The sequence below is a fragment of the Ranitomeya imitator genome, chromosome 4 (genome assembly GCF_032444005.1).
Source record: "Ranitomeya imitator isolate aRanImi1 chromosome 4, aRanImi1.pri, whole genome shotgun sequence".
Taxonomy (NCBI): domain Eukaryota; kingdom Metazoa; phylum Chordata; class Amphibia; order Anura; family Dendrobatidae; genus Ranitomeya; species Ranitomeya imitator.
Window position 1 is genome coordinate 582619711 of NC_091285.1, and position 128668 is coordinate 582748378.

The following is a 128668-nucleotide window of genomic DNA, read 5'->3' on the forward strand; positions in this document are numbered from 1 at the left end:
CTTACCTTCCCGGTGTCTGGTCATGTCCCTCGCCTTCAGCTTCCCGCACTGACTGGTGAGCGCCGGCCAGCCGTAAAGTACAGCGGTGACGTCACCGCTGTGCTTTCCGGCGCTCACCGTCAGTGCAGAGAAGCAGAGCGCCGGAGGTACGCGACAGGAATGTAAGTATGTAGTGTTTGTTTTTTTTTACGTTTACACTGGTAACCAGGGTAAACATCAGGTTACTAAGCGCAGCCCTGCGCTTAGTAACCCAATGTTTACCCTGGTTACCAGGGGACTTCGGGATCGTTGGTCGCTGGAGAGCTGTCTGACAGCTCTCCAGCGACCACACAATGACGCTGCAGCGATCGACATCTTTGTCGTATCGCTGCAGCGTCGTTTTAGTGTGACGGTACCCTTAGATATGAAGTCACCACCCCAGGATTTTAACTAAAGAGCTTTCCTGGATGAGTTGGAGAGGACGGCCCCTTTTGCGGCCACGCGGACAGACTCAGCTGAAGCATCAGCTAGGAATCCTGTTGCTTTTTGCAGCAGGGGAAGAGAGTCTAGGATCTCCTCCCTTGGGGTGCCCTGTACCAAATGATCCTCAAGCTTGCGTAACCAAAGATCTAGCTACGCACGTCGATGTTGGTTTTTAACAGATTTGTGGAAGTGTCCCAGGACTTTCTTAGCAGGCTCTCTATCTTCCGATCCATTGGATCTTTGAGCTGCGAAGAGTCCTCAAAAGGAAGGGCCGTTTTCTTAGTCACTCGACACCTGCACATCAACTTTTGGGGTTTCCCCATAAGGAGTTATCCCCGTCTAAGGGGAAACAGTTTTTTAGCTCTGAGGGGGATGTTAAAACCTTTCAGGGAGAACCCATTCATGAAGGATTTAATCCTGAATATTCTCATGTACAGGAAACCCCTTTTGATCTTCAGGTTTTAAACCTTCAAATATTTAATCCTGCATAGTAAGCTTTATTTCCTCATCCTCTACCCCCATAGTGCCTCTGATTATGCTAATCAGATCACTCATATCATCAGAGTTGAAGTAATACTTTTTGTTCTCTGACAAATGTCCTCCAAACCCGAGGATTGAATCTCTCCTGAGTTAGAGTCAGACTCTACTGGGGCCTTTTTTCTCTTTTTGGGAGGAGGTGGAAGAGGAACCCGAAGTCTGGGAGAGGCTGGCCATGGAAGTTAGGGCTACCCTGCTACTTCCAGTAGGAGGGGGTACGCAGAGTTCTGCAGATGCAGAGCAAGGGGGTTTGTCACCGTCCATGTCCGCATCAGACAAGCCTTACCTGGTGGTCCCCCGCCCGGATCTTTTAAAGAGGATCGTGGGTCAGCATTGTTCTGTGCTCTTCCTCTTCGTAGCCCAATTGGGGGGAAATCTAGAGAAAATGCCCCGAAATGCTGCCCCGGGCATCTAGGAAAACAAACCTGCCAGACGCGCGCGCTCCAACGTGGAACGCACATGGATCACCGGAAGTGACGCACGTGAGGAGCGACGCGCGCTCTACCCAGAGAGCCCTAGCGTGGACCGTCCGGGACGCAACAGGAAGAGGAAACCGGTGGGGTGTGTGTGTGTGTGTGTGTGTGTGTGTGGGGGCGCTTGGGTGGCTACTGGAGGCCCCTGACATGCACCTCACCGCCCCACTTTACCCTCCAAAGGAGGCGCAGGAGAGGCGGGAAGGTGCCGAGTCCTGACTTCAGAACTCGGGAGCAGCACAAAAGGAGGAGTGGCAGGCCCCCGACCTCAGCTGCCCGGCTGGAAAAGGTAATTTGCGGAGCTCCGGTCGCCGGCTACAGCAGCCCCTTCAGAATCTCTTCATGCCCCATATGGACAGGAAAACACTGGTGGTTGCAGGACGGGGAGGGGTATTTAACCTGTGTTCCTGTCCCCTATTAGGGTGGGGAAGACAACCTACGAAGTGGCTGTCGTGGAATGCGACTGGAGAAATATGTAATTGCATAAATGTGCTTTTGTGTACGTGTGTACGTGTGTGTGTACGAGTACGTGTGTGTGTACACGTGTGTGTGTACACGTGTGTGTGTGTACACGTGTGTGTGTGTGTACACGTGTGTGTGTGTGTACACGTGTGTGTGTGTGTGTACACGTGTGTGTGTGTACACGTGTGTGTGTGTGTACACGTGTGTGTGTGTGTACACGTGTGTGTGTGTGTACACGTGTGTGTGTGTGTACACGTGTGTGTGTGTGTACACGTGTGTGTGTGTGTACACGTGTGTGTGTGTGTACACGTGTGTGTGTGTGTACACGTGTGTGTGTGTGTGTGTGTGTGTGTGTGTGTGTGTGTACACGTGTGTGTTGTATTTATCCTTATTTTTACTTACGCCATCTATGGGACTGTAAGTTATTCTGATTACTGCACCAATGCATTAGACCTGTCAGTGTGACACTGACAATGACTTAAACCTTGCTCCTGGCATGGTCTAACAGGCCATCATAGCTGGAAGACCAGGGGATCATTATTTTACCTCCATCTGCCATGACAACCATCAGGTCCACATGATCACCTTGTGGTGGTCCCGATCAGGTGAGTGGGAGCAGACTCCCTCTTTCAACCTTCCAAATGCTGCGATCAGTATTGATACGCCAGTCTAAATTACTCGGTTCCTGAGAATTACCATTTTGAACTGAAAGTCTAGCAAATATCCATACTCCTGCGAGCGTCTCTGCTCCTCTCCCCCATGCTCGGGTTACAAACTCTTGCTAGCCAAGGTGTCTGCCAATAAACGTCATGAGAAAAGGATTTTAAAAAGGTAGAAACAAATGCCGTTTACAAACATGAGGAAAAATTGGCTTTATGTGTATGTAAACTGCTTTACATCATAAGGGAACGGCCATAATTTTGAGCGCAGATTTAACGTGCTACTTTCCTTTGGGGATTTATATGCATTTTATTTTATGAGGCCATATACAAGCTGTACAAAGTATTTCTGGGTATAATTATGGCTGTAAATGAACACAAATAGGACACAGTCCTATTGTAGCACTGAGAAATCAAAATGCGCCTAATGTTGATGAGTAAATACGCAGAGTGCACCAGAAACGGATCGATGTTCTGTGGACTACAGGGGCATGTGATGAGGTTTTAATGATACGTTAACGAAGTTAAAATTTTACCTGCTGAGCTAGATTCCTCTCATCGTTCATTTTTATTACTGTTGGCTTTGAAAGTGATGCCTGTTCAAAGTTTCAGAATTACAAAGCAATTATTAAGCTAGCTTTTTAACACTAAAAAAAAAGGACATCATTTATCCTTCTCCTAGAAAAGACTTGTAAAAATAAGGCAGACTGTGGGCCTTTAATAAAGCCCCGGCTGTATCCCGAAATTGCAGTGTAGCGGAGTGAGTTCAGCTTCTCTGCCTTCTCATACAGATGTGATGTACATGTTGGGAAGGGTTTAAGAGTTTAATGCTGTGCTAAATCACAATATTTTCCCAATAACTCCTGGAAGGCATTTTAATGGTTAAATCCTGCAGCCAAATATCTATAGTAAAGCATATGGTTAACTCGTGAACACGCATGAAATCAAGAAAGTAAGCTGGTATGCCAATACAACAGCGAGGTGAGGGGAGCTGCGTTGTGCCAGGAGACCACTTCTAAAAGCCTTTGTCTGGGCTATGGAAGATTAGTAGACACCCTATAATAACAGCACCTTTATTTTATAGAATCTCTTTTATAGACATTTCCAAACCAACACAAAACAATCATGCAAACAAAAGTGATTAACCACTGAACACTTCATGCTCAGCAAAAGAAAAGCAAGAAAAGAAAAGAAAAAAAAAATCTGTCTGCATGTGTTGATGGGGAGAATATATCACACCCATGGAATGATAAGCACACAAGAAAGCAAGATAAAATGCTTGGTGCGACTACGGCCTGGCAATGGTAGAGCGGCCAGCCAGGACGGTTATTCTTCAGGGCAAGCCCCTACAGCATCCATTTTGAATAATGAACGTTTAATCCATTAAAATAGTTTTAGCACAAACAACTTGGAGGTCAGTTTTACTGAACTTATCAAACCATAAATTATTTTTTTAACCAACAACAGGAGGACGTCGGCATAAACTGAATATTGGTTGAATTTTTTGCCATTCTAGAGGCAAGAAGACACCGGACAACCACATGTAGGCGAATCCAATGTTCATGTCAGCTGCAAAAAACTGTAGGAAGTATAAACAATTGTTCTCTATGACAAGAGCTGACCAATGTGTTGACTCCAGGAATCCACTTCTACACAATGACTGACAGGAGCCCCAAGTCTATAGGAAACATTGCTCTCATATCTCGTATCAGCCCTTTGGTTAAATGGATATGGAGTATGTCATGTTTTCTGTAGATCCTTTTCTTACTTCAAAAGTAAAATGTTGTCAAGGACCGCAATACTTTCTGTATCCAGAATCTTCTCCAATCCTCTGTATTGTGGTTATAAAAAAGGATTTCAACTGAAGCGTCAAGAAAGTAGCGTAGAAGTTGACAGTAGTAATCTTCATTGCAGATTTATGCAAGAAAGACACTAGGCAAGATAAAAGACATGAAATGTCTGTCATGAAACTCAATATGCAAAAAAAAAAAAAAAAAAAAAAAAACCTTTTCCGATCAAGACATATGCTTCACAGATGGCAAGCCTGTATGGGGGCCTTCAGCAGGATAGTACATAAAGATGAGACAAAAAAGTCGATATCTGAAGATCTGCAAGCAGCATTAGGAAACTGGCCCATTTCTGTGTCACTGTATTCTTTAGCCACACATTCATAACGCGTGGATGAAGGCGAGACCATCAGCTGACGTTCTGAAGTCTAAACAGTCACTGCCACGCAACTACCCCAAGCCTAAAGGCAAGGGATATGATACGGGGATTCAGAATCCTTTGAAAATCCATAAGATCGCCCAAAAGTTCAGGTGCACATTTTTTCTCAGTCACTTGCACAATGTAACACAAGTATGATCTGGTCAGAAAGCCTTGGACACTCCGAGGGATAGCTAAACAGCCTTTCTGTGGTATTCAGGTGGTGCAACCTCATAGTCGCTGGCACTGAATAGCGTGGAAGAATTTTTTGCCAGGTATCTAGAAAGTGAAAATAAGATTTATTCATTTTTTTTACAAAGCCATTTATACAATAGCAATCAAAGTCAAATCAAGAATCCTCAAGGCTAAAAGATCAGCAAATCAGCCAAAAAATGAACATTTCTTTCTTAAGTTTATTAAATGCAATCTACTGTATTTTTCAGACTATAAGACGCACAGGACCAGAAAACACACCTAGGTTTAGAGGAGGAAAATAGAGAGGGGGAAAAAAAAAAAAAAAAAAAGTAAACAATTTGGTCAATTCTGTACGAGTATATCCCATGCTAGTATATATGTCCCCAATCCAGGTATAGATGGACCCCTCATCCCCATCCTGGTACGCATGGCCCCCATCAGAAAAAAAAAAAACAACCCACCACCAACACATTCTACTTACCTTCCCTAGGCTCCCTAGCAACACCCTGTTCTGATGCAAGCAGCGGATTTCAGCAGTGCTTACAAGCAGAAGACAGCTACTGGAATACTCACTGCTCCACACGCCCAGGACTATAGGAGTGGAGAGCAGTGAATATTCATTTCACTTTAATAGAGGGCACAGTAGCAACAGCCGCCAGCTTCCTGCGGCTGAGCGATCACGTGTGCATGCTACAAAAGGGAATGAAAATTAACTGTTCTCCACTCCCATGGGCCCATTTCTTCACCAACCACCATTTGATGTTTTCTGCCAATTAGATTTCAGTGCACAATGGCCGGACTGTGCACCAGGTCTTCTCCCTGTCTGCCCCTGCGCTGCAGCATGATCACATTTGTAATGTGTTCATAATAAAATTTCTTTCCTATTCTCCTGATATTCCTAAAAACCACCCAAATACATTTGAAAATAGCACCGGACACGCCTGCGCAGTACCAACCTTCGGTGATCAGATAGTTGCTACTGCGCAGGCGGCGCCATCTTGCTAGAGAGGAAAAAAAAAGATCCTTCTCCAAGATGGCACCACCGGAGCATGTGCAGTAGCAGCCATCAGTGATTGCTGCTAGTGCGCAGGCAGTGCCAATTGCAGACGGATTTTTTTTTTTCCTCCTATGTGAAATATGGTGAAAATTTTTAAAATTTTGCAATTTTCAAACTTTGTATTTTTATGCCCTTAAATCAGAGAGATATGTCACTAAAAAAAGTTAATAAATAACATTCCCCATTTTGGAAACTAGACCCCCCCCCCCCCCCCACAATGAACTTATCTAGATGTGTGGTGAGAACTTTGAATGCCCAAGTGCTTCACAGAAGTTTATAATGCAGAGTCGTGAAAATAAAAAAAAAACATTTTTCCCACAAAAAATTTTTTGTAGCCCCCAAGTTTTTATTTTCACAAGGGTAACAGGAGAAATTGGACCCCAAAAGTTGTTGTCCAATTTATCCTGAGTACGCTAATGGCCCATATGTGGGGGTAAACCACTGATTAAAAGCGCACGGCAGAGCTCAGAAGGGATGGAGCACCATTTGACTTTTTGAGCGCAAAAGTGGCTGTGTTTGGAGACCCCCTGATGTACCTAAATAGTGGAAACCCCCCAATCCTAACTCCAACCCTAACCCCAACACACCCCTAACCCTAATCCCAACCCAATCCATAATCCTAATTGCAACCCTAACGATAATCACCACCCTAACCCCAAAACAACCCTAATCTCAACCCTAACCATAACCCTAATCAAAACCCTAAATCAAACACACCCCTAATCCTAATCTCAACCCTAAAGCAAATCCCAATACACCCCTAACCCTAATCCCAACCCTAACCTTAACCCTAAACCCAAACCTAAAACTAATGCCAACCCTAACCCTAATACCAACCCTAATCCCAACTCTAACCGCAACCCTAGCCCTAACTTTAGCCCCAACCCTAACCCTAACTTTAGCCCCAACCCTAACCCTAGCCCTAACTTTAGCCCCAACCCTAAGGCTACTTTCACACTTGCGTCGTGTGGCATCAGTCGCAATCCATCGTTTTGGACAAAAACCGGATCCTGCAAATGTGCCCGCAGGATGCGTTTTTTGCCCATAGACTTGTATTGCCGACGGATCGCAACGGGTGGCCACACGTCGCGTCCGTCGTGCACTGGATCCGTTGTATTTTGGCGGACTGTCGACAAAAAAAACGTTCAATGTAACTTTTTTTGTACGTCGCGTCCGCCATTTCCGACCGTGCATGCGTGGCCGTAACTTCGCCCCCTCCTCCCCAGGACATAGACTGGGCAGCAAATGCGTTAAAAAACTGCATCCGCTGCCCACGTTGTGCACAATTTTCACAACGTGCGTCGGTACGTTGGGCCAACGCATTGCGACGGCCCCGTACCGACGCAAGTGTGAAAGAAGCCGATCCCTAACCCTAAATTTAGCCCCAACCCTAACCCTAACTTTAGCCCTAACCCTAAATTTAGCCCCAACCCCAACCCTAATTTTAGCCCCAACCCCAACCCTAATTTTAGCCCCAACCCTAATTTTAGCCCCAACCCTAATTTTAGCCCCAACCCTAATTTTAGCCCCAACCCTAATTTTAGCCCCAACCCTAACCCTAATTTTAGCCCCAACCCTAACCCTAATTTTAGCCCCAACCCTAACCCTAACCCTAGCCCCAACCCTAACCCTAATTTTAGCCCCAACCCTAACCCTAATTTTAGCCCCAACCCTAACCCTAATTTTAGCCCCAACCCTAATTTTAGCCCCAACTCCTCCAGCTGCTGGCCGGCAGATCATGGCGGGTGCACTGCGCATGTGCCCACCATTTTCTTACTGGATGAAGAAGCCGGTGGGCAGGAGGACCGAGGGACACTGGTAAGTATAGCAGGGTCCCCGAATCCACCTATTTCTCTGATGTGCAATCACATCAGAGGACAGAGAATGACAAATTTTTTTTTTTTTGCGGCCGCCGGTAAACAGTTAATTAGCGGCGATCGCATAACAGGGGTCGGTAAAAACCGACCTTGATCATGTTCTTTGGGGTCTCGGCTACCCCTGGCAGCAGAGACCCCAAAGATCTTCCGGGTGCCGGCCGGCGGGCGCACTGCACCCGCCATTTTTTGGCCGGAACAAGATGGCGGCACCCATCGGGAGCCACGAGGTACACCGGGGGAGACAGGTCAGTATCGGGGGGCTATAGGGGACCCCATTTCTCTGTCCTCCAATGTGCGATCACATCGGAGGACAGAGAGATTAAATGGGAAATCGCTTTTTTGTTGTTGTTGCGACCGCCGGTAAACTGTTAATTACCGGCGATCGCAACCCGGGGTCGGTAAAAAAAACCCCGAATCATGTTCTCTGGGGTCTCGGCTACCCCCGGCAGCCGAGACCCCAGAGAAAAACAGACAAGGCGTATCGGCGGTCGTTAAAGGGTTAAACAGCCACAAGACAGATTTAATCACCCAAGGCATCACTGTAACCAGTATAATGGTGCCGACCTGACACTGTGTGTAGGTTACTGTGCACAATCCTGCTGAGATTCCCTCAAAACCAGGTTCCCTTTAAGGCGATACATCACGGTGTGCATGCTCCAGGATCCCGATCTGTGCATGAGTGACAAGTGCCTTGAGCAATCGGTAGAGGGTCTCAAAACCAGGACACCCACCAGTCTAAGCATCTACACAAATCAAAGTTAAATCTTGGACTAACTACACTAGAAGACATTTATGGCATATTGCAAGAAGAAAAAAAGGGTCAGCATTGAAACACCCCCAGCAGCACCCTCATTCTAAGGTCTGCAGGGTCCAGCGTCTCTAACCCCATCATATGGAAAGTGACTGCATATCTCAGGTCAAATCCACTAATGAAGTAAAAACCACAAATCCATGGACTGCAGCCCATATGGCTCGTGACTACTTACTGTATATGCTATGTGGCATACACTAGCAGCTAAAGAGAAGAACTTACTTTAGAAAGTCGTGTAAATAGTTCAGAAGCAGAGCCAGGCTTTTCTCATCCAAGGGCGTGTAGGATAGCATGGCTCCAATGCGAACTGAAATACATAAATCACCACAATTACTGGTAAACGTGCTGACTTTTACATAGTTTGCTAGATGTATTCAGACTGACACCTACATACATAGTATGTCTGGTTAACATTAGTACACGCCTAAAGAGGTTGTTTTTGTGCTTTGAAATGGTTGACTGCAATGTTCTTCACTTACAGAAAAACTCAGCAGGTTCATGCTGCCTCAAAGGTGTTGTCCAGTGTAAATTGATAGTGCCCCAGGGCACGCACTGTGTGTTGCGAGGATTCACCTGTTTCTGAGCCAGGAACAGCAGTGATGTACGCGATATGCATACTCACAGGCAGCCTTGTTCTATACGATTGTATAGAGCGATGTCTAACCCCGTCTAGTGACGCGGCCATCCAGAGGACACAGCCTTGCTCTATACAAGTGTATGGAGAGTAGAAGTATCTATTAGACTGGCTCGGGTTGGGAGCATGCATATTGCATACATCATCGCTATCCCTGGAGAACGCTTGCAGCTCACAGTACATGCGCTGTGGGATTCATAAGTCTGCAGTCACACAAAGCACGATTGCAGACTTATAGTTTTAAACCGGACAACCCGTTTAACCACAAGAAGCATGACTCATGTTCACCGATTACACTGTTCCATGTGCAACTCTGAAAGTCACCTCTTCTAATCCTTAGTATCCTTTTAAAAGTAAAAACAGTTACAAGAGCAGAAGATAAATGTAAAGAACTTACCAAACAAGCGCAACAAATGAGGGGCACCGTACACTTGGGACATGGGGGCATCAGGATGGTCGGCTAAGATGTCTGCATATTGAGGACGTTCAAACTTGTATAAAAGCTGCGTGCCGAGCATAACGTTAAAATACTCCTTAATGCCAGCGACCACTTCATTCACAGCATATTCCCTGCAAAATACACTCCAGTCACAAGAGCACAAAATGATCACCTCAAATGCAAGTGTAAAAACATCTTAATATTATTCCCCTCCCTATTTATAAAGGGTTGTCCAGGTGCAAACATCGCTTACATTTGTCTGCCGCAGGACCAGATATCAGCTGATCTCTGGGGTACTGTGGATAGGCTGTTTCATCCTGGACAACCCCTTTAAGTCATTTTAGGTAAGTGTTTTAAGAGCAAAACACCAGGATTCTTAAAAAGACAGATCATATAAAATGTGTCGTATCCCATGTAATATGTTTCATGATGTTTAATGCAAGTCCATTACTACATCAGGTCTTAGGACTTACTTATTGTCCGTGTTCCCTCGGGATTTTTTATATGTAGCATATTCTTCCAGGATGGTCTCCACATTCTTTTTTGCAGGAAGATTAAAAAGCTAGAAAATAAGAATGAAAACATGGCCATTGATTCAGAAGCAGACCAAGACTGTGTCCAAGGAATGTTAAATAAGGGTATGTGCACACGTTGCATATTTCCTGCAGATCTGCAGCTTTTTTTTCCGCGCAGAATCGCTGCAGATCTGCATGTGATTTTTACAGTACAATGTAAATCAATGGCAAAAAAAACAACAAAAAACCGCTGTGCTGATGGTGCAGAAAAATCTGCACTTAAAATGCAGCAGATTAAAAAAGGAGCATGTCACTTCTTTGTGCAGATCTGCTGCGTTTCTGCACCCATTCCATAATAGAAATCTGCATGGGTAAAAAAAAAAAAAAAAAAAAAGAGGAAGAAATCTGCACAAAAATCTCCAACACAGGGTGATACTGTGTTGCGAGAAGGCCAAACTTCAGCTATGATTGCTGCTGTTATCCACTTAACCCCTTAGTGACAGAAAATTTTTACAATTCTGACCAGTGTCACTATTATTATTAGAGTGCCATTTATTCCATGGCGCTTTACATGTGAGGAGGGGTATACATAATAGAAACAGGTACAATAATCTTGAACAATACAAGTCACAACTGGTACAGGAGGAGAGAGGACCCTGCCCACGAAGGCTCACAATCTACTTTATGAAGTTATAACTCTGGTACACTTCAACAGATCCCACCGATTGAGATTGTATTTTCGTGACATATTGTATTTCATTATTAGTGGTAACATTTCTTCTATATGACTTGCGTTTATTTGTGAAAAAAAACTAAATCTGGACAAAATTTTGAAAGTTTTGCAATTTTGAAACTTAATGTTTGTGCCCTTAAATCAGAGTTGTGTCACAAAATAGTTAAACAACATTTCCCAAACATCTACTTAACAGCAGCACAATTTTGGGAACAATTTTTTTTGTTAGGACGTTTACAATTAAAAGTTGACCAGCGAGTTCCCATTTTTCCCAACAAAATTCACAATTTTTTTTATTTATTTTTTTTTTTTTTTAAAGTGACCACCTCACATTTGGAGAGAGTTAAGGGGCTCAATATGACAGAAAACACCCAAAAGTAACACCATTCTAAAAAACTGCAACCTTCAAGGTGGTCAAAACCAAATTCAAGAAGTTTATTAACCCTTCAGGTGCTTCACAAGAACTAAAGCCATGTGGAAGGAAAAAAAAATAAACATTACTTTTTTCACAAAAAATAACAGGATTTTTGGTTGCTTACCGTAAAATCTGTTTCTCTGAGCCTTCATTGGGGGACACAGGAACCATGGGTGTATGCTGCTGCCACTAGGAGGCTGACACTATGCAAATAAAAAAGTTAGCTCCTCCTCTGCAGTGTACACCCCACCGACAGGAAGTAGGATCTTCAGTTAGTGAGAAAGCAGTAGGAGAAGCAACGTGTAAAAGAGAAATAATAATAATAATATAATAATAATAAACTTTATATAGCGCCAACAAATGCCGCAGCGCTCCACAGATTAACAGTTTCAAACACTCAAAGAGTGTTCAAAGAACTCAAACGTAAACAGTATAACACAATAAACAGAGCTGTTCAACTTGGGAGGGTGCTGTGTCCCCCAATGAAGGCTCAGAGAAACAGATTTTACGGTAAGCAACCAAAAATCCTGTTTTCTCCATCGCCTTTCATTGGGGGACACAGGAACCATGGGACGTCCCAAAGCAGTCCCTGGGGTGGGAAAAACAGACTTCCATCAGGTCAGAGGACTCACCACTGCCGCCTGCAGGATCCTTCTGCCCAGGCTGGCGTCCGCCGAAGCATAGGTATGCACCTTGTAAAATTTGGCGAACATGTGGATGGAAGACAAAGTTGCCGCTTTGCAAAGCTGTAGGACGGAAGCCCTGTGGTGCACCACCCAGGAGGCGCCGACTGACCGGGTAGAGTGAGCCTTGATCCCAGGAGGGGGCACTCTGTTCTTGACCCGGTAAGCCTCCAGAATTGCCGTTCTGATCCAGCGGGCAATAGTCACCTTAGAAGCCAGTTGGCCTCTGCGCGTGCCATCAGGAATGACGAAGAGAGAACCTGTCTTCCGGAAAGTGGACGTTCTATCCAGGTAGATCCTCACTGCCGTGACGAGGTCCAGCTTTTTCAACGATCGCTCCAGAGGATGAGTCGGAGCTGGGCAAAAGGAAGGTAGAACGACGTCCTCGTTGGAGGTGGAAACCACCTTAGGAAGGAAAGAAGGAGGAGGTCTGAGGACCCCTTGTCCTGGTGAATGACCAAGAACGGAGGTCGGCAAGAAAGGGCCGCCAATTCGGAAACACGCGGATAGAAGTGATGGCCACAAAAAAAGGCCACCTTCCAAGATAGGGAGATTCCCCTGTCAGTTCCGAGAGGCTCAAATGGGGAAACCTCAGAACGTCCAGTACCATGTTTAAAACCCCATGAATCCACAGGGGCCCTATACGGAGGGACAGCATGGGCTGCTCCTTGAAGGCAGGTCTTAACCTGTGGCCGAGAAGCTAAAGTCTTCTGAAAAAGGATGGGAAGCTCAGAAATCTGGCCCTTGAGGGAACTCCGGGCAAGGCCCAAATCCAGTCCTGCCTAGAGGAAGGCCAAGATGGAAGGCAGGGAAAAGGACATAGATGGGTACGATAGTAGAGTCTGGGAAAACGAAGGCTTCCGAGCCTGGATCATGGTGAGAATCACCTAGTCCGAAAGGCCAGACGCTCTTAGAACAGCGGACTCAACAGCCACGCTGTTAAACTGAACGACCGAGAATTTGGGTGGCAGATCGGACCCCGAGACAGCAGATCGGGACTGTCTGGAAGGCACCAGGGGGCGTCCGCGAGAAGATTGACGATCTCCGCAAACCAAGCTCTCCTGGGCCAATCCGGGGCGATCAGAATGACCGGCACCCCTCCGCCTTGATCCCTTTCAACGGCTTGGGAAGCAAGGGAAGAATGGGAATAGATAGGGGAGCACGAACTGCGACCAAGGAATGGCCAGAGCGTCGATGCCCACTGCGAGAGGGTCGCGAGACCAGGAAACGAACACCATGTTCATTCGGGACGCCATGAGGTCCACGTCCGGAGTCCCCCATCGAAGACCAGGCTGATGTAAGAACCCCTGATGCAAGGACCATTTCCTTGCCGAGAGGCCCTCGTGGTTGAGGAAGTTGGCGGCTCAATTGTCGACACCGGGGATAAGCACTGCGGATATCACCGGAACCATTGCCTCTGCCCGGAGGATGATTTTGGATACCTCAGCCAAGGAACTCAGTGTCTCCCCCGATGGTTGATATGCCACCTCCGTGGCGGTGTCCGCCGAGATTCGGATAGGTAGACCCCTGAGAATCCTTTCCCAGTGGCGAAGGGAGAGAAAGATGGCCCGAATCTCAAGCACATTGATCGGCCAAGAAGACTCCTGCGCCGACCAACGACCCTGAACAGTCAGGTGGCGAAACACCACGCCTTAGCCGAGCAGGCTGACGTCCATCTTCACCACCTTGCCAGAAAACTGGAAGGAAGGACCTGCCCTGGGAGATGAGAGGTGACGTCAGCCACCAGTTGAGGGACCGATTGACCCGGGGAGAGAGATGGATTGGTCGATCCAGGGACAAGACAGACCTGTCCCACTGTGACAGGATGGCCTGCTGAAGAGGACGTGAATGAAATAGGGCAAAGGGTGTCGCTTCCAATGTTGCTACCATCCTCCCCAGGACCTTCATGGCCGATCGGAAAGAGGGAAGCCGAGGACCCTGGAGCAAGTGTACGTCCCGACGAAGGACGGATCTCTTACCCTCGGGAAAGGAAGACTTTGAACTGACGAGTGTCGAAGAGCATGCCCAGAAAAAAAGGAGGCGCTGCGAGGGAACAAGACAGGATTTCTTCTTGTCGACAAACCACCCGAAACTGCTAGTGTCGAGGACGATGGAGGCTCTCGCGAGCCTGAGAAAAAGGACGGAGCCTTGATGAGGATGCCGTCGAGGTACGGAAAAGGTACCAGTCCCCTGACCCTCAAGATGGCTATCAGTGCCGCCCTGATCTTCGTGAAAACCCTGGGAGCAGTTGCGAGACCGAACGGCAGGGCGACAAACTGAAAAGGGTCCTGGAGCACCGCAAAGCCCAGGAATCCATGATGTCCTGGGAATATCGGGACATTGAGGTAGGCGTCTTGAATATCTATGGAACACAGAAATTCTTGAGCCTCCATGGAAGCAATTACTGAATGAAAGGATTCCATCCTGAGGAGTCTCAGATGAATTCTCCTGTTCAGCAATTTGAGATCCAGAATGGGATGAACCTTGCCTTCTTTTATCGGTCACACAAAGGATTAGAGTAGAAACCTGTGAACCGTGCTTCTTCTGGGACAGGAAAAATTACCCCCGGCTTTGAGAAGAGAAGCAATGGTTGCGAAGAAACCCGGAACTAGAGCGGGGTCTCTTGGAGGTCGGGATTCAAAGAAACGATCCCAGGGTCGTGAAACGAACTCTATCTTGTATCCCGAGGATACAACTTCCCTGACCCATGTGCCCTCTACTGAGGAGATCCAGAAGTCCCTGAGGAAGAGGAGACAGCCGCCCAGCCTGGGAAGTGGGCTGAGGTCTAGACGAGAGTCATGCCGAGGTGGATCTTCCAGTCCTAGACCTGGAGGATATACCTTGGGAGTAACGAGAACGCCAGGAAGGAGTGGGTCTAAAAAAATACCCTGTTCTTCTCTGGACGTGCCTGTGGCCTTTGCTGCGTGAACCCTGAAAAAGGTCGGCTGGTAAGTGACTTTTTGGAAGACAAATCCGCCTGCCGGGCCTTGAGCCAATGGTCCGACGGGAGGGAACAGCATTGCTGGAAGCCTGAGTCGCACAAGACGCGGCATCCAGGGAAGCGGAGGCCAGGTATTCACCTACAAGAGAAATCTGGCTAGCAAGCTCAGCTAGCTGTCCGGGTGGAGCCCCGTCCGGGATGCCCTGACGGAGCTGTTTGGCCCATTTGGATACTTCGCAAAGGATTCTATGATTATCATTAGAATCCTTCAGAGATGCTCAGCCAGCTAGAGAAAGGACAGTGTTGGTCTCTCGACAGCCTGGAAACCCGAGGATCCACCGAGGGGGAAGTCCAATTAGCGGTGAGCTCCGGAGAAAAGAGATAAAACGCCAAGGCGCTTTCCTCTCTGAAAGCGTCTGGCCGGATTCTCTCCTTCTCTCGTCATGATTTCCTCTAAATCAGGGTGAGGAGCGAAAATCTTTGAAGGTGGTTTAGCCCGTCTAAACGAAACCGCCTGGTCTGCGGGTTCCGTAGCGGAATCTTTGATGCCACAGGTCTGATTTATCGCTCCAATGAGGTACTCAACCATATCCCTCATGGATTTGGTTCAAATCCAGCGCCGAAATATCCTACGAAGGCGCATCAGAGAAAGCCTCGCCTGACGCAGGGGAGGACCGGGGGGAAGCCGACCGCAGGAAGGACCGTGGGGCGAAATGGAATGGGAAAAGGACTCAGACCAGCGTTCCTGTCTGGACCTTTTGCGACCTATAACGGAAGGCTCAGACGGAGTCTCCTGCGACCCGTTGGCTACTGCGGGAGTCTGCAGGGGCAACCTATCAACCACAGACACAAGGGTTTTAGACACCCGTGTTAGATCCGCTATGGATTGTGATAGAGAGGACACCCAGGCTGGAGTGGAGTTTTCACTCTGTAGCGGAACAGCGGGAGGGTCCTGGGAGGGGGTTGCTACACGTCTGACAGAGAGCAGAAATACCAGAAGGTTAGGGGCCAGAAGGGCAGAGGAGTGTCGGTCTGCAGAGCAGAGCTACTCACGACAGGCGGAGCGATCTTCGGACGGAAAAGCTGCATAGCTGCCCAGAGGAGGATCTTGATAAGGATCATCGCTGATGTGCATCTTCTAACACAGAAAAGCAAACAGACAGCAGACTTCTGGGACACTGCTGTTTGGCCCCTTCAGTCCGGGACCAGCTGCAGCCGCAAGAAGTGGGGCAAGGCGTTCCTGGCGCCGAAAAACAAACTTGGGGGCACAGGAGAAAGTGGGCGGGGCTAACCGCCGTGTCAGTTCCGCCTGCTGTGTCCCCCAATGCGCCGAAATGAACCAGTCGGGCGGGAGAAAAGCCCGCCCGATGGAGAGAAGGAAGTGGGCGGAGTTGCGGCCGGAAGTAGGCCCCGGGAGAAGCCGGGGCCTAAATTAGAAGTCGGCGACCGCCGGAGAGGGCCGCGGCGACGGTGGAAGTGCAGCCAGGAAGCGGCGCGGCCGCCCGCAGACAGAAAGGAGCGCAGCCGCAGGAAAAGGCAGCGCGGCTGCCTGCAGGCCCCACAGAAAAGCGCGGTCGCCGGTGGAAAACGGCGCGGCTGTGTGCGCGCCAGAAAGGGAGAAGCGGCCGCTGCAAAAAGACAGCGCGGGTGCCAGTAGGGCCGCCGCGCCACCCAGAGCAAGGAGCAGCCGCAGCAAAAAGGGGGCTGTGCGGCTACCTAGACAGTGCAGCGCGGCCGCCGACAGAGTTGAGCGGCCGCAGTAAAATTAAGCGCGGCTGCCAGAAGGGCCGCCGCGCCACTCGGGTACAGGAGCGGCCGCAGCAAAAAGGGGCTGTGCGGCTGCAGAGACGGTGCGGGGGAAGCAGCGCGGCCGCCATGCGAAGGGGCGGCCGCCGTAAAAATCAGCGCGGCGGCCAGAAGGGCCTCCGCGCCACACGGGAACAGGAGCGGCCGCAGCAAAAAGGGTAGTGCGGTCGCCCAGATAGTGGGACCCAAAGGGCCGCCGCGCGAAGGAGAAACGACTTCTCCCATGTCACCCCGAGAAGGACCCAGAGGAAGGGGAGCAGGAATACTCACCTAAACATCCCACGCCGTCTGTTACTAACCTCAAACCGGTGAAGGTATCAGACGTCCAGGGAGCTGATGGACGTCCTCGTCTCCTCCAACCGACAGGCTCTGGTGGGCGAGTGGGTGGGGGACGGAGCCAGGGCCGGACTTCTAAGCACGCTTGTGTGCTAGGATCTTGGTCCTGGTGTGGGATCTATGAGGATACGGGGTGGCAGTACACGCCGTACTCATAGTCCGCTTGTGGGACTACAGGTGTGACTGCTCACCCTGTATCCCTCCGGAAAAACCTGAAAGAAAACGACGCACATTGAGGTAGATAAGGGTCTAATGAAAGACCCGTGTCCACCTCCTACTGACACTAAGCTAAACTGAAGATCCTACTTCCTGTCGGTGGGGTGTACACTGCAGAGGAGGAGCTAACTTTTTTATTTGCATAGTGTCAGCCTCCTAGTGGCAGCAGCATACACCCATGGTTCCTGTGTCCCCCAATGAAAGGCGATGGAGAAAAAAAAAATTTACTTTGACCCAAGCTTTAATTTTCACAAGGGTATCAGGAGAAAATGGACAAAATTTGTTTTGCAATTTCTCATGAGTACGCTGATACACAGTATGTGGGGGAAAGCCACCGTTTGGGTGCATGGCAGGTCTCAGAATGGAGGAAGCACCATTTGACTTTTTGAATACAAAATTGACTGGAATCAATGATGGGCGCCATATCACGCTTTGGAGACCCCCTGATCTACCTAAACAGTGGAAATCCCCCAATTCTAACCCAACCCAGCAACCCCAACCCTGTAACCCCAGCCCCCCCATCCTAACCCTCAACTGTAACCCCAACCATCTAAGAAGATGAAGCGGAGGAATCGGGGGCTTGGGTGCTAAATCATATCAGAGGAGAGAGAAACGAATGGGAAACAACAAGGTTACTTACCGGTAGTTGGTTTTTCTGGAACCCATGACAGCACACCTGAGAGGGATCTGCCCAGCCGTTACAGGAAACCTACTGAAATAAAAGCGTGGTTCCCTCCCCCCCCCTCCAGTTGGGCTACAGAGCATGAGAGGACTTTCGATTAATTTACACAGATACCCAACACCACATAATATAAACAAAAGACATCCAAACTATAGAGCACACCCAAAAGGTGAGAGGGAAGGGAATATACGGGTGCGGTCATGGGTTCTGGGGGAAAAAAAAAAAAAAAAAAAACAGCTAATGGTAAGTAACCTTGATGTTTTCCCCTTCACACATGACAGCACACGAGAGGTTTTTGGAGAAATGAAACCTTAGGGAGGGGACCACCACTTGCAGCACCCCTCCACCAAAGGTCAAGTCAGCAGAGGAGGACTGATTCAGTCTATAGAGCTTAAAGAAAGTAGGTGTGAGGAACAGGTAGTGGCCTTAGGCTATGTTCACACGTATTTAGCTCCACTGCGGATTTGTCTGCAGTGGATTTGATAAGTCCACAGTGGAAAACAGCTGCGGATTTACCGCGGTTTTTCTGTGGTTTTCACTGCGGTTTTACAACTGCGGTTTTCCATAAGGGCAGTTGTAAAACCGCTGCGGAAAACGCAGAAAGTGACATGCTGCGGAATGTAAACCGCTGTGTTTCCGCGCGTTTTTTCCCGCAGCATGTGCACAGCATTTTTTGTTTCCCATAGGTTTACATTGAACTGTAAACTCATGGGAAACTGCTGCGGATCCACAGCAAAATCTGCACCGTGTGCACATACCCTTACAGATCTGACCAATTGATACCACCACCTTGAGGGACTGAAGCACCACTCGCAGAGTAAAACAAACTAATGGCCTCCCTGATCCATCTAGCAATGGTACTCTTAAGACACTCCATACCCCTTTCTGCTACCTTGGAAGGCTATGAATAGGGACTGGTCCTTTCTCCACTGACTGGTCTTGGGCATATACTCTAATATGGACCTCCTCACATCTAAGATACGGAATTTTTCTTCCCCTGAATCTCTAGGGTTATTACAAAAGGAGGGCAAAGTAATTTCCTGGGTCCTATGGAATTTAAAAACCACCATGGGGAAATATGCCGGGTCCAGCCTTAGAACAATTCTGTCATCATACACCTGTGTGTAGGGGGCACATATAGACAGGGCTTGTATGTCGCTCACCCTGTGGGCTGATGTAAGGGCCACTAGCAACGTTTTAAGCGTGAGAAATTTTGCAGACAAATCCCATAAGGGCTCAAATTGGTCCCTAGTTAGCGCCTCTTAAACTAGGTTCAGGCCCTGTGGAGGAATTTTTGGAACTATAACTGGTCTTGTAATCTTATAAATCGAGACACCCATCTATTTGCTGCTAGGTTACAATTATACAAGGCACCCAGGCCAGACACCTGCACCTTGGGAGTATTGGTCGCTAACCCTAGTTGCAACCCCGACTGCAGAAACTAGTATGGCCCCTAATGCGGCTTCATCCCCCTAAGGGCTGCCCTAAACTCCAGGAATCATTTCCATGTCCTACCATAGATCCTTGATGTAATTGGTGGAGACTAGCCCTGGTGAGAACCCCTGCCGACCCAGTAACTGCTAGTTGGAAGCCCTTCATTTGAGAGTGGCACACCAGTCCCTGGGTAAGAAGGTCTGGGATCTCTGGGAGAATCCATGGGTCGGTAACGGACAGCCTTAGAAGGGAGAACCGTGGTCTCTTCAGCCAGAATAGAGCAATCAGAATCACCTCGCTTGATCCTCTCTGATCTTACTCACGACTGCTGGAATCATCGCTATTGGGGGAAATGCATAGGCCATCTTGAACTTCCAAGGAATCTGAAGGGTATCCACTGTGAATGGATTCTCCCTTGGGTTTAACGAACATAAGCCCCTCACTTTCCTGTTGTGTAAACTGGCAAACAGATCTATATCCAGCCGCCCCCATGCCGCACAATCTGCTGAAAAATTTGGGGATTCAGAGACCATTCTCCCGGTCTCAATTTCTAGCAACTCAGGAAGTCTGCTCATGTTGTCTATTCCACTAATGTATAATGCCGTATGGGACAGTAGGTGTTGCTTCGCTAGCTGGAGTAGGATGTTTTCTGCCATCATAAAGGTATGGGACCTCGTTCCCCCCTGGTGGTAGATATAAGCCACAACTGCGCGATTGTCCGTCATGACTGGCATTGCGACCCTGAAGGAAGGGGGGAAAGTGTCCCAAGGCTTTTTCCACAGCCCACAGTTCTTTATTAAAGTTCGATCCCTGATCCCTTTCTAGAGACCAGGCTCCCTGTACTGAGTAAGGCCTCAGTTGTGCCCCCCCCCCCAATCCAGTATTTTTTTTAATCAGATAAATTCTTATATGTTGTACAGTCTAGTATTATATTCAAATAACCATTAAACCATTAATTATTCCCATCCCCCATCCGGTATTGCTTGCATCAGTCGTGATAATGTCCTCCACTGGCCTTAACCACTGGACCCCTGATAAATGCTTTTTTACTGTCCAGCAAGACGGATTCTCTCATTCCCAAAGAAATATGTAACTTTCCATCTAAGTGCCCTTTTAACGACCTCTGTCAATAGGACCTCCCACTGTAGCTGCCTCAGGTGACATTGGGCCCACCTTACTGTCGGTATGCAAGAGGTTAGGGATCCTTTTACTTTGTGCCATTCTTGGCTAATGTATTGCTGACAGTGCCAGGACCATTATTTTGGCTACTTTGTCCTCTGGTAGGAGACCGATCTGGCGCTCGGGAGTCCAGAACCAACCCCAGTAAGGATTGTATCCTTTCCAGTTTTAGCCTTGATTTGAGGGTATTTACCATCCAGCCCAGCTCCTCCAGGACCACCGTCACCTCCCTTCTTCAGGAGGTCATTCAGGTATGGGATAACGGTGTTCCGAGAACGAAGATAGGCAATCACCTCCGATATTACCTTGGTAAATACTCACAGAGCAACTGACAGACCGAATGGAAGGGCTGTTTGCTGTTAATGCCCGACACGTCTCTGGACAAGCAGCACGTCCCAGGACATACAGAGCCATCCTCAAGAATTTCTGATAGTCCCAATTAGTGATGAGCGAATATACTCGTTACTCGAGATTTCTCGAGCATGCTCGGGTGTCCGAGTATTTTATAGTGCTTGGAGATTTCGTTTTTTTCGCTGCAGCGGAATGATTTACAGCTACTAGCCATCTTGATTACATGTCGGAATTCCCTAGCAACCCCCACATGTACTTATGCTGGCTAACAGATGTAAATCATTCAGCTGAGGCGATGAAAACAATCTCCAAGCACTAAAAAATACTCGGAGGACATCCGAGCGTGCTCGGGAAATCTCGAGTAACGAGTATATTCGCTCACACTAGTCCCGATGGATTGGGATATGATAATGGGCATCCTTTAAAGGAAACCTGTCACCCCCAAAATCAAAGGTGAGCTAAGCCCACCAACATCAGGGGCTTATCTACAGCATTCTGGACCTAGCAGTTAACCTCACAGTCTGCTGAGGAGTGTGCTAGAAAGGCCGCTGCTCCCTGCAATAGAGTCATATTGGACAAGATCTCTCGGAACCTTACTCCCAAGTTGTTCCTCCATCTGTTGCAGCCAGACCAACAAGGAGCGAGCAGTACAAGTCCCAGCTATTGCCGGCTTCAGCCCCCCCTGTGGCTGCCACACAACCCATCAGCTTTCTTATCCAACGGGTCCTCTAAGTGTGCCGGAATCCTCAAAAGTCAGGGACGACTTTAGAGGATTTCGCTACTACCCCGTCAATTTTAGGGATTTTATCCTAACTCTGAGTCCTTCTCCTCAAAGGGGTATCTCCTTTTAGAAGAGGGAAGGCAACCTTATTTCTCTGGCTTCTTCCACTCTATGAGCACCTTTATCCCAGAATTAACATGAAATGTGCGCTTGTTTCTTTCCCCCAAACATAAGATCCTCTAGGGATTTAGGTGCTTTTTCCTCCTTTAGGCCCATTGTTAACCTGACTGCAATAACCAGTCTATCTGTATCCTCGGCCGGAAAGCAAGGTCGGCCACCTACATCACTGTCCGAAGAGGAGGACGAGGATTCACCTTTATATTCCCCACTGGATTGTGACGAGGCCTCCGATTCCGTGAGGACCTCCTGAGCTCTCTTCTTTTTTTTTTTTTTTTTTTAACACTGTCTTTAGGGAACCTTTCACCTCCGTCCTGATTATGGCCCTAAGACACGTGGCGAAGTAGGGGGTCTCATCCTGTATCGTTTTTTCTATGCAGTCAGAGCAGAGATCTTTCTGCCAATGAACTGCTATCTGGGTCCTACAAAGGACACATTCCTTATTCTTCCTTTTGGCGCTAGCTTTCTTAGGCCCCTAGTGATTTAACCCTGCTGTTCTGTTCGGTCTGGGGAGACCTATTTTGAACTTTGGTATTTTTTGGGGTGTTCAAGATGCGGTTCTGAAACTTGTGGTTGATTGACTTAAATGAGGATGGGTCGGTCGGCCACGGGTTTCAGAGCCGCATCTTGAATATTTTAAAGAATATTGAAGTTCAAAGTCGGTCATTTTTGACCAACAGAACAGCAGGGTTAAGCAGAAAATGGCCCCTATTAAAGGTGACATTCTCGTAGATCACTCACCACCCACTGTCATATCAAGATACCGAATTTGGAGGCTGATGAGGTGTCCCTCCTGGACAAAGACATACTGCGACCTCTGTTAGGGACAGTTGCAACTCCTGCCACTCAAGCAGCTGCTCCTTTTAGTGCACTCGAGTTGGTGACCAGGCACAGGTATAGGTGATTGGGGCTGCTCCAGTACGGGCTGCTCCAGTACAGGCTGCTGCTCTCTAGGATTCTCCATGATGGGGAGCTTTGGACACAAGCGCTTCTTCTGTGGTCATCCCTCTTTTGAGAGGGATCCACTGTGCTTCCTGCCTCCTCCGGTGCCCAATGATGCCCCTACCACCTCCACTGGCCCTGCCAGGACGCGCCAAATCTCCACGTGTTCCGGCCGGCTTTTTCGCCCAAGGCACTGCCATCTTGGCTCCGGCGTGCCCCCACTGATGCCATACGGGCACGCCTATTCCCAGTGTGCCTTGCACACGACGTCAACGGAGCGCCCCCCCCGGAAGCCAGGCTCACTACAGAGCTTGCGGTCAAAAGGTAGAGCGGCGAGGCATATGCAGTAGAGCTGTTTGACCCTTGACTCTGCCGCCCACGCCCGCACGTACATACGCCAAGTCACGCCGGACCTGCAGACGGCGCCTCCAACACCTGAAGGCCAGCATACAGATGTTCTTGCCTGTTCTTCCTGTACCAGGACGGGAGTGGTTAAGTATGACAAAAACTCTTCAAGTCGTCCGGGTCTCAGCAAGAGGGTTCCCATCAGGACCAGAAACCCAACTGAAAGGGGGTGGGGAGCGTAGAGGTACCACCCTTTTATTTCAGTAGGTTACCTATCAAGGCTGGGCAGATCCCCCTCTGAGGTGTGCTTTTATGGGTGAAGGGGGGGGGGGGGGGGGAATTAGAACTGACCTTTTTTTGGAATCGACGTTATTCGGTGACTAACGGCGATCACAAGACTGGGGATGGTAAAAATGACCTGAATCAGTTTCCGACACTGGGAGCACTTTACCCTTATTTCTAACCGTAGTTAAAAAGGGGCACTGAGGACTAAGGCCCCTTAACTGCCGCAGTTAAAAGGCATATCGGCTGTCAATAAGGGGGAAAATGCTGCTCTCAATCTGTCAGCGGCATTTAAATAAAAAACGGCTGCCATCAGCCCCCACAACACAACTGTAGGGCAACAAGGGTTATCATGGCAGCCTGCTGAAGGCCCCTGTGTCATCTTGGTACTGGGAAGCTCAGTTTCATGCCAAGGTTTTTTAGAGACTGAGATTTACACTATATACTGCAATACTCTGACAATGCACTACACAGTATAAGTGAACGCATGATTGCAAGCTCAAGCCCCCCCTAAGGGGACAAGAAAAAAAGAATATTAACATACAAGTTTAAAATGAGGCAGAATTTGCAATGTTTGAGTGACCACTCCTCCCCCTCAAAACAAACATGATCAAAACACTACGTACTGCAAACATACCAATAAACCGGTCAGCTGGTCATGGCAAAAAAACAAACAAAAAAAAAAAAAAACCTTGACAGCTCAATATCAGAAAAAAAAAATTCATGGGTCTTGGGAAATTGCGATGACTCATCCAAGAGGTCACAAGAGACCCCAAAACATCATCAAGAGAACTTCAGGCTTTACTTGCCTCAGTAAAGGTCATTGTTCATAACTCCACCACAAGAAAGGGACTGGGCAAAAATGGCCTGCATAGCAGAGTTCCAAGACGTAAACCACTCCTGAGCAATAAGAACATAAAGGCTTGTGTTAGTTTTGCCAGAAAACATGATTATCCCAAACACTTTTGGGAGACTACTCTGGACTGACAAGCCAAAAGTTGAATTTTGGAAGGTGTATGTCCCATTACATCTAGCTTAGAAGTAACAGCATTCCAGAAAAGGAACATCATACCAGCAGTGATTGTCTGGAACTATTTTGATGCTTCAGGATCTGGAAGACTTGCTGTGGTAAATGGAACAATGAATTCTGCTGACTACCAAAAATCCTGAAGGAGAATGTCCAGCCATCTGTTTGTGACCCTAAGCTGAAGCACACTTGGGTTATGCAGCAGGACAATGATCCAAAACACACCAGCAAGTCCACCTCTAAATGGCTTCAGAAAAACTGAAGACTTTGGAGTGGCCTAGTCAAAGTCCTGACATTGATCCTGATTAATGCACCCTACCTTTTGTGATCCTGCTCCACCACCGCAACCACCCAGTAAGCTACATTCAAACATTAAGACACCGCCTATTTCCCCCAAATTTTGGGGGGGAAAAATAGTGTCTATAGTCCAAAAAATAAGGTGTATATTTAATTTGATAACATCATTTTTAAGTAAAATGTATGCTAGTTTGTTATCGCATAATCATTCCGACATGGAGAATACGGATTGTCATTTTTACCACAGAATAATTAGTGATGACTGAACCTGCTCGGATAAAGTATTAGAGCATTCTCGTGCTTGGGTAAGAAGCTATCCGAGCAGGTTCGCTCATCGCTAATAGTCATAAAAATAATACCAAAAAAACATGGTGCAAGTTCATTTTAAATCAATAGATCTTGGAATAATAATTTCCACAATTTGATGTCTTTAAAAAAAATGTTCTTGTGCTGAGATAATCTTATAAATGTTCCCCTGCTGTGTATTCTGTAATGCCTGTGTCTTACCGTACAGGAACATTGTCTGATCATACCACAACTCCTGGGCAGGGGAATAAGCAAAAGGGAGTATACAGCATGGGATCACAAATAATTCTCTCTGAGGTAAACCTTAAAAAAAAACAAAAAAAAAAAAAAAAACATAGGCATGGAAATGTTTTACCTCACAAAAAGAATACTCTGTTATCCTTTGCTGTAATGTCTATGTTTGCTTCCTCCCCTTCCCAGGAGATGTGGTATGATCAAACCATGTTCCTGCACGGTCAGACAAAGACATTACACAGTACACAGCAGGGACACATTTAAAGATCTCAGCACAGGAACTTTTTTTTTTTTTTTTTTAAACAGTCAATTGTAGAAGTTATTCCAAGATATAACGATTAAAATAAAACTTTAAAATTAACTTTACGGGAAAAACCCTTAACCCCTTCCCAACATGTGACACAGCGTATGCATCATGAAAGTCGGTGCCAATCCGACCTGTGACACATGCTGTGTCACAGAATGATCGCGTTCCTGCAGGTCGGGTGAAAGGGTTAACTAATTTCACCAGACCTACAGGGACAGGGGGAGTGGTACTTCAGCCCGGGGAATTGGGAGGGAACCCATGGCTGGAAACCCTGATCTGCCCCTGCCACCGATCTCCTCCCCAGTCCTCTGCTCCCCTTTGTCCTCCTGTCCGCTCCCCCCGTGCTCCGATCCCACCCCCAATACTTACAGAGCTCCGGTGTTCCTGATGGTGCCCGTTAGTCTTCTCCATGGGCACCATCTTAAAATATGGCTGGCCGGCAGATTCATTCCAGGTACATTTTGATCACTGTGATAAAACCTATCACAGTGATCAAAATATAAAAAAAAAAAAAATAGTAAATTACCCCCCCACCTCCTATCACCCCCATAGGTAGGGACAATAATAAAATAAAGAAAATATATTTACTTTTATTTTCGAACTAGAGCTAGGCTTAGAATGTGTTCACCACACATCTAGATAGCATTAAGCTACTTACTGGTAGCAGCATTTTTCGGAGGCCCATGACAGCACTACGAGAGAGGGGATCCGCCCTTCAGGAACAGGAAACCTACAGATACAAAAGGGCGGCACCTCTCCCCCTGCATCAGTTGTATATTAGAGCCTGAGAGGACTACCGCGGTTAGTAGCACACAAACATACATTATATACAGTTTATGTACAAAAATAATCCATCATATTGAACTATATACCACACGTGAGATCTATCTATCTCATTATATACATTATAGGAAGTGCAACCCCCACGTGAATAGGGAGGGAACTAAGGGTGCTGTCATGGGCCTCCGAAAAATGCTGCTACCAGTAAGTAGCTTAATGCTTTATTCGGACTCCCATGACAGCACTACGAGAGAATTACAGAGATGTAAACTACCTTAGGGAGGGACTATAGCCTGTAGCACCCTTAACCCGAAGGTGAGATCAGAAGAGAACCCCAAGTCCAACCTATAGTGCTTGAAAAAGGTGGAAGGGGATGACCACGTAGCCGCCTTACATATCTGGTCGATGGAAACTCCAGATCTTTCAGCCCAGGATGTAGCCATGGCCCGGGTGGAATGTGCCCTCAGATTCTGCGGAACAGGACCTCCACCTGCAGTATAAGCCAGAGAGATAGCCTCCCTAATCCACTTCGCTAACGTGCACTTTGACACTCTAAGACCTTTCCTGGGACCTTGGAAGGATAGAAACAAAGCCTCCTCTCTCTTCCAAGCATCAGTGACTGAAATATATTCTAAGAGACATCTCCTAACATCTAACGTATGGAGTAACTGTTCTTTGGAATTAGAAGGATTAGGGAGAAATGATGGTAGAACTATCTCCTGAGATCTATGAAAATCTGAGACCACTTTAGGTAAATAAGCTGGATCTGGTCTGAGGACTACTCTGTCCTGTAGAAACTCTGTATAGGGGGACAGCCTAGAAAGAGCCTGTATGTCTCCTACCCTACGAGCAGATGTAATTGCCACCAAAAATGCTGTTTTGAGGGATAGTAATTTAAGTGAGGCTGAATGTAAAGGCTCAAACGGTTCTTTAGTCAAAGCAGAGAGGACTAGATTGAGATCCCAAGGCATTGACCTATTCCTGTGTATAGGTCTGGACCTACTAGCTGCTTTGATGAACCTTGATACCCAATAATTACCAGCAATGTTACAAGAAAATAGGGCCCCTAGGGCTGAGACTTGTACTTTTAGCGTACTCGTGGATAGATTTAGCTCTAGCCCTCTCTGCAGGAATTCTAGAATCTGGTTAATTGGTAAACCCTCTTCGATATTAAAATTTGAAGAGGCCAGAAACTTCCTCCAAGTTCTAGAGTAGATCTTAGTTGTTATGAGTTTTCTACTCTTCATAAGGGTATCAATGAGATTTGGAGAAAATCCTCTGTTTTTTAACAGTGACCTCTCAAAGACCATGCCGTCAAATGGAGACCCTTCACTTGTGGATGGTTGATCGGACCCTGATGAAGTAGGTCCGGGATGTCCGGCAGTACCCAGGGGTCTTCCACCGACATGGTCCTGAGCCAGGAGAACCAAGCTCTTCGGGGCCAGAACGGAGCGATCAGTATGATTCTCGCTTGATCCTCCCTTATCTTTCTGACCACCAGAGGCAACAGGTTTAGCGGGGGGAACGCATATGCCAATCGGAAATCCCATCTGATCAGGAAGGCATCCACTGCCAGCGGATATTCCCTGGGATTCAAGGAACAGAATATTTTCGTTTTTCTGTTGTCCTTGCTGGCAAATAAGTCCACCTCTGGATGACCCCACCTGCGGACAATTTGGTTGAAGATTTTTGAGTTCAGAGACCATTCTCCTTGTCTTAAGGTGTTTCGACTTAGAAAGTCCGCCCTTATATTTTCCTTCCCTTTTATATGCACTGCTGTTAAAGATAGAAAATGGTCTTCCGCTATCCGGAGCAGGCGGTCCGCTATTTCCATCAGGAACTCGGAGCGTGTTCCACCTTGGTGATTCACGTAGGCCACTGCCACCTGGTTGTCGGAGAGGATTTTGACATGGTGACCCTGTAGATACACGAGGAGTTCCTTAATTGAGAATTCAATTGCCATCAACTCCTTCTGATTGGAAGAGGCTGACATTTGGGGGTCCCATAGACCCTGGACTACCACGTCACCCATGTGTGCCCCCCACCCCGTGGGGCTGGCGTCTGTTGTGATTACCCGAGTCACCTGAGTCACCCAGGGAACTCCTGCTGACAGATTGTCTTCCTCTAGCCACCATCTAAGAGATGTAAGAACCCCTGGACTCAATGTCATCTGACCCTGCAAGGAACCCTGTAAGACCCTATCATAATGTAGTACGTCAAACTGTAAAGGCCTGGAGTGGAACTGGGCCCAACGGACGGCGGGGATACAGGAAGTTAGGGAACCTAACAAAGACATAGCCTGTCTAAGGGTCATGGATGGTTTATTAATTGCTTTTAACACCTGTTGTTGGATATGAAGCAATTTATCAGGCGGAAGACAGCATTGTTGGGACTCGGAATTTAACAGCAGCCCTAGGAACCTCTGGGTCTTTAGGGGTTGCAATCGGGATTTATCATAATTTATGACCCAGCCCAGATTTTCCAGTTTAAATATAGCTGTTTTAACCTGAGCCAGGCAATGGTCTACTGAGTTCCCCACTATTAGGAAATCATCCAGATAAGGAACAATGAGAATATCGGATTCACGTAAGTGCGCCATAACCTCCGCAACTACTTTAGTAAATACCCGGGGAGACGTTGAGAGGCCGAAGGGAAGGGCTCTAAATTGAAAATGGCGAACAATACCTCCCATAGACACCGCCACACGAAGAAACTTCTGGAAGTTTTCGTGGATAGGAACATGATAGTATGCATCCTTTAAGTCCACAACTACCATGAAGCAGTGTTTAAACAACATCTTTATTGCAGAACTGATTGACTCCATTTTAAACGTGTTATTAACCAGGTATTCATTAAGGGATTTAAGATTGATAATAGTCCTGAACGACTTGTCTGGTTTTTGAATCAAAAAAAAGAGGAGAGTAGAATCCTCTTCCTCTCTCTGACTCCGGAACCTCAATCAGTACATTTTTACGGCATAAAGTCATGACCTCTGACTCTAAGGCCGTCTGCTCAATAGTGGAGGAACGCAAGGGGGTTAACATAAACTTATCACGAGGCCAATGAACAAATTCCAATTTTAGGCCTTCCGATACAATACCTCGGACCCAGACACTATTCGTGATGTTAGTCCAAGCGGAAGAGAAGGTTGACAATCTCCCTCCCACAGGGATTGCTAGTCATTGGTCTGGTTTCTTACGTTCTTTTGAGGAACGGCGAAACATGTAACCCGTACCTCTCCTGCGTCTATCCTCCCATCTAAAATTTTCTCTAGAGGGTGAGGATGCGCGCTTCCTTCCACGACCAAATCTCCTTCTGTTAAATGGACGCCGGTAAGAAGCTGATGACAAATTAGGAAATTTCTTCTTATCATCTCCAGCCTTTTCGAGCAGCTCATCCAAGGTTGGCCCAAAGAGATATTCCCCTTTACATGGGATAGCGCATAATTTGGATCTTGACTGGATATCCCCCGACCAACACTTCAACCATAAGGCTCTACGAGCCGCGTTGGAGAGTCCTGCTGCTCTGGCCGCCATTCTGACCGAGTCCACAGACGCGTCCGACAAGAAAGCCGCAGCATCCTGAATCACTGGAAGCGCACCTAGAATAGAATTCCTGGAGGCGCCTTCTTTAAGCTGGGATTCCAACTGTTCCAACCAGACCATTAGGGATCTGGCTGTACAAGTCGCAGCCACTGCTGGCCTCAAGGATCCGGCTGCCATCTCCCACGTACCCTTAAGGAAGATCTCCGCCTTCCTGTCAAGAGGGTCTTTAAGGGACCCCATGTCCTCGAAAGGTAAAGCTGCTTTCTTAGATGCCTTCGCCACCGCCGCATCTAATTTAGGGGCCTTGTCCCAGGTATCCACATCCGTATCTTCAAAGGGATACCTGCGCTTTAAAGCCGGTGGCAAAGAACCTTTCTTCTCCGGTTTTTTCCATTCCCGGAGAATCAGGTCTTGAATCTTATCAATCACCGGGAAGGATCTGCGTTTCTTGTGTTCCAAGCCGCTGAACATTAGCTCCTGACGGGAAAGCTGAGTCTTAGGCTCTTCTAGGCCCATCGTACCTCTGACCGACTTGACTAACTTATCCACCCGGTCCAGAGGCAGACAGAATCGGCCAGATTCCTCTTCTGATGACGAGGAAGAGAGATTTGAGCGATAAGAACCTTCCTCTTTATCTTCCTCTGACGAATCAGAGATCACCGAGGCTCTCTGTTTTGAACTTCCCGCCTGGGACATAGACCGCAGGGATTCCCTTACTTCTGTACGGATCATCTCACGCAGATTAGCCGTAGAGGCAGATTCTTCCGCTACCTAGGGGAGGACAATAAGGGAGATACCATCTATCTAGCCTGATGTCACTCAACCCTTCCACTCCTGTAAACCTCACCGTCTGTTGTATACAAGAGGCACACAATTTTTTAGGGTAGGAATCTGGTAAGGGAACTTCACATAGGGCACACTCCTTATGTTTCGACTTTGCACTTCTCTTCCCCTAGAATGACAAAGTATAAGGGGCCCGCGTCACTGAGTGAACATTCACGTAGATCACTTACCAGTGTACGTGAAAGAGAAAGGTACCGGAACACGAGGGGGCTCCTTGCCAGTCGAAGCTCTAGATCCTTGCCTGGACGAGCTTTTACGGCTGGACTGGTCACTTCTGATATCCTTTCCCACGGCTTCCTGCCGTACTTTATCCAGAAGTTGAGGCTGCTGCTCACCATCATCTGCCATGATGAAGCTGTGGCCAAAAGCAGGGTTCTATCGCCAACACCTGCTTATATCCCCCTGTATTCCGGTCAGCAGGCCATCTGGCGTGTCCCCATTGGTTCCTGATGATCAGGCTGCAGCTGGGAGGTTAGCGGTGGTAGTACAGAAGAACCGGCGACCGGACCATGGGCGCCGCCATCTTGGAAAGACCGCGCATGCGCAGTCAACCCGCAAACCGGAAGCGCCTGCCGGCTCCACCCCCGGCGCCCCAGCGTTCCGGAAACGCTCAGTGAGCGATGCAGGACGCCGGGAATGCCCAGCAGTGCTCCGGACGGCGCCCACTTCCGACGCCGCAACCACACCACCGCACCTCACTGCCGCCGTCTGCTCAGGGGGGGGAAATGAAACTTACCAACGCCGGCTTCCGGAGACAAGGAATCCTCCGGACCCTGCTCCCTGCTGCCAACGCCACTGACGTGCAGTCCAGCCTGGACCACCGTGGCGTCTCCAGGACTTTCCGCACCGGTCGAGGTAGGAGACCCCCCCGCTACCAGATTCGACCGGCCGGCCTGGGCTCCTTACGAGATGAAATCTGTAGGATCCTGTCCCTCCAGGAACAGGAAACCAACTGATGCAGGGGGAGAGGTGCCGCCCTTTTGTATCTGTAGGTTTCCTGTTCCTGAAGGGCGGATCCCCTCTCTCGTAGTGCTGTCATGGGAGTCCGAATAAAAGTTCCTTGGGGGGTCTAGTTTCCAAAATGGGGTCACTTGTGGGGGGGTTTCCACTGTTTAGGCACATGATGGGCTCTGCAAACGTAACGTGACGTCAGCAGACCATTCCATCAAAGTCTGCATTTCATAACGTCACTACTTCCCTTTCCGAGCCCCGACATGTGCCCAAACAGTGGTTTACCCCCACATATGGGGTATCAGCGTACTCAGGACAAACTGGGCAACAACTATTGGGGGTCCAATTTATCCAGTTACCCTTGTGAAAATAAAAAGTTGCTTGGTAAAACAATTTGAGGAAAGAAATTTTTTTTTTATTTTCACGGCTCTGCGTTATAAATTTCTGTGAAGCACTTGGGGGTTTAAAGTGGTCACCGCACATCTAGATTAGTTCCTTCGGAGGTCTAGTTTCCAAAATGGGGTCACTTGTGGGGGAGCTCCAATGTTTAGGCACACAGGGGCTCTCCAAATGCGACATGCTAATTTTTCATTCACAAACTCAAATGGCGCTCCTTCCCTTCCGAGCCCTGCCGAGTGCCCAAACAGTGGTTTGTGACCACATGTGAGGTATCGGTGTACTCAGGAGAAATTGCCCAACACATTTTTGGATCCATTTTATCCTGTTGCCCATGTGAAAATGAAAAAAATTGAGGCTAAAAGAATTTTGTGAAAAACAAAAGTACTTTTTCATTTTTACGGATCAATTTGTGAAGCACCTAGGGGTTCAAAGTGCTCACTATGCATCTAGATAAGCTCCCTGGGTATCTAGTTTCCAAAATGGGGTCACTTGTGGGGGAGCTCCAATGTTTAGGCACACAGGGGCTTTCCAAACGCGACATGGTGTCCGCTAAAGATTGGAGCCAATTTTTCATTCAAAAAGTCAAATGGCGCTCCTTCCCTTCCGAGCCCTGTCGTGCGCCCACACAGTGGTTCCCCCCCACATATGGAGTATCGGCGTACTCAGGACAAATTGTACAATAACTTTTGGTGTCCAGTTTCTCTTTTTACCCTTGGGAAAATAAAAAAAAATTGTTGCTAAAAGATCATTTTTGTGACTAAACTTAAATGTTCATTTTTTCCTTCCATGTTTCTTCTGCTGCTGTGAAGCACCTGAAGGGTTAATAAACTTCTTGAATGGTTTTGTGCACCTTGAGGGGTGCAGTTTTTAGAATGGTGTCACTTTTGGGTATTTTCAGCCATATAGACCCCTCAAAATGACTTCAAATGTGAGGTGGTCCCTAAAAAAAATGGTTTTGTTAATTTCCTTGTAAAAATGAGAAATCACTGGTCAAATTTTAAACCTTATAACTTCCTAGCAAAAAAAAAAAAATTTTGTATCCAAAATTGTGCTGATGTAAAGTAGACATGTGGGGTAATGTTATTTATTAACTATTTTGTGTCACATAACTCTCATTTAACAGAATAAAAATTCAAAAATTGCAAAATTTTAGCCACATTTCCATTTTTTTCACAAATAAAAAAAATTATCAAACTAAATTTACCACTAACATGAAGCCCAATATGTCACGAAAAAACAATCTCAGAACCGCTAGGATCCATTGAAGCGTTCCTGAGTTATTACCTCAAAGGGACACTGGTCAGAATTGCAAAAAACGGCCAGGTCATTAAGGTCAAAATAGGCTGGGTCATGAAGGGGTTAAAGCTTATGTGGCCATGTTAACCACATCATAGTGCTGTGTCAATAGTAGTTATTTTTCTACTAAAACATGAATATATCACATCAAGAAAAGGGTATGGCTGTACTACTTGTGGGAGGTGGTTAGTAGCAGGACTCTATAGCAAAGGCCGACAGATTAATATATTAAATCTAAGAAAAATATGTAGAATTGAGAGTCCTCAGTGGTTGATACCTTTTAATGGCTAACTGAAAAGATGGTAACAAACTGCAAGCTTTCGAGTCTACTCAGGTCTCTTCATCAGGCAAAGACTAATAGAAATTCTGAAGAATCACATTTATACACAACAGCACAGAAATAATAATAGAAGAATGGATCTACCTGTGGCAAAACATTTTGGTATCCCAGATCACAGCACCATGGACATGAGATAACTTGTATTAAAAGGTAACTTCAAATCTCATACAGACAGAAGAGTCTGGGAGTAAAGGCTTATGACAACCTTTGACACTCAGCGCAGGAATGAATGTGTCGCATGGATTTATGTCTTTTTACATCAATTAAGGAATTTACTCCCCAGACTTTGTGGGTGCATCATAACCTGGAACCAAACCCCAATCAGAGGACAATAAAACATTCACACTCCTTATCTATGAACTGTTCCAATATTTATGGCCACAACTGTTTAGCCCTCTCCTATAATGGTAGTTCTGCTTCACGTCACTTGTCTTAGACTGGTTTCAGACTTGCGTTCCTGTGCGCTGTGGATGGAAACGTACTTCCTCCTTACTTCCTCAGTGAAGCTCTGCCCAGGCTCCTACTGCCGGCTGCGTCCAGCGTTTCCCTGCGTAACCCATCTTTAACATAAAATTTTGTGTTTCCGTGCGGGTGCCGCACACCTCAAATCGACGCATGCGGACACATCTGCATACAATGCATGTCCCTGCGTACCCAATGTTAAAGATAGGTATGCAGGGAAACGCTGGACGCAGCCGGCGGAGCTTCACGGAGGAAGCACGCTGCCATCCGCAGCACAAAGGAACGCAAGTCTGAAATCAGCCTTATCTATTGCATTATTTCTCTGCTGTGTTGTGTATAAAAATGTGGCTCTTCAGATTTTGCATTATTCTATGCCTGATAAAGAGACCTGAGTAGTCTCGAAAGTTTGCAATTTGTTACCATCTTTTCAGTTGGCCATTAAAAGGTATCAGCCACTGAGGACTCAATTCTAAATATTTTTTATCTACTGGCTAACACTGTACAAAGATAGATTTAAGAAAGAGAGATATATATATCTATACATTTAAGAAAAAAAAAAAACAACACAACATGGAAAACACTGATGCTGGCAATTTATCACATTTGAGGCTGTAAGTGAATTGATAAAATGAGAAGCTCCTTTCACCTTCCAGTGAACCTTAGCAATGTGACCTCCAGTGGTTAACCCCCTTTTTAACAGAGACACAGATCAAGCCTGTTCTGGCACGCCACCAACTATTCATCAGGCAAAACTGAGTGATTTTTTTTTCTAGCCATAACCATTTTTCCTCCAACACTGGAATGTAAAGGCTTGATACTGGAGGGAAGAGATGTAGTATTGAATGAAACCATGCAGCTTAAAATTCAATGTAGTGAAAAAGGAAAAATTATGTACCGTAAGTGGAATGAAATTGTGAAGAAAAAAAAAAATACAATGCTTTGTGATGTTAATTTATTTTTCTGGGAGAGTGGTGTGTTCATGCCCTGTGTAAAAGTCAGGGAGTGGGGAGATGATTATTTGTCCTCCCTTCTGGTCAATTTGAGGATTCATTCCCCTTTGTCAAGGGTCTGCCAGGCATTTCAGATATGACACACCCTGTGAATCTGTCCATGATCATCTGCGTCTCTTACCCCAATCCAGACAATGGTAAATCGTCTGCATTTAGAAAAAGGGGAATGAAGGCGCTTACCTGCTTCTGCCTTGTTATAAGATCCCAGTCATCAACAAGCCATGGTTTTAGTTCTTCAGGTATCTTTACTTTAACTTCAACTCTGTTCAGAAAAGTTTCTTCCTGTGGGTAGATAGAGGCATCTTATAGACATTAGGTTTACACCACCATAGCCAGAGTATTACTAGTACTATTACACCCCCCCACCACACACAATTAAGACACACCGCAACCACACTGACAAACCCTGACGCAAACCGAAACAAAACAAAACTTTCTATTTAACCTCTTCCCAACATTGGATGTACTGGTATGTCCAGTGTCAGGTCCCCGTGAGAGACGATGGCTGTAGTAGGATACCCCCTTTAGATTTGAAAAAGACCCTTCAGGAAACAGCTGGTAGTGTATCTTAACGTGTATTTTTTTTAGCGTGATTTTTTTTTTTGCTAGAGCTTTACCACTCGCTTTTTGCATTAGGTATACAATTGTGAGCGACTACTAAACTTCTTTGAACAGCTTTGCAGCCATTGAAGCCTGGAGCTGTTAAAAGAGGATTAAAAAGACTAAACCGCCACAGAAAGGTGGTCTTTACACTGCAGTGCATATATACAGTGGGGGAAATAATTATTAGATCCCTTGCTGATTTTGTAAGTTTGCCCACTGACAAAGACATGAACTCTAATTTTAAGGGTGGGTTAATTTTAACATTGAGAGATAGAATATCAAAAATAAAATCCAGAAAATTACATTGTATAAATTATATAAATTTGCATTTTGCAGTGAGAAAACAGGATTTTTGGTTGCTTACCGTAAAATCTGTTTCTCGGAGCCTCCATTGGGGGGGACACAGGAACCATGGGTGTATGCTGCTGCCACTAGGAGGCTGACACTATGCACAAAAAAGTTAGCTCCTCCTCTGCAGTGTACACCCCACCAACTGGCATTATGCACTTCAGTTAGTGAGAAAGCAGTAGGAGAAAAATAATAAAGGTTTAAACATATCCACAAACATGAGAACTGTAAACGTGAGAAGTGAACAGTCCTAGAACACAGAACAACCAAAACTGAATAACATGGGAGGGTGCTGTGTCCCCCAATGGAGGCTCCGAGAAACAGATTTTACGGTAAGCAACCAAAAATCCTGTTTTCTCTATCGCCTCTCATTGGGGGACACAGGAACCATGGGACGTCCCAAAGCAGTCCCTAGGGCGGGAAAAACAGACTTCCATCAGGTCAGAGGACTCACCACTGAAGCCTGCAAGATCCGTCTGCCTAGGCTGGCGTCCGCCGAAGCGTAGGTATGGACCCTGTAAAATTTGGCTAATGTGTGGATGGAAGACCAGATTGCCGCTTTGCAAAGCTGTAGGGCTGAAGCCCTGTGGTGCACCGCCCAGGAGGCACTGACTGCCCAGGTAGAGTGAGCATTTATCCCAGAAGGGGGCACTCTGTTCTTGACCCGGTAAGCCTCCAAAATTGTCGTTCTGATCCAGCGAGCAATAGTCGCCTTGGAAGCCGGCAGGCCTCTACGCGTGCCATCAGGAATGACGAAAAGAGAATCAGTCTTCTGGAAAGCAGCCGTTCTAGCCCGGTAGATCCTCACTGCCCTGACTAGGTCCAGCTTGTTCAACGATCGCTCCAGGGGATGAGTCGGAGCTAGACAAAAGGAAGGCAGAACAATGTCCTCGTTGAGGTGGAAACCACCGTAGGAAGGATGGAAGGCGGAGGCCTGAGGACCACCTTGTCCTGGTGGATAACCAAGAAAGGAGTTCGGCAAGAAAGTTCTGCCAACTCGGAAACGCGGCGGATAGAAGTGATAGCCACAAGAAAGGCCACCTTCCAAGATAGAACTGACAGGGAAACCTCCCTGAGAGGCACAAAGGGGGAACCCCTCATAACGTCCAGCACAAGATTTAAATCCCATGAATCCACAGGGGCCCTGTACCGAGGGCCAGCATGGACTACTCCTTGAAGGAAGGTCTTAACCTGTGGCCGAGAAGATAATGTCTTCTGAAAAAGAATAGAGAGCGCAGAAACCTGGTCCTTTAGGGAACTAAGAGCAAGGCCCGAATCCAGTCCGTCTGAAGGAAGGCCAAAACGGAGGGCAGGGAAAAAGACATAGGTGAAACGCGGTTGGACTCGTACCAACGGAAGTAAGCCTTCCAGGTGCAATAGATCCTGGAAGACGAAGGCTTCCGAGCCTGGATCATGGTATGAATCACCCGGTCCGAAAGGCCAGACGCTCTTAGAACTGCGGCCTCAACAGCAACGCCGTTAAACTGAGCGACCGAGAATTCGGGTGGCAGATCAGACCCTGAGACAGCAGATCGGGCTTGTCTGGAAGGCGCGAGGGGGCGTCCGCAAGAAGATTGACGATCTCCGCAAACCAAGCTCTCCTGGGCCAATCCGAGGCGATCAGAATGACCGGCACCCCCTCCGCCTTGATCATCTTCAACAGCTTGGGAAGCAAAGGAAGGGATGGGAACAGATACGGGAGCTCGAACTGCGACCAAGGAATGGCCAGAGCGTAGACGCCCACTGCGAGAGGGTCGCGAGATCTGGAGACAAACCTTTTTGTTCAATCGGGACGCAGTGAGGTCCACGTCCGGAGTCCCCCATCGAAGAGAAATCTGATGGAAGACCTCCTGATGCAAGGACCATTCCCTTGCCACGAGACCCTCGCGGGTCAGGAAGTAGGCGGCCCAATTGTCCATGCCGGGGATATGCACCGCGGATATCACCGGAACCGTTGCCTCTGCCCAGAGGAGGATCTTGGATACCTCGGACAAGGAGCTCAGAGTTCCCCCCTGATGGTTGACATATGCCACCGCCGTGGCATTGTCCATCTGGATTCGGATAGGTAGACCCCTGAGAATCCATTCCCAGTGACGAGGGTAGAGAAAGATGGCCCGAATCTCGAGGACGTTGATCAGAGTCCTGCGCCGACCAACGACCCTGAACAGTCAGGTGGCAAAACACCACGCCCAAGCCGAACAGGCTAGCGTCCATCATCACCACCTGCCAGTGAACTGGAAGGGAGGACCTGCACTGGGAGATGAGAGGTGACAGCCACCAGTTGAGGGATCGACTGACTCGGGCGATGCAGGGACAAGACACACCTGTCCCACTGTGACAGGATGGCCTGCTGAAGAGGTCGAGAGTGAAATTGGGCTTAGGGAATCGCTTCCAATGTTGCTACCATCCTCCCCAGAACCTTCATGGCCGATCGGAAGGAGCGAAGCCGAGGACCCTGAAGCAAGCATACGTCCCGACTAAGGATGGATCCTCTTGTCCTCGGGAAGGAAGACTTTGGTCTGACGAGTATCGAACAGCATGCCCAGAAAAACGAGGCACTGGGAAGGAACAAGACAGGATTTCTTCTTGTTGACAAGCCACCAGAAGCGGACTAGGGTGTCGAGGACAATGGACAGGCTCTCGTGAGCCTGAGAAAAAGGATGGAGCCGTACTAAGCCCCGACAGAAGCCAGGGCCTAAATTAGTCGCTGGCGGGAAGGGAGTCTCGGCGTGGAGGCCCTGCAAGGCTAGCCTACCCGACAGAGCGCGGGGGGGCAGAGGCACTGCGCCAGACTAGGCCCCGACGGAAGCCGGGGCCTGGATTAAAGCCCGGTGACCGCCGTGGGGAGAAAGACGGTGCGGAGACCTTACAAGGCCTCGGCGCTACCGCTGCAATGAACTCCCTCCCTGGTGGACCCATACTGAGAAAAGGGGTAACCATCCACACAAGGGAAGCTGAAGAGAGATCCAGGGTGAGGTAAGAGCCCTGGTCCCCCAAACTGTGGGACACCGTGCCTTCCCCATACAAAAACCCCCGAGTCCCACTCTTAGAAGTATTTTGGCTACTAGCTGACAGGGGAGAAAATACTTACCTTTCTTCCTCTGTATACCTACTCCCTTGAATGATCTGGGACGGGATGGGGAAAATAATCACCTCAAACATCCCACGCAGTTACTAACCTGAAGAGGAATGAGACGTCCAGGAGCTGTGATGGACGTCCTCGTCTCCACAACTGACAAGCCATGGTGGGCGAGTGGGTGGGGGACAGAGCTAGGACCGGACTTCTGAGCACACTTGTGTGCTAGGATCATGGTCCTGCTGAGGGATCTATGAGGATACGGGGTGGCAGTACACGCCGTACTCCTAGTCTGTATTGTGGGACTACAGGTGTGACTGTTCACCCTGTATCCCTCCGGAAAATCTGAAAGGAAAACGACGCACATTGAGGTAGATAAGGGTCTAATAAAAGACCCGTCTCCACCTCCTACTGACACTAAGCTAAACTGAAGAGTATAATGCCAGTCGGTGGGGTGTACACTGCAGAGGAGGAGCTAACTTTTTTTTATGCATAGTGTCAGCCTCCTAGCGGCAGCAGCATACACCCATGGTTCCTGTGTCCCCCAATGAGAGGCGATAGAGAAATAAGTATTTGATTTCTCTGCCGACCAAGACGTAATACTTGGTGGCAAATCCCTTGTTAGCAAGCACAGCAGTCAGACCTTTTTTGTAGTTGATGATTAGGTTTGCGCACGTGTCAGGAGGAATTTTGGCCCACTCTTTGTAGATCATCTCTAAATCATTAAGATTTTGAGTGTCGCTTGGCAACTCAGAGCTTCAACTCCATCCATAAGTTTTCTATGGGATTAAGGTCTGGAAACTGGCTAGGCCACTCCATGAACTTAATGTGCTTCTTTTTGAGCCACTCCTTTGTTGCCTTGGCTGTATGTTTTGGGTCATTGTCTTGCTGGAAGACCCAGCCACAACCCATTTTTAATGTCCTGGCGGAGGGAAGGAGGTTGTCACTCAGGATTTTACAGTACATGGCTTCATCCATTCTCCCATTGATGCGGTGAAGTGGTCCTGTACAATAGCAGAGACACCCCCAAATCATAATGTTTCCACCTCCATGCTTAACATTGGAGACGGTGTTCCCTGGGTCATAGGCAGCATTTCTCTTTATCCAAACATGGCGAGTTGAGTTAAATCAAAGACCTCAATTTTTGTCTCATCTGACCACAGCACCTTCTCCAAATTACTCACAGAATCATCCAGGTGTTCATTGACAAACTTCAGATGGGCCTGCACACGTGCCATCTTGAGCAGGGAGACCATGTGGGCAGGCACTGCAGGATTTTAAACCTTTACGACGTAATGTGTTACCAATGGTTTTCTTGGCGACTGTGGTCCCAGCTTCATTGAGATTAACAAGTTCCCGCCGTGTAGTTTTAGGCTGATATCTCACCTTCCTCATGATCAAGGATACCCCAAAAGGTGGGATTTTGCATGGTGCCCCAGATCGATGTCGATTGACAGTCATTTAGCATTTCTTCCATTTTCTTACTATTGCACCAACAGTTGTCTCCTTCTCACCCAGCATCTTACTTATGGTTTTGTAGCCCATTCCAGCTTGGTTCAGGTCTATGATCTTGTCCCTGACATCATAATGAAGCTCTTTGGTTTTTTGCATGTTGTAGAGGTTAGAGTCTGACTAATTGAGTCTGTGGACAGGAGTCTTTTATAAAGGTGACTATGTAAGACAGCTGTCTTTAATGCAGGTAACGAGTTGATTAGGAACGTCTAACTGGTCTGTAGGAGCCAGAGCTCCTAATGGTTGGTAGTGGATCAAATACTTATTTCCCCACTGTATATTTTAAGCACTTCTAAAGCACTTTTTCAGCTGAGTTAAGAAAAATTTGGTGTACAAATACACTTACACAGCCAGCAACTGCCTCAAACAGCATCAAGTGGAGCAGTGCTTCGCCCGCAGCGGTTACCTTCCTAAGATTTAGCTGTCAATGTCTGAAAGCAGCATTCATAGGGTGCGGACTAAGACAGGGAGGGGAGTCATTGGTTACCATGGTAAATTTTGGGGGTGCCAATGCGATTACCATGGCAGCCAGGGACCTGCTAAAAGTCCCCATACTTGAGCATTTTGGGTAAGGGAAAAGAAAAAAAAAAATGTACACAAAAATCTCACCACCATAAAAATACAAAAAAAGTTTAATGTTGCCATAACTACAATGATATATAAAAGCATACTGTCAGCTCATTTTTACCGCACAATAATCGCCATAAGAACAAAGCATTATAAAAAAAAAAAAAAATTTTTGCAGAATTTAAGTTTTTTGCAATTTCACCACACTTTAAGGTTGTGTTCAATGGATTTCCCAAAAAAAAAAAAAAAAAGCCACAAAAAAAGTTCTTATCCGGCTAGATTGACAAAAATAAAAAATGGGGTAGAAAAAAAAAAATGCAAAAAAAAATAAAATAAATAATAATAATAATAATAAAAAAAAAACCTCATCGACTGGGAAGTTGATAAATCCGTTTGCCATGGAGTTTAATTTTTTTATTCCATGTCAACTAAAGACCAGCGAGCGGCCCTATTTTTCCAGGGAAAAAGACAATAAAACAGGAGGCTGAGCGGAGGTGAACCCAACCTTACTTACTAAACTTGCAAAAGAAAAAAGTTGGAAGAGCCCAGCACTTACGCTTTCAACTGTGGGATCGACTCGCGCCCGCTTCTTTCGTGGTGGTTGAGGTGCATCACTGGTACTGCTACCCTCGCCACTTCCAGGGGCTAGAGAAAAACCACATGGTATATGAGCCAAGGCGACAGTGAGGGGGAACAGGGCACAAACTACAGTGTAAATCACAGAAACAAAGAAAATTACCCTTTTGTTTGTTCTTTTTTGTTTTCCTGGAAGACACAATCAAATACAGAATTAGACTCTCCTGACATCTTTGAAAGCAAATCCACAGATAACCATTAAAAGGGATCTTCCCATCTCCGAGATCCTATCCGAATATGTAGTAGGTGTAGTATCAGTAATATTAGCAAATAACTAGTTACAAATGTAGTATAGTTCTTCTGATTCGCTAAGTCTCTTTCCTCATGTGAAGTCAATGCAGTAGCTTAAGTATCCATGGTTATGAGCACTCCTACAGTGACTTAGCTAGTTGCCATTGATACCTAAGCTACTGCAATGCCTACACATGATGAAAGAAATAAATCAGAAGAACTATACTACATTTATAATAGAAAGCATTTGCTATTATTACACCCAGTACATACTAGGATAGGGTCTTGGAGATGGGAATACCCTTGTAATAGGAAACCATCAGAAAGCTACCCATTATTTAAATCTGGTTTTGTGTTACACAAATTAAAAATATAATGCAATTTACACACTGGAATTTGAGCTTTTTTAGACTTAAAATTTCTTGTTTCTGTAACCACCACAATGTATATAGCCGCAATGGTCGAGAACTTATTTTTTGTATTAAGAATCAAATGAGAATACAGAGGTCATTATTAAAGGGAAGGTGCAACCAGTTTTCTAAGTTTTCTAGTAGTTTGTTTTTTTCGTGAAATTCCGCTTAAAATAGTAATTAAGATGCATTATAGAAATGTTTGCAAACATTGCATTATGAAAATTATATATTTTCATATATATATATATATATATATATATATATATATATATATATATATATATATTACACACATACATATATATATGCATATAAATACACATACATACACATATATATATATATATATATATATATATATATATATATATATATATATATATATATATATATATATATATATATATATATATATATATATACATATATACATACATACATACATACATATATATATATACCACTAGAGGGAGCATTTTCAGTTTTAGGCTATGTGCACACGTAGGAAGGGGGCTGCGGGTTCTTTTTTTTTTTTTTTTACACAAATATGGTTCCCAGGGCCTGGAGGAGTCTCTCCTCTCCTCCACCCCGGGTAGCAACCGCACATTATCCGCTTACTTCCAGCATGGTGGGCACAGCCCCATGCGGGAAGTAAGCGGATCAATGCATTCCTATGGCTGCAGAACCGCCGCGATTCTGCACAAAGAAGTGACATGCTGCAGGTTGTAAACCGCTGCGTTCCCACGCGGTTTTTCCCGCAGCATGTGCATAGCGGTTTGCGGTTTCCATAGGGTTTACATGTTACTGTAAACGCAATGGAAACTGCAGCAGACCCGCAGCGGCAAAATCGCCGCGGTTCAGCAGTAAAAACCGCAAAGTGTGAACATGGCCTTAGACCTCAAGCAGCTATAGTGAGACTTACCAGCTTCACTGTTAGCAGGAAAATTGGGGCAGTAACTGCTGACATCACCATTTCCCTCCCCTTTTAGGTGGACTAGTATCCCTGGGGCAGAATGAGGAGCGGCACCATTTTGTGGGAGACTGCCCTGTCATCTGCTGTCATCAGCAGTTCCTGTTTTTCTCTCACCTCCCTCCACAATGCCTGGCCATTCACTGGAGCTCCTTATCTTCTCTTAGGCTACGTTCACATTAGTGTTGCGCGCCGGCGACGCAACGCACCAAAAACGCGCGCAAAAACGCTGCGTTTTGCGACGCGTGCGTCGTTTTTTGATGAAAATCGGACGCACGAAAAATGCAACTTGTTGCATTTTCTTGCGTCCGACGCTAGCGTCGAAAACGACGCACATGTCGGAAAACGCTACCAAAAAAACGCACGCGTCCCCCATGTTAAACATAGGGGCGCGTCGCCGCTGCGTTGCCGACGCAACAGCGACGCACATTAGCGAAACGCTAATGTGAACGTAGCCTTACTAAGGGATGAATCACAGCTCCTGCTCCTATAATGCTAATGGTGCGCTGTTCCTCCTTGATGTCTCTGCTATTCTGCCAGGTTTTTCTCCTGCATCTTACTACTGTCAGCCCTCAATCTAGGATCTGTTCTGTTGGAAGCAGCACTGCTTATGTATAGTTAGCAGATCCGAGGGCTCCATGAATACGGCAGCAGAACACTCCCACTACTGAATTGTGCAGCCCACAGGCGTGCCCACTTCACAGCAGCGACTGCTCCATTACAGTAGATAGAGTCAGCAGTGGTCCGTTATCGCCCATGACCATGGGGTGCCTTATGACACTGCCGTGGTGAAATCAAGATGTCAGCCCCCATTGCCTTCTTTAAACTCCTGGCTATAACAGCAACTTATGCTGGGAGATCACCTTGCCGTGGTTGATGGGCACACATGAATTGGCCAATTTATGCGCTAAGAATCTCCATTTTAACTGTAAGTTTTATGGGGAAAAAAAAAAAAATTGAGAAAATTTTTATGAAAAAATATTTTTTTGTGAAATGTATATTTGTCTGTTTTCACATGGCCGATTCATGTACTGCTGTGGTGTGTGTGTGTATATGTGTGTGTGTGTGTGTGTGTGTATATATGTGTGTGTGTATATATATGTATGTGTGTGTGTGTGTGTGTGTGTGTGTGTGTGTGTGTGTGTGTGTGTGTGTGTGTGTGTGTGTGTGTGTGTGTGTGTGTGTGTGTGTGTGTGTATATATATATATATATTTATTTTTTATTTTTTTTAAGCAGTGTTGCACATTTTGAAGTGTACATTAATGCATAGATGGTACTGTTTCCCCCAGCTCATGATTAGCAGAGCAGGTCGGATTTACTGCCATTTTTAATAAACCACAGGAGAATTCAGAATTTCATTTTCTGCCAGTCACAAATTTTGGTTGCAAGAAAGTTTGGCAACTTTTGGAGTTTTAATGCCAACACCACATTAATAATATATGGAAGAGCTTAATGGGAGGAGGCTTGGTCATACCATGCATTACATTTACAGTAAGGATCAATGTGTTTAGGACCATGCATGCATTGTGACTGTCACACAGCCACCACACATGCAGCTACAGCTCGGCCAGCGCGATCCAAGAAGCCGGGTTCCCACTATAGCTTGCCGAATAAGAGGGATCCTGAGCAAATTTGCGCATCCCTATTCAGGAGCGTGCAGCACAGACTGCCACATTCACTTACAGTTCTACGTTCTTCTGTTGAAGTGCAGCAGTCTTCTTTCCTGGAGCGGCTGCTCTCATCTTCCCCTCTACATACTGATCCCTGCAGAAAGGGTCACATGTTAGCAAAAAAACAAAAACAAAACAAAAAAAAAAACATTTTATATCTGGCTTTGAGAGGCTTTGCAAATACCAGTCTATGGAGCTATCTCCATGGATAGATTCTCAATAAAGGCAAAACTCACATGCAATTTTTAATAGTTTGAGCCAAACGTAAATGGATAAAAAAAAAATGTATCAGTTACTCCGTTATAATTTATAACACATCTTCTTTCTAAACTGGGCAAGTCCTGCTGGTAAAATGAAGTAATACGCAGTAAATAACATCCATATGCCATAATGGCCGTAAGCAGGCAGCCAAGGATGGATTCACATGTATTAGAGATGAGAGAAGTTCTCACAATTTTCCAAAAAATCATAGTCTCCAGAACACGGCCTCAATCAGAGGTAAGACTTTACGTACAAGACAGACAAAAAAACAATCAAACACCACACTGCTCGTCTATCCCACAGCAGGGTCCTCCATGCCTCCTTCACCTTTCCACCATGATGTGTATCCTGTACGGCCTGTCTAAATGTAGGCTGGGGCTTCTGGCACCGACTAGGCCTCTAATGTCATGGTGTCATGCAGCTGTGGTACACATAGTAATGTCGCAGCGCCCTTTGCCAGAGGCCTAGTCAGTGGCAAGGCAGCGCATTCGCAAGTCACGAAGCAAACTACAACGGCATGGCGCAGTGACATCAGAGGCCTAGTCAACATTGGAAGCACCGGCATACATTTAAGCAGGACAAATAGGACATGCGTCATTGAAAAATGCAAAAAAGAAGAGGGGTGGAGGCCCGGACAGCGGCTGTGTGACAGGGCAGCAGAGAGGAGAGTTCACATCTTTTATATTATAAATTGATTGTGCTCACGTCTGAAGAGACTACAGAGTATAAGGAATACTTTCAATGAAAACGCAATTTCCCTGTTAAAATCATGTGACTTACCGCATTCTAATCTTAGCAGCTTAAATCATCTCCAATTGTTGACTGAACAAAATCACACAAGCCTGAAGCAGACTATAAGGCTTCACACGCTCAGTATTTGTAAGCCAAAGTCAGGAGCGCAAAAATCAGAGGAAAAAGGAATAGCTAAAATTACATCCTATAGTTATACTTCAGGTCAAAGCAATTATGGGGGATCTTCTTAAGCTTATCTTATGAAATATTTTGGTATCCTTAAAACGGTTAACAGCCATAGAGAACCTGTTAAATCCAGAAACTTAACTCTATCTGCAGATAAATAATCTGTATGCAACTAGCATTAAAACTATTATTATAACACCATTTATTCCATGGCGCTTTCCATGTGAGGAGGGGTATACATAATAAAAACAAGTACAATAATCTTTTTTTTTTTTTTTTGTTTAAATAGTTTTTTTATTGAAAGCAAACATGCACAATACAATGTATGCACTGTCCAGTATTTTACAAAAATTTTAACATTTTCCAAACCCCCAACAATCCCAACCATACCCAAACCTCCCCCTCCCCTGACAGCTCCTTCCCAGTTATACTTTTGTTACCAGTATTGATGGTTCCTTGAGCCATTTGACTCACTTATGTTCGCTTGTTCCTTTGGCACTCTCTTCCTTTCAGAGGCTCTCACTCTCCCATTTCCCATAACTATTCATCCCAGCTCGAGCCACGGAGACCACATTTTGTCAAACGTTTCTATTTTCCCACGTCTTTTATAGACCCCCTTTTCCAAATTGAGACCATGTTTAACATAATTCAGGAATTCACCCCTCGTAGGCGGTTCCTCCTTGATCCAGTTCCTTGCTATTACCTTCCTTGCCATGTATAATAGCCTAGCTATTGCTATCTTCCAGATGTTATCCACTCTAATTTCCTCTACATATCCTAGTATACACACTATCGGATCTCTCGGCACTCTGCATTTATACGCCCCTTCCACACGGCTCATTACCACCAACCAGAAAGCAACCAGTCTTGGACATGTCCACATCATGTGGTATATTCCTGCATTCCCATTCTTACATCTCGGGCATTCAGAGTCAGCACGCAACCCCGCTCTGCACAACACTTCCGGTGATTTATAGACTCTGTGCAAGATGTACAGCTGCGATAGTCTATACGGCTCGCTCAGCGACACTCGTGGAACCGACTCCAACACCGATTCCCAGGTTTCATCCTCCATTGGGCCTAAATCTCTTTCCCATTTCGCTCTCGCTTTTAAAGGGAAGTCTAACAAATATGCATGTAGAAGGTCCTTATAAAGGGTGGTAATGACTCCCCTTGTGGACCCTTCCCCACACACGTATTCCAGAACTATGTCCTCTTGGATCTCAACACCACCGCTCCTGTTTTGAGCTTTAAAAGCATGTTTCATCTGAGCATATTGATACTCCCCAGTCGGTCTCAGTCCAAACTCCCCTTGCAGCTGCGAAAAGGACTTTAATCCTCGTTGTTGAACTATCTGAGCCACCAAGTGGATTCCTTTGGCCCTCCACTCCGTCAGCACTCCAAGGGCCGCAAACTCAACCAAATTATTATTAAACCATATCGGTGTAAATTTAGTCAGCCCCGTAACCCCCCGAATCTGTCGCAGTCTGGTCCATAATTTATATATCAAAAACATAGTTGGGTATAATTTCCCCAATACTCCCAAGGAACCATCCTCCAGACACTGCGCTACCGGTCGTCGGTCTGTCACCCTCTCCATCAAGTGCTGCACCACACTGGCAGACGCCTCCCGCGCCCAGCCCTTCAAATGCTGGCTCTGGGCTGCAAGAAAGTATAACTCAGGATTGGGTAAAGCCAATCCTCCATCTTCCTTGGGTCGCTGAAGCGTCTCCAGGCGAATACGTGGGTACCGCCTCCCCCATATCAGACTTCTAAATAGAGCATTAATCTGCCGGAATTTCCCACGTGGAATCCAAACTGGCGCGTTATGTAGGACGTAGAGTAATTTGGGCATCAGAACCATTTTAATTAGATTAACCCTCCCCACCACCGATAAGTGCAATTTATTCCATGCATCCACTTTTGCTTTAAGGGCGCCCACGAGAGGTGTCAAATTCCTATACAGAAACTCTGTAACTGGCATCGAGATCCATATTCCCAGGTATCTGAAAAGGGATACCACCCTAAGCCGCCCCTCTCCCAATGGCTCACTTCTGCTCTCCTCCACCCCATCCACCTCAAAGAGGACCGATTTATCCCAGTTTATCCTCAATCCCGATAAGTCTCCAAATTTCCCAACGATCTCGATAGCCCCATTCAAGGCTTCATCCGGGTCCGCTAGGAACAGTAGGATGTCGTCTGCATATAACGCAATCTTCTCCTCAACACTCCCATAACTGAACCCAGGGACTTCATCCGACTGTCGGATCTTGGCGGCCAATGGCTCCACAGCTAAGGCAAACAGAAGGGGCGACAGTGGGCAACCCTGCCTCGTACCTCTGGCCAGCTTTATAGGCTGAGAAAGTTCCCCATTCACTCTAATTCTAGCTGTTGGTAGTGAATATAACAGTTGAGTCCACGCCACAAATTGCGGGCCAATACCCATACATTTCAACACCCGCCAGAGATATCCCCACTCCACACTGTCAAACGCCTTATGGGCGTCCAAGGATGCAATAACCCTTCGGCCACAATTGTCAGACTTCAGCTGCAGGTTCATATGCAGCCTCCGCAGATTAACCGCTGTAGATCTGTCAGGCATAAAACCAGACTGATCCGGATGCACAAGGTTAGTAATGACACTAGACAGACGGGTAGCTAACACCTTGGCCAAGAGCTTGACATCGATGGTTAACAGAGAGATTGGCCGATATGACTCAGGCTTCCCCAGATCCTTATCCTCCTTCGGAATAACCACTATAATAGCCTCCCTCATAGATGCTGGGAGATACCCTTTACATCCAGCCTCCTCCAGTACTAACTTTAATCTGGGAATCAGCACTTCCTCCAAACTTTTATAGATTTCGGCTGGTAACCCATCAACCCCAGGTGCCTTCCCATTGGCCATAGACTTCAGCGCCCGACTCAGTTCCTCCTCGGTGATAGGGGCATCGAGGATCACCCTATCCTCCTCACTCAATTTCGGAAGACCCAGACTCTCAAGGAAAGTCTCCGTATCTCCGGCTGACTCATTGACCCTGGAGGAATATAGGTCCGCGTAAAAGTCCGCAAAGACCTTTATAATATCAGGTGTTTCAGATACCCTGCTCCCCCCATCCGAAACCAACGAGTGTACATATGAGGTACTACGCTGAGCCGCGGCTACCACCGATAGCATGTGTCCCACTGTTTCTCCCTCCTGAAAATAAGCCACCCTCTGAAACTCCCACTTCCTTTCAGCTTTTCCCAGCAGAATCTTTTCCATACAATTTTGCGCTGTTCTCAACCTTTTCTCTGCCTCGGAGGTCCCCAGTACTACCATCTCGTCCTCCGCGGCTTTCAACTCTTCCAATGCCACTCTCTCCGCTTCCCTTGTCCTCCTCTTACACCTACTAATGTCTCTAAAAAGTAGCCCTCTCAGATACGCTTTCATTGCATCCCAAACAGTCAGAGCATCAGTACTCCCATCATTTAACGCAAAGAATTCCGTCACCTCCTTCCCTATACCGTCCAAGTCAATACTCTGTAACCAGTTAGGGTGGATCTTCCATTCTCTCCCGCTTGTAGTCCGTGTCCCCAACAACCTAATCTCCACCTCAATTGGACTATGATCCGAAAGGGCCCTCGGCAGATAACGCACCTCCCCCACCATTGTGTCCAACAGGCGGTTACCCAGTGCCATATCAATTCTGGATAGCGTAGCATGAGCCGGCGAATAGCACGAGTATCCTCTCTCCCCAACATGTCTGACTCTCCATAAATCAATCATGCCTATTTCACGCACATAGGTTCCAAATGTTGTAGTGTGCCCCTCCGACCTATTCTGGGCGTTCTTATTTTTATCCCAAAAGTCATCGCATATATTGTTCAAATCCCCAATAATTAAGAGTGGCAGTGGTTCCCATCGTTCCACCCTCTCCAATACCTCCCTGATCTTCTTACTTGAATATGGAGGTGGAATATACATTGCCGCAACACACAATCTCACTCCATACAATATACATTGTATCACCACATACTGACCCTCAGCATCCACGCATACTTTCACCTCTTCATACTGCACTCCCACCGGCACCAACACTGACACACCTCTTGAGTACGTCGAGAAGGTAGAGTGATACCCTTTCTGTATCCAACGTCTATTTAGTACGTCCACTTTCTCCTGTATCAAGTGCGTCTCTAGCAAGCATATCATAGAAGCCCGTTGATCCTTCGCATACTGCAAGCTCGCAGCTCTCCTAGACTTATCCGCCAGGCCTCTCACATTCCAGCTCAATATCTTAAAGCGGTCCCCTATTATGTGACTCATCATCCTTAGTTATGTCAATACTCCCGGTTCTGAGCTGTCTAACTTCCCTCCCCACCCTCACCCCTCCCGCCCCTCCCCCACACCCCCCAATATTATACATTCTGCCTCTTATCAAGAGTGGGGCACCATCACCCGTTGCAAACACTCTTGCTAAACCTTCTCTTTCCGCCTCCCGCTACCGTTTATAACAGAATTCGGCGCAATTCTTAGAAGAACAGTATAATTAAACCTGTATTATATTACAACTGCAAGAACTAAATAAACTTTTTAGTACGCTGCACACCCTTCCTCCCTCATATTTCACTGCCGCACCAGCTCTCCCAGTGCGTTCCCTGAGTAATACCCAACTCCACCCTTCAACCTTCACATTTCAATTACCAGTGTACTGTCAGTCAATCTCTTTTTTTCCCCTTTTTGAAAGAATTAAGATACCTCCCGACCAACCCGCCCCACATTTTCAATCTCCTTTCCCTTTAAGTTTTTTAGCGTTAAGATCTATCCACTGGGTAGCGTCCTCCGGCGTCTGGAAAAAGTGAATCTTATCCATCGCTACCACTCTCAGTCGTGCCGGAAACATCATGGAGTATTGCACTCCCAGTTCTCTCAGCAGTCTCTTGATACCCGTGAACATCATCCGTTGTTTCTGTACCAGGGCGGAATAGTCGGGGTAAATAGCGATTCTTTGACCTCCAATTGTCAGATCCGTCATGTCTCTAGCCTTCCTCAGGATAATGTCTCTGTCTCTGTAGTTTAGGATTTTGGCAAGCATGGTACGGGGACTTGCTCCAGGGACAGGTGGTTTCGGTGGGACCCTGTGGGCTCTTTCTACCGCAAATACTTTTGTCAGTGCTGCATCACCAAAAGTCTCAAGGAGCCAGCTTTCAATATACTCCGTGGGATTCCCCCCCTCAGTTTTTTCAGGGACACCCACTATACGAATGTTATTTCTTCTGGACCTATTCTCCAGATCCTCATTTTTTGCAGCTAGCTCCGATATTGTTTGAGCAAACTTCCTCTCCGCTTTCTGCAGCTGCACTATATGGTCTTCTGCCGTGCTCACCCTTTCCTCCACAGCCCCCACACGTTTGTCAATCTTCTGCAGGGCTGCATTTATCTGGGCTGTATCCCCTTTAACCTCCTGTATCTGCTGGGTCAGGGATTGTTTGCAGGATGATACCAGTGCAAAGACATCTCTAAGGGTGGGCTCTGCTCCTGACTCCTTATCTTCAGGTCCCCCTACTACCACCGCCATGTCACCATCCCTGCTCCCCTGTTGTACCTCCTGCTCCTCTGCTGGGCTTTCCTCCTCTCCTTCTGTGTCTGTGTCCACTCCGGCGTCCTCCTCTGCTTTTCCTGTGTTCCCTGCGGCTTCCACTCTAGCAAACTGCTGGAGCTTTGCCGCCGCCGACATTCTCTTCTGGCATGCCGCGTTGTCCTTCTCCGCCTTCTCCCTGGCGTCGGCGCCATCTTGGCCGGTCCCTGCCTCGCCGGCTCCGGCGTCTCTTTGTCTCCTCCTGGTCATACTCATTGACCTCAGGGCCGCCGCTATACACCGCCGCACTCCCGGGACTCTCCTGCAGCCGGTAAGCGCTGTGAATCGCCGCTCAGCTGCGGCTTATAAGGATAATATTAACTTTGGCAGCGGGAGCGCTCTGTCACGCGTCCGCTCACATGAACGTTCAGGCCACGCCCCAAGTACAATAATCTTGAACAATACAAGTCACAACTGGTACAGGAGGAGAGAGGACCCTGCCCGCGAGGGCTCACAATCTACAAGGGATGGGTGAGAATACAGTAGGCGAGGGTAGAGATGGTCATGCAGCGGTTTGGTCGATCGGTGGTTACTGCAGGTTGTAGGCTTGTCGGAAGAGATGAGTCTTCAGGTTCTGTTTGAAGGTTTCGATGGTAGGTGAGAGTCTGATGTGTTGTGGTAGAGAGTTCCAGAGTAGGGGGGATGCACTAGAGAAATCTTGTATACGATTGTGGGAAGAGGAGATAAGAGGGGAGTAGAGAAGGAGATCTTGTGAGGATCGGAGGTTGCGTGCAGGAAAGTACCGGGAGACGAGGTCACAGATGTATGGAGGAGACAGGTTGTGGATGGCTTTGTATGTCATGGTTAGGGTTTTGTACTGGAGTCTCTGGGCAATGGGGAGCCAGTGAAGGGATTGACAGAGGGAAGAAGCTGGGGAATAGCAGGGGGGCAGGCCTGCCTTAATTGAGCAGCAGCTACATGGAGAAAATTAATGTATATCCTTCCCTGCACCACGCCCTGATGACTTGAAGCTAGCAGCTACTTGCCTTTATTTAAACCCTATATCTGCAGGTAAATCATGTTTCTGGACATGACAGGTTCCCTTTATGCAGGGAGTCATCAGGTTATTTTTTCATAGACATAATAAAATGCTGTCTTTCAAAGTTATGTATTGCAGTGTTCCCCAAATTCAGACCTCACAGACCACCAACAGATCACATTTCCAGGATTTTCTTCGTATTTCCCAGGTGAGAACCTGTGGACGTTTGTGATGCCTTGATAATTCCATTATCTGTGCAATACTACAGAAATCCTGAAAATTATTTGTTGGAGGCCCTGAGGACTGGAGCTGGGAAGCACTAAGGAAAAATGCATGAATAATTCCAAGTGAGGTGAAATGAGAGTTTTTTGGTGCTCAAAGTGATAAAAATGATCTGCCAGGACAATTCTCCAGAAGATGTTTGATTTCGCCAAAATTATTGTTATTTTTTTTTTATTATTTATATATTGCATCACCTTCATCTGAGACCTGTAACTTTATTATTCCGGCAATGGAGTGGTGTAAGGGCATGTTTTGCTATTGCTGTTAGTAAGAAGTATTATCCAGAAACAGAACCATTTCCACTAACTGCTTTATGCATGTCTATATACCTGCAGAATATAAATTACTGTATATACTCGAGTATGAGCCGAGATTTTCAGCCCCAAAAAATGGGCTTAAAGTGCCACTCTCGGCTTATACTCGAGTCACGGAAGGCGGGAAGGGGGGGGGGGGGGGGGGAGCGATGCCTGTCAAATACTCACCTGCTCCCAGCACTCCTGACACGGTCCCTGCATGTCCCACGGTCTTCAGGCGCCTGCAGCTTCTTCCCCTGTTCAGGGGTCACGTGGTACCGCTCATTAAAGTTATGAATATGGACTCCACTCCCATAGGGGTGGAGCCTTATATTCATTACTGTAATGAGCGGTACCATGTGACTGCTCACTACAGGAAGAAGCTGCCGCTCCCGAAGACCGTGGGACATGCAGAGACCGCGTCAGTAGTGCCAGGAGCAGGCAAGTATGTCATGTTCAACTTTCCGCGTTCCACCGCCGCCTCGTCTTCCCGTCCTCTTGCTGTGACTGTTCAGGTCAGAGGGCGCGATGACGTATTGGTGTGCGCGTCGCCCTCTGCCTGAAGTCAGTGCGGAGAGACAGGACGCTGAGGAGCAGCGACGAGAGGCGAGTATGTCTTTTTTTTTTTTTTTTAGTGCAGCAGCAGTATATGGGGCCATAAAGAACTGCGTGGAGCATTATATGGGGCCATAAAGAACTGCGTGGAGCATTATATGGGGCCATAAAGAACTGCGTGGAGCATTATATGGGGCCATAAAGAACTGCGTGGAGCATTATATGGGGCATCTTATGGGGCCATAAAGAACTGCGTGGAGCATTATATGGGGCATCTTATGGGGCCATAAAGAACTGCATGGAGCATTATATGGGGCATATTTTGTATGGAGCATCTTATGGGGCCATAATGAACTGTATGGAGCATTATATGGGGCTCGATTCAATATGGATATTCAAAAACACTTAACCTACTGATGTCTGAATTCATTTTACTTTTATTGGTATCTATTTTTAACATTTACCCGTAGCTGCTGCATTTTCCACCCCAGGCTTATACTCGAGTCAATTAGTTTTCCCAGTTTTTTGTTGCAAAATTAGGGGGGGGAGGGGGAGGCTTATACTTGAGTATATACGGTATTGAAAAAAAAATAATTTTGCATGAAGCTGCTGTGCTGGCCCCCTACACTTGTACGTTATTTATTATAGTGCCATTTATTCCATGGCGCTTTACATGTGAAGCTGTACTTCAGGCAATAACCTTCCTGAGCATGTACCCGACTAGCTGCCGACAGATCTCTAATTATCTGCACAGTGGGGACATTCTACCTTTCATTGTGGACATAGGTCTTAAACAACGCCAACCTTCCCAATAGGTAGCACAGGGAACTTCCTGCTGTGTTATTTAAAATACTAAGCCATAAAATTTTCCACTCTGGCGCCTTAACCCCCTTCACACAACCCACAAGCCTGTTTTCACCTGTGAGCAGGCTAAATCTTACCACTTAAAATGACAGTGGACAGAATTGTAACTCTGGAATGCTTCAATGAATCCCAGTGATTGAAATGGTTTTCTCATGACATTGTACTTCATGACACTGGTAACATTTGTTTGATATGACTTGCATTTATTTGTGAGGGGAAAAAAAATAAAAATTTAGCAATTTTCTAACTCAATTTTTTTATGTTCAGAAATCGGAGTGGTCACAGAAAATAGTTAAACATTTTCCACATGTCTACAACAATTCTTGAAACTTTTTGTTGATAGGAAGTTAGGCTAGTTTCACACTAGCGTTTTGCCGAGCTGCGGACTTCCTCTGTGAAGCCCCGCCCACGGCCGCACCTCCGCCACTCAGCTCCGCCTATGTCTGCATGCGGCCTGCGTACCCATCTTTAACATTGGGTACGCAGGTTGTGCGGATGTATGCGGATGCCTCAGCATGCGTAGTTTTGATGATGCAGAGGGAGAAGAAAAAAAAAAAAGAAATGCCAACCAGCACCATTCAACACAGGTCACTGCATCGTCAAAACGACGCATGCGGAGGCATCCGCACTACCTGCGTACCTAATGTTAAAAAAAGGTACGCAGGTCGCATTCGGACGTAGGCGGAGCTGAGCGGCGGCGGTACGGCCAGGGCTTCACTGAGGAAGTCCGCAGCTCCGCAAAATGCTAGTGTGAAACCAGCCTTAAAAGGGTTAAAAGTTGACCAGTGATTTCTCATTTTTCAAACAATTTTTGTTTTTGTTACCACATCACATTTGAAGTGACTTTGGCGAGCTGGTGACCACTTGCAGGTATAGGTGACTGCTGATGCTGCAAAGGCTACTGCTCCTGCTGTCCTCTAGGATCGTCCATGAGGAGAAGCTTCCGACATAAGCGCTTCTTCTGTGGTCATCCCTACTTATAAGGCCGGGGTCACACTTGCGAGCTCATTGCGAGCCTTTCACATCAATACCTGCCTTTCGCATCAATACCTGCCACTGCCACTCGGGACTGGAGTGTGCGCCCACATGTATTTCTATGCAGCCGCATACTCCGGTCCTGAGTGCCGGCAGCAGTGTCGGGACTTGATGTGAGTTTCTCAGATCACACTCACAAGTGTGATCCCAGCCTAAGAGGGATCCACTGCACTTTCCTCTTCCGGTACCCAATAATGCGCCCCCTCCCTGCCAGGACACGTCAAGTCTCCACATGTCCCGGACGGCTTTTTTGCCCAGGGCGCCACCATCTTGGCTCAGGCGCACCCCCACTGACATCACACTAATTCCCAGCATGCCTTGCACACGATGTCAGCGAAGCGTGCCACCGATTACCAGGCTCAATACAGAGCTGCAGTCAAAAGACAGGAGGGAGAGCGGTGCGGCGGATGCAGGACGCCCACACCGCCAAGGCCCACCAGACGGCGCCTCCGACACCTGAAGGCCATAATACAGGCACTCTGCCTTTTCTTCCAGTGCTGGGATAGGAGTGGGTAAGTATGGACAAAAATAAACTTCTACCGGCCCGGGTCTCAACACGAGGGTCCCCGTCAGGACAGGAAATTCAACTGAAGCGGGGAGAGGTGCCCCTCATTTATTTCAGTAAGTTTCCTGTCCTATATAGGTGGATCTCTCAAGTGTGCAGTCATGGGTGAGGGGAAAAATACTCAAAAAAGTGACATTCTAAAAATTACACCCCTCAAGATGCTCCAAGCCACATTTAAGAACTTTATTAATCCTTCAGGTGCTTCACAGGGATTGATGGAATGTGGAAAGGAGGGGGGGAAAAAATGAACATTTAACGTTTTTTTTTTCCCACAATCTTACTCTACACCCACATTTTTATTCTTTTTTTTTCGCAAGTGTGAAAGGAGAAAATGGACCCCATATGTGAAGAACATTTACTATTTGGGTGCATGGCAGGGCTCGGAAGGGAAAGGAATGACTTTTGGAATGCAGACTTTGCAAGCGTCATTTTGCGTTTGATAAGTGACGCAGTTCACTTATCAGAGCTAGGGCCTGCCGTTTTAGATTTTTCTTTTCACAGGTATTTTTTTTCTCCCTATTTGCTTTTGCCCCTTTAGCTTTTTCTTTTCAGATAATAGTTTGCACCAATCACTATCCCCCCCACACATACAGTTATCAATAAAGTACACCCAAGCACCATACCATATTCACAAAAAATAAAAATAAAAAATTGTCCCACCCATCACAACAGAGCTATTCAGCGGAGGAGGTATATTCTTTCCTTGCCTCTGACACTGATGGTGAGGGAAATGATCCCACATTTCTTCACTTTTCTGATTCTTCATCCTCTTCCTCCTCAGGTCCTGCAGAACCGCCACGCTGACGCCCCAGAACAGAAGATGAGGCAACACCCACCATTCCTGAAGATGAACCAGCGCGCTCCAATGCAGACCCCATATGGACCTCGCCACCCGTAAATTACGAGCCACTGATTCCTGATTTTGTGGCAGAAACAGGAATCAAGTTTGACACCACCGGCATCATGGAAATAGACTTTTTCAAAGTCTTTCTCTGAGGATTTTATTAACATCATGGTGGAGCAAACTAATTTCTATGCTCGTCAATTTTTGGATCAAAACCCCGGTTCATCATATTCTAACTGGTCTCCTGTAGACGCAGTTGATATGATACAGTTTTGGGGCCTGGTCCTTCATATGGAGATCTGAAAAAGCAAGAAATATGGCAATATTGGAGTGTAGATATTTTATATAACACTCTAGTGTTCCGGATGGTCATGGTTCGGACGCAACTTGAGGCCATTCATAAGTTCCTGCATTATTCCGATAATACACAGTGTCCCGCACGAGATGACCTCAACTTTGACAGTCTGTTCAAAGTTCGGCCAGTCATCAAAACACTTCAACAAAAAGTTTGCTTAAGTGTACGTGCCCAAAAGGGACATCTGTGTGGATGAGTCCTTGGTTCATTTTAAGGGAAGGCTCAGATTCTGTAAGTACCTGCCCAGCAAGAGGGCCAGGTACAGAACCAAACTCTACAAGCTGTGTGAGTACCTCAGGGTACACCTACAGCTTTAGAGTTTACGAAGGGAAGGACACCATAACTTTATCGTTTGAGTGTTCTCGTGTCCTGGGAGTGAGTGGGAAGGGTGTGTGGGATTTGGTGCACCCACTGCTGTATAAAGGTTATCACCTCTACACTGAACTTTTATTCCAGCATCCCACTCTATAATCCCTCTCTGCACAAGATACCGCAGCATGTGGTACTGTCCGCAAAAATCAGAGAGGCCTCCCGAAGACGCTACTTGGACAGACGCTCAGAAAGGGTGACCGTAGAGCCTAATGTACCAGCCACCTGCTGGTGGTCAAGTACAAGAGGGATGTCCTTCTCTTGACCACCATACACTGTGATGGCAGCACCCTCAGCACTGTACGAGGTACCTCTACACAGGTCTGCAAACCGGACTGTGTACTGGGGTACAATAAAAACATGGGGGGGGGGGGGGCATTGATCTCTCTGATGAACTCCTCCAACCGTACAGTGCTTTGAGAAAGGCCAAGGTGTAGTACAAAAAGCTGTCCGTGTACATCGTACAAATGGCAATGCTCAACGCTTTCCAGCTGTCACGATGTGCATGCCACACTGATACGTCGTGCCTTCAATTCCAGGAGGTAGTGGTTAAGGCCCTGATATTTGGCACTCCGGAAGGAGCGGCCCCAGTACTTCTGGAACTGAAGGTGCTCGTACCGTACCAGGTCAGCATTTTCCAGGGGTGGTCACGCCAACTAGGAAAAAAAGGTAAGCTGCAAAAAAGGTGCCAAGTGTGTTACAAAAGGGGAATACGCAAGGACACCATCTATCAATGCGACACCTGCCCCATCAAACCTGGCCAGTGTATGAAGGATTGCTTCAAATTGTACTACACTCCATGCACTACTAATTTCATTTACAGCAAACTGTAGATTAGTTCCAAAAAAATGGGGCACATCTAGATAAGTTCCTTGGGGGTCTAGTTTCCAAAATGATGTCACTTGTGGGTTTTTTTTGTGTTTTTTTTTTACTGTTTAGGCAAATCAGGGGCTCTGCAAACGGAACATGACGCCTGCAGACCATTCCATGAAAGTCTGCATTCCAAAACGGCACTACTTCCCTTTCGAGCCCCGACATGCGCCAAAACAGTAGTTTTCTCCCAAATGTGGGGTACCAGCGTACTCCGGACAAATTGGACAACAGCTTTTGGGGTCCAATTTCTCCTGTTACCCTTGGGAAAATTAGAAATGGAGGACTAAAAGATCATTTTTGTGGGGGGGGGAAAAAAATAGGATTTTTTCATTTTCGTACCCGGGCATTTTAAAACTTTAGTAAAAACACTTGGGGGTTCAAAGTTATCACAGCACATCTAGATAAGTTCCTTAGGGGGGGTCTAGTTTCCAAAATGGGGCCACTTGTGGGGGGTTACCCCTGTTTAGGCACATCTGGGGCTCGCCAAACGCAACATGGCGTCCGATGTCAAGTCCAGCCAATTCTGCGTTGAAAATGTCAAACGGCGCTCCTTCCCTTCCAAGCCCTGCGCCCAAACAGTGGTCCCCCCCCCCCCACATATGGGGTATCAGCGTACTCAGGACAAATTGGACAACAACTTTTGAGGTCCAATTTCTCCTCTTACACTTGAGAAAATAAAAAAAATTGTTGCTAAAAGATAATTTGTGACTAAAAAGTTAAATGTTCATTTTTCCTTCCACATTGCTTCTGCTCCTGTGAAGCACCTGAAGGGTTAATAAACTTCTTGAATGTGGTTTTAATCAGCCGAAGGGGTGCAGTTTAGAATGGTGTTACTTTTGGGTTTTTTCTGTCATAAAGACCCCTTATAGTGACTTCAAATGTGAGGTGGTCCCTAAAAAATAAATGGTTTTGTAAATTTTGTTGTAAAAATGAGAAATCGCTGGTCAACTTTTAACCCTTATAACAAAAAAATGTATTTCCAAAATTGTGCTGATGTAAAGTAGACATGTGGGAAATGTTATTTATTAACTATTTTGTGTGACTTGTTTTAAGAGCATACAAATTCAAAGTTTTTAAATTGCAAAATTGAAACCAAATTTCCTTTTTTTTTTTTTTTTTTTTTTTTTTACACAAGATATATCGAGGAAATTTTACCACTAATGTGAAGTACAATATGTCACGAAAAAAACAATCTCAGAATCACCAAGATCCATGGAAGCGTTCCAGAGTTATTACCTCATAAAGGGACAGTGGTCAGAATTGTAAAAATTGGCCCGGTCATTAACGTGCAAACCACGGGGTTAGGGTCCTTAATCTAGTCCTATTAACTAATTTAAAAAAAAAAAAAAAAAAAAAAAACAAAACAAACGGAGGCTGGTCGGTCATGTCAGTCACCGACCAGCACTTTAGGACGCGTGCATGGATGTGGTGCAAAAAAGGAAAGGGAAAAGACGGGGGAAAAAAAATTCTTGCCAAAAGTGAGAGTGGGTGCCAGTTAGTGATGTGAATCTGATCAGCAGCTGTAGGATGCACCCATGGAAGTGGTGCAAGGGTGGGAAATAGACAGGGACAAAAAATTAAAAATAAAGGTTCTGGAAAACAGAGAGCACAAGTGCTGGTGAGTGATTTGCATCACTGATCAGCGCTCAGTGGCTGCAGGATGGACAAAAAAAGAAAATAACTGCCAAAAATCAAACAATCAAGTACTAATCAGCGCTTGGCAGCAGAGGAGGGATGGGGAGAGGGTTAGGGAGAGGGAAAAAAGGGGATTGGGGTGGATTAGGAAAGATCAGGGATCAGAAACATCTTTACAACAGCAGCACCAGCAGAAGTGATGGCAGAGTTCAAAACCTGTCTGGCACCACAAGACCAAGCACCGTTTGGCATAACAGCTTGACCGCCCTGCACATGTCCGAAGCTAGAATGAGGAAGCGCAGGGCGATCATACGGAGGTCAGATTTCCTCTGTGCACTCTAATTGGTGCCATCGACGTCATTGCTTAATCGCACCAAACAGAGCTGGCCCTGGTGACGCCGGCATTGCTAGGCTCCAGCCTACAGGCTGGACATGTTGAAAACTATATGTTGAATCTGAATAGCCAATCACAGCGATCGTAACTGCGCGAGGGGCAGCGCCTCCACTTGGGACGATGACACCCGATGCCCTGCTGGAAGATTCAGCAGGCATTTTAATGCCATCACCGTGACCGAAGTCCCGCTTTAAAAATATGACGTATCCATACGTCCAAGTTCGGTAAGCACCCAACAACGTCCAAGGTCATGAAGGGGTTAAAAATGCAAGTTGCCAAGTGTTCCATGTACTATAGGTTCTCACACTACAAGAAACAAGGCGGCTGCTGACTACACAACTGTCCAGGAGAAGCTGCCAAAATAATGCCCCTTTTTCACATCAATTCCCAGTCTACAGTGGTCAGCTGAACATGGAGGAGGGGAGCAGGATGTTTGTGAGGCGCAGCTTAAGCCAATCACCCGTTATTTCTTTTTCATGCAGGATAAAATTTGACAGTTTATGTGAAAGAACTAAAACTACAATTTTTTTTTTTTTTAAATCCGTTTTTTTGCATTTTTACAAAACCTTGAGACATACTGCCATATTGTGATAAAGCAGTCTCACATGCCAAGAAAACATGAGATGGTAACGAGCACAAGCGTTTAGGTCGGACTCCACTTACTGATTGGCTTTCTGAAGTTCTTTTTGCTTTTGCAGATTAGTGTCCACGTATTTGAGTACTCTACTCTCTGGTACCCACTCATCCCAGCTGCAAAAAAAGAAAGAAGAACCATCACCATCGTGTCTATTTGCTCCTTGTTCAGCAATTTACCTCATTCATGCATCTTCACATCATTGCGTTTTTTCCACCATTACCCAAGCACATCAACAGAAAAATTGCATAAAGGTGCTGTGAGGCATGACCACAAACACCAAGATCCTGTCCCGACTGAAAGTCTGCCCTAAGCAGAGACTATGGCACATATAGGAGGACAGATCTTGGCCTGTAACGGGAGCTGATCGTCCCAGGTTGACCAGCACTCATTCACTACGCAGTTTTCACATGCCAAAGCGAAAAGAAACAATATTCAATCCCTAAACAGCATCATGCCCTCAACAGCACACCACCTGTTTACACCAGCCAATAACTATAATGTTTACATTGGCACAAATCCGATTGCCCGAGAAATGAGCTTTGTACTTGTTTGTTGGGTGATATTCAGCTGGTTTATACGAGCAAATAATTTGTAACAAGCATTTGCTGATTATTGCCCATTTAACTGCAAAACTAGGAACATAATACCTCCTAGAAATAAAAATTCACGATTAGCAGAGTTCAGGTTTGCCACATGTCAACATGACCATCTAACAAAACCAAAACGAAAGAAACAGAATTTCCACATTATCTAATATGTAAGAGGGTGATCACATGATGAATAATTTATCATCAAAAGGCTGCATAAGTGAAGAGACCAGGGTATCAGACCACCTCCTCATAAACAGCTAACCCCTATAGCAATAACATATATGGCTATATTGGTTGTTACTTGTACAGCAACCATAAATGTCATCCATAATAGGCCAAGTCATACATTTATTTCCATGTACAGACCTGATAACTTAAGGGAGTCAGTTCCTCAAAAAATGCATTATAAATGGGCTATACAGTCTTGTAGGGGACTTTGCCCCCTATATACACTCCCTGACAGAAGTTATGTCGCTTATCCATGTTAGGTAAATAAAAGCCTATAACCTGACGTTAAATTCATCCATTGGTTGTATTAACCCCTTCATGACCGGGGGATTTTTTCGTTTTTCCGTGTTCGTTTTTCGCTCCCCTCCTTCCCAGAGCCATAACTTTTTTATTTTTCCGTCAATTTGGCCATGTGAGGGCTTTTTTTTTTGCGGGACGAGTTGTACTTTTAAACGACATCATTGGTTTTAGCATGTCGTGTACTAGAAAACGGGAAAAAAATTCCAAGTGCGGTGAAATTGCAAAAAAAAGTGCAATCCCACATTGGTTTTTTTGCTAGGTTCACTAAACGCTAAAAATGCCATTATGATTCTCCAGGTCATTACGAGTTCATAGACACCAAACATGACTAGGTTATTTTTTATCTAAGTGGTGAAAAAAAATTCCAAACTTTGCTTAAAAAAAAAAAAAAAAAATAAAATAAAAAAAAAATTGCGCCATTTTCCGATACTCGTAGCGTCTCCATTTTTCATCATCTGGGGTCGGTTGAGGGCTTATTTTTTGCGTGCCGAGATGACGTTTTTAATTATAGCATTTCGGTGCAGATACGTTCTTTTGATCGCCCGTTATTGCATTTTAATGCAATGTCGCGGCGACCAAAAAAAACGTAATTCTGGCGTTTCGAGTTTTTTTCCCGCTACGCTGTTTAGCGATCAGGTTAATACTTTTTTTTATTTGATAGATCGGGCGACTGAGCGCGGCGATACCAAATATGCGTAGATTTGATATTTTTTTTTATTGATTTATTTTGATTGGGGCGAAAGGAGGGTGATTTAAAATTTTATGTTTTTTTTATTTTTTTCACATTTTTTTTTAAAACTTTTTTTTTACTTTTGCCATGCTTCAATAGCCTCCATGAGAGGCTAGAAGCAGGCACAACCCGATCGGCTCTGCTACATAGCAGCGATCTGCTGATCGCTGCTATGTAGCAGAATTGCACGTGTGCTGTGAGCGCCGACCACAGGGTGGCGCTCACAGCGACGGGCAATCAGTAACCATAGAGGTCTCAAGGACCTCTATGGTTACCATTCACAAGCATCGCCGACCCCGATCATGTGACGGGGGTCGGCGATGACGTCATTTCCGGCCGCCCGGCCGGAAGCGGTAGTTAAATGCCGCTGTCTGCGTTTGACAGCGGCATTTAACTAGTTAATAGGTGCGGGCAGATCGCGATTCTGCCCGCACCTATTGCGGGCACATGTCAGCTGTTCAAAACAGCTGACATGTCCCGGCTTTGATGCGGGCTCACCGCGGAGCCCTGCATCAAAGCAGGGGAGCCGGCATCGGACGGTATAGTACGTCCGATGCCGGTAAGGGGTTATTCTTTTGAAAGCTGAAACCCTCCGAAATGTGGTTTAGGTTAAGAAAATAAATTGGTATCAATGCAGAAATATTGATCAATGGACACAGAATGGTCAGATTTTGGCAAGACAAAAGTTTTGTCGCCTGGTCATATAATGCACCCAATCCTAGTTTACATCCTCACCAGTGCTCAGTAAATTATCGGTTACCGTATATACTTGGAGTATAAGCCGAGATTGTCAGCCCATTTTGTTGGGTTGAAAGTCCCCCTCTCTGTTTATACTCGAGTTATACCCAGGGGTCGGCAGGGGAGGGGGAGAGGGGGGCTGTAATTATACTCACCTACCCCTGGCGCGGTCCCTGCAGGTCCCCGTTTCCCCAGCGCCACAGCTTCTTCCATAGGGGTGGAGCCGCATATTCATTACTGTAATGAGCGGTAACCGTGACCGCTCAGTACAGGAAGAAGCTGTGGCGCCAGGGAAACGGACTGCAAATCGCCAGGAGCAGATGAGTATAACGGGGAGGGGAGCACTGCGCGATATTCACCTGCTCCTCGTTCCGACGCCGCTCCATCTTCAGTGTCTACTGCAGTGACGCTCAGGCGCGATGACGTGGTTAGTGCGCGCCCTCCGCATAAACGTCAGTGCAGAAGACGCTAAAGATGGAGCGGTGCCGGAACGAAGTCAGGTGAATATTGAAAGTGCCAGTGGCCTGAGCGACGACTATGTGATTTTTTATTGCAGCAACAGCAAATGGGGGCAAGTGTCTGTATGTAGCCATAATCAACGTTTGTGGAGCATTATATGGGGCAAGTGTCTGTATGGAGCATCTTATGGGGGAATTATTGACCTTTATGCAGAATTATATGGGGCATATTTTAAGATGGAGCATCTTATGGGGCCATCATGAACTGTATGGAGCATTACATGGGGCTCCTGATTCAATATGGATATTCAAAAACACTTAACCTACTGATGTCTCAATTAATTTTACTTTTATTGGTATCCATTTTTACTTTTGACATTTACCGGTAGCTGCTGCATTTCCACCCTAGGCTTATACTCAAGTCACTAAGTTTTCCCAGTTTTTTTGTGGCAAAATTAGGAGGGGGGTGGGGGAGGTCGGCTTATATTTGAGTATATACGGTATCAACATTAACAGAAACAAAAATTTGAAATAGATCACTTTTTGTATTGAACTGAAATAAATTAACTTTTTGATGATATTCGAATTAACTGAGAAGCACCTGTAGATTTGTGATTCGAATAAAAACCAGGCAGGACCTACTTGGTTCTGAAAATATTAACGACATGTGTTAACAGTCCCATATTGGGTGTGCGTTCTGCCAGTAACACTAACTCAAAGGTGACTCTCGAACATCTAAACGAGGCCCTAGATTCTCATTTTTCTTCATATTTACACATGCGTATTAACTTACTTCTTATTCCATCCACTGTAGTGAATGAAGTACTTCACCTGCTTGTCCTTAATGGAGACTTTCACACACTGCAGAAGAAAAGCCAGGGTTTAATTCAAGATTCATGGAATACAATACAAGGATTGCAGTTCATTAATGTGCCAAACGTAGATTTACCGAGAAGTATTAATATTCAGTAGAAATAATAAGTAAACAATGGCCATGAAAAACCTTTAAAACGTATAATGCTTATAACACTCTTGCTTTCAACATGAAGGGGTATTCAGAGAAATTTATAAAAATATGGCACACCCCAAAAAATATAAGTCAAACATGATCTGTGGGGGACAACAATGGGGGTCCCACATACCACAGGACGAATAGGGGCGAGAATGGTCCTCCTTTGCTCATACACTATGATAAAGGGAGGTGCTGTGCAGACTGTCCCAGCCTCTGCTTTGTTTTTCTGACTCTCGAGTTGCTGCGATTTGCTTACATGATGCAGCTACATACTCCGATCTTTGTTCAGTGTCACCGGTTAGCCCCAGCCTTAATGACACATCCAGTGGCAGTGCATAATTATATTTTGCCGAAATACCCCTTACATTAAATTACAACTCATTTAAACCAGCCTAAGTAATATCCTGAGGTCTAAGGTGCCAACCTTTCAGAAAATATTTTGCATGAATGTCTTTATATTATTCTTCCAACCCTGTTCAAAGGGGAATCGAAAATAAAATTAATACTTAAATCATATAAGAGACAACTATGCATACCTGTGAAAGATTAATGGGTAGTAAATACTGACTTATATCGGTTCTGCTATCTCAACTTTTGCTGACTGGGGCCTTCTATGATTATCTCTGAAAGGAGCCAGTATCGAGCTGCATATACCAAGAGCAAAGAAAGAAAAAACTATGAAGACAGAACACATCTAACATTGACAACTTTACAAAGTTTCAGCAAAGAAAGAAAGCTGGGACTTAATACATGGTCCCTCTAGGCAGCAGGTAAATGCAAGCGGCAGCTGCTTACTGTAGTCGCCTGACCCATGAAAGGTGAAAAATACGTTGCAGGTTTTCATTTAATAATCACACTAGTTTTTCTCTAGTGGAAGTCATTCTGGGCTGGAAAGTGAAATCGCTGGCCATTAATAATAAGCAAGCAATTTGCAAGGAATTTACAAGAAAAAGCTGAAAGTCACTGGCTTTTGTGAAGCTGCTACATTGCAGGCTTACCTTAGGACTGTGCATTGACCTCAGGGAAAGCAGGAGGTGACCGCCGGCCACTACCCCCACTAGGCACTAATGACACGCGGAATGAATTCATTGTAAGAAAGCAGTACTGCGGGCCTCCTAACTGATCTGTTTCCTACACCTGAAGCTTTATAAATCCATTATGTACTAGGTCTACGCAGGAACGGAAATCCATTGACAATGTGTACATTTAGGGTATGTGCACACGTTGCGGTTTTGGCTGCGGATTCGCAGCAGTTTTCCATGCGTTGTACAGTACCATGCAAACCGATGGAAAATCAAATCCGCAGTGCACATGCTGCGGAAAATTCAGTACGGAAGCTTTGCGGTTTATTTTCTGCAGCATGTTAATTCTTTGTGCGGATTCCGCAGCGTTTTACACCTGTTCCATAATTGGAATCCGCAGGTGTAAAAACGCAGGTGGAATCTGCACAAAATCCACAGTAAATCCACAGGTAAAAAAGCAGGGCGTTTTACCTGTGGATTTTTCAGAATCCGCGCGGAAAAATCCACAACATGGGCACATATCCTTAGAGGTGGTGTTCTGGCATTTGATATTAAATGGGTTGCTTCAAGTTTGGAAGTATCCCCTTATCCAAAAAATAAGGGATATTGTCCCAATAGTTGGGGGTCCAATCTCTGGGACTCCCACCGATCCAGAGAACCAGCGCTGTGTGAATGGAGCAGTGAGTTCATGTTCACATACGTTCTATTCATTCTTCATGGAAGTGCAGATGACCAGCTGTAAGCTGGGCTCTGTTACTTCCAGCAGTCCCATAGAGGATGAATGGGGCAGAGGGGTGCAAAGATAGACCACTGCTACATTCACACCTCCCCAGTTCTCAGGGGGTCCCAGTGGTCAGACACCCCCCCAAGCCATTGGGAAGGTACCCGCTATCCTATGGATAAGTGATACATTTCAAACTTGGTACAACCCTTTCCTCACTGCTGAGGACAGCGATTGCCTGCAGCAGTCACATGAATACTGCATTGGACATTACCATCTAACAACTTTTTGAAAAAGTTCAGAAAACATGATTTCTATAAGCAATTAATAACATACTCAAGCCAATGTGGCAAGTGAGCTCCCAACCACCACAACATACAGTGGATTTTCTTGGGAGACCAGTTAGGCAGAGCTCAGGTCACATTTCAGTCACACGCAAGTGACACCATTGGGGGTTCCTTCTGAACCCACCTAAGAAGCAGAATTCAGACATTCTCTCTCCCCCCCTTCCCCCAACAGAGCTGTAGACTTCAGTTATTAAATTAAGATTAAAACATGCCACTAGGAAGCATGGGGTGAAACAATGGAAAACCAAATTGAGGACCATAGATAATTAGCAGAGGAAGTAGTGTGCCCCTCATTGTAATAACCTTTAGTATAATGCAGAACAAAAAAAACCCATAACGTTGGCCAATTAACTCTGAGAAAATGCACTGTATTTCTTTTTTATTAATTTTCAATAATTAACCAAGAAGTACTGTAAGAAAAAAGGTAGCACAAGTGACATACCTTAGCTTCGTATAGAAGAGGCCCGTGAAAGCACAAGACACGCTCACCTGTAACATGAATATGTGTATAGTCAGGAGCAAAAGAAACCTCAGACTCGTGTAACAGCACGTAAAACACACACGACAGACTCCGATAAGAGGGAACAGGTTATGGAAGATTGGGATAGAGAGTCAACTAGTTCTCCCTATAGGTCATGCTAGTATTCAGTATAGAGTACATTGCAGGTTGGACTGTTAAACACCGACCCACCGAGGACTTACTACGTACCCGGACAAGTATGAATGTTGTGGAGTTTTCATGTTGAACGTGAACCATTTCATTATACTACATGGAAGCTCATATTGGGCTCATCTTTTCTCACCTTTGTAACTGCAAAAAGGCTGTCGCCCTTACTCACTCTGGTCTAGACTACTGCAACTGTACTAACCGGTCTCCCTCCAACCAAACTTTATCCTCCAATCCATCCTGAAAGTAGCAACCAGAGTCATTTCTGTCCAGTGACTAGACCAATGCCTCCACCTTGTGCCAGTCATTGCACTGGTTGCCATCAACTACAGAATACAAAACAAACCTATCGTTCTCACCCACAAAGCTCTTCACAGTTCTGCACCACTATCTCCTCTTTCATCTCGGTCTATCACCTTAGGGTACCGTCACACAGTGCCATTTCGATCGCTACGACGGTACGATTCGTGACGTTCCAGCGATATCCATACGATATCGCTGTGTCTGACACGAAGCAGCGATCAGGGATCCTGCTTAGAATCGTACGTCGTAGCAGATCGTTTGGAACTTTCTTTCGTCGCTGGATCTCCCGCTGGCATCGCTAGATCGGTGTGTGTGACACCGATCTAGCTATGCGTTCGCTTGTAACCAGGGTAAACATCGGGTTACTAAGCGCAGGACCGCGCTTAGTAACCCGATGTTTACCCTGGTTACCAGCGTAAATTTAAAAAAAAAAAAAAACAAAAAAAAAAAAAAAACAGTACATACTTACATTCCGGTGTCCGTCAGGTCCCTTGCCGTCTGCTTCCCGCACTCACTGACTGCCGGCCGTAAAGTGAAAGCAGAGCACAGCGGTGACGTCACCGCTGTGCTGTGCTTTCACTTTACGGCCGGCAGTCAGTGAGTGCGGGAAGCAGACGGCAAGGGACAGACACCGGAATGTAAGTATGTGCTGTTTGTTTTTTTTTACGCTGGTAACCAGGGTAAACATCGGGTTACTAAGCGCAGCCCTGCACTTAGTAACCCGATGTTTACCCTTGTTACCCGGGGACCTCGGCATCGTTGGTCGCTGGAGAGCTGTCTGTGTGACAGCTCCCCAGCGACCACACTACGACTTACCTACGATCACGGCCAGGTCGTATCGCTGGTCGTGATCGTAGGTAAATCGTATAGTGTGACGGTACCAACGTACTCCATTCTGCAATCAATCCAAGACAAACATCCTCCATAATCCATACCTCCCATCTCCAAAACGTCTCTCGAGCTGCACCATTTTTCTGAAATGTACAACCCCAGGAGATACGATTAAGACCTAGCAGCCACATTTTTAAGCGTGGTTTAAAAATATCTCTTTAGACTAGCCTAGTACCTCACTTCACTAATCTAATTCTTCCATGTTCTCCTGTTCAAAATATTGTCCAGAATCCCAGTCTGTCCTGTGTATCCTGTGTCTCCATAATCCTCCATGCACCCTATAGCACTTGCTAACGGTACTTACGGTAGATACTGGCTGATGACAGGATCATGCAGCTTATTTGAAATACCCCATTATAATTACGGCTGGACCATAGATGACAAGCACTTTCTACCTATTGCATCGCCTATTGCCTTATAGAAATAAGTAACTCTTGAACTATGAATTACTTCGGAATGTGTTTGTACGTGTCCCCACTTAATTGGAAAAGCGCTGTGGAATATGTTGGTGCCATCTAAATAATATTGTATTAGACTGCATTCACACATCCCTTAGACATGAACATTCATGTACAGACAGCACACAGACTCAAGAATTTATTTGATCCATACATACCAATTTTATATTAAATCCAAATGTTCGATTCATGAGACTCGAGCACGTCCTATTCTGATTGTTTTGCAAATCAGATCCTTATGAATGTCTAAAGGTACCGTCACACTGAGCGACGCTGCAGCGATACCGACAACGATCCGGATCGCTGCAGCGTCGCTGTTTGGTCGCTTGAGAGCTGTTACACAGACAGCTCTCCAGCGACCAACGATGCCGGTAACCAGGGTAAACATCGAGTTACTAAGCGCAGGGCCGCGCTTAGTAACCCGATGTTTACCCTGGTTACCATCGTTAAAGTAAAAAAACAACCACTACATACTTACCTACTGCTGTCTGTCCCCGGCGCTGGGCTTCTCTGCTCTGGCTGTGAGCGCCGGGCAGCCGGAAAGCAGAGCGGTGACGTCACCGCTCTGCTTTCCGGCCGCTGTGCTCACAGCCAGTACAGGAGGAGTGCAGAGAAGCACAGCGCCGGGGACAGAAAGCGGTAGGTAGGTATGTATGTAGTGGTTGTTTTTTACTTTAACGATGGTAACCAGGGTAAACATCGGGTTACTAAGCGCGGCCCTGCGCTTAGTAACCCGATGTTTACCCTGGTTACCAGCGAAGACATCGCTGAATCGGCGTCACACACGCCGATTCAGCGATGTCAGCGGGATATCCAGCGACGAAACAAAGTTCTGGACTTTCTTCCCCGACCAGCGATATCACAGCAGGGGCCTGATCGCTGCTGCGTGTCACACTGGACGATATCGCTAGCCAGGACGCTACAACGTCACGGATCGTTAGCGATATCGTCTAGTGTGACGGTACCTTAAGGGGATTGGTTAAAAATGAAAGACATACTTTTAACTTCCGTTTTCCACCAGTAATTCATCAATTCTTAAAGGGAATCTGTCAGCGTACAGGTGCACAGACCCTAATTCCAGCAGTGTCACTCGCTGGTATGCATGTTGTCATTTTGATATAATACCCTTTTTTTTCTGCTGCAGATCTAGCAGTTCTCTTATGGTATGTGCACACGTCAGGATTTCTTACAGAGTTTTCCTGACAAAAACCGGACATTTCTGCCAGAAGTCCGCATGCATTTTTTTCGCGTTTGACGCGTTTTTGTGCGTTTTTTCCCAAATGCATAGAATAGCGGGGGAAACGCAGAAAATCCGCACAATTAACCCCTTCATGACCCAGCCTATTTTGACCTTAAAGACCTGGCCGTTTTTTGTAATTCTGACCAGTGTCCCATTATGAGGTAATAACTCAGGAAGGCTTCAACGAATCCTAGCGGTTCGGAGATTGTTATTTCGTGACATATTGGGCTTCATGCTAGTGGTAAATTTAGGTCGATAATTTTTGCATTTATTTGTGAAAAAAATGGAAATTTGGCTAAAATTTAGAAAATTTAGCAATTTTCAAATTTTTTATTTTTATTCTGTTAAACGAGAGAGTTATGTGACACAAAATAGTTAATAAATAACATTTCCCACATGTTTACTTTACATCAGCACAATTTTGGAACCAAAATTCTTTTTTGCTAGGAAGTTATAAGGGTTAAAATTTGACCAGCGATTTCTCATTTTTACAGCAAAATTTACAAAACCATTTTTTTGAGGGGTCTATATGGCTGAAAATACCCAAAAGTGACACCATTCTAAAAAATGCACCCCTCAAGGTGCTCAAAACCACATTCAAGAAGTTTATTAACCCTTCAGGTGCTTCACAGCAGCAGAAGCAACATGGAAGGAAAAAATGAACATTTAACTTTTTAGTCACAAAAATGATGTTTTAGCAACTATTTTTTTATTTTCCCAAAGGTAAAAAGAGAAACTGGACACCAAAAGTTATTGTAAAATTTGTCCTGAGTACACCGATACCCCATATGTGGGGGGGAACCACTGTTTGGGCACACGGCAAGGCTCGGAAGGGAAGGAGCGCCATTTGACTTTTGAATGAAAAATTAGCTCCAATCATTAGCGGACACCATGTCACGTTTGGAGAGCCCCTGTGTGCCTAAACATTGGAGCTCCCCCACATGTGACCCCATTTTGGAAACTAGACCTCCCAAGGAACTAATCTAGATGTGTGGTGACCACTTTAAAGGGAACCTGTCACCCCGTTTTTTCAGATTGAGATAAAAATACTGTTAAATAGGGCCTGCGCTGTGCGTTACTATAGTGTATGTAGTGTACCCCAATTCCCCACCTATGCTGAGAAAAACATTACCAAAGTCGCCGTTTTCGCCTGTCAATCAGGCTGGTCAGGTCGGGTGGGTGTGGTGACATTGCTCTTTTCTTCCCCAGCTTTCCGTTGGTGGCGTAGAGTTTGCATCTCGGCTTTGGGAAAATGGCTGCCGCGATCTCTTGTGCGCACGCGCGGCATCCCGCGGCCATTTTCCTGAAGCCCCGTGCAGCAGAGCACTCCATCTGCGCACGCGCGGCCCCAGGAAGATGGCCGCCCCCACCGATGAAAGGGATGACAGCGCAGATCGCGCGGTGTCTTCTCGTGCCCACAGTGGATTAGTCACTTCAACATGCGCACACCACTACGCCACCAACGTAAAGCTGAGGAAGAAACAGCGCTGTGAACACGCCCACCCGACCTGACCAGCCTGATTGACAGGCGAAAACGGCGACTTTGGTAATGTATTTCTCAGCATAGGTGGGGAATCAGGGTACACTACATACACTATAGTAACGCAGGCCCTATTTAACAGTATTTATATCTCAATCTGAAAAAACGGGGTGACAGGTTCCCTTTAAACCCTCAAGTGCTTCACAGAAGTTTATAACGCAGAACCGTGAAAATAAAAAAATCATTTTTCTTTCCTCAAAAATAATGTTTTAGCAAGCAATTTTTTATTTTTACAAGGGTAACAGGAGAAATTGGACCCCAATAGTTGTTGCTGAGTTTGTCCTGAGTACACTGATACACAATATGTGGGAGTAAACCACTGTTTGGGCACACGTCGGGGCTCGGAAGGGAAGTAGTGACTTTTGAAATGCAGACTTTGATGGAATGGTTTGCGGGCGTCAAGTTGCGTTTGCAGAGCCCCTGATGTGCCTAAACAGTAGAACCCCCCCACAAGTGACCCCTCTTTGGAAATTAGACCCCCCAAGGAACTTATCTAGATATGTGGTGAGCACTTTGAACCCCCAAGTGCTTCACAGAAGTTTACAACGCACAGCCATGAAAATAAAAAAAGCATGTTTCTTTTCTCAAAAATGATGTTTTAGCAAGCAATTTTTTTATTTTCACAAGGGTAACAGGAGAAATTGGACCCCAATAGTTGTTGCCGAGTTTGTCCTGAGTACACTGATACACAATATGTGGGGGTAAACCACTGTTTGGGTGCACGTCGGGGCTCGGAAGGGAGGGTGCACCATTTGACTTTTTGAATGCAAGATTGACTGGAATCAATGGTGGCGCCATGTTGCGTTTGGAGACCCCTGATGTGCCTAAACAGTGGAAACCCCTCAATTCTAACTCCAACACTAACCCCAACACACTCCTAACCCTAATCACAACCCTAACCCCAACACACCCCTAACCCCAACACACCCCTAACCCCAACACACCCCTAACCCCAACACACCCCTAACCCCAACACACCCCTAACCCCAACACACCCCTAACCCCAACACACCCCTAACCCCAACACACCCCTAACCATAACCCTAACCACAGCCTAATCTTAACCCCATTTCCAACCCTAGCTTTAATTCCAACCCTAAGGCTATGTGCCCACGTTGCGGATTCGTGTGAGATTTTTCCGTTTTTGAAAAATCCGCAGGTAAAAGGCACTGCATTTTACCTGCGGATTTACCAGGGATTTCCAGTGTTTTTTTGTGCAGATTTCACCTGTGGATTCTTATTGAGGAACAGGTGTAAAACGCTGCGGAATCCGCACAAAGAATTGACATGCGGCGGAAAATACAACACAGCGTTTCCGCACGGTATTTTCCGCACCATGGGCACAGCGGATTTGGTTTTCCATAGGTTTACATGGTACTGTAAACCTGATGGAAAACGGCTACGAATCTGCAGCGGCCAATCCGCTGCGGATCCGCAGCCAAATCTGCTGCAGATCCGCAGCCAAATCCGCACAAAGCCTAATTCTAACCCTAACCCTAGTTCTAACCCCAATTCTAGCCGTAACCCAAACCCTAACCCTAAGGCCAGGTTCACATTGCGCTAGCAGCAGCCCGTTCAGCACATACGCTAATGGGCTGCTGCTAGCGCAAGTGCCGACGTTTGCATCGCGCTAGCGCAGATAGAGCATCTGCTAGCTCTATCTGCGCTAGCAGTGACGAACCCGGAAACCCTGCAGCCCGCGTCTCCGGGTCCGTCACTCAATGACAGCACATCCCTAGCGTACGCCCATTGTGGGCGTGCGCTAGTGATGCGTCCGACATTGCTGTCAATGGCGGCCATAACGGACTACGTTACACCGCGTTTATGCCGTAGTGTAACGTAGTCCGTCTAACGGACTGCTTAGACGCAGTGTTAACTAACCCTAACCCTAGTGGGGCAAAAAAAAAATTTTTCTTTATTTTTGTCCCTACCTATGGGGGTGCTAAAGGGGGGTTTATTTATTTATTTTTTTATTTTGATCGCTGTGATAGAACCTATTACAGCGATCAAAATGTACTTGTAACGAATCTGCCTGCCGATTCCTTGGGCGCACTGCGCGTGCGCCCGCCATTTTCCAAGATGGCGGCGCCCATGCAGCAGCCGGATGGACACCGGGAGGCACACTGGAGGTCAGCAAGTATGATGGGGGGGGATCGGACAGCGGGGGGGGGGGGGAGCGGACAGGAGGACGGAGGGGAGCGGAGGACAGGAAATGACAGGACAGAGGACGGAGGGGAGGTGATCGGTGGCGGTGCGGGGGGCACATCGCGATCTCCAGCCATGGCTGATGCTATTGCAGCATCGGCCATGGCTGGATTGTAATATTTCACCAATTTTCATTGGTGAAATATTACTATCGCTCTGATTGAAAGTGAAACGTCACTTTCAACAGCCAATCAGAGCGATCATAGCCACGGGGGAGGGGGGGGGGGGGTGAAGCCACCTTCCCCCTGGGCTAAAGTACAACTCCTCCTGTCCCTGCAGGCCGGGTGAAATTACAGTCAACCCTTTCACCCGGCCTGCAGGAGCCCAATCTGGCCATGACGCATATGCTGCGTCACAGGTCGGAATGGCACAGGTTTTCATGACGCATACGTCAAAGGTTGGGAAGGGGGTTAATGAACATGCTGCTTTTTTACCGCGATGCGCTTTTTTTCGCGGAAAAAACGTATCATGTGCACAAAACATGCAGAATGCATTCTAAACGATAGGATGCATAATGTATGCGTTTTTAATTAGCTTTTATAGCGTTTAAAAAAAAAAAAAAACCGCGAAAAAACCTGAACGTGTGCACATAGCCTCAATGCTGAGCTCTGTATAACCCTGCTGATTGGCAGCAAGCCGCTAACCAGTGGTGGGGCAGCACAACAACACAGCCTTGTAAGGGACGCATCACTGGAATTAGTGTCTCAGCCTTGACATCATGTTGCCCCCAGAGTACTCAAGGAAGATCCACTGCAAAAAGTCAATGGCAAAAAAAAAAAAAAAAATCATGTGCAGCCCCTACAGCCCTGGTTCCATAGATGCACTGGAGGGCGGCAGTGTCTCCAATGTATCCATGTAGTGGATGTACAGCTGAAGTTTAGCTTGCTGCCAAGTGTGGACTAATGTTACCCTTAGCACTTTTTTTTGTTTTTGTAAATTCAGCTACTCAGTTGCCCCAACCACTTCCAGAAATCACATGAGGAGTCGGGAGGTTTATGGCCATGATGAAATTGATGTCCTGTCATAGAAGTCACACTGCACTATGGACAGCAGTAGAAGATATGTAATCTATACCAATATGGTTCTCTGGTTGAACTCACCATGACCAGCAGTAAGAAATCGATTTAGGAAACTGCAGTCTGACTCTCGATTTTAGGCTACTTTCACACATCAGGTTTTTTTTGCATCAGGCACAATCTGGCGAATGTTAGAAAAACCGGATCCGGCGCAGATTGTGAAAAACTGATGCCACGGATCCATTTTTTCTACGGATCCGGCTAGCATATCTAGATTACTGGATAAAAAAAAAAATTTGGAGCATACTCAGTTTAAAAAAAAAAAAAAACAGAATCCGGCACCAGAATAGGCCATTTTCCGGATCCGGCACCTTCCGGCTTTTTCGCCGGAGACAAAAAACGCTGCTATGGACATTTTTTTCCGGGAAACTGCAGATTTGCCGGACAAAACGCAATGTCATCCGGCGCAATCCGGCACTAATGTAAGTAAATGGGGAAAAAAAAATGGATCCGGCAGCAACATTCACCAGATCCGTTTTTTTTTTTTATTTAGCCGGATTTAGCCTGACAGCGAAAACCTGATGTATGAAAGTAGCCTAAGGGAGTCAATTTTAAGGTCTGGTGTGCAAACTAATTTTAGGAGTATGATCTGAATATAGGGGTCTCTTATTTTCCTCACAATAAAGCCAAATGAAGATTTAATATTTGTTAATTTGCAAAACCTTAGGCTAGGTTCACATTGCGTTCATTGACTACGTTACACCGCGGCATAACGCGGTGTAAAGTAGTCCGTTAACGCCGCCATTGAATGCAATGGCAAACGCATCGCTAGCGCACGCCCACAATGGGCATGTGCTAGCGATATGCCGTCATTTGAGTGATTGACCCGAGACGCTGGCTGCAGCTAGCAGATGATCCATCTGCGCTAGCGTGATGTAGCGCCGGCACTTGCGCTAGCAGCAGCCCGTTAGTGTATGTGCTGAACGGGCTGCTGCTAATGCAATGTGAACCTAGCCTTACACAACATCTTTTTTTCACCTGCCTGTAGGCCATTACTAAAGCTAGCTGTGTATCTCAGGATCATAAGAGAAGCATTAAATGTCTTATGGAGAGGGATCAGAGCAGTAGCACGCTTTGCTCCCCAACAAAAAGCGAGAATAGGAGTAGAGGGCATTATGTACTAGCAACGTAAAAAAAACAAAAAAAAAAACAAAAAGGGCTTTACCACATTAATATAGAACTGGGAAAGTTAAAACATGGAAGATGAATGGACAAGCATCTCTGACAGTATTTACACAGCGGCCAAAGAGCACTTTGTAAGCAAACATTACAGATGTCATCATTGACCAGAGCTCCGATACGGACTTGTACAAGAGTACCCATCGACAAGGAATACATCCAAAGACATAAGGATGCTAGGCCCCTACATTCTGGACATAAATCCTGCAGCTGTCACCTCTGGGGTCTACACTGCAAGGTGTGAGATATTACAGTAGTCAGATGTATTCTTTCCGGGTTGCTCTTTTCTGCCTAATGTTATACATTTAGGGTACCGTTACCTGCTCTCTGGGACTCCTAACACTGAATGTGGCTGTCCTCTATTCGGACAACCCCTTGTTAAAAACCATGTTCCCTCTTCTAAAATAATAGCAGCTATACTCCACTCCGGTGTGGATCCTTTTCAAGCACTGGCTCTCCCGGGGCTTGCTTGACAAAGTTATGTGACGCAAGCTCTGCAGCCAGAGGCAACTTCACTCTTCTCCTTCCTGAAGACATCTGGAGGAAGTGCAAAAGAAGCTGCCGCTTCTGACTTCTTCCGGATGTCGGTTACATAAAAAGGCAGGGAACCAGCCACCGATTGTCACGCTATCCCTGCAGCCAGTGTCATGAGATCCCTGGGAGACCCAGTACTGACACTCCTGGAACAGCACCTGCAGCAGAAGAGAGTATAGATATTATCCTATAAGAGAAGAAAAGCGACTGAGAAGATTTTATTTGAAATGATAGGTAGTACCTAATATCTCCTGCAGATAACCACGAGTCTGCGTCCTCAGACACCCATCAATCACACTGCTCCTGCTTTACCTAGCTTACAAAAATGATGTATGGGCGCAATAGAAAGTCTATGAGCCTGTATAGAGTGAAGACTAAGATGTGCTTAACAGCAGCAAATCATGCAGCCATGGGACTCGAACATAATATACAATGCCTATGCAGCATCAATATTAAAAAAAATAAAAAACCTTATATTCTCACCTTCTGGCAGCCCCCGCAGCCTTCCCGGTCCTCGAGATGCTCTCGGCAGCTCCTGTTCCCAGTGATGCTTTGCGGCAATGTCCCCAGATGATGTAGCATCACACGAGACCGCCATGTCATCACAGGTCATTGTCGCAAAGCATCACTGGGAACAGGAGCATCGCTAAGGCCTGGGCTGGATCCAGGGGCCGCCAGGTGGTGAGAATACCGGTTTTTACGTACCGGTAATAGGATTTTACAGAGTCCACGACAGCACCCATACGAGAGAGGGGATCCGCCCACCATCTGGACAGGAACCTACAGGATTTAAAGGGGCGGTCCCCCTCACCACTCCAGTTTGTGTTTCAGAGTATAAGGGACACCGCCATTGAGTTAGTACACAATCATAAATACTTAAACATTACTAAATACCATCACCTTCTAGAGAGTGACAATTAAAAGCACACCTTCCAATAGAGTGCAGGAAACCAGTGATTAACTACGGGGGGGAATGTGCGGGTGCTGTCGTGGACTCTGTAAAATCATATTACCGGTACGTAAAAACCGGTTTTCCTATCGCCACGACAGCACCCATACGAGAGACTTTAAAAGACCAATCACCTGGGAGGGACTACAGCACTAAGTACTGAACGGCCAAAGTCTAAATTGGCCTTACATGATAGATCAAGACGGTAATGATTATAAAAGGTGGAAGGAGATGACCATGTTGCCGCCTTACATATCACGTCTATGGAGACGTCCGTTCTCTCCGCCCAGGATGAGGCCATGGCTCGGGTGGAGTGGGCCTTGATGCCTTCTGGTGGAATTTGACCTTTGGCAGTATAGGCAAGGCATATCGCATCTCTGATCCATCTGGCAATAGAGCCCTTTGTTACACTCGCCCCCTTCCTTGGATTCTGAAAGGAAACAAACAGAGCCCTACTCTGCCTCCAAGGTTCTGTTTTGTGCAGGTATTGTAATACTGCTCTTCTAACGTCTAGCATATGACATTTCTGCTCCTCTGCTGAAACTGGATTATCACAAAATGATGGTAAATATATTTCTTGACTTCTATGGAATTTAGAAGCTACCTTTGGCAGATATGCTGGGTCCGGTTTTAAAACTAACCTATCCTGAAAGACCATTAGATAAGGAGGGTCTACCGACAACGCTTGCATATCACTCACTCTTCTAGCAGAAGTCAAGGCCACTAGCAGAGCCGTCTTTAAAGTTACATTTTTAATGGAGACAGAATCTAATGGCTCAAAGGGGGGTTCTGTTAAAGCATCCAAAACCAAATTTAGATCCCATGGCGGTAATCTAACAATATGTACAGGGTTACTACGTTCCATAGCTCTCATGAATCTAGATACCCATCTATTTCCTGCCACATTGCTATTGTATAATGCCCCCAGGGCAGATACCTGAACTCTAAGGGTATTTACCGCCAAACCCAATTCTCGGCCTTTCTGCAAGAATTCCAGAATAGCCGGAATTGGAATTTTATCCGTAAAGGGCTGTTGATAAAAGGCAAGGAATTTTTTCCAGATTTTACAGTAAATTTTAGTAGTGACTTCTTTCCGGCTACTTAAAAGGGTAGATATTAAAGCGTCAGAAAAACCCCTCCTTTTTAATAATTCCCTCTCAAATTCCATGCCGTCAAATGCAGAGATTCCACATTCGGATAACGAAATGGACCCTGAGAAAGGAGTTCCGGACTCACCGGCAACACCCAGGGGTCGGTCACGGACATTGCCCTGAGTAAGGAGAACCATGCCCTTCTGGGCCAGAAGGGGGCAATTAGGATTACTCTCGCCCCCTCCTTCCTGATCTTCCTGAGAACTAGAGGGATCAGACATAGTGGGGGAAATGCGTAGGCTAGAGGGAAATCCCAATGAATCTGAAGGGAGTCTACTACAGAAGGTTTGTCCGCTACCCGAAGGGATGCAAACTTCTTGGTTTGTCTGTTTTCCCTCGTAGCAAACAGATCTATAACAGGTAACCCCCAGAGACCCACTATCTGTTTGAAAACTAGCCGATTTAGGACCCACTCTCCCTGACGCAGAGAATGACGGCTGAGGTAATCTGCCTCTATGTTGTGTTCTCCTCGTATGTGAACCGCTGAAAGAGAATGAAAATGAGCTTCGGCTATGTTGAATATGTCTGCGGTGGTGATCATCAGAGACCTTGACCTCGTTCCTCCCTGATGGTTGAGATATGCGACCACTGTCGTGTTGTCCGACTGAACTCTTAAGGTACTGTCACACTAGACGATATCGCTAGCGATCCGTGACGTTGCAGCGTCCTCGCTAGCGATATCGTCCAGTGTGACAGGCAGCAGCGATCAGGCCCCTGCTGGGAGATCGCTGGTCGGGGAAGAAAGTCCAGAACTTTATTTCATCGCTGGACTCCCCGTAGACATCGCTGAATCGGCGTGTGTGACACCGATTCAGCGATGTCTTCACTGGTAACCAGGGTAAACATCGGGTAACTAAGCGCAGGGCCGCGCTTAGTAACCCGATGTTTACCCTGGTTACCAGCGTAAAAAAACAAACAGTACATACTTACATTCAGCTGTCTGTCCCTTGCCGTCTGGTTCCTGCACTGAGTGCTGGCCGTAAAGTGAAAGCAGAGCACAGCCACAGCGGTGAGTCACCGCTGTGTGACTCACCGCTGTGCTGTGCTTTCACTTTCACTTTACGGCCAGCACTCAGTGCAGGAACCAGACGGCAAGGGACAGACAGCTGAATGTAAGTATGTACTGTTTGTTTTTTTACGCTGGTAACCAGGGTAAACATCGGGTTACTAAGCGCGGCCCTGCGCTTAGTTACCCGATGTTTACCCTGGTTACCGGGGACCTCGGGATCGTTGGTCGCTGGAGAGCTGTCTGTGTGACAGCTCTCCAGCGACCAAACAGCGACGCTGCAGCGATCCGGATCGTTGTCGGTATCGCTGCAGCGTCGCTAAGTGTGACGGTACCTTTACATGCGAGCCCCGCAGGAACGGTAGCCATCTGAGCAGGGTATTTTTTACTGCCATAAGCTCCTTCCAATTTGAGGATCTTTGGGCCTCTAAGCGAGACCATTGTCCTTGAGCCCAAACCTCTCCTATGTGAGCTCCCCATCCTATTGGACTGGCATCGGTTGTGACCGTGTTGTCTGGAACTATTTCCCAATGTACGCCTTTTGCCAGATGTTCCATATTTAGCCACCATTCTAGACTCTTTAGAGTGGTGGTAGATAGCTTGAGTCTTCCGCTTAAGTGACCTTGAAGACTCCTCTCTGTATCCAGGACCTGGGCTTGCAATATCCGAGTGTGGAATTGAGCCCACTGAACAGCCGGTATGCATGATGTTAACGATCCCAATAGGGACATTGCGTCTCTTAAGGTCAGATCCGGTTTCTTTATCACAGCCCTGACTTTGTGTATAATCTTCTGCTTCTTTTCCTCTGGAAGAAAACACAGCTGATGTTCTGAATTTAGCAAAATACCCAGGAAAATCTGATTTGTTGATGGGTTTAGTTTTGACTTCTCTAAGTTGACCAGCCAACCTAGGTCCTGTAGGGAAGAGATTATACAGTTTAGGCGATCTTTACACTGAACAAACGAATTACCCACTACTAGGAAGTCATCCAAGTAGGGTATAACTAATGTATCCTGTTCTCTGATATGAGCCATTACTTCCGCAATGACTTTAGTAAACACTCTTGGCGCCATAGATAATCCAAATGGCATTGCCGTAAACTGAAAGTGCCTGACCTGATTGTTTAAGCACACCGCCATTCTGAGGAACCGTTGGTGATCTTCGTGAATGGGCAGATGGTAGTACGCATCTTTTAGATCCAGGACTGTCATATAACACCTGGGAAAAAGAAGTTTAGTCGCTGATTTAATTGATTCCATCTTAAAAGCATGGTATTGTAGGAATTTGTTCAGTTTCCGTAAATTTATGATGGTTCGAAAGGAACCATCAGGTTTGGAGATTAAAAATAAAGGGGAATAGAATCCTTCCCCCTCCTGCTCTTTTGGAACCTCTACAATAACTTCTTTCTGTCTCAGTGTCTGAATCTCTTTTTCCAGGGCCTTCTGTTGGTCTAAGGAACCAGGGGCAGTCAATATATAATAATTTGAAGGTTTTTCCCGGAACTCTAATCTCAATCCTGACCTAATTATACCCAGGATCCAATTACTGGAAGTTATCCTGGCCCACTGAGTATAGAAATGTTTTAGTCTGCCCCCTACAGGAAGATTTGAATTAACGATAGTTTCGCCTACGTCTTGAGGAAGATGATGTATTGAAGTCTGAACTTCTCTTCTTCGGCTCTGGCGCCTCCCAATTTCGGGCTGAGTAGGGTCTCCGGTACGGGAAGCGTCTCTTGAAGGTATTCCTAAAGGTGGGATTGAACACTTTAGGAAAACCTCTATTCCTATCCTCAGCCTTAGCTAGGATGTCATCTAGCACCGGGCCAAATAAGTACTCACCCCTGCATGGAATGGTACATAGTTTAGCTCTAGCCTGTGCGTCTCCTTTCCAGGTTTTAAGCCATAAAGCCCGCCGGGCAGCATTTGAAAGTCCTGCTGATCTGGCCGCCAGTTTCAAGGAATCCACCGAGGCATCCGCCAAATACGCCACACCATCCCGAATCTGGGACAGTGAATCCAGCAACTTATCACGAGGTATTTTAGTTTTAAGCTGCTCCTCCAGCTGGGCTACCCAGACCATAACTGATCTGGCTGTGCAGGTACCTGCGATTGCTGGTTTAAAAGCACCTGACGATGCTTCCCAAACTTTTTTAAGAAACATGTCTGCTTTCCTATCCGAAGGGTCTTTCAGAAGACCTACATCCTCCAGTGGTAAGGTGCCTGATTTAGATGTGGAGGCCACAGCCGCATCCACTTTAGGTATTTTCACCCACTCTGCTAGGACTTTATCATCAAAAGGGTACCTTCTCTTTGCTGATGATGGTAGGAAACCCTTATCCTGTTTGTCCCACTCACGCTTAATAAGGTCCTTCACAGTATCTACCACAGGAAACGATTTACGGCTTCTCTGGCACAACCCTGCAAACATTAAGTCCTGGGTTGACCTTGGCTCTTTGTTCTCTACAACCCCCATGGTTGTGCGAACTGCCTTAACCAGTACGTCCATTCCATCTACTGAAAAACAAGGTCTCCCTTCTTCGTCCGAAGAGGACGGTGATGATGAACGTGAGCATTCACCTTCCTGCAACAACGGACTGGATCCTGGTGATACTTCCCTGGATCTCTCATGCCGACTGCTTCTAAGGGAACAATCAATTTCCTCCCTTATAACTGCTCTGAGATCTGATGCACGAAGGGGAGCCTCTTCTTCTAAGGTCTGGCAAATACAAGTTTGGCAGAGCCTTTTCTGATAACTATCAGGTAAGGGAACTGTACATAGGGCACATTGCCTGTGCTTAGATTTGGCTGATTTCTTTGCCTAAAACAAAGCACAATGACAGACAGACTATATCAGCTACCAGGTGATTTTCGTCATGACACTCACCAAGGCTGAACTGAGCAGTACCGGTCTCTGAGGGGAATCCGTATGTGACGTTGAGGCACCCGCATGCTGCTGCCCCCGTACCACACTGCTGCTGCTTTTGGAGCGGCTGCTGTCGCTCTTCTTGCGCTGGTCAGGCACCTCCACCTGAAGGTGCTCTGTGTCCGCAACCGAGGACATTTCTTTGCCGCACGTTGCTCTGCAGCCTCTGCCGCTTAATACCAGCAGCCGCGCCTCCTCCCCCAGCCTCCCCCGGAAGTCCTACCTTCCACTTCCGGGCCATCGGTATGAAGGGACGCTGAGCCAGCCGCGCTCACGCGACCCAGGGCGGCCCTGCCCGACCCCTGGGATCGCATCCGTACGGCCAGACGAGGAGGGGTCTGAAAAAGAACACCCCCGACGCTGCTTCCAGAGTCCCCGATTCTGCCGTTCTCAAAGATACCGCGCAGAGGCCTGGTGGACCTGGGTAAGAGACATCCTGCAGGGTCCTACCATCCGGACAGGAACCCAAACTGGAGTGGTGAGGGGGACCGCCCCTTTAAATCCTGTAGGTTCCTGTCCAGATGGTGGGCGGATCCCCTCTCTCGTATGGGTGCTGTCGTGGCGATAGGAAAATAACTATTTTTTATTCCCAAGGCTTTGAGGAGAGTCTCCTCTCCTCCACCCTGGGTACCAACCGCACATAATTCGCTTAAGGCCTCCTTCACACTTCCATCTTTCAGCTCCCGTCACAATCCGTCGATTTTTGAGAAAGCAGGATCCTGCAAAAAAAATTTGCAGGATCCTGCATTTTCCCATAGACTTGTATTAGCGACGGATTGCCATCCGTTTCATCCATCGTGCACTGGATCCTGTGAAAAAAAAAAAGACCGTCCGTTGGGGAGAGAAAATGTTCAGAGGAACGTTTTTTCTGCACGTCGGAAAATCGGTCAGCGACGCATCCTGCGCTGCCCGTCACTGGCTACAATGGAAGCCTATGGGCACAGGATGCGTCGCTGACTGAAAAGCAAGAATCCAGCGACGGGTCCCGCCTTTTCAAAGAGCATGAGCGGAAGAATTTCCCGTAAGGGAAATTCTCTTGCTCTCTCTTTTTACTATTGATGCTGCCCATACAGCATCAATAGTAACAAGATATAATGTGAAAATTATATTTAAAAAAAAAAAAAATTTTAAATTTGCAATATTCTCACCTACCGGCATTCCACGTAGCGTCATCGATGCTCCCGGCAGCTAGCGTTCATAGTAATACATTGCGAAATCTTGCGGTCTCGCGAGACCACGACTTCTCACAAGATTTCGCAATGTATTACTAGGAGCGCTAGCTGCCGGGAGCATTGCTGCGCAGGACGCGGGTAGGTGAGAATACTGCGATTTTTTAACCTGGTTTGTGTTGCGTATGCGTTTTCGCAGCGGAAAACCGCTGCGAAGACGCATACACAACAGGTGCACATAGCCCCGACGGGTCCGTCAGAAAGACGGGCCCAGTGCACACATTTTCCACAATCTGCACAGGATCCGTTATTTCAACATCTTGACGGACCCTGTGCAGATTTGGAAGACGGAAGCGTGAAAGAAGCCTTACTTTGTGCATGGTGGGCATAGTAAGTAAGCGGATCAATGCATTCCTATGTGTGTGGAATCGGCAAGATTCCGCACAATGAATGAGCATGCTGTGGATTTTTCCACAATTCTATTCCGCCGCAGAAAAATACACAGCATTGCGGAATCCCATTGATTTCAGTGGGTTGTGTTGTGCATGCATTTTCGCGGCAAAAACGCATACAATCCGGAACGTGTGCACATAGCCTAAGTGTTATTCCTTTATCGGGTCCAAGTAGTAGTTTAACTTCTCCAAGTCCTATTGTGGTGTTATGCCTACCAGCAGAAGTCCACTGCTCCCACTATACATGTATGCAAGTGTTCAATGGAACATGTAAAAATGAAGTACAAGCAGACTAATCGTTACCATTTACAAGATTTTTGAAGGTACGCAGAGTTTTATATGTAATTTTTATAGCCTAAGGGCTTGTTCATGTTTTTGCTGAGAATTAACCCCTTCACCCCAAAGCCTGTTTTCACCTAAGTGACAGGGCCAATTTTTACAATTCTGACCACTGTCACTTTATGAGGTCATAACTCTGAAACGCTTCAACGGATCCTGGTGATTCTGACACTCTTTTCTCGTGACATATTGTACTTCACGATAGTGGTAAAACTTCTTCGATATGACTTGCATTTATGTGTGAAAAAAACAAAAATTTGTCGGAAATTATGAAAATTTAGCAATTTTCAAACTCTTAGTTTTTATGCCCTTAAATTAGAGAGTTATATCACATAATATAGTTAATAAACAACATTTCCCACGTGTCTGCTTTACATCAGCACAATTTTGGAAACATAATTTTTTTTTGTTAGGACGTTATAAGGGTTAAAAGTTGACCAGCGATTTCTCATTTTTGCAACAAAATTTTTGAAAACCATTTTTTTACGGACCACCTCACACTTGAAGTGACTTTGAGGGGTCTATATGACAGAAAATGCCCAAAAATGACACCATTCTAAAAACTGCACTCCTCAAGGTACTCAAAACCACATTCAAAAAGTTTATTAACCATTCAGGTGCTTCACAGGAATTTTTTGAATGTTTAAAAAAATTGAACATTTAACTTTTTTTTCACAAAATTTTTACTTCAGGTCCAATTTGTTTCATTTTACCAAGGGTAACAGGAGAAATTGGACCACAAAAGTCGTTGTACAATTTGTCCTGAGTACGCCGATACCCCATATGTGGGGGTAAACCACTGTTTGGGCACATGGCAGAGCTCGGAAGGGAAGGAGCGCCATTTGACTTTTCAATGCAAGATTTGCTGGAATTGAGATCGGAGCCCATGTCACGATTGGAGAGCCCCTGATGTGCCTAAACAGTGGAAACCCCCACAAGTGACACCATTTTGGAAAGTAGACCCCCTAAGGAACTAATCTAGATGTGTGGTGAGCACTTTAAACCTCCAAGTGCTTCACAGAAGTTTATAATGTAGAGCCGTAAAAAAAATTTTATATTAATTTTCACAAAAAAATGATCTTTTTGCCCCAAATTTTTTATTTTCCCAAGGGTAACAGGATAAATTGGACCCCAAAAGTTGTTGTGCAATTTGTCCTGAGTACGTCGATACTTCATATATGGGGATAAACCACTGTTTGAGCGCATGGCAGAGCTCGGAAGGGAAGGAGTGCCATTTGACTTTTCAATGCAAAATTGGCTGGAATTGAGATCGGACGCCATGTCGCATTTGGAGAGCCCCTGACGTGCCTTAACAGTGAAAACCCCCCACAAGTGACCCCATTTTGGAAAGAAGACCCCCTAAGGAACTTATCTAGATGTGTGCTGAGCACTTTTAACCCCCAATTGTTTCACTAAAGTTTAGAATGTAGCATTGTGAAAATTAAAAAATCATTTTTTCTTTCCACAAAATGATGTTTTAGCCCGCAATTTTTTTTTCCCAAGGGTAACAGGAGAAATTGGACCACAAATGTTATTGTCCAATTTGTCCTGAGTACGCCGATACCCCACATGTGGGGGGGAACCACCGTTTGAGTGCATGGCAGAGCTCGGAAGGGAAGGAGCACCGTTTGAAATGCAGACTTAGATGGATTGGTCTGCAGGCGTCACGTTGCATTTGCAGAGCCCCTGATGTACCTAAACAGTAGAAACCCACCACAAGTGACCCCATATTGGAAACTAGACCCCCCCAAGGAACTTATCTAGATGTGTTGTGAGAGCTTTGAACCAACAAGTGTTTCACTACAGTTTATAACGCAGAGCCGTGAAAATAAAAAATATTTTTTTTCCACGAAAATGATATTTTAGCCCCCACGTTTTTATTTTCCCAAGGGTAACAGGACAAATTAGACCCCAAAAGTTGTTGTCCAACTTGTCCTGAGAACGCTGATACCCCATATGTTGGGGGGAACCACTGTTTGGGCACACAGGTGAACTCGGAAGGGAAGGAGCCCTGTTTTACTTTTTCAAAGCAGAATTGGCTGGAATTGAGATCGGACGCCATGTCGCGTTTGGAGAGCCCCTGATGTGCCTAAACAGTGGAAACCCCCAATTATAACTGAAACCCTAACCCCAACCCTAGCCCTAACCCTAGCCCTAACCCAAGCCCTAATGGGAAAATGGAAATAAATACATTTTTTTACATTTTATTATTTTTCCCCTAACTAAGGGGGTGATGAAGGGGGGTTTGATTTACTTTTATAGCGTTTTTTTGGCGGATTTTTATGACTGCCAGCTGTCACACACTAAAAGACGCTTTTTATTGCAAAAAATAGTTTTTGCATCACCACATTTTGAGAGCTATAATTTATCCATATTTTGGCCCACAGAGTCATATGAGGTCTTGTTTTTTGCGGGACGAGTTGACGTTTTTATTGGTAACATTTTCGGGCAGATGACATTTTTTGATCGCTTTTTATTCCGATTTTTGGGAGGCGGAATGAACAAAAACCAGCAATTCCTGAATTTCTTTTAGGGGGGGCGTTTATACCGTTCCACGTGTGGTAAAATGGATAAAGCAGTTTTATTCTTCAGGTCAGTACGATTACAGCGATACCTCATTTATGTAATTTTTTTTATGTTTTGGCGCTTTTACACAAAAACTATTTTATATAAAAAAATAATTGTTTTTGCATCGCATTATTCTGAGAGCTATAACTTTTTTATTTTTCTGCTGATGATGCTGTATGGCGGCTTTTTTTTGGCGGGACAAGATGACGTTTTCAGCGGTACCATGGTTATTTATATCCGTCGTTTTGATCGCGTGTTATTCCACTTTTTGTTCGCCTGTATGATAATAAAGCAATGTTTTTTGCCTTGTTTTTTATTTATTTTTTTTGCGGTGTTCACTGAAGGGGTTAACTAGTGGGATAGTTTTATAGAGCGGGTCGTTACGGACGCGGCGATACCAAATATGTGTACATTTATTGTTTTTTTTTTTTTTACATAAATAAATGGATTTATTGGGAAATGTTTTTTTTTTTTTTTTTTATTTGGGGATTTTTTTTTTTATTTATTTATTTATTTTTTTTTTTAACTTTCTAACATTGTCCCAGGGTGGGACATCTGTGTATTAGATCAGATCGTTGATCTGACACTGTGCATAGCACACTGTCAGATCAACGATCTGACATGCAGTTTAGCTGGCTCTCCAGCGCCTGCTCTCAGCAGGCGCCGGCTAGCCAGGTCACTTCATGACCCGGAAGGAGTCCGGCGGCCATCTTGGATCCGGGGACTCCTTCCGGGTCACCGGAGCAACGCGATCTCATTGCGTTGCTCCGGTGGGAGAGCGCAGGGAGCCCCCGTCCCTGCGCAATCCCCCTCTATGCCGCTGTCACTACTGACAGCGGCATCGGAGGGGTTAAATGCCCGCGATCGGCGATAGCGCCGATCATGGGCATTGCTGCGGGGTGTCAGCTGTCATATACAGCTGACACCCGCACCCGATCACCGCGGCGCTCAGCGCGAGACCGCGGTGATCGGTGCGCCGTACTAGTACTGCTGCTGGCACAAATGCAGTGCCGGCAGCGCAGTACTAGTACGGCGCGAAGGGGTTAAGGGGAAAAAAACAAAAACTTTTTGCAGTACCAGTAAAGTGAATACCGGTAAGGTTTCGGACATCTCATTCACATGAAGCTTATTTTTTCCTTGCACTGTTAAAACAGAGATTTTGCAACATTTTTCACCCATTCAACTAAGGCTACTTTAACACTAGCATCGGATTGCGACGGGCCGAGATTCCGACGCTAGCGGTGAATGCGCCGCACAACGGAGGCAGTGGATGCATTTTTCCGGCGCATCCGCTGCCCCATTGTGAGGTGCGGGGAGGTGGGGGCGGAGTTCCGGCCGCGCATGCGCGGTCGGAAAAAGCGGTCCGTTGGCAGCAAAAAACGTTACATGTAACGTTTTTTTGCTCCCGGCGGTCCGCCACAACACGGCGCAACCGTCGCACGACGGTTGCGACGTGTGTCAAAACGTCGGTAATGTTACTCTATGGGGCAAAAACGCATCCTGCAAACAACTTTGCAGGATGCGTTTTTTCCCCTAAATGACGCATTGCGACGTATTCAAAAAACGCTAGTGTGAAAGTAGCCTAACTGTGACAAAAAGTGAATGCAAAAACACAAACATTGGGAAAAAAAATCTGCAGATTTTTGGCAGCATTTTAACCTGATAACCCTCTTATTTTTCCACCAGATTGTGAAACTAAATGTGTGCACTAACACAAAGTTAGAAATGGAAAGGCATGCAAGGAAGAGTCAAATTAATTCATATTCGCTTCTAAACCCTAAATGTGGAGCCATACCTTAATGCAGGTGGTTTGTAACCCTACTCAGCACATAGAATTGACATGCTGCGGAATAACCCGCAGTGTTTCCGCGCGTTTTTTTCCGCAGCATGTGCACTGTGGATTGCGTTTTCCATAGGTTTACATTGTACTGTAAACGCATGGAAAGCTGCTGCGGACCCACAGCTGCAGATCCATTACGAATACCCAGCAAAATCCGCAACGTGTGCACATAGCCTTATGCTGTAGATGTGGCTGGCCAACAGTCTGCGGGGCTACTGACATGCCAGGTTCTCAAGTCAACACATACCTAAACATATTACTAAATTATACACACAGCACTATTCATTGGGAAACACACTTATTGCATACAGCTTCAAACTCTGGCAAGTCATCTGCCCTGGGGGACGGTGTGGACGGCCCATGTATCATCAGTGAGTGCACAGGTTACACAATTCACAGCGCCTGAAGTCAAGGAGTGGATGCATTTCCCGCCTGGATACAACCTTTAATCATTGATGGACATCACAATTCACCTCATCCTACATTTTACCTGAAAATATTTGGCATCTTGAAGAAAGAAGTAAAATGGATGTAAGTGTACATATATTCCACCCCCACACCCATCATCAGGCTTCTGTGGCTTCTTAACAGGTTACACCAAGTTCATGTTCCCACTCCAACAATCTATGTGCGACCCGTTCCAGGAACAAATGGAACGCATGTGACACTGGGCATATGTATGCAAGTGGAAGCATGGGGGCTCCAATAATTATTACAGGGTCCATGAGGCTTTTATTTGGTGTCCATTATCCCGTACAGAAAACCAAACAAAAAAAAAACCAAACAAAAAAAATGTAAATGCAGTATTTTTTTTACTCTTCTATTCTGAAAACAGACACCAAACAATGGTCAAACAATGAGGCCACACTACTACCTCCATTAGCATAACGAATGCAAAGCGCCACTTGCATATGAATTCCTGAAACTGAACAAAGAATGACCAACTGGTCATCAATACCCGACACTGCTGCCGACACTCAGGACCGGAGTGTGCAGCTGCATGTATTTCTATGCAGCTGAACGTCCAAACCACCGACAGCAGTGCCAGGAATTCATGTGCGCGTTTCTTGCATTGCACTCGCAAGTGTGACCACGGCCTCAGGCCATGTTCACACGTTCCTGATTTCCCTGCTGTTTTTTCTGCACTAAAAACCGCAGGTCTTGGCAGAAAACGCAGGTGCGTTTTTTTGTGCGTTTTTTGATGCGTTTTTTAGTGCAGTTTCTGTGTGTTTTCTATGAAGTTTTTTTAGGGTTAAAATGGCTGAAAATACCCTAACCCTACCCGCAACCCTACCCCTAACTGTAGTGGGAAAAAAAAAAATATTTTTATTTTATTATTGTTACTACCTATGGGGGTGATAAAGGGGGGGGGGACATTTACCTTTTTTTTATTTTGATCACTGTGATGTTATCACAGTGATCAAAATGTGCCTGGAACGAATCTGCCAGCCGGTTCGGTGGGCGCACTGCGCATGCGCCCGCCATTTTGGAAGATGGCGGCGCCCAGGGAGAAGACGGCCGGACGGACACCGGGAGGCCCGGTAAGTATAAGGGGGGGAGATTAGGACACGGGGGGGGCGTCGGAGCACGGGGTGGGGGGTGGCATCGGAGCACGGGGGGGGGATTGGTGCACGGGAGGGCAGCCACACTGCAGCGGTTCTGCACCACAATCCGCAGAAAACCCGCAGATATTTTTTTCGTCTGCGGGTTTTACTGCGGGTTTGACCTCACAATGGAGATCAATGGGTGCAGAACCGCTGCAGTTCCGCAAAAAGAAGTGACATGGTACTTCTTTTTTACCGCAGCTATTCAGCGCGGCTTTTTTTTGGGATTTTCCGCAATGTGGGCACAGCAGTTCCTGTTTTCCATAAGGTACATTGTAATGTACCCTGCATGGAAAACAGCTGCGGACCCGCAGCGGGAAAATTGCGGCGGTTCCGCATTAAAAAAAAGGATGGTGTGAACATAGCCTTAGTGTAGAAAGCTGTGATATTGCATCCAGTCAAGAAAAAGGGCAACCCGACAGACTCACAATAAAGGGGTTTCACTTTGGATGAGACAATCACTGTAAAATGGAGGAATTAGGTTTCTACTTTTTACAGAACAGACTAATACAGCACAAATCAGAACAAGATTGCCTTGTGCAGGCATGTACTACGGAGGACAGAGAATGAACTTCAATCCAATATTGCAGCCAGCATGCAGCCAGCGGGTAAGGAAAGGGTGAATCAAACACCCAAAAACCCCGCCTCCATGGCTGAAGATTGTTCCCTCCAAATTCAGGTGACAGTGTCCCTTTAAGTGCAACTGCCAGCCCGCACCTAAATGAACCATCACTATCTAAATATATGATACCGCTCTTCATACCAGATTCCCGGGTTACAATAATGGGGTGTCCACACTGGAGTGAAAAGCTGTGGATTTTGTAAAGATCTCAGCGGATTACAGCAGCAGACAAGGCCATGGGATTGTATCCTATGTAACAAATCTGATCTGCACACTGGACATAGACTTGTGGTAAAGATGTTTTAATCAGCAGCAAGTCCATTTGAAGTGGATTTGAAGTGGATTTTCTTCACTGAATTCAATTGACAAACAGAAATCCACAAACACATTCCAGTGTGGGGCTGCAACAAATTCTGCAGGTGTGGGGGCTCACTTCTATGCCCACCGTAGAGACATGCACGTCTAAAAGCATCAGAAGAATGGTGAGAGAATGCACACATGGCATCTTCAGGTGGATTTCGCCTGGTACCCACCTTCCGCAAAAAGTGAATGGGCAGCAATGTAAAAACAACATGGCTGTGCACATGTTAAGTCTTCTATGTGCTTCAGCGTTCAGATACATTGAAGTGGTTAAAAGAAGTAACCTGCTAATCCTATGGGCAGTTTTTGCTAGGAAGCCGCTAGTTATAGTTTATCGCTAGTCACAGCCTCAGTATTTTACCTCAGTATTTTTAAGCCAAAACCAGGAGTGTGACAATCAGAGGTAAAGGATAACAGAAACAAGTCACCACTTCTGGATTTATCACCCACTCCTGGATTTGGCTACAAATACCGAGGTAAAAAAAAAAACCCTCACCAAATATTGAATGTGTGAACATGGTCCAAGTTAAAGAAAAAAATAAAAGATGCCATATGAGCATACCATAAGAACGCTGACTGAGCAATATAGACAACGAGCCGATCGCTGGAGCGTCGCTGTTTAGGTCGCTGTAGAGACGTCAAACACAGCAGCTCCAGCACGATGCAGGAGCGATCCAGTGATGTAACGGCGACTCACTTATCGTTCTCGCTGGTTGTTAGCTCCATGTAAAACGTTGCAGGCATCGTTGCTTTTGATGTCAAACATGACGATACACGCCGACCTGACGACCAAATAAAGTTCTGGACTTTCTGCAGCGACCAGCGATGGCACAGTGGGATCCAGATCGCTGCTCCGTGTCAAACACAACGAGATCGCTATCCAGGACGCTGCAACGTCACGGATCGTTGTCGTTCTCGTTGGAAAGTTGCTGAGTGTGACGGTACCTTTAGGGCAGGGGTGCACAATGTGTGGCCCCCAACCATTTGGACAAATGCTTGTCTAACAAGATACCTATGTGAGCAGACACAGCAGGACCAGAAAGTACTAATGGTGCCCTGTGTAGACATCTCTGGGTGCTTCATACACCAGGGGAATGGGGTCTCATCACCAGTTTGGCACTCCATAAAGTAATATGCGAATTAGACAAGTGGCCTTCCGTGGCTCCCTCCACTGTAGACAGAGTTGTGAGTTATTAGGCCATAAGCAAAAAGGTGATGTATTGCAGAGAGCCATGAGCATACAAGAGCTCTCCCTCTTCAGGGACTATTTAGCTTTCTTTACGATGACTTAAAAAGTGGATTTTTACTGCAAACTCACATCAAAATGCTTTGAATAAGCTGCCCATTTGTTTTTTGGGGAAATGTTCAGATTAATGTGGGAAAAAAAACAGCACTGTCTGCACTAAGCGCTCTTCCTTTGATTTTTAGAGGGAATAGTCCTATAAGTAGAATTTGTACCCATCAGTCATTTATTGTACGGTACTTTCAATATGCTATACGTGTCACATAAGGTATTGCCCCTGTAATTTTTGGCTCGGCCCCCCGCATTGTTTCTGTGTGGCAATGTGGCTCTTGGGCTAAAAACGGTTGTGCGCCCCTGCTGTAGGGGAAGCAGAGTATGTGTGTATACCCCAGCCCTGCAAAGCTACAGTTTATGGCTACCCCTACTCTGGAACTCTCTACCACAACATATCAGACTCTCACCTACCATCGAAACCTTCAAAAAGAACCTGAAGACTCATCTCTTCCGACAAGCCTACAGCCTGCAGTAATCACCGATCGACCAAACTGCTGCATGACCATCTCTACCCTCGCCTACTGTATTCTCACCCATCCCTTGTAGATTGTGAGCCCTCGCGGGCAGGGTCCTCTCTCCTCCTGTACCAGTTATGACTTGTATTGTTCAAGATTATTGTACTTGTTTTTATTATGTATACCCCTCCTCACATGGAAAGCTCCATGGAATAAATGGAACTATAACAATAAATAATAATAATAATAATAATAATAATAATAGTAATAATAATGTTCACATGATCCATTAGAACGGATCCAGCAGCAAACCATTGGCAAAAAAAGTGGTGTAGACAACTTTTTGTTTGTTTGTTTTTAAAAACTGATTTCAGCGGGATCCATTTTTTTTTTTTACATTGAAGGCAATTGATAAACGGATCCATTAATCAGCTTCTCCAATTTGATAACGGATCTGTTTTTTTCTTTGCTTACTGGAGGTGGAAAAATAAACATTTAACAAATACTACTGGATGTCGGACGTTCAAGTAATTCGATTTAAAACTGATCCAGTAAGCAAAAATCAGATCAGTTTCAAATGGAACAAAACCGGATGGCAAGAGAAAGGATGCATTTTACATAGACTTCAATGGTAAAAAATAATGGATCCAGACAAAATCAGTTCTTTTAAAAACAAAGAAAAAAAAGTTGCAGCAGCACAACTCTTCTGCCAACGTATTATTGCTGATCTGATTACTGGACATGTGAATGTGGCCTTATCCATCAGAAATCCACTGGTGACGCTTTCCTTCCCCAATGGTGGAGCACGTACATATACACCTATGCAGCAGATCCCATGCTTGAACTAGGAAGCCTGGGGGCCATCAGCCTCCTGCCCCCCCCCCCCCCCCGAGGAGCCCCCATCAGCCTCCTGCCCCCCACCCCCCGAGGGGCCCCATCAGCCTCCTGCCCCTCACCCCCCGAGGGGCCCCATCAGCCTCCTGCCCCCCACCCCCCGAGGGGCCCCATCAGCCTCCTCCACCCCCCGAGGGGCCCCCCCATCAGCCTCCTGTCCCCCCCCCCCCAAGGGGCCCCACCAGCCTCCTGCCTCCCCCACCCCCCGAGGAGCCCCATCAGCCTCATGCCCCCCCCAGGGGCCCCATCAGCCCCCCTCACCCCCCGAGGGGCCCCATCAGCCTCCTGTCCCCCCCTCCCCGAGGGGGCCCATCAGCCTCCTGTCCCCCCTCCCCGAGGGGCCCCATCAGCCTCCTGTCCCCACCCCCCGAGGGGCCCCATCAGCCTCCTGCCTCCCCCACCCCCGAGGGGCCCCATCAGCCTCCTGCCTCCCCCACCCCCCGAGGGGCCCCATCAGCCTCCTGTCCCCCCTCCCCAAGGGGCCCCATCAGCCTCCTGTCCCCACCCCCCGAGGGGCCCCATCAGCCTCCTGTTTCCCCCCCCCACCCCCCGAGGGGCCCCATCAGCCTCCTGTTTCCCCCCCCCCCCCCGAGGGGCCCCATCAGCCTCCTGTTTCCCCCCCCCCCCCCCCCCGAGGGGCCCCATCAGCCTCATGCCCCCCCATCAGCCCCCTGCCCCCCTCACCCCCCGAGGGGCCCCATCAGCCTCATGCCCCCCATCAGCCCCCTGCCCCCCTCACCCCCCGAGGGGCCCCATCAGCCTCATGCCCCCCATCAGCCCCCTGCCCCCCTCACCCCCCGAGGGGCCCCATCAGCCTCCTGTCCCCACCCCCGAGGGGCCCCATCAGCCTCCTGCCTCCCCCACCCCCCGAGGGGCCCCATCAGCCTCCTGTCCCCCCTCCCCAAGGGGCCCCATCAGCTTCCTGCCTCTCCCCCCCCCCCCGAGGGGCCCCATCAGCCTCCTGCCTCCCCCACCCCCCGAGGGGCCCCATCAGCCTCATGCCCCCCATCAGCCCCCTGCCCCCCTCACCCCCCGAGGGGCCCCATCAGCCTCATGCCCCCCATCAGCCCCCTGCCCCCCTCACCCCCCGAGGGGCCCCATCAGCCTCATGCCCCCCCATCAGCCCCCTGCCTCCCCCACCCCCCGAGGGGCCCCATCAGCCTCCTGCCTCCCCCACCCCCCGAGGGGCCCCATCAGCCTCCTGCCTCCCCCACCCCCCGAGGGGCCCCATCAGCCTCCTGCCCCCCCACCCCCCGAGGGGCCCCATCAGCCTCCTGCCCCCCCACCCCCCGAGGGGCCCCATCAGCCTCCTGCCCCCCCACCCCCCGAGGGGCCCCATCAGCCTCCTGCCCCCCCACCCCCCGAGGGGCCCCATCAGCCTCCTGCCCCCCCACCCCCCGAGGGGCCCCATCAGCCTCCTGCCCCCCCACCCCCCGAGGGGCCCCATCAGCCTCCTGCCCCCCCACCCCCCGAGGGGCCCCATCAGCCTCCTGCCCCCCCACCCCCCGAGGGGCCCCATCAGCCTCCTGCCCCCCCACCCCCCGAGGGGCCCCATCAGCCTCCTGCCCCCCCACCCCCCGAGGGGCCCCATCAGCCTCCTGTCCCCCCCCCCCCGAGGGGCCCCATCAGCCTCCTGTCCCCCCTCCCCGAGGGCCCCCATCAGCCTCCCTCCAATGCCCTGGGCACAGATATGAGGCCATAGCACTTCGCCCCAGTACACACAGCGGTATGCTCGTAGCACCATTGTGGCCGATGTGATCTGCACTGGTCGGATGCTATCAGACCCTACATCCCCCGCCTGTCTGGGGGTCTCACCCTACCGCCGGCAGACGCACGTCCTTACCTGGATACACCGCCCGTCCTGCACACCGGCAGTCCGAGACCTCACATGCTCCATTACACTGCGACCCCCTCCCCGGTCACCATGGAACCCACGCTCCAACCTAGAGAGCGAGACATTTTTTTCCTTTTTTTTTTTGCACCTTCGCCTCCACTAGTCGCTTACCTTCTTGAAATTTAGGCCTAGGGTCCTGCTTCGGCGCCATTTATAACGTCCGCGGCTCCCGGCAACGGATCCGCCGCATCTACACACCGCGCGGGCCCGCACGTCACGGCACCCGACGCGCATGCGCACCGGCGGCTCTTAGGTACCACCGCCTTTCTGCGCTTGCCCAGCTTCTCCCAGCTCGCGCTAGTGCTCATGGAAGTTGTAGTTCTAAAGTATTCCCGCCATCTCAGCCTCCACCCTGTGTTTTTACCTCGAAAACCCTTAGTGAATGTGGTTTATTATGATATGAAAAAAATCTGTTTGCTGGTTTGTTATGGTCATAGGAGACGTTTGCATAGAAATACTCATGTGGAAATGCTATGCTTGGTGTAGTGTGCAATGTGACTGAGGTAAATACGTGACTGAGGTAAAACACGAAAATTAGATTAGATAATCAAATAGGAAAGAAACACTGAGCATATTTCACATTATGAAGGAAACAGAAAAAAAAAAGATTTTGCGTTTTCCCCTCTTAGACTGAAAAAAAACCTATCGCCCAACGTGGGGCTCGAACCCACGACCCTGAGATTAAGAGTCTCATGCTCTACCGACTGAGCTAGCCGGGCGCTGCTGTGACATGGGAGCAGAGGGTTACCAGGTGACGTCAGCCTCCTCACCCCACACACTACATATTAAAGGGAACTTATCACCCCAAAATGGAAGCTGAGCTAAGCCCTCCGACATCAGGGGCTCATCTACAGCATTCTGGAATATACTGACGCGGCAACATCTATATACTGACACTGTGACATCTACATACTGACACTGCGGCATCTATATACTGACACTATGGTATCTATAAACTGACACTGTGACATCTACATACTGACATTGCAGCATCTATATACGGACACTGTGACATCCGTATACCGACACTGTGACATCCGTATACCGACACTGTGACATCCGTATACCGACACTGTGACATCCGTATACCGACACTGTGACATCCGTATACCGACACTGTGACATCCGTATACCGACACTGTGACATCCGTATACCGACACTGTGACATCCGTATACCGACACTGTGAAATCCTATACCGACACTGTGACATCCGTATACCGACACTGTGACATCCGTATACCGACACTGTGACATCCGTATACCGACACTGTGACATCCGTATACCGACACTGTGACATCCGTATACCGACACTGTGAAATCCTTATACCGACACTGTGACATCCGTATACTGACACTGTGACATCCGTATACTGACACTGTGACATCCGTATACTGACACTGTGATATCTGTAAATGCAAGTAGAGGAGCTGCGGAGACACCATCACGTGTTTCTCAACGCAGGCAGTGAATAGCCAGGCCTTTCCCCGGGAAGGAACAACCAAGGGAAGGGCAGCATCCAATAAAGGAAAACATCCAATAAAGGAAAACCACCTATGCCAAGCATGGTATCCATCCACAGACAGCTGTTTCGGGGTTTTTGCCCCTCATCAGTGTGGAGTAGGAAACTGGCTATCAGGAGCAGTGCCTAGTAGAAAGTCTATAAAGGCACGGATGATTGACCTCGTGGAGACCAAAACATCCAACACCGCGGAGACACCGAAACAGCTGTCTGTGGATGGATACCATGCTTGGCATAGGTGGTTTTCCTTTATTGGATGTTTTCCTTTATTGGATGCTGCCCTTCCCTTGGTTGTTCCTTCCCGGTGAAAGGCCTGGCTATTCACTGCCTGCGTTGAGAAACACGTGATGGTGTCTCCGCGGTGTTGGATGTTTTGGTCTCCACGAGGTCAATCATCCGTGCCTTTATAGACTGTGATATCTGTATACTGACACTGTGACATCCTTATACTGACACTGTGACATCTGTATACTGACACTGTGACATCCGTATACTGACACTGTGACATCCGTATACTGACACTGTGATATCTGTATAATGACACTGTGACATCCGTATACTGACATTGTGACATCCGTATACTGACAGTGACATCTATATACTGACACTGTGACATCTATATACTGACACTGTGACATCTGTATACTGACACTGTGACATCTGTATTCTGACACTGTGACATCCGTATACTGACACTGTGACATCTATATAGTGACACTGTGACATCTATATACTGACACTGTGACATCCGTATACTGACACTGTGACATCTATATAGTGACACTGTGACATCTATATACTGACACTGTGACATCCGTATACTGACACTGTGACATCTGTATACTGACACTGTGACATCTGTATACTGACACTGTGACATCTGTATACTGACACTGTGACATCCGTATTCTGACACTGTGACATCCGTGTACTGACACTGTGACATCTATATACTGACATTGTGACATCCGTATACTGACACTGTGACATCTATATACTGACATTGTGACATCCGTATACTGACATTGTGACATCCGTATACTGACACTGTGACATCCATCCGTATACTGACACTGTGACATCTATATAGTGACACTGTGACATCTATATACTGACACTGTGACATCTATATACTGACATTGTGACATCCATATACTGACACTGTGACATCCGTATACTGACACTGTGACATCCGTATACTGACACTGTGACATCCGTATACTGACACTGTGACATCCGTATTCTGACACTGTGACATCCGTATACTGACACTGTGACATCCGTATTCTGACACTGTGACATCCGTATTCTGACACTGTGACATCCGTATACTGACACTATGACATCTGTATACTGACACTGTGACATCCGTATACTGACACTGTGACATCCGTGTACTGACACTGTGACATCTATATACTGACATTGTGACATCCGTATACTGACACTGTGACATCTATATACTGACATTGTGACATCCGTATACTGACACTGTGACATCCGTATACTGACACTGTGACATCCGTATACTGACACTGTGACATCCGTATTCTGACACTGTGACATCCGTATACTGACACTGTGACATCCGTATTCTGACACTGTGACATCCGTATTCTGACACTGTGACATCCGTATACTGACACTATGACATCTGTATACTGACACTGTGACATCCGTATACTGACACTGTGACATCCGTGTACTGACACTGTGACATCTATATACTGACATTGTGACATCCGTATACTGACACTGTGACATCTATATACTGACATTGTGACATCCGTATACTGACACTGTGACATCTGTATACTGACACTGTGACATCTATATACTGACACTGTGACATCTGTATGTGACACTGGAATACAGGAACCACAGAGTCAGCAGATCGCTTCAGTAGATAAAACGTGATCTCCATGAAATACATTTATCTTCTGTGTTTGAAAAAAAGTGTTGAAAATAACTTTTCTCCCCCCATTGCCGGTGACCCTACCCTTAGGTGGCGCCATAATTGGACACACACTTTTCCATCTTAACTCTTATAAAGCGACTCTTATAAAGTGACTACTACTTTTATAACAACGACCTGTCTGCAGTGGAAGTCATCAATATCAGGTCGGTGAGGGTCCGACAGCCGGCAACTCCACTGTGCCACCAGGTCCAGTGGCCACTGCAGGGAGCCGACACAGCTCAGCTCAGTACACTCTCTAGTGGCCACTGCTGAGAACTGCAGCTCAGCTCCTATTGATGAGAATAGGGCCCCAGTATGGCCGGCCATCCACAGGGCTGATAACAGCTGATCAGGGGGTGCCTGGTTGTTGTTCCCCCACCAATCTGATAATGCAAGAAGGTAATCCATATACAAAGTAAGAGGAGTGGTCAACCCCATTTTTCCATTTTTCTGTATACATATGCATTTTTGGTAATGTCTATTAAATTTTCCCGAGACAGGATGAAAAAGAGCTCAGATATTTTTTATTCAATCTTTTTTTTATAGCGTCTACTAATTCCTTGGCTTTATACAACGGATTGTTGCGGTTGCAGCTATGACAATTATGTTTACTTCCTTTATTTATTTTTTAGCATAATTAAACATTTTTCATTGGAAACTTTTTTTTGTTTTCTATTTTTGTTTAGTCCTATTATGGCCATGTCTTCACTTGATGGCTGACATAACATCTATAACGTCCCAGAGGTATCAGCAAAAAGACCCCCCAGTCTCCTAGAGCAGCTGGCAGATCTCCGCGATGTAGGAGCCTCACGGAAAGCAGCGGTCCTGGAAGCTTCCTGTGTGTGGCCCCTGGAGGCCTGAGGGATAGGAACCAGGGAGGTGCGGAAGGGCCATGGTCTGGAGGGTCCTCAGCATTTCATTCATTCAGCGTTTGGGGCCTGCTATTCTGGATAGAAAGTATGGACAGCTTTTTAAAGGGGTTGTCCACATTTGAAGATATTTATTTTTTAACTTGAGGCATTTATTTGGGACTGAAAGTCATTTTTGCTATTGGATTTCAATAAAAATGTTTACACCGTTTGTCTTGTATAGATTCTATGTTGCATTGTGTATTGCCAGCGGCTCAATGAGTTAAAGGGGTTTCCCCATCTCCAAGATCCTATCTCAAAATGTAGAAGGTGTAATAATAATAATATTGGCAAATACCTCCAATTAGAAATGTAGTCTAGTTCTTCTGATTCGCTGTGTCGCTTACCCCATGTGCAGGGCATTGCAGTAGCTTCGGTATCCATGGTTATGACCAGCTAACTTTCGTAGCATGGATACCTAAGCTACTGCAATGCCCTGCACATAGGGTAAGCGACATAGCGAATCAGAAGAACTATACTACATTTCTAATTGGACGTATTTGCTAATATGATTATTACACCTAGGACCTTGGAGATGGGAATACACCTTTAAGTGAGACTTCATCTGTCAGCTCGCTATGATGATCAGATGAGGATTTTTTAACTTTTTTCTCTGTTTTCATACTGAGCTCCTCTCAGCTGACTTATGACCACGGACCGCATCAAAGCTGAATGTTCAGGGGAATAAAGAGCCTGTAAAAGACAAAACAATATAAAACATTTTTAATGAAACCCAATTGCAAAAATTGTTTTTAGCCAAAAATTGATGAATTGAAGAAAAAACAAAAATTCCCTAAAGGTGGACAACCCCTTTACCATTCGAAATCATGAAAGGACTATAGGAGTAAGTGAATAGCGCTCTGGAACGGTACAGGGAATCGGTCTCCTGTTTCATGCTGCCCAATAGGAGGACAGCATAAAGCTGCAGACAGAGACCCCGGTAACACTTACTGGGTTGCATGCCGTAGTTTTGATAAAATCACAGTCTTTTTCCTGTAGAATTATTAACCTGAGGGGTCTTCCCCATTATATGCACACACCGATGAGTCCAAGGCAGGTGCAGAGGCAGACAGAAGAGGGCCCATGTTCCAGAACAATATATGGGCCCTTTGCAATCCAAAAGCTTCTCATGATACACAAACCCACCTGCTTTGGAAATGGAAGTGGCCCCCTCACCCCTTGGACCCTTGTGAAGCTGCAAGGCTGCATCAATGGTATGTCCGCCCATCAGGGGTGGATTAAGGGTAGCCAGGGCCCCGGGCTGTTCAGACACTGTGGGCCCCCCGGTCATGTGACGGGGTCATGCGACGGGGTCATCATATACCTGAACCAGATTATTTCAGAAAAATAGTTGCTGTGTGAAACTATAACCTGTCAAATGCAGCGCCCCAGGGTCCTGGTCGTTACAGTAATGTCATTCTTCCACCAGGGGGAGTGATGTTACGTCTGATGGCAATAAAGGAGATCTCTTTACCAGGTATCACAAACCACACACCACACTTCAGTCCACCAGGGGGAGCTATGCTCCTATATATTAGGGCATTCTTCACAATTAGGTAAAACTGGTGGTCTGGATAGGAAGTTAGGCAGAAGCGAGCTGGGCTTCACCCAGTGAGCTGCTATCTGAGCTCTACTCAGGTAGTTGATCCCTGACAGGGGTGGGATCCTGTCAGAGGCCTAGACAGAAGGCCACGGAGCTGCGCCTGCCCCACGTGCGGCAGCATCCTAAGAAAGAGACATTGAAGGAGAATTGTGTTGCAGAGAGGGAGAAACGAAGTCATAGCAAAAGGAGAGGAAACCAGAAGGAGTTCTGCCCTGTAAAAGGTTGCCTTCTTTCTGAGGAACACCGAGGGAGTCATCGTCTCCAAGCCTGGCTCCAGAGACCGGCAGGACAGCTAATTCCATATTAGTTGCCCGACACTTTACCCAGGAGGCACGGTGGCAACTGTGGGGACCGGGGTGTGCTAGAGTCCCTGTAAAAAGCCTCAGGCCATCAGTGATACAGGTTGTTCCTATCCATCTGGGGGACAGAGAGAAAGACATAACATCTAGAACACCAACATCAGTGAGGACCTTATAAGAAGCTCAGTAGTAAGGTACTACAACATCCAGGCGCTAGAGGAAGGCTACTGATTTCCACCTGGATAAGGGGACTCTGGATTTGCCTTCAGACTGGCCGGACTCTGCCTGCCCTGTGATCTGGTGCTCTGGACTGTGGACACTGAAGCCTTCAGTAAAGGTTAAGAGACTGCAACCTTGTGTCCTCGTTTTTCACTGCGCCTCACACCATCCACCATCTACATTCTGGGAAGCCCTGGGGATACTTCACCTGTGGGAAGGTACACCATCCAGCTGCCATAACATCACCCCGGCGGACCCCTAAGCAGCGTCTGTCACCCTGACCGAATACCACAGGTGGCGTCATGAACATTCCCCCTTTAAAGACCTTTCCCCCATTTACAACGGACGTCCCTAGGGCCACGGACTGGGTCAGCCACCGTGACATCCCCCTTGAGAACCGAAGGGCCCGGTACCGAGTACCCCACTGCCCTTAGGGGGCGATCCACAAACATCCATTGATCTAGTCAATTTACCCTTCACAATACTATCACCATAAGTGCCAGTATTCACAGGAGATCTATACTTAGTATGCAGTGTCTGTGTACAGGTTATACAGTGATCACTGGTGACATTATACACAGGACCTCTGTATATAGTATACAGTGTATAGTGTCAGTGTATAGGTAACACTGACTCACCAGTGACGTCTCTAGGTGAAGTCCTTCATCTTTCATCCAGCACAGACCGCCATCACTTCATCCAGCCAAGACTCGTCTCTGCAGGAAATAACACAGTTATCTCGAGCTACGCTTGCATAACACATTACTTAATTTTTCCCAACTTCTACATTACACCACATGAAGAAAAAGAGGCGACATAGTGTTACTCTACACAGTAACAGGACCGCCCCCCCCCCATTTAAAACAGTGTACTAAAAAAATTAAATAAATACATTACTGCAGTAATAATATCGCTTAATTAGCCCCTATGGTATATTCCAAGACCGCCAGATACTTGATAATGTGCACTGTTGTGAATTCTGTGGCAGAGCTCCCTCCTGTGGTCACAAGTGGTACTTCGGCTGGTTCTCTCTGTGAGCTTCCGTTGGTGGAGGAAAGTGGTACTGCGGCTTCTGAGTTTCCTTCCTCAGGTTATGTGGTGAAGTCGTTAGGTGCTGCTCTATTTAACTCCACCTAGTGCTTTGATCCTGGCCTCCAGTCTATGTTCTAGTATTGGACCTGTTTCCTCCTGGATTGTTCCTGTGGCCTGCTGCTCTGCATAGCTAAGTTCCTCTTTGCTATTTGTTTGCTGTTTTTTTCTGTCCAGCTTGTCAATTTGTTTTTTTTCTGCTTGCTGGAAGCTCTGGGACGCAGAGGGTGTACCTCCGTGCCGTTAGTTCGGTACGGAGGGTCTTTTTGCCCCCTTTGCGTGGTTTTTGTAGGGTTTTGTGTTGACCGCAAAGTTACCTTTCCTATCCTCGCTCTGTTCAGAAAGTTGGGCCTCACTTTGCTAAATCTATTTCATCTCTACGTTTGTCTTTTCATCTTAACTCACAGTCATTATATGTGGGGGCTGCCTTTTCCTTTGGGGTATTTCTCTGAGGCAAGGTAGGCGTATTTTCTATCTTCAGGCTAGCTAGTTTCTCAGGCCGTGCCGAGTTGCATAGGGAGCGTTAGGCGCAGTCCACGGCTGCCTTTAGTGTGGTTGGAGAGGATTAGGGATTGCGGTCAACAGAGTTCCCACGTCTCAGAGCTCGTTCTTGTTTTTTGGGTTATTGCCAGGTCACTGTATGTGCGCTGACCTCTATGTCCATTGTGGTACTGAATTACCTTTCATAACAGTACTGGAGGCCAAAAGTACTAATGATTCCCAATAGAGGGAAAAAAGAAGTTCTGAGACCTTTTTTTTCCCCTAGACATTTGGGTGGTTCAGGACACAGGTGTAGCAATGGACATTAAAGGTCTGTCTTCATGTGTGGATCAGCTCACGGCAAGAGTACAAAGTATTCAAGACTTTGTGGTTCAGAATTCTATGTTAGAACCGAGAATTTCTATTCCTGATTTGTTTTTTGGAGATAGAACTAAATTTCTGAGTTTCAAAAATAATTGTAAACTATTTCTGGCTTTGAAACCTCGCTCCTCTGGTGACCCAGTTCAACAAGTTAGGATCGTTATTTCTTTTTTGCGTGGCGACCCTCAGGACTGGGCATTTTCTCTTGCGTCAGGAGATCCTGCATTAAGTAATATCGATGCATTTTTCCTGGCGCTCGGATTGCTGTACGATGAGCCTAATTCTGTGGATCAGGCAGAGAAGAATTTGCTGGCTCTGTGTCAGGGTCAGGATGAAATAGAGATATAGTCAGAAATTTAGAAAGTGGTCCGTACTCACTCAGTGGAATGAAGGTGCGCTCGCAGCTATTTTCAGAAAAGGTCTCTCTGAAGCCCTTAAGGATGTCATGGTGGGATTTCCTATGCCTGCTGGTCTGAATGAGTCTATGTCTTTGGCCATTCAGATCGGTCGACGCTTGCGCGAGCGTAAATCTGTGCACCATTTGGCGGTATTACCTGAGCTTAAACCTGAGCCTATGCAGTGCGATAGGACTTTGACCAGAGTTGAACAGCAAGAACACAGACGTCTGAATGGGCTGTGTTTCTACTGTGGTGATTCCACTCATGCTATCTCTGATTGTCCTAAGCGCACTAAGCGGTTCGCTAGGTCTGCCACCATTGGTACGGTACAGTCAAAATTTCTTCTGTCTGTTACCTTGATCTGCTCTTTGTCATCGTATTCTGTCATGGCATTTGTGGACTCAGGCGCTGCTCTGAATTTGATGGACTTGTAGTATGCTAGGCGTTGTGGGTTTTTCTTGGAGCCCTTGCAGTGTCCTATTCCATTGAGAGGAATTGATGCTACGCCTTTGGCCAAGAATAAGCCTCAGTACTGGACCCAGCTGACCATGTGCATGGCTCCTGCACATCAGGAGGTTATTCGCTTTCTGGTGTTGCAAAATCTGCATGATGTGGTCGTGTTGGGGTTGCCATGGCTACAAGTCCATAATCCAGTATTAGATTGGAAATCCATGTCTGTGTCCAGCTGGGGTTGTCAGGGGGTACATGGTGATGTCCCATTTCTGACTATTTCGTCATCCACCCCTTCTGAGGTTCCTGAGTTCTTGTCTGATTACCGGGATTTATTTGATGAGCCCAAGTCCGATACCCTACCTCCGCATAGGGATTGTGATTGTGCTATCGATTTGATTCCTGGTAGTAAATTCCCAAAAGGTCGACTGTTTAATTTATCTGTGCCTGAGCACGCCGCTATGTGGAGTTATGTGAAGGAGTCTTTGGAGAAGGGGCATATTCGCCCGTCATCGTCGCCATTAGGAGCAGGGTTCTTTTTTGTAGCCAAGGATGGTTCACTGAGACCTTGTATAGATTACCGCCTTCTAAATAAGATCACGGTTAAATTTCAGTACCCCTTGCCATTGTTATCTGATTTGTTTGCTCGGATTAAGGGGGCTAGTTGGTTCACCAAGATAGATCTTCGTGGTGCTCTTGTGCGTATTAAGCGAGGCGATGAGTGGAAAACTGCATTTAATACGCCCGAGGGCCATTTTGAGTATCTAGTAATGCCATTCGGACTTGCCAATGCTCCATCAGTGTTTCAGTCCTTTATGCATGACATCTTCCGAGAGTACCTGGATAAATTCCTGATTGTGTACTTAGATGACATTTTGATCTTCTCGGATGATTGGGAGCCTCATGTGAAGCAGGTCAGAACGGTGTTTCAGGTCCTGCGTGCTAATTCTTTGTTTGTGAAGGGATCAAAGTGTCTCTTTGGTGTTCAGAAGGTTTCATTTTTGGGGTTCATCTTTTCCCCTTCTACTATCGAGATGGACCCTGTTAAGGTCCAAGCCATCCATAATTGGACTCAGCCGACATCTCTGAAAAGTCTGCAAAAGTTCCTGGGCTTTGCTAATTTTTATCGTCGCTTCATCTGCAATTTTTCTAGTATTGCTAAACCATTGACCGATTTGACCAAGAAAGGTACTGATTTGGTCAATTGGTCTTCTGCTGCGGTGGAAGCTTTTCAAGAGTTGAAGCATCGTTTTTCTTCTGCCCCTGTGTTGTGTCAACCAGATGTTTCGCTTCCGTTCCAGGTCAAGGTTGATGCTTCTGAGATTGGAGCAGGGGCTGTTTTGTCGCAGAGAAGTTTTGATTGCTCGGTGATGAAACCATGCGCCTTCTTTTCCAGGAAGTTTTCGCCTGCTGAGCGAACTTATGATGTGGGCAATCGAGAGTTGCTGGCCATGAAGTGGGCATTCGAGGAGTGGCGTCATTGGCTTGAAGGAGCTAAGCATCGCGTGGTGGTCTTGACTGATCATAAGAACTTGACTTATCTCGAGTCCGCCAAGCGGTTGAATCCTAGACAAGCTCGTTGGTCGTTGTTTTTTGCCCGTTTTGACTTTGTGATTTCATACCTTCCGGGCTCTAAAAATGTGAAGGCGGATGCTCTGTCTAGGAGTTTTGTGCCCGACTCTCCGGGTGTATCTGAGCCGGCGGGTATCCTCAAAGAGGGAGTAATTGTGTCTGCCATCTCCCCTGATTTGCGGCGGGTGCTGCAAAAATTTCAGGCTAATAAACCTGATCGTTGCCCAGCGGAGAAATGTTTGTCCCTGATAGGTGGACGAATAAAGTTATCTCTGAGGTTCATTGTTCGGTGTTGGCTGGTCACCCTGGAATCTTTGGTACCAGAGAGTTAGTGGCTAGATCCTTTTGGTGGCCATCTCTGTCGCGGGATGTGCGTACTTTTGTGCAGTCCTGTGGGATTTGTGCTCGGGCTAAGCCCTGCTGTTCTCGTGTCAGTGGGTTGCTTTTGCCCTTGCCGATCCCGAAGAGGCCTTGGACACATATCTCTATGGATTTTATTTCAGATCTTCCCGTCTCTCAAAAGATGTCAGTCATTTGGGTGGTCTGTGATCGCTTCTCTAAGATGGTCCATTTAGTACCCTTATCTAAATTGCCTTCCTCCTCTGATTTGGTGCCATTGTTTTTCCAGCATGTGGTTCGTTTACATGGCATTCCAGATAATATCGTTTCTGACAGGGGTTCCCAGTTTGTTTCGAGGTTTTGGCGAGCCTTTTGTGGTAGGATGGGCATTGACTTGTCTTTTTCCTCGGCTTTCCATCCTCAGACTAATGGCCAGACCGAACGAACCAATCAGACCTTGGAAACATATCTGAGATGCTTTGTTTCTGCTGATCAGGATGACTGGGTGTCCTTTTTGCCTTTGGCTGAGTTCGCCCTTAATAATCGGGCCAGCTCGGCTACCTTGGTTTCACCGTTTTTCTGCAACTCTGGGTTCCATCCTCGTTTCTCTTCAGGGCAGGTTGAGTCTTCGGACTGTCCTGGTGTGGATACTGTGGTGGACAGGTTGCAGCAGATTTGGACTCATGTAGTGGACAATTTGACTTTGTCCCAGGAGAAGGTTAAACGTTTCGCTAATCGCAGACGCTGTGTGGGTCCCCGACTTCGGGTTGGGGACTTGGTTTGGTTATCTTCTCGTCATATTCCTATGAAGGTTTCCTCTCCTAAGTTTAAACCTCGTTTTATTGGTCCGTATAGGATTTCTGAGGTTCTTAATCCTGTGTCTTTTCGTCTGACCCTTCCAGATTCTTTTTCCATACATAACATATTCCATAGGTCATTGTTGCGGAGATACGTGGCACCTATGGTTCCATCTGTTGATCCTCCTGCCCCGGTTTTGGTGGAGGGGGAGTTGGAGTATATTGTGGAGAAGATTTTGGATTCTCGTGTTTCTAGGCGGAAACTCCAGTATCTGGTTAAGTGGAAGGGTTATGCACAGGAAGATTATTCCTGGGTCTTTGCCTCTGATGTCCATGCTCCCGATCTTGTTCGTGCCTTTCATATGGCTCATCCTGGTCGTCCTGGGAGCTCTGGTGAGGGTTCGGTGACCCCTCCTCAAGGGGGGGGTACTGTTGTGAATTCTGTGGCAGAGCTCCCTCCTGTGGTCACAAGTGGTACTTCGGCTGGTTCTCTCTGTGAGCTTCCGTTGGTGGAGGAAAGTGGTACTGCGGCTTCTGAGTTTCCTTCCTCAGGTGATGTGGTGAAGTCGTTAGGTGCTGCTCTATTTAACTCCACCTAGTGCTTTGATCCTGGCCTCCAGTCTATGTTCTAGTATTGGACCTGTTTCCTCCTGGATCGTTCCTGTGGCCTGCTGCTCTGCATAGCTAAGTTCCTCTTTGCTATTTGTTTGCTGTTTTTTTTCTGTCCAGCTTGTCAATTTGTTTTTTTTCTGCTTGCTGGAAGCTCTGGGACGCAGAGGGTGTACCTCCGTGCCGTTAGTTCGGTACGGAGGGTCTTTTTGCCCCCTTTGCGTGGTTTTTGTAGGGTTTTGTGTTGACCGCAAAGTTACCTTTCCTATCCTCGCTCTGTTCAGAAAGTTGGGCCTCACTTTGCTAAATCTATTTCATCTCTACGTTTGTCTTTTCATCTTAACTCACAGTCATTATATGTGGGGGCTGCCTTTTCCTTTGGGGTATTTCTCTGAGGCAAGGTAGGTGTATTTTCTATCTTCAGGCTAGCTAGTTTCTCAGGCCGTGCCGAGTTGCATAGGGAGCGTTAGGCGCAATCCACGGCTGCCTTTAGTGTGGTTGGAGAGGATTAGGGATTGCAGTCAACAGAGTTCCCACGTCTCAGAGCTCGTTCTTGTTTTTTGGGTTATTGCCAGGTCACTGTATGTGCGCTGACCTCTATGTCCATTGTGGTACTGAATTACCTTTCATAACAGTGCACCCCGACGCGCGTTTCCTGACGAAGGAACTGTGCTTCCGAAACGCGCGTCGGGGTGCACATTATCAAGTATCTGGCGGTCTTGGAATATTTCCCCCATTTTTATAAGTAAGTGGCATTTTGATCGCATTTGCATATTGCACTTTTTCTTATGCACTTTTTTGCACTATATGCACTTTTTAAGCAGGTAGCATTTGAATAACTTTGCACTTAGCACTTTTTTTGCCCTCAATATGAATTTTTGGGATATTATATAATTGATTAATTATTATATATATATATATATATATATATATATATATATATATATATATACACGAGTGTTTTTTACATATATTTTTCTTTTTCTTATCTCTGTATAGCATATGCAATACATTTTTCTTTCTTGTGATACAAAATTTGCCTATTTGGGGTATATAGTACATAACAGAAAATTGACCAGCCTCATGGATATTGCATCTTGATTTGTGCACATATTGAAGACATATACATATACTTACATGATTTTATTGTAATATTTTATTGGTTTTTCTCTATTGCCATTAAATAAAATTGATATAATTATTAAATTATTCCCTGTCACTTTGTCATGGATCTGGTTTATGCTTAGTGCATGTTTGGTTGTTTCCAGTGTGTCCAGCATATTGCCCCCAGTGTGTCCAGCATTCTGGCCCGGACCCCCCGGATTGCCGTTCGCAATAAAAAAAAAATTAGTTATCCTCACCTGTCCGCGCTCCTTCGGTGATGCTCCCTCCAGCAGCGCGCACTCGCTGGCGACTGACAATGACATCAGACGCCGGCGACGTGCGCGCTGCAGCTGATGTCAGCTGCCAGCCTCCGCGCGTGCCCGCACATCAATAGCGTTTAACTGCCGCAGCACCTGTAGGGACCCGGTGAGCAGATGAGACGGGGCCCGATACAGGCCCGCATGCCCACTGGGCCCATAATCCAGTCAGGGCAGTATTGCCCTGATGGCAGCGGGCAATCTGAGCGGTAGCCCAGGGCCCCCCGCACACCACTAGGCCCTGGGCTACTGCCCAGATTGACCCTATTATAATCCGCCCCTGCCGCCCATGGTCCTTCATATCAATGAGCTGTAAACCCTTCCATCAAACTATGTGTATAGAGCAAATTGTCAATCAGTGAGAGGAGCCAGCAAATCATGAATAGCTAAGGCTCCTCAGTGTGGGCATGAAATGGGAAGGACTCTTGGAGGCAATGCATGAGAAACACAGTAATTCAGCCATACCAGTAATACTGCATGCAGTCCAATAAGTCATATTGAGCAATAACACGATATAGACAAGTTATCAATATCCTTATTAATAATTCCATTGTTCAAGTCTTGTAAGACTATGTTCACATTACATTGGCCACAAGTTTGTGGCTCTGTCGGCGCTTTGTTCATCTGAAGCTCTGAAAAATACTGAGGTAATTATTTGGGATTGTCGAGTATAAACCCTATAAATTGTCACTTTGTCCTTGTCTGGTCTCCGTTTCGGCAGTGCTTGCCTTTTAGAAGTGGGCACTAAAACGAGATCAATTGCGCTTTTGTGCCCACCTAAAAAAAAGCAGACACTGCCGAACCAGTGGCCAGACACACCACAAAGTTTTTCTGTTTGCCTCATTATGGTGGATGGCTCCATATGGAGTTCTGTCAGATTTTCATTTTTCAGAGCTTCAGTCAGAAGCCTTGACAGAGCCACAAACATGTGGCCCAGTGGCGTAACTAAAGCCAAAGGGTCACAGTGCAAAATATGGACCTGGGCCCCCACCTGCATGTTGGTCAGATGTAGGGGCCCTTGTAGTGTTCTAGATCCTATAAAGCCATATATGTTCACTAGTGATGAGCGAGTGTCCTCGGAACCCGAGATTTCCCACGCACGCTCGGGTGTCCTCCGAGTGTTTGTAAGTACTCGGAGATGTAGTTTTCATCGCCGAAGCTGAATTATTTACATCTGTTAGCCAGCATAAGTACATGTGGGGGTTGCCTGGTTGCTAGGGAATGCCCACATATAATCAAGCTGGCTAACAGATGTAAATCATTCAGCTGCGGCAATGAAAACTAAATCTCCGAGTACTTACAAATACTCGGAGGACACCCGAGCGTGCTCGGGAAATCTCGAGTAATGAGTATACTCGCTCAACACTAATGTTCACCCCTCATGTAATAATGACCTCCATCCTGCCTCATTCTTGTAATAACCTCCTCCATCCTGGCCACTCCTTCCAGTAATAATGCCCCCCAACCTGGGCCCCTTCTTGGTATAACATCATCCATCCTGATATAATGTCCCCACTCTGGAATAATGTCCCCCCTCCTGGTATAATTTCCCCATCCTGATACAATTATGGCCCAAAAGTGTTGGCACCCTTGAAATTATTCTAGAAAATTAAGTATGTCTCCCAGAAAATTATTACAGTTACACATGTTTTGTTATACTCATGTTTATTTCTTTTGTGTGTATTGGAATAACAAATAAAAAAAAAACAAAGAAAAAAAGGCCAATTGGACATAATTCCTCACAAAACCCCCACAATGGGCCTGACAAAATTGTTGGCACCCTCAACTTAATATTTAGTTATACAACCTTTGTAATAAATAACTGCAAACAATCGCTTCCTAGAACCATCAACAAGCTTTTTACACCTCTGAACTGGAATTTTGGACCACTCTTCTTTTGCAAATTGCTCCAGGTTTCTCATATTTGATGGCGCGTTTTCCCATCAGTAATTTTAAGATCTCTCCACAGGGGTTCAATGGGATTTGTTTCCATCTATTTCTGGGGGCTTCTTAAATTATGTTTCGGATCATTATCCTTCTGGAAGACCCATGACCTAGGCATTACATTGTGACCAAAACTCCTTTGGTAATCTTCAGATTTCATGATGCGTTTTATGTGTGCAAGGAAAATGATTGTACACACTGCGATCATTTCTAATTACTGGATGTGCACAAGTTGGAATGATCCCAGACTACCAATGTGTTGGGAAATTACCAAAGTATATAATACTCACATTTAGTGAGTCTGCCCATGTATACAGTGCTGCAATGTGAGATTGGACGCTGTGTACAGCCACAGCGTCGAATCCGCAGGGGCCAGATGTTACAGCCTAGTGGATGGGATTTTATGAAATCCCATCTCCACTATCGGTTCATAGACGCAGGTGGCAGACCTGCGTATACGCACATGCGGCACGTCTTTCTAGACCGCAGCATGTCTATTTATCTTGCATAGACGTTCAGTCTCCGCAAGATAAATAGCACCGTCCTATGTATAGGATGCAGTGGTTCTGCTTGTGTTCAATGAACACATGCGGAATTACAACACCCCACGTAACCGGTTGTTGCAGTGATGTTGCCTTCCTTTCGGGGAGGGTGATGTCACGCTTGGAGGCAAGGGAGATTCTCTCTATCAGGTAAGGCTACTTTCACACATCAGGTTTTTTGCATCAGACACAATCCGGTGCTTCCGGATTTTTCGCTGGAGACAAAAAACGTTGCTATGGACGTTTTTTTCCAGAAACGGCAGATTTGCCGGATCCGTCGAAAATCGGATGAAACGCAATGTCATCCGACGCAATCTGGCACTAATACAAGTCTATGGGGGAAGAAACGTTCACCGGATCCGTTTTTTTTAAATTTAGCTGGATTGAGCCTGACCGCAAAAACCTGAAGTGTAAAAGTAGCCTAAGGCACTCATATTCAACACATCTGAATCTAGGCCAGGAGGGGGAGCTCAGGACCCGGATTCAGGGGAGCTTCCTTGGACTTTATGTATCCTGGTCTGGAGTAGGAGCCAGCCAGTTGTAGAGAGTTGTAGAGGAGAGAGGAGAGGAGAAGGACGTCTGGAGCAGACGTAAGGGCCAAGCAGCCATGTGGGAGCTTCGACCCTTGGAAAGAGAGATATCGTGAGGAGATGAACTGTGGAGGAGCTTAGAGGGAAGAAGCACAGAGGTGGAAGAGGCTCAGCAGGGGAACAGCGGAAGGACACCCTATGAGCTAGAGCGCAGAAGCCTGGTACCGGGAGCCCGAGGTCGTGTTGTTTTCCAGGACACGCGACAGAACCGGAGGGCATAGGACTGTATGTCAATTGCTTGCACCAAGTCTGAGGTGAAGCAGTAACTTGAGAGCCTGGGTCATGATAGAGATCTTATAAAAAGGCACGCACTGCCTATCGTACAGACATCTGTCTTAGGACAGGAGAGAGGGGACTTTGCAGCTAAGCTTCAAGCTGCAGGGACCTTGCCATCTTAGCGCAAGTAGGAAAGGCTTAAGGACCTCACCTGGGAGAGGGATTTCTTATTGCCTCCAAGCCGGCCGGACCACAGCTTCCCTGCACTTGGTACCCTGGACTGAGAATTGATTTCATCAGTAAACCAGGTAAAGACTTCAAATCTGTGTCCTTGTCCTTTGCCATACCATCCACCACACCATCAGTGCCCTACACTTGGGAAGCCCTGGGGATCCCGCTTCACCTGTGGAAAGCTATACCATAACATGCATAACATCACCCCAGAGGACCCCCTTAAGCCTCATCGGTCCCTGCTGACCGAAAACCACATGTCACAACCGCGCATGTTTACCTGCCTTCTCCCATCCCTCGGCGCACCCCCGACTCTGTCCCTCGCTGCTCTTCCTCTGTCTTTGCTGGTTCCCGGAGCGTCGTTTCTTCGTGCATGCATAGTCGCGCCTCTTGCGCCGCAGGGTTCCCTTGGAGGTCGTGACCCGATGGCTCTGCCCCATCATAGCGGCGCCCAACGGGTATTTTTTCCCGACGTCTTCCCAGGTAAGACGCCTGTGCTTCTGAGGTTTTCACTTTTTCCTCCAGGCTCCTCTTTGTCTCTGCTTCGTGTCACCACCGTGCCTGCCCTGTGATCCAGCCATTCCTGCTTCGTCCCTGCCATACCTGCCCTGTGCCTGTGCCCCGTGTCTCCGCCATACCGGCCCTGTATCTCAGCCATACATGCACCGTGGTGTATGTGATACCTCTCTACCTCTCACTTTGCCTGTCTTATTGCACATTTGTGGTAAGGGTTTTTCTTTAGACGCTTATGTGGATTCAGGCGCTGCAGGGAATTTTATTAGGCTCGAGGAGGTCATTAAATTTTCTGCGCCTGTCAGGACCTTGGAGAATCCTCTGATCCTTGCATCCGTAGATGGTAAACCTTTACAGGAGACCATTACACAAGTTACACATGAGGTGGAGCTTCAAGTAGGGGTTTTGCATAGGGAGAAAATTGCATTTGATGTTTTAGCCGGTCTTTCTCATCCTGTACTTCTTTGTCTTCCTTGGTTGCGGAACCACGAGCCCTCTTTAGATTGGCATAATGGTAATGTTTTGCGCTGGGGAGAGTTCTGCCGGGAATGTTGTCTGCTGCCGATGCATCCTGTGGGTGTTTTTTTTGTTCTTCTTCTTCCCCCTCTGCTTTACCCTTTGTCTACAGTTCTTTCTCGGATGTTTTTGACAAAAGGGAGGCTAAGAGTCTTCCTCCGCACCGACCCCACAATTGTCCCATTGATCTCATTCCTGGTGCTACCTTTCCTTGAGGTAGGATCTATCCCCTCTCGCCTATAGAGCCGCAAGCCATGTCAGAATATATTCAAGAGAATCTTGCTAATGGTTTTATTCGGAAGTCCTCTTCTCCAGCTGGAGCAGGCTTCTTCTTCGTAAAGAACAAGGATGGTTCTCTTCGTTCCTGCATTGATTATAGAGGCCTAAACAACATTACGGTGAAGAACAAATACCCGCTGCCACTTATTCCTGAACTCTTCGATCGCCTGAGGGGAGCGCAGATTTTTACCAAACTTGATCTGCGTGGATCGTACAATCTGATTCGAATTCATGCTGGGGATGAGTGGAAGACTGCATTCAACACTCGGGACGGTCACTATGAGTACCTAGTTATGCCGTTTGGCCTCTGCAACGCTCCAGCGGTATTCCAAGAGTTTGTAAGCAATATATTCCAGGATCTCCTCTACTCCAGTGTTGTGGTTTATCTTGACGACATTCTCATCTTCTCTCCAAATCTTTCCAACAATAGACGAGACGTTCATCAAGTTTTGCAACGTTTAAGAGAGAATCATCTTTTTGCGAAGAATGAGAAGTGCGTCTTTGAGCAGTCCTCTCTGCCCTTCCTTAGCTATATTGTCTCGAAGTCTGGTCTGGAGATGGATCCCGAGAAGGTATCTGCTCTTCTTAACTGGCCTCGTCCTCTTGGAATAAAAGCAATCCAACGTTTTCTTGGCTTTGCCAATTATTATAGACAGTTCATCCCTCATTTCTCTTCGATTGCCAAGCCTATTTCTGCTCTTGTTCACAAAGGAGTCAACCCCAATCTTTGGTCCTCTGAAGCTGAAGATACGTTCCAGTCTCTAAAGCAAAAGTTTGCTGCGGCTCATGTGCTTCATCGCCCTGATGCGAATAGGCCATTTATCATCAAGGTCGATGCATATTCCATCGGAGCTGGTGCGGTCCTCTTGCAAAGATCCTCCTCTGGCCACTTAGTTACTTGTGGCTTCTTCTACAAAGCCTTCTCTTCCCCTGAACGGAATTATTCCATAGGAGATAAGGAACTACTGGCTATTAAGTTTGCCGTAGAGGAGTGGCGTTATCTTCTTGAGGGAGCCGTTCATCCTTTCATCATATACAGAGACCACAAAAATCTAGCCTATGTTCAGTCTGCTCAGAGGCTCAATCCACGGAAAGCAAGGTGGTCCTTATTCTTCGGACAGTTTGATTTTGAACTTCATTTCCGACCCGGTAATAAGAACGTCAAGGTGGATGCTCTTTCAAGATCCTTTCAGCCAATGAACGTAGAAGAGTGTCCAGCACATATCATCGATCTAGCGAGAATCATCATTCTAGCCCCTCTGAGGGTGGTCTCTCCACCACCTAGCAAGACATTGGTGTTGGACCATGACAAGGAGTTTTGCATTGGGGACATTCTTCCAAGTTTGCAGGACATATTGGAATCAAGAAGACACTCTCTCTTATCTCTCACCACTATTGGTGGCCGTCCCTTCGCCAAGACATCTCGGAGTTCATTGATTCTTGTTTTTCCTGTGCCAAAAACAAGGTTCCCAGACAACTTCTGTCCAGACTCCTGCATCCTCTGCCAGTGCCTTCTGTCCCTTGGAGCCACATCGCTATGGACTTCGTTACTAATTTCCCTCGTTCTTCGAATTGTACTGTCATCTTGGTAATCGTAGATCGGTTTTCCAAGATTGCCCACTTTGTTGCTTTGCCTGGTCTGTTTCGCTCCTGAGTTGGTGAAAACCTTTTTCATCAAGTCTTCTGTCGTCATGGCTTTCCTGTTATGACCTGGTGGTTAGGACAAGAATGGACCTGATGGTCAAGAGCACCCGGAAAGACCTGATAGCTACAAAAATACAGGACAAGCTCTGGGAAGTGGAAACTCTGCTGACCGCAATCCCTAATCCTATCACACACACTAGAAATAGCCGTGGATTGCTCCTAACGCTCCCTATGCAACTCGACACAGCCTAAGAAACTAGCTAGCCCTAAAGATAGGAAAATAAAGCCTACCTTGCCTCAGAGAAATTCCCCAAAGGAAAAGGCAGCCCCCACATATATTGACTGTGAGTAAGATGAAATCACAAACACAGAGATGAAATAGATATAGCAAAGTGGGCCCGACTTACTGAACAGACAGAGGATAGGAAAGGCAACTTTGCGGTCAGCACAAAAACCTACAAAAAGCCACGCAGAGAGTGCAGGGAAAAAAAACCTTCCGCACCGACTCACGGTGCGGAGGCGCCCCTCTGCGTCCCAGAGCTTCCAGCAAGCAAGGCAATATTCACAATAGCAAGCTGGACAGAAAAAATAGCAAACAAGAAAATAGCAAAGAGGAACTTAGCTTCTGCTGGAAATAACAGGTAACCAGAACGATCCAGGAGCGAACTAGACCAATAGTACAACATTGACAGCTGGCATGGGGCAAAGATCCAAGTGGAGTTAAATAGAGCAGCCCACTAACGACTTAGCCTCGTCACCTGTGGAAGGAAACTCAGAAACACCCACAGCCACCAGAGGAAGTCCATGGACAGAACCAGCCGAAGTACCATTCATGACCACAGGAGGGAGCCCGACAACAGAATTCACAACAGTACCCCCCCCTTGAGGAGGGGTCACCGAACCCTCACCAGAGCCCCCAGGCCGACCAGGATGAGCCAAATGAAAGGCACGAACCAGATCGGCAGCATGAACATCAGAGGCAAAAACCCAGGAATTATCTTCCTGACCATAACCCTTCCACTTGACCAGGTACTGGAGTTTCCGTCTCGAAATACGAGAATCCAAATTCTTCTCCACCACATACTCCAAGTCCCCCTCAACCAACACCGGGGCAGGAGGATCAACGGATGGAACCACAGGCGCCACGTATCTCCGCAATAACGACCTATGGAACACATTATGGATGGCAAAAGAAGCTGGAAGGGCCAAACGAAATGACACAGGATTGATAACCTCAGAAATCTTATACGGACCAATGAAACGAGGCTTAAATTTAGGAGAGGAAACCTGCATAGGAACAGAACGAGACGACAACCAAACCAAATCCCCAACACGAAGTCGGGGACCCACACAGCGCCGGCGGTTAGCGAAACGTTGAGCCTTCTCCTGGGACAATGTCAAATTGTCCACCACATGAGTCCAAATCTGCTGCAACCTATCCACCACAGTATCTACACCAGGACAGTCCGAAGACTCAACCTGCCCTGAAGAGAAACGAGGATGGAAACCAGAATTGCAGAAAAACGGCGAAACCAAAGTAGCTGAGCTGGCCCGATTATTAAGGGCGAACTCAGCCAACGGCAAAAAGGACACCCAATCATCATGATCAGCAGAAACAAAGCATCTCAGATATGTTTCCAAAGTCTGATTAGTTCGTTCGGTTTGGCCATTTGTCTGAGGATGGAAAGCCGAGGAAAAAGACAAATCAATATAATAATAATAATAATAATTTTTATTTATATAGCGCCAACATATTCCGCAGCGCTTTACAAATTATAGAGGGGACTTGTACAGACAATAGACATTACAGCATAACAGAAATACAGTTCAAAACAGATACCAGGAGGAATGAGGGCCCTGCTCGCAAGCTTACAAACTATGAGGAAAAGGGGAGACACGAGAGGTGGATGGTAACAATTGCTTTAGTTATTCGGACCGGCCATAGTGTAAGGCTCGGGTGTTCATGTAAAGCTGCATGAACCAGTTAACTACCTAAGTATGTAGCAGTACAGACACAGAGGGCTATTAACTGCATAAAGTGAATGAGAACATGATGCGAGGAACCTGATTGTTTTTTTTTTTATAAATAGGCTACACAGGGATCGTTAGGTTAATCGATGGTCAATGGCCATCCTAGGTCAATGCCCATCCTAACACAAAAGGATCGCCAAAACCTCGAAACAAACTGGGAACCTCTGTCCGAAATGATGTTCTCCGGAATACCATGTAAACGAACCACATGCTGGAAAAATAATGGCACCAAATCGGAGGAGGAAGGCAATTTAGACAAGGGTACCAAATGGACCATCTTAGAAAAGCGATCACAAACCACCCAAATGACCGACATCTTTTGAGAGACGGGGAGATCCGAAATAAAATCCATAGAAATATGCGTCCAGGGCCTCTTCGGGACCAGCACGGGCAAAAGCAACCCACTGGCACGAGAACAGCAGGGCTTAGCCCGAGCACAAGTCCCACACACAAGGACTGCACAAAAGAACGCACATCCCGTGACAAAGACGGCCACCAAAAGGATCTAGCCACCAAATCTCTGGTACCAAAGATTCCAGGATGACCAGCCAACACTGAACAATGAACCTCAGAGATAACTCTACTAGTCCATTTATCAGGGACAAACAGTTTCTCCGCTGGGCAACGGTCAGGTCTATCAGCCTGAAATTTTTGCAGCACCCGCCGCAAATCAGGGGAGATGGCAGACAAAATTACCCCCTCTTTGAGAATACCCGCCGGCTCAGGAACACCCGGAGAGTCAGGCACAAAACTCCTTGACAGGGCATCAGCCTTCACATTCTTAGAGCCCGGAAGGTACGAAACCACAAAATCAAAACGGGAGAAAAATAACGACCATCAAGCCTGTCTCGGATTCAACCATTTGGCAGACTCAAGATAAGTCAAATTCTTGTGATCTGTCAAGGCCACCACGCGATGCTTGGCTCCTTCAAGCCAATGACGCCACTCCTCGAATGCCCACTTCATGGCCAACAACTCTCGATTACCAACATCATAATTGCGCTCAGCAGGCGAAAACTTTCTAGAAAAGAAAGCACATGGCTTCATCACCGAGCCATCAGAACTTCTTTGCGACAAAACAGCTCCTGCTCCAATCTCAGAAACATCAACCTCAACCTGAAACGGGAGCGAAACATCTGGCTGGCACAACACAGGGGCAGAAGAAAAACGACGCTTCAACTCCTGAAAAGCCTCTACAGCTGCAGAAGACCAATTGACCACATCAGCACCCTTCTTGGTCAAATCAGTCAACGGTTTAGCAACACTAGAAAAATTAGCGATGAAGCGCCGATAAAAATTAGCAAAGCCCAGGAACTTTTGCAGGCTCTTCACAGATGTCGGCTGAATCCAATCGTAAATGGCCTGGACTTTAACAGGGTCCATCTCGATAGTAGAAGGGGAAAAAAATGAACCCCAAAAATGAAACCTTCTGAACTCCAAAGAGACACTTTGACCCCTTCACAAACAAGGAATTCGCACGAAGGACCTGGAACACCATTCTGACCTGCTTCACATGAGACTCCCAATCATCCGAAAAGACCAAAATATCATCCAAATACACAATCAGGAATTTATCCAGGTACTCTCGGAAGATGTCATGCATAAAGGACTGAAATACTGATGGAGCATTGGAAAGCCCGAATGGCATAACCAGGTACTCAAAATGGCCCTCGGGCGTATTAAATGCTGTTTTCCATTCATCGCCCTGTTTAACACGCACAAGATTATACGCCCCTCGAAGATCTATCTTGGTGAACCAACTAGCCCCTTTAATACGAGCAAACAAATCAGACAGCAACGGCAAAGGATACTGAAATTTGACTGTAATTTTATTAAGAAGGCGGTAATCAATACAAGGTCTCAAAGAACCATCCTTCTTGGCCACAAAAAAGAACCCTGCTCCTAACGGTGATGACGACGGGCGAATATGGCCTTTCTCCAAGGATTCCTTTATATAACTCCGCATAGCGGCGTGTTCTGGCACAGATAAATTGAACAATCGGCCCTTAGGAAACTTACTACCAGGAATCAAATTAATAGCACAATCGCAATCCCTATGAGGAGGTAGGGCACTGGCTTTGGGCTCATCAAATACATCCCGATAATCCGACAAAAACTCTGGAATTTCAGAAGGAGTGGAAGACGAAATTGACAAAAATGGAACATCACCATGTTCCCCCTGGCAACCCCAGCTGGACACAGACATAGATTTCCAGTCCAATACTGGATTATGAACCTGTAGCCATGGCAACCTCAAAACGACCACATCATGCAGATTATGCAACACCAAAAAGCGGATATCCTCCTGATGTGCAGGAGCCATGCACATGGTCAATTGGGTCCAGTACTGAGGCTTATTCTTGGCCAAAGGCGTAGCATCAATTCCTCTCAATGGAATAGGATACTGCAAGGGCTCCAAGAAAAAACCACAGCGCCTAGCATACTCCAAGTCCATCAAATTCAGGACACAAATGCCATAACAGAATAGGATGACAAAGAGCAAATCAGAGTAATGGACAATACAATAGAAATTTAGACTGTACCGTACCAATGGTGGCAGACCTAGCGAACCGCTTAGTGCGCTTAGGACAATCGGAGATAGCATGAGTGGTATCACCACAGTAAAAACATAGCCCATTCCGACGTCTGTGTTCTTGCCGTTCAGCTCTGGTCTAAGTCCTATCACATTGCATAGGCCCAGGCTCATGCTCAGATAGTACCGCCAAATGGTGCACAGCTTTACGCTCACGCAAGCGTCGATCGATCTGAATGGCCAAAGACATAGACTCATTCAGACCAGCAGGCATGGGAAATCCCACCATGACATCCTTAAGGGCTTCAGAGAGACCCTTTCTGAAGATTGCTGCCAGGGCACATTCATTCCACTGAGTGAGGACAGACCACTTTCTAAACTTCTGACAATATATCTCCGCTTCATCCTGACCCTGACACAGAGCCAGCAAGATTTTCTCTGCCTGATCCACTGAATTAGGTTCGTCATAAAGCAATCCAAGCGCCAGGAAAAACGCATCAACATCACGCAATGCCGGATCTCCTGGCGCAAGGGAAAATGCCCAGTCTTGAGGGTCACCACGTAACAAAGAAATAATGATCTTTAGTTGTTGAACAGGGTCACCTGAGGAGCGAGGTTTCAAGGCAAGAAACAATTTACAATTATTTTTGAAATTCAAGAACTTGGATCTATCACCAAAAAACAAATCAGGAATTGGAATCCTAGGCTCTAATATCGGATTCTGACCCACAAAATCTTGAATGTTTTGTACACTTATAGTGAGATTATCCATCAAAGAGGACAGACCTTGAATGTCCATGTTAACACCTGTGTCCTGAACCACCCAGAGGTAAAGGGGAAAAGAGAGACAAAACACACTGCAAAGAAAAAAAATGGTCTCAGAACTTCTCTTATCCCTCTATTGAGATGCATTAATACTTTTGGCCAGCTGTACTGTTATGACCTGGTGGTTAGGACAAGAATGGACCTGATGGTCAAGAGCACCCGGAAAGACCTGATAGCTACAAAAATACAGGACAAGCTCTGGGAAGTGGAAACTCTGCTGACCGCAATCCCTAATCCTATCACACACACTAGAAATAGCCGTGGATTGCTCCTAACGCTCCCTATGCAACTCGACACAGCTTAAGAAACTAGCTAGCCCTAAAGATAGGAAAATAAAGCCTACCTTGCCTCAGAGAAATTCCCCAAAGGAAAAGGCAGCCCCCACATATATTGACTGTGAGTAAGATGAAATCACAAACACAGAGATGAAATAGATATAGCAAAGTGAGGCCCGACTTACTGAACAGACAGAGGATAGGAAAGGCAACTTTGCGGTCAGCACAAAAACCTACAAAAAGCCACGCAGAGAGTGCAGGGAAAAAAAACCTTCCGCACCGACTCACGGTGCGGAGGCGCCCCTCTGCGTCCCAGAGCTTCCAGCAAGCAAGGCAATATTCACAATAGCAAGCTGGACAGAAAAAATAGCAAACAAGAAAATAGCAAAGAGGAACTTAGCTTCTGCTGGAAATAACAGGTAACCAGAACGATCCAGGAGCGAACTAGACCAATAGTACAACATTGACAGCTGGCATGGGGCAAAGATCCAAGTGGAGTTAAATAGAGCAGCCCACTAACGACTTAGCCTCGTCACCTGTGGAAGGAAACTCAGAAACACCCACAGCCACCAGAGGAAGTCCATGGACAGAACCAGCCGAAGTACCATTCATGACCACAGGAGGGAGCCCGACAACAGAATTCACAACACTTTCCACAGCATATTGTCTCTGACCGAGGGGTCCAATTTACCTCTTGTTTTTGGAGAGCTCTTTGCAGATTAATGAAGATCAACCTGGATTTCTCTTCTGCTTACCATCCACAATCCAACGGCCAAGTGGAAAGAGTTAATCAAGTTCTAACTACCTACCTTCGCCATTTCTCCAATGCACACCAGGATGATTGGGTTTCTCTTCTCCCTTGGGCTGAGTTCGCTTATAACAATCTACCTAGTGAATCTTCTTCCAAGTCTCCCTTCTTTGTAGTCTTCGGTCAACATCCTGGCGTTCCTCTTCCTGTTTCTCTCACCTCAGGTGTACTGGCAGATTTCTTGTCTTTGGAATTCTCTAAAGTCTGGAGAGAGACCAAGGAGGCTCTCGAAAGAGCTAGTTCCAGAATGAAGAGGTATGCCGATAAAAAGCGTCTGGACGCTCCCCCATGTATTCCCAGTGATAAGGTTTGGCTCTCTTCACGTTATATTAGACTTCAGATTCCTTCTGACAAACTAGGTCCCCGTTACATTGGTCCCCTTCCGATCTTAAGTCGCATCAATGACGTATCCTACAAATTGAGACTACCTGCTTCGTTACAAATTCCTAATGCCTTCCATGTGTCTCTTCTGAAACCCGCAGTATTTAATCGTTTTCATTCTTCTCCCTCTCACTCTCCTCAACCCAGCACTTCTGATGATGTCTTTATTGTAAAAGATATCCTTGCCAAAAAGATTATTATTGGGAAAACCTTTTTTTTTATTGATTGGGAGGGATTTGGTCCTGAGGAGAGATCGTGGGAGCCCCATGAAAATATCAATGTCCCTCTTATCATGAAGAGATTCCTCTCTAGCACTAAAAAGAGGGGGAGTAAGAGGGGAGGTGCTGTCACGACCGCGCATACTTACCTGCCTTCTCCCATCCCTCGGCGCGCCCCCGACTCTGTCCCTCGCTGCTCTTCCTCTGTCTTTGCTGGTTCCCGGCGCGTCATTTCTTCGCGCATGCACAGTCGTGCCTCCTGTGCCGCAGGGCTCCCTGGGAGGTCGTGACCCGATGGCTCCACCTCAACATGGTGGCACCCATCCGGTACTTTTTCCCGGCGTCTTCCCAGGTAAGATGCCTGTGCTTCGGAGGTTTTCGCTGTGCCTTGCTGTCAGCGTTCCTTTTTCCTTCAGGCTCCTCTTTGTCTCTACCTCGTGTCACCACTGTGCCTGCCCTATGCCCCAGCCTTTCCTGCGTCGTGTCCCTGCCATACCTGCCCTGTGCCTGTGCCCCGCGTCTCCGCCGTACCGGTCCTGTGTCTCAGCCATACCTGCTCCGTATCTACGCCATACCTGTCCTGTACCTGTGCCCCTTGTCTCCGCCGTACCTGCCCTGTGTCCCAGTCATACCTGCCCCGTGTCTCCGCCATATCTGTCCCTGAGTCTCTGTCTTTCCGGTCCTTTGTCCTACATATACTTGTCCTGCATCTAGTCTTGCCTTCCTGGCTTCATTACTTTTTGTCTCCTTATTTGTAGCATCGTTTTTGTCCGTGTCCGGCCCGGTCCCAGAAGTTCCATTATATACCCAGCCTTCCCAGTTCCAGTCCTTTCTGTTCTGTCTTAGGTCTCCTTTTTTCTGACTTGTAGTCGCCCCTTTGGCTCTAGCAGTTGTGTCTCCATCCCCCTTGGGCCTGCTCCTAACGCTTCGTGTATAGGGGGTGGTTCCATCTGGTCCGCTCGTCCTCGGGGGCTCTAGAGCCACGACCCAGAGGGTCCACTCTCAGGTTCTATTCAGAATCCTAACACTACAGGTGGTGTCACGAACATAGACATTACAAATCCCCTTAAAGACCTTTCCTTTTAATTGGGCACTCAGGGCCAAGGACTGGGTCGCAGTCACCGTGACATCCCCTTTAAGACCGGACTCGGTGGAGAGTACCCCATTGCCCAGAGAGGCGACTCAGAATACCCACGTGTATGTGAGGGGCAGAGACAGGGCCGTAGTCATGACCGACGCCAGTTGTGTAGTTGTACCCTGGTCTCCCTTCACATGAAAACAGTACCCATTGATCTGCATACCTGTGGCTTCACCTTCGGCACCACCAGACTCTCCTCTGTGTTTCTGTAGACTCCCTTCAGACGGCTTTGCAGAAATCGAGACACAGTCCATTTCAACTTTCAAAATAACAACTTTACTGGTTTCCTTACACAGCACATCCATGTTCATTACAGCTTCATCAGCAGATTTCACTTTACACATTTCTTCCTCTTTCTCTGTACTCTCCCCCTTGTCACACAACACGTGCCTGGGATGGACCGTATCAAACAGTTTCTCAGTGTCCGCCCTCTTCAGACTCTCTGCGCTTGGAGTTTCCTCAGCCGTTTTGCCCCAGATCTGAGAGCATCAGCCCATATGATAATCTGCCACATGGCGAGTGACCTGCCCTTCCTAACTGCTGTGCCTTCTCCTTCAGCTCCAATTCTTACTAATGCTGCTCTGCTGCTGATCTTGCGTGATGGCCCTGGATAGCTGGGCACTTCCCTTGGAACGTTTCGTGGTCACTGTGTGGTCCCGGCATTAAGCCCGTTGGGACTGTCTGGGCATTCAGGCTTACCTGAGCAGTTCAGTTCCCAGGCTCTTTCTGACTGAAAACAGGAAGCTCTCTAACTTATCTACCATTGGCACTTCCTAAATTAACTATTTACAGGTCTATTGCTACAAGCTACACTGTGCCCCCTCCAGTTGTTAAATTGAGGCACTGCACTATCCCTATGTTAACCATCTTATAAATAGCAGACTACATATATATACACAACATGTAGTCATACACAAGGAAGGGAATGGAGTATTACATGGTCCCGATGAACCCCTTACACGTACAAAAGCCAGCAGCGCTTTGGACAGAGCGGGTATCTGCTGCGTCAAAAGAGCTGCCTTTATGGAACCTGGAAACATACCCTAATGTGTCTGTGACTGAGGCAATTTGCTGCTTTAAAAGTGTAAGTGGGCCCTCTTACCTCATCGGACACGGGTTGCACCAATGGTATATCCACCTTTGACTTACACTCCTTTTTAACCTCTTAATAATCACGGATACACATTAAAATGGCAGTACTTTAGGGTACTTATTCTCTCATTGCCATTTTAATATTGCGATGGGAAATAAGGGAATAGTGCCGCCGCACTGATTACCGCGACTGTCAGCACTTAGTATCGGACTCATCCATTTTTGCGACCGGTCAGGGCCGATTAATCACTTAAATACCGCTGTCCATCGCAAAAGAAGTATTTAATTTGTTACCAGGGGGTCACAGTACCCCCTTAGTAACCATCGGACCCCACAATGAGAATCATCATGGTTACCGATGGTTACCATGGTACCCTGAGGTCATGTGATGACCCCAGAGTACGGTGGCCTGTGAGATCCAGCAATAAGCTAAGTCTCGTAGGCTGCGTCACTGAGACACTGACAGTCTCATACAATGCAGTGCATCAAAATAAAAATTATACATGTCCCACAGTGGGAATAAGTAAAAAAGTGAAAAAAGTAAAATAAAACATGAAAAAAGTTAAAAAAAAACTAAAAAAATTGCACACAAGTCACTAAAATCTGTTTTGCCATTCAACACATGACATTTGTGATAAAACAAACAAACAAAAAAAAAACATTAAAAAGTGCACATAATTGGTATCGCTGCATCCAGAATGACCATCTCTATAAAACTGGCAAGTTTTTTATTCCATTTGGCGAATATAGTAAAAAAAAATATAAAACATGCCAAAAATTTAGCTTTTTCATCATACTGACTAAGTGTGAATAAAAAGTGATCAAAAAGTCATAAAAATGGTGTTAATGAAAATGCCAAACCATCCCACAAAAAAATTGCACTATTATGGCTCATTTGGCAAAAAAAAAGTCAAAGCTCTCAGAATATGATGATGCAAAAAAAAAATCACTTTTGTAAAATATAAATCTGGTATCGCTGTAATCGTACTGATTACCGCAAGATCAACAGCGCAAAAAAAGCAAAAAACAATAACTGAATTGCTGGTTTTGTTCATTCTGTGTCAGAAAAATTTGAACAAAAAGCGATAAAAAAAATGATGTGCCTCAAAATGGTACCAAAAAAATCTGCAACTCGTCCTGAAAAAAAATAAGCTCTCAGACATCTCTGCTCACCAAAAAATAGAAAAGTTAAAACTCTCAGAATATGGTGACA

The 128668-nt window shown here is 46.6% G+C and overlaps 1 protein-coding gene and 1 non-coding gene across 6 annotated transcripts; both read right to left on the reverse strand.

The window, feature by feature from the left end:
* Positions 1-3652: 3652 nt before the first annotated feature.
* Positions 3653-97874, reverse strand: MORF4L1 (mortality factor 4 like 1). 5 transcript variants are annotated; one of them, XM_069766452.1, is made up of 13 exons: positions 97746-97864; positions 68462-68508; positions 66466-66573; positions 65711-65778; positions 61900-61986; positions 45407-45487; positions 42212-42237; positions 42029-42117; positions 35547-35648; positions 10285-10373; positions 9770-9942; positions 8961-9045; positions 3653-5077 (listed from the first exon to the last, which is right to left on the reverse strand). In XM_069766452.1, the coding sequence occupies exons 6-13, from the start codon at positions 45463-45465 to the stop codon at positions 4993-4995; spliced, it is 708 nt and encodes a 235-aa protein (XP_069622553.1). In that variant the 5' UTR covers positions 45466-45487; positions 61900-61986; positions 65711-65778; positions 66466-66573; positions 68462-68508; positions 97746-97864; the 3' UTR covers positions 3653-4992. The 5 variants fall into 5 exon arrangements, with proteins under 5 accessions (XP_069622553.1, XP_069622551.1, XP_069622552.1 ...); XM_069766450.1 differs by lacking the exon at positions 66466-66573 and having other exon boundaries at positions 97746-97874; XM_069766451.1 differs by lacking the exon at positions 66466-66573 and having other exon boundaries at positions 61900-61982; positions 65710-65778; positions 97746-97874.
* A 406-nt stretch (positions 97875-98280) lies between these two features.
* TRNAK-CUU (transfer RNA lysine (anticodon CUU)) lies at positions 98281-98353 on the reverse strand. Its single transcript has one exon. It is a non-coding gene; the product is annotated as a tRNA-Lys (tRNA).
* Positions 98354-128668: the final 30315 nt, after the last annotated feature.

What these genes read in the sequence shown, in the direction of transcription:
- MORF4L1 (XM_069766447.1), bottom strand. Translation starts at nt 97,868, where the DNA reads ATGCGCGTCGGGTGCCGTGACGTGCGGGCCCGCGCGGTGTGTAGATGC. An exon ending in TACAGTGGATGGAATAAGAA is followed by an intron (nt 61,987 to 65,710) that starts GTAAGTTAATAC and finishes CTTTTTTTGCAG; the next exon opens with CTGGGATGAGTGGGTACCAG. An exon ending in CGAGGGAACACGGACAATAA is followed by an intron (nt 9,943 to 10,284) that starts GTAAGTCCTAAG and finishes TGTATTTTGCAG; the next exon opens with GGAATATGCTGTGAATGAAG.